This window comes from Arachis hypogaea, chromosome 3 (assembly GCF_003086295.3).
Source record: "Arachis hypogaea cultivar Tifrunner chromosome 3, arahy.Tifrunner.gnm2.J5K5, whole genome shotgun sequence".
Lineage (NCBI taxonomy): Eukaryota > Viridiplantae > Streptophyta > Magnoliopsida > Fabales > Fabaceae > Arachis > Arachis hypogaea.
This window is the reverse complement of record NC_092038.1, coordinates 1,062,063-1,205,115: the sequence shown is the minus strand read 5'-3', so window position 1 is coordinate 1,205,115 and position 143,053 is coordinate 1,062,063. Positions and strand designations below refer to the sequence as shown.

The 143,053-nt window shown below is 33.8% G+C and overlaps 12 protein-coding genes and 4 long non-coding RNA genes across 48 annotated transcripts; 6 read left to right on the top strand and 10 right to left on the bottom strand.

Moving 5' to 3' along the window:
- The first annotated feature begins 27,571 nt into the window (after positions 1–27,571).
- On the top strand, positions 27,572–38,834 carry LOC112785625 (DNA damage-binding protein 1a). Its single transcript, XM_072225392.1, has 20 exons — positions 27,572–27,892; positions 29,609–29,652; positions 30,314–30,461; positions 30,547–30,606; positions 30,782–30,873; positions 31,230–31,290; positions 31,502–31,564; positions 31,665–31,711; positions 32,117–32,183; positions 33,744–33,947; positions 34,046–34,155; positions 34,247–34,355; positions 34,992–35,177; positions 35,277–35,504; positions 35,877–35,987; positions 36,201–36,470; positions 36,793–37,067; positions 37,165–37,501; positions 37,592–37,867; positions 38,081–38,834. The coding sequence occupies exons 2-20, from the start codon at positions 29,624–29,626 to the stop codon at positions 38,633–38,635; spliced, it is 3,228 nt and encodes a 1,075-aa protein (XP_072081493.1). The 5' UTR covers positions 27,572–27,892; positions 29,609–29,623; the 3' UTR covers positions 38,636–38,834.
- Positions 38,835–56,737: 17,903 nt separating this feature from the next.
- Positions 56,738–60,741, bottom strand: LOC112785612 (uncharacterized). Of its 7 annotated transcripts, none has more exons than XR_003194235.3 (13): positions 60,410–60,698; positions 60,017–60,105; positions 59,720–59,791; positions 59,551–59,615; positions 59,321–59,453; positions 59,028–59,150; positions 58,835–58,903; positions 58,204–58,274; positions 57,986–58,048; positions 57,838–57,880; positions 57,334–57,430; positions 57,062–57,161; positions 56,738–56,977 (listed from the first exon to the last, which is right to left on the bottom strand). XR_003194235.3 is itself a non-coding variant. In XM_025829070.3 (13 exons), the coding sequence occupies exons 1-13, from the start codon at positions 60,417–60,419 to the stop codon at positions 56,912–56,914; spliced, it is 996 nt and encodes a 331-aa protein (XP_025684855.1). In that variant the 5' UTR covers positions 60,420–60,741; the 3' UTR covers positions 56,738–56,911. The 7 variants fall into 7 exon arrangements, 6 of the variants coding, with proteins under 6 accessions (XP_025684855.1, XP_072088281.1, XP_029150842.1 ...); XM_025829070.3 differs by having other exon boundaries at positions 57,339–57,430; positions 60,410–60,741; XM_072232180.1 differs by having other exon boundaries at positions 57,339–57,430; positions 60,692–60,710.
- Positions 60,742–68,532: 7,791 nt separating this feature from the next.
- On the bottom strand, positions 68,533–72,873 carry LOC112785597 (uncharacterized). Of its 3 annotated transcripts, none has more exons than XM_025829056.3 (14): positions 72,316–72,873; positions 72,005–72,181; positions 71,758–71,882; positions 71,535–71,670; positions 71,134–71,283; positions 70,973–71,026; positions 70,749–70,844; positions 70,615–70,674; positions 70,362–70,436; positions 70,202–70,255; positions 69,813–69,914; positions 69,504–69,719; positions 69,233–69,340; positions 68,533–69,010 (listed from the first exon to the last, which is right to left on the bottom strand). In XM_025829056.3, exons 1-14 carry the CDS (start codon positions 72,736–72,738, stop codon positions 68,867–68,869), a joined length of 1,920 nt encoding a protein of 639 aa, XP_025684841.1. In that variant the 5' UTR covers positions 72,739–72,873; the 3' UTR covers positions 68,533–68,866. The 3 variants fall into 3 exon arrangements, with proteins under 3 accessions (XP_025684841.1, XP_072081490.1, XP_025684848.1); XM_072225389.1 differs by having other exon boundaries at positions 69,813–69,857; XM_025829063.3 differs by lacking the exon at positions 70,202–70,255.
- A 1,346-nt stretch (positions 72,874–74,219) lies between these two features.
- On the bottom strand, positions 74,220–76,481 carry LOC140181539 (uncharacterized). Of its 2 annotated transcripts, none has more exons than XR_011876286.1 (4): positions 76,314–76,481; positions 76,168–76,222; positions 75,950–76,079; positions 74,220–74,501 (listed from the first exon to the last, which is right to left on the bottom strand). It is a non-coding gene; the product is annotated as an uncharacterized lncRNA (long non-coding RNA). The 2 variants fall into 2 exon arrangements; XR_011876283.1 differs by having other exon boundaries at positions 76,173–76,222.
- A 4,266-nt stretch (positions 76,482–80,747) lies between these two features.
- On the bottom strand, positions 80,748–83,009 carry LOC140181538 (uncharacterized). Of its 2 annotated transcripts, none has more exons than XR_011876278.1 (4): positions 82,842–83,009; positions 82,696–82,750; positions 82,478–82,607; positions 80,748–81,029 (listed from the first exon to the last, which is right to left on the bottom strand). It is a non-coding gene; the product is annotated as an uncharacterized lncRNA (long non-coding RNA). The 2 variants fall into 2 exon arrangements; XR_011876273.1 differs by having other exon boundaries at positions 82,701–82,750.
- Positions 83,010–83,597: 588 nt separating this feature from the next.
- Positions 83,598–86,542, bottom strand: LOC112785591 (UDP-glycosyltransferase 86A1). Its single transcript, XM_025829051.3, has 2 exons — positions 85,917–86,542; positions 83,598–84,611 (listed from the first exon to the last, which is right to left on the bottom strand). Exons 1-2 carry the CDS (start codon positions 86,458–86,460, stop codon positions 83,704–83,706), a joined length of 1,452 nt encoding a protein of 483 aa, XP_025684836.1. The 5' UTR covers positions 86,461–86,542; the 3' UTR covers positions 83,598–83,703.
- Positions 86,543–87,504: 962 nt separating this feature from the next.
- On the bottom strand, positions 87,505–90,947 carry LOC112769216 (UDP-glycosyltransferase 86A1-like). Its single transcript, XM_025813675.2, has 2 exons — positions 90,414–90,947; positions 87,505–88,503 (listed from the first exon to the last, which is right to left on the bottom strand). Exons 1-2 carry the CDS (start codon positions 90,928–90,930, stop codon positions 87,575–87,577), a joined length of 1,446 nt encoding a protein of 481 aa, XP_025669460.1. The 5' UTR covers positions 90,931–90,947; the 3' UTR covers positions 87,505–87,574.
- Positions 90,948–93,396: 2,449 nt separating this feature from the next.
- LOC112785574 (UDP-glycosyltransferase 86A1) lies at positions 93,397–96,470 on the bottom strand. The gene is made up of 2 exons (XM_025829035.2): positions 95,782–96,470; positions 93,397–94,436 (listed from the first exon to the last, which is right to left on the bottom strand). Exons 1-2 carry the CDS (start codon positions 96,308–96,310, stop codon positions 93,526–93,528), a joined length of 1,440 nt encoding a protein of 479 aa, XP_025684820.1. The 5' UTR covers positions 96,311–96,470; the 3' UTR covers positions 93,397–93,525.
- A 1,256-nt stretch (positions 96,471–97,726) lies between these two features.
- LOC112785548 (dolichol kinase EVAN) lies at positions 97,727–103,571 on the top strand. Of its 3 annotated transcripts, none has more exons than XM_025829012.3 (16): positions 97,727–98,139; positions 98,233–98,363; positions 98,694–99,421; positions 99,526–99,638; positions 99,754–99,948; positions 100,106–100,210; positions 100,533–100,603; positions 100,686–100,766; positions 100,834–101,048; positions 101,177–101,366; positions 101,559–101,624; positions 102,125–102,213; positions 102,319–102,433; positions 102,604–102,655; positions 102,745–102,845; positions 103,005–103,571. In XM_025829012.3, the coding sequence occupies exons 3-16, from the start codon at positions 99,219–99,221 to the stop codon at positions 103,116–103,118; spliced, it is 1,710 nt and encodes a 569-aa protein (XP_025684797.1). In that variant the 5' UTR covers positions 97,727–98,139; positions 98,233–98,363; positions 98,694–99,218; the 3' UTR covers positions 103,119–103,571. The 3 variants fall into 3 exon arrangements, with proteins under 3 accessions (XP_025684797.1, XP_072081473.1, XP_072081474.1); XM_072225373.1 differs by having other exon boundaries at positions 97,996–98,139; positions 98,320–98,363; XM_072225372.1 differs by having other exon boundaries at positions 97,932–98,363.
- Positions 103,572–105,398: 1,827 nt separating this feature from the next.
- On the top strand, positions 105,399–105,776 carry LOC140183927 (auxin-induced protein X10A-like). Its single transcript, XM_072233764.1, has one exon. It carries the CDS (start codon positions 105,399–105,401, stop codon positions 105,774–105,776), a length of 378 nt encoding a protein of 125 aa, XP_072089865.1.
- Positions 105,777–106,318: 542 nt separating this feature from the next.
- LOC112785537 (ABC transporter F family member 1) lies at positions 106,319–110,721 on the bottom strand. 2 transcript variants are annotated; one of them, XM_072225367.1, is made up of 7 exons: positions 110,504–110,695; positions 110,169–110,406; positions 109,066–109,202; positions 108,863–108,936; positions 108,556–108,766; positions 108,228–108,462; positions 106,319–107,757 (listed from the first exon to the last, which is right to left on the bottom strand). In XM_072225367.1, exons 3-7 carry the CDS (start codon positions 109,138–109,140, stop codon positions 106,700–106,702), a joined length of 1,653 nt encoding a protein of 550 aa, XP_072081468.1. In that variant the 5' UTR covers positions 109,141–109,202; positions 110,169–110,406; positions 110,504–110,695; the 3' UTR covers positions 106,319–106,699. The 2 variants fall into 2 exon arrangements, with proteins under 2 accessions (XP_072081468.1, XP_025684786.1); XM_025829001.3 differs by lacking the exon at positions 109,066–109,202 and having other exon boundaries at positions 110,504–110,721.
- A 101-nt stretch (positions 110,722–110,822) lies between these two features.
- LOC112785583 (uncharacterized) lies at positions 110,823–114,497 on the top strand. Its single transcript, XR_003194233.3, has 3 exons — positions 110,823–110,965; positions 111,558–112,958; positions 114,083–114,497. It is a non-coding gene; the product is annotated as an uncharacterized lncRNA (long non-coding RNA).
- A 2,606-nt stretch (positions 114,498–117,103) lies between these two features.
- Positions 117,104–118,735, bottom strand: LOC112785530 (heavy metal-associated isoprenylated plant protein 3). Its single transcript, XM_025828995.3, has 4 exons — positions 118,459–118,735; positions 118,058–118,384; positions 117,867–117,957; positions 117,104–117,775 (listed from the first exon to the last, which is right to left on the bottom strand). The coding sequence occupies exons 1-4, from the start codon at positions 118,468–118,470 to the stop codon at positions 117,366–117,368; spliced, it is 840 nt and encodes a 279-aa protein (XP_025684780.1). The 5' UTR covers positions 118,471–118,735; the 3' UTR covers positions 117,104–117,365.
- A 2,744-nt stretch (positions 118,736–121,479) lies between these two features.
- On the top strand, positions 121,480–122,409 carry LOC140181529 (uncharacterized). The gene is made up of 2 exons (XR_011876238.1): positions 121,480–121,614; positions 122,223–122,409. It is a non-coding gene; the product is annotated as an uncharacterized lncRNA (long non-coding RNA).
- Positions 122,410–122,751: 342 nt separating this feature from the next.
- On the bottom strand, positions 122,752–127,092 carry LOC112785525 (probable CoA ligase CCL7). The gene is made up of 6 exons (XM_025828988.3): positions 124,883–127,092; positions 123,760–123,949; positions 123,507–123,652; positions 123,334–123,401; positions 123,161–123,263; positions 122,752–123,072 (listed from the first exon to the last, which is right to left on the bottom strand). Exons 1-6 carry the CDS (start codon positions 125,894–125,896, stop codon positions 122,959–122,961), a joined length of 1,635 nt encoding a protein of 544 aa, XP_025684773.1. The 5' UTR covers positions 125,897–127,092; the 3' UTR covers positions 122,752–122,958.
- A 7,350-nt stretch (positions 127,093–134,442) lies between these two features.
- Positions 134,443–141,771, top strand: LOC140181522 (increased DNA methylation 1-like). Of its 20 annotated transcripts, XM_072225316.1 has the most exons (18): positions 134,443–134,926; positions 135,001–135,156; positions 135,255–136,428; positions 136,525–136,611; positions 136,694–136,900; positions 137,005–137,128; positions 137,476–137,567; positions 137,675–137,756; positions 137,844–137,917; positions 138,324–138,490; positions 138,586–138,672; positions 138,780–139,372; positions 139,626–139,772; positions 140,064–140,189; positions 140,282–140,363; positions 140,475–140,573; positions 140,787–140,858; positions 141,542–141,771. In XM_072225316.1, exons 7-11 carry the CDS (start codon positions 137,518–137,520, stop codon positions 138,603–138,605), a joined length of 393 nt encoding a protein of 130 aa, XP_072081417.1. In that variant the 5' UTR covers positions 134,443–134,926; positions 135,001–135,156; positions 135,255–136,428; positions 136,525–136,611; positions 136,694–136,900; positions 137,005–137,128; positions 137,476–137,517; the 3' UTR covers positions 138,606–138,672; positions 138,780–139,372; positions 139,626–139,772; positions 140,064–140,189; positions 140,282–140,363; positions 140,475–140,573; positions 140,787–140,858; positions 141,542–141,771. The 20 variants fall into 20 exon arrangements, with proteins under 20 accessions (XP_072081417.1, XP_072081391.1, XP_072081403.1 ...); XM_072225290.1 differs by having other exon boundaries at positions 138,324–138,672; XM_072225302.1 differs by having other exon boundaries at positions 137,844–137,922; positions 138,324–138,672; positions 139,678–139,772.
- Positions 141,772–143,053: the final 1,282 nt, after the last annotated feature.

The window sequence follows — 143,053 nt, the reverse complement described above, 5'->3', positions numbered from 1 at the left end:
AGATACCTTAGGGGATAAGTTGTCCTCCACACAAATATTGGAAGCAACTAAGGGCAGAAACACCAAAATTATTAGGAATTATTCAACAGAAACAAGGAAGAGACATAGAGGAGCTCAAAAAGCACCATTGGACCTTCAAGAAGGCGCCACCCTCACTCAGGTGGATTCATTCCTTGTTCTTTATTTCTTTCTGTTTTCGGTTTTTAATATTGTGTTTATCTATGTTTTGTGTCTTTACTTCATGATCATTAGTATGTAACCATGCCTTAAAGCTATAAATAAATCCATTAATCCTTCACCTCTCTTAAATGAAAAATATTTTAATTCAAAAGAACAAGAAGTACATAGAATTCGAATTTATCCTTGAATTTAATTTAATTATATTGATGTGGTGACAATACTTATTGTTTTTTGAATGAATGATTGAACAGTGCATATGTCTTTTGATATTGTTGTTTATGAGTGTTAAAATTGTTGGTTCTTGAAAGAATGATGAACAAAGAGAAATGTTATTGATGATCTGAAAAAAAATCATCTTCTTGAAGCAAGAAAAAGCAGTGAAAAAAAAATGGCGAAAAAAATTGATAAAGAAAAAGAAGGAGCAGTAGAAAAAGCCAATAGCCCTTAAAACCAAAAGGCAAGGGTAGCAAGGATCCAAGGCTTTGAGCATTAATGGATAGGAGGGCCCAAGGAAATTAAATCTTGGCCTAAGCGGCTAAATCAAGCTGTCCCTAACCATGTGCTTGTGTCATGAAGGTCCAAGTGAAAAGCTTGAGACTGAATGGTTAAAGTCGTGATCCAAAGCAAAGAGTGTGCTTAAGAGCTCTGGACACCTCTAACTGGGGACTCTAGCAAAGCTGAGTCACAATCTGAAAAGGTTCACCCAGTTATGTGTCTGTGGCATTTGTGTATCCGGTGGTAATACTGGAAAACAAAGTGCTTAGGGCCACGACCAAGACTCATAAGTAGCTGTGTTCAAGAATCAACATGCTTAAATAGGAAAGTCAATAACACTATCCCAAATTCTAAGTTCCTGAGAGACGCCAATCACTCTAAACTACAAAGGAAAAAGTGAGATGCCAAAACTGTTCAGAAGCAAAAAGCTACAAGTCCCGCTCATCTAATTAAATTAATATTCATTGATATTTTGGACTTTATAATATATTCTCTTCTTTTTATCCTAATTGATTTTTAGTTGCTTGGGGACAAGCAACAATTTAAGTTTGGTGTTGTGATGAGCGGATAATTTATACGCTTTTTGGCATTGTTTTTAGATAGTTTTTAGTAAGTTTGAGCTACTTTTAGGGATGTTTTCATTAGTTTTTATGTTAAATTCACATTTCTGGACTTTACTATGAGTTTGTGTGTTTTTCTGTGATTTCAGGTAATTTCTGACTGAAATTGAGGGACTTGAGCAAAACTCTGAAAAAGGCTGACAAAAGGACTGCTGATGCTGTTGGAATCTGACCTCCCTGCACTCGAAATGGATTTTCTGGAGCTACAGAACTCCAATTGGCGCGCTCTCAACGGCGTTGGAAAGTAGACATCCAGGGCTTTCCAGCAATATATAATAGTCCATACTTTATTCGAATATTGACGATGTAACTTGGCGTTAAACGCCAAGTTCATGCTGCTGTCTGGAGTTAAACGCCAGAAAAACGTCATGATCCGGAGTTGAACGCCCAAAACACGTCATAACTCAGAGTTCAACTCCAAGAGAAGCCTCAGCTCGTGGATAGATCAAGCTCAGCCCAAGCACACACCAAGTGGGCCCCGGAAGTGGATTTATGCATCATTTACTTACTCCTATAAACCCTAGTAGCTAGTCTAGTATATATAGGACATTTATCTATTGTATTAGACATCTTTTGACAGTTTAATCTCTTAGAATATTCGGTCACTTGATCATGGAGAGGGCTGGCCATTCGGCCATGCCTGAACCTCTTTCACTTATGTATTTTCAACGGTGGAGTTTCTGCACACCATAGATTAAGGGTGTGGAGCTCTGCTGTACCTCAAGTATTAATGCAATTCTATTTTCTTTTATTCAATTCCTCTCTTATTCTTATTCCAAGATATTCATTCGTACCCATGAACATGATGAATGTAATGAGTTAGATAACCCTCATTATTATTCTCACTTATGAACATACGTGATTGACAACCACTTCCGTTCTACATGCAACAAGAGCTTGAATGTATATCTCTTAGATTCCCCAACAGAATCTTCGTGGTATAAGCTAGATAGATGGCGGCATTTATGAGGATCCGGAAAGTCTCACCTTGTCTGTGGTATTCCGAGTAGGATCCTGGGAATCCGGAAAGTCTAACCTTGTCTGTGGTATTCCGAGTAGGATTCCGGTAATGAATGACTGTGACGTGCTTCAAACTTGCAAGTGCTGGGCGTTAGTGACAGACGCAAAAGAATCAAGGGATTCTATTCCAGTAGGAGCGGGAACCAACCAGTGATTAGCCGTACTGTGACAGAGTGCGTGAGCATTAGTTTTCACTGCGAGGATGGGATGTAGCCATCAACCATGGGTGATGCCTCCAGACGATTAGCCGTGCGAGTGACAGCTGCATAGGATCATTTTCCCGAGAGGATTGAAAGTAGCCACCGCTGATGGTGAACCCCTATACAGAGCTTGCCATGGAAATGAGTAAGAAGGATTGGGTAGAAGCAGTAGGAGAGCAGGCGTCCTTGAGCCATACAGCATCTCCATTCACTTATCTGAAATTCCCACCAATGAATCTGCATAAGTATTCTATCCTTTTTATAATCTATTCTCTTATTTTTATTTTCGAAACCCATAAACCAATTTAATCTGCCTGACTGAGATTTACAAGGTGACCATAGCTTGCTTCATACCAACAATCTCTGTGGGATCGACCCTTACTCACGTAAGGTATTACTTGGACGACCCAGTACACTTGCTGGTTAGTTGAACGGAGTTGTGTCCACTCGTGCCAAAAATCCTAAGTTCCACAATTCTACAATAAATGCAAATCAAAGAACAGTGATCACAATTTCGTCCACCAATAGAATTAGTGGAATTTGGTTTGTAATTGTTTTGAAGGGCTTATTTACTTTTGATCAAGTGGATAATAATCTTATAGTTGCATTTATTTATGTATGTAGGATTGCATTGCATTTCATGAGTTTCTGCATGTTCATACTTATTTCCTTGTCTCCTTCAATTTAGCATGAGGACATGCTAATGTTTAAGTGTGGGGAGGTTGATAAACTACTATTTTATAGTTTATATTGTGTTTAATTGTGTGGTTTTGTCGTAATCCTTACCCACTTATTCATCAATTTAGCATGCATTTAGATTTTCTTCCTGAATTTATTACATGTTTGAAAATTGCTTCCCAGAGACTTTAATTATTTAATTTTAATTCTCCTTTATTCCATTCGATGCCGTAATCTGTGTGTCAAGCGTTTCAGGCTTTATAGGGCATGAATGAGACAGAGATTGGAGAGGAAGCTAGCAAAAATGGAAGGAACACAAGAGTTTGAGGAGATAACCAGCGAAAAGTGACGCGGTCGCATGGCTCACGCGACCGCGCGAAGGAGCGCAAATCACAGTGACGCGGCCGCATGGCTTGCGCGGCCGTGCGGATTGGAAAGCACAAGCAACGCGGTAGCGTGGACGACGCGAACGCGTGAAGAGGAAAAGCGCCAGCGACGCGTCCGCATGGACGACGCAATCGCGTGACATGCGCGATTTGCATAAACTGCAGAATCTGAAACCAGCAATTTTGGACCCTATTTCGGCCCAGTTTTCGGCCTGGAACAGCAGACCAGAGTTAGAGAATATGCAGAAACAACAGGAAAAACATTCATTAAGTAGTTTTAGATCTAGTTTTGACTCTCTGAGGTTTTTTTCTCTCTAGTTTTAAGAATTTTAATTTTCAATTGATCTTAGCATTGGAACATTGAGAAGAGTTATTTTCCTCATCAAGACTTCATCACTCTAGTTTGTTCTCTTAACTTGATTTTATTCTTCCATGTTCTTTGTTATGTTCAATTTTGTCATTCAGATATTTTTATGATTAATTAATGCAAGGATTATTTCTTTTTAATTTAAATTCCATTCCAATAATCATGTCTTCTTTTAATTCCCTTTCATGTGCCATGGATTCTTTATTTACAATGCGTGAGTAGTTTCATTACTTGATGGGGAGTTGATTAAAAGGAACTCTTGAGTTGGAAGGATTGAAAGAAAAATTTGTAATTGGGTTGAATGTTGGATTGCTATCCTGTCACCGACGCCAATCCCTTTGAACTAAGTGGGTTGCAACTTGTGAACATATCTGACATTTCCACTTGTTTGACTTTCTCTTACCTAGTAAGGGATAACCAAACAGAACAACTATTAATTATAAATTAATCTTACAATCACACCATCAATGATAAAGATTCTAACCAATCAATTCCCAGTCAAGGTCTCTTATTTTTATTATTTAAAATTTCTCAATTTAAATCCCAATTTACTTAGCTCAACTCTTTTTGGAATATCTGATTAATAAAATAGCACATTTTTCTGCAACTCGTTGGGAGACGACCTGGGACTTAAAACTCCCAGTAATTTTAATTTAAACTTTCAGTGACATATTTCTAAATTGATAGGCAGATTTTCACTGAGTTAAGAACTATACTTGCAACGTAACCATTTTAATAATTTTTAATTCACCAGCTTCTGCACTCCATCAGCCTGTATGAAAATAAAGTGTTATATGGTGGCTAAATCGGTAAAAGTTATAGCACAAACTGATCTCATCAAATATATGTTAAGTTTTCCAATGTTACGAGGGCGTTTAGAAAAATGGATGCTGGCATTAACAGAGTTTGATTTACAATATGTCCCAACCATGGCTGTAAAGAGTCAGGTCATTGCAGATTTTCTTGTGGATAATTCGAAAGATCTGAATGACCAGGGGGCAAATGTGGTCGATGTGGAAGTCAATTATTGGAAGTTATATTTTGATGGGTCGAAGCATAAAGATGGTGCAGTGGTTAGAATTCTTATTATCTCATTAGAGGGTATTCCATCAGAGTTCTTGTTTGAATTAAAATATCCTCGTTCCAATAATGTGGTCGAGTACGAAGCTCTGATTTTGGGTGTCAAAATATTAATTGGTAAAGGATCTTTGGAAGTTCAAATATTAGGGGATTCTCAGTTAGTTTTAAAGCAGTTATCGAAGGAGTTTAAATGCAATAATGAGACGTTACAAAAGTATTTAATAACTGCTTGGGAGTTGTTAACTTTTTTTTTAAAAGTTTCATTGATCCATATCCCCAGGATCCATAATGAAATCGCTAATGAGTTAGCCCAAATTGCTTCAATCGGTCCAAAAACTCTTAAGAAATTGGCCAGTGTTCATCAAATTTTAGTGCCTGCAAATGAAAGAGAAGCTTTGTGTATAGATGAATGGGAAGATACTGATTGGAGAAAGCTTATTGCTCAGTACTTAAAAAATCCCAATGTTTCAGTCGAAAGAAAAATAAAATTGCAGGCGATGAATTTTGTTATAATGGCTGACGAATTATATAAGAAAGGGATTGATGGGAGTTTGTTGAGATGCTTAGGCCAAGATGATCAAAATATTTCTTTAGGCGAAGTTCATAATGGGATATGTGGTGCCCATCGAGCTGGCAAAAAGATAAAATGGGTGTTATCTCGCAATCATATGTATTGGCCATCTATGATAAAAGATTGCATTGATTATGCAAAGGCATGTTTGGAATGTCAGAAACATGGTTCGATACAACAGGTCCCTGCATCTGAGTTGCATTCGATAATAAAGCCATGGCCATTTAGAGGTTGGGCTTTAGATTTGATTGGGTTGATTCACCCTCCTTCATCAAAGCAACATAACTTTATTTTGGTAGCAATTGATTACTTTACAAAGTGGATTGAAGCAATTCCCTTAATAGAAGTTGGTCAAAGTGAAATAATAGACTTTATCAAGGAACATATTATCCATCAGTTTGGAATTCCTCAAACATTAAGTACTGATCAAGGAACTATGTTTACTGGTCAGCGAATTAAAAACTTTGCAGCCTCAATGAACATTAGTATGGTTACCTCAACTCCTTATTATGCACAGGCCAATGGGCAAGTTGAGGCAGTGAACAAAATCCTGATAAGCTTGATAAAAAAAAGCATATTGAGAATTGATGAGTTTGGAAAACTCTAATTTAATTTGATGATGAACAAACATTATTAAAAACAATTAATTACAAAATTATTAATTTGATCTTAATTCATACTTGCTTAATAAATAATTTTGTGTGTGCAGATTTGTTATTGGGCCGAAATGAAAAGAAATATCCCAAGCCCAATTAATTAAATTTCAATCCCATGTAATTCTTGTTGTGTGATTTTTGGCTGAAACGGTTTTATTAGTTGGGCCAGAAAATTTTGTTTCTATAATGCCCAAAGAAAGCCTTCCTATGTGTTCATTGCTTGATCCCAAATTTCATCAGGAAAGCAAATGTTGCTATTGGGTTTGATTTAATTATTGTTACAACTAAGCCCAATTCCATTTGAGATGAAAATTCCTCATGCTTTGACCGAATCCATGAGGCAAAGAAAAACAAAGACTTATTTGCTTCCAACGGATTCCACTACAAGGATTTCAAAGTTAATTTAAGCATTGGGAACATAAGCAAGTGAGAGAAGATTGATTTGACTAAAGGCATCATTGCTACACGCCACTCTAAGGGAAGTAAAAGCAAGCTATTTTCAATTAATTAGTTTAACCACTTTGTATTGCTTCTCTTCAGATTCTTTTCATTCTCTCTCATCTCTTTCTTCTTCTTCTTCGGTCTTTGTCCAGTAAATCATGGACGCCGTGCTCATCAACAAAGAAAAAGAATAAGTTGCATGCATCAAGACCATCAAGTTAATGATGGCAGGAAAAAATAAAGTATGTAGTGGCTGAGATTGACACCAAATGTGGTTAGATTTGGTGAGGTAATCTCGGATCCTTCATGCTCAAAAAAGGAGGATGAAGATTCGGCCAGCAAGGGAGATTCTTGAAGCATGGCTTGTCTTTGATTCTGCTCAACCACCACAGGGAGTAGCTAGAGTGGCGAAGTGATGGTTGAAGGCAGAGATTGAAGCAGTTGAAGTCATCATCATCATGAAGCATCAAGGGCCAGAAATCCATCTTGGAGAGGAAGCCAAGGATGGAGTGCCCGGATTGATGAAGAGTGATGATCAAGAAAGGACTAGAGGTAATTGCATGTTGGGTTTTGCATGGTTATCTCTTCTCTCTCTATGTGGCCAAACCGGTTCTGTGTTGTTGAAGGAAGAAGAAGTTGGTTCGGTTTTGGCTTCAAGTGTGGAGGCTTTCCTCTTCTTTGAAAAAGGGGGAACAACCACTATTTGAAGCAAGGAGAAAATTTGAGAGTGCAAGGCACATAGTTCTCAGAGCTACCTGAGCTAACAGTTTTCTCTTCTCCTTCAATTGTTCTCTGTTTTGTAATTTTTCTGTTTAATTTTGTCATGTCTTGAGTCTCATGGAAAAAGGAAAACAAGTGAGGTTTGTATGAAAAAGCCATAGAGCGGAAAAAGGCAGAGAGTGCAAAATTAAAAGAAAAAGCCATAGATGTCTTAGAATTCCTTTATTCATCTATGTTGTGTATCATGATTCTGTGGGAATCCCCTTGTAAGTTGGGTTAGCACTTTACAAGTTGTAATCAGATTGATTATAGTGAAATTCCATCATGTTTGTGATGGAGACTGGATGTTGGCTGCACTGCACTTAGCAGCCGAACCAGGATATATCTGGGTGCAATCTTCTTCTCCTTTTTACTCCATTTCTGATTTCTACTACACAGGAGCAAAAACCAGAATTATCTCGTGCCAAGTGACGAGACAAAAAGAAAAGTCTCGTGGCAAGGGACGAGACAAAACAAAGTTGCTCGTGTCCAGTGACGAGCAAAAACAGAAAAGTCTTCTCTGAAGGTCAGCAAGTGTTAGCATCGTAAAAAAGGGGGCTAAGATTCAACCCCCCCTTCTCTTAGCCACTGAAACCATCAAGAATAAACCTCGAACATGGCATGAGACTTTAAGCCAAGTATTATGGACTTATCGGAATTCACCAAGAGGGTCCACATATACTTCACCCTACAAATTAGTTTATGATCATGATGCAGTGTTGTAATTAGAGATTAATTTAAATACTTTAAGAATATTGAAACAGAATGATTTGCCAGTCGATGATTACTGGAAGTCTGGAATGCAATGTTTGAAGAGTTGAATGAATTAGATTCAGAATGAATCTTGTCACTCGAGAATATGATTCGACAAAAGGAAAGTATTGCTCGAAGTTATAATCGTCGAATAAAGGAAAAATACTTTAACATAGGCAAGTTGGTTTTGAAAGTTATTTTGCCGATGGAAAAGAAATCGAAGTTTCTTGGCAAATGGTCCCATACTTGGGAAGGCCCTTTTCAGGTAATAGGGTCATATTCTGGAAATGCCTATCAGATCAAGGATATCGAGTCAGAAAAAGTAATTGACTCGATTAATGGGAAATACTTGAAGCGATATTATTGTTGGAAAAATTAGAGTTCAACATGCATAAGTCCAGAAAAGAGGAAAACCATTACACAAAGTGAAACCTGAAATGAAAAGATATTCAAAGTGCCAATAGTTTTGCCAAATTGAAGCGTAGCTTTGCCCTTTTGCTGTCCAGAGTTGAAAGCGCCTCGGCTTGTTTGAATTTGTCAAATTGGAGTTTCTCGAGTTATTTTTCATATTCTTCTCGTTTAGTCTCAATTGAAACAAGCTCTTGGATAAGGTGTTGTTGTTTTTGTTGGGCAGTAGCCAGAGGTTTAGCTATAGTAGCTCGTCTCTGGCGTATTTTGGCAAGCTTTTCATTAATCTGAGCTAATTCTGCTTCAAGTTTTGCTTCTTCTTTGTCATAAAAAGCTTGAATAGAAATAGCATGAGAAATTCTCAGATCGAATTCTTCGCGGGAAGCTTGGATTGATCGAAGGGCTGCAATACAACCTTCTATGTTAGTTTTGATCTTAGCTTCCTCATTCTCAGTTTCTTAAAGTTGAAATTGAAAAGCTACGTTGTCATTGGCAAGTTGTTTGAATTCTTGGATCGAGGAAGAATGTGGAATGTTAGTTGGGAGTTTAAAAGTGGAATTTAAAAGATCAGACAAAAGCTGGTTAAGAATGGTATCATTAACCCATGCAACAGGTGAATGATCCAAGAGCTTTATGAGTGATCGAAGCTGTTCTCGAGTGTTAACACTTAATTCGAATGAAGGTCTTGATGTAGCAGGTCTTGGGAGTGTTGGCACTGGTACAGGTACTTCATCTTCTTGGATAACTTGGTCTAAAATAGAGATCAGGCTGGCCAATGTAGCACTTGTAGGAGTGGTGGAGGCACCCAGAGTTTCAGATCCTTGTCTAGGGGGAGTTTGAAATTCAGCCTGTTGAGGAGGACGAGAAAGTCTTTGAGGAGTCTCTAAGACCCTGGATCGAGGAGAATCTGAATTGGTAATGTCAGCAACTTTAGAAACAGAGTCGGAGTCTGGAGCCACCTGGTTTTCTGCAGAGAGTGCAGTTTGATTATTTGGTGAAGTTAGCCCAAGTATCTGAGTTTGTGTTGGAGAATGTTGTGAAGGATCTTTTGTCAAATTAACCACCTGTGTTACATGGGGAGGTGGAAAAACAATTTAAAGTGGTTCAATAGATCCTGTAACTTGGATGGAATCATGGGATGTAGAATGTCCTAGGTCATGATGTTGTTGCAGAATTGGTTGATTAGATGCTAAGGGAGATGTGACTGAGTAAGCAGCAGTGGTAGGCTGATTTGAAAGGTATACAAATATAAGTTAAGAATTGTGTTAACTCGAAAGAGACATATGTAGAAATGATAATGGTACCTGAATGAATCTTGGCTTTCGGGTGAATTGAGGATCAGGATCCGAATTAGCTGTGTCTTCTTATTGAGAGGAGGCAACAAGAGTATCCTTATTGGTTTGTTCGCTTCCCTCAGAGCTCTCACTCGATGGTTGCAGCAGTAACAAGAGTTCAAAATTGAGAGTTATTAAGTAAATACAATTTTTAGAACATTTCAAGTTAAACGGCATAGATATAAATAGAAATGGTTACCCTTCTGGAGATTCTGGTAGGAGTTCTTCGACTTTTATGTGGTGGCTGTCGAGCAGTGTCAGCTTTTCTTTTATAAGTCCTTTTTGGGGAACTTTCGACAGCAGGGGCTGTTCGAACAGCGGACTGCTGAATTTCTTCTAAGGTATGAGTATATCTTGAGTAGTAAGCAGCCCACCATTCGAAACAGGATTTGGTAATGTATGAGCTGCAGTGATAAAGAAATAAAAGATAAATAAGAAGATAATGATTCAAACTAAATAAAAATGGATACATTAAAATTGAAATAAAAACAAAATGGATATGTTGAAATTGAGTACAAAGAGAATCACTCTACTTTCTACCCAATTTCTTGACACAAGAAGAAAGGGACTCCTCAACCTAACTTGTCAACGCCATAGTTTGGGAATTGAATCGAAGGGACTCCTCAACCTTCTACTCAATTCCCCGATGTAACAAGAGAGGGACTCCTCAACCTCAATTGTATACACCATGGTTTCATCACGAAACCAAAAAAGGGGTTTTAAAACCTCTAAAAATTCTATTCTACGACTACAATAGCTAAGGAGGTATTTATAACCTCTTATTAGGTCAAAACAAAGAAAAACCCTAAACCCTATAAATATAAGGTCCAATCTAATAATTAAATAAACAAAATCAAAATACATTAAATTAAAATATCCTAAAAATATAAACTAAAATATCTTCTAAATAATACTTGAACTCTTTATATCACGAACATTTGAAGCACGTATCATTCTCCTCCTCTTCAAAAAAGATTCGTCCTCGAATCTTGTAGGTGGAAAAAAATAATATATGAAAAGGATAATAATTACAAGGAAGATATTTTTTGTTTTTTTTCTTCTTTTTTTTTGGTTGCACTTTATGCTTTTTTTTATTTTTTTAAACAATAATAAAACGCAAACGAAAACAAGAACACAAGAACTTAAAGAAAGACGCAACATACACTGGACTTTTTTTATGATAAAAGAAGAACAAATATTGATTAATAAGAATTAATCTAATACTTGAGCTCTGATACCAAATGATAAAGAAATAAAAGATAAACAAGAAGATAATGATTCAAACTAAATAAAAATGGATACATTAAAATTGAAATAAAAACAAAATGGATAGGTTGAAATTGAGTACAAAGAGAATCACTCTACTTTCTACCCAATTTCTTGACGCAACAAGAAAGGGACTCCTCAACCTAACTTGTCAACGCCATAGTTTGGGAATTGAATCGAAGGGACTCCTCAACCTTCTACTCAATTCCCCGATGTAACAAGAGAGAGACTCCTCAACCTCAATTGTATACACCATGGTTTCATCACGAAACCAAAAAAGGGATTTTAAAACCTCTAAAAATTATATTCTACGACTACAATAGCTAAGGAGGTATTTATAACCTCTTATTAGGTTAAACAAAGAAAAATCCTAAAGCCCATAAACATAAGGCCCAATCTAATAATTAAATAAACAAAATCAAAATACATTAAATTAAAATATTCTAAAAATGTAAACTAAAATATTTTCTAAATAACACTTGAACTCTTCATATCACAAACATTTGAAGCATGTATCATGCGGTTGTAGATCAGGAAATTGAAATGTTTCCTGCGTTGTTGATTCTTTAAGAGACAAGTGTTGAAATCCTCTTGAGAAGCTAAAGTGATGTGGCAGAATGGATCACTATTCTGAGGCTGTGGTGTTGGAATTGCTTGAGAAAATCCCAGTTGCCTGGCTGAGGAATGAGGAGCATACAGGGTTATTTTGAATCTTTCTTTTTTATGTTAGGGCAGCCCTGTAGGAATGACTTGGACAGCTAACAAGTTTGCCCAATTCCGGTTTGCAAGCTCGTTCTTCTCGTTGCTGTTAGGGAAGAGTAAATGGTCGAGCCATGCAGGACCACAATTTCGACGCATAAAAGGAGCAAAATTGAGGTTGTCATTGTCAAAATCTTTACAAGAATGAAAGAGAGAAAAAACAGCCCAAAATCGGTCTTTGTTCGATTATGTGTTAGGAAAATTGGGCTTGTAATTAGCCAATCGAAAGCCTTCGATGTGTTGTTTATCAGTACTGCTGCTGCCAGGTTTTGTCATAAATTTTTCAAAAATGGCATTAAACCATAATTGGAGAAGCCAAATAGGGCCTCCTGTACTGATTATACTATTGACTCGAAGGCAATGGATGAATTGACCAAGCTCTTCGAAAATATGCCCTAGAAGAAGTTTGGCCAAATTAAGAGCTTTTCCTTCTTGAAGCAGAGCAGTCAAGGGAAGAAAGAGTTTTGACATCTGAATGCTTCGAGAACAGAATATGATTGCATTCAGCCAATAAAACAAGAAAGCTACGTGCTCATCATCTGTAACGCCAGTGCCTTCTGCACCCATGTTATGAGCAATGAAATCACTGTAAGAATTGGTTAAGGTGACATTGTATTGGTGCTCAGGCTGCATGTCAGGAGTATAATCTGGAGGGCTTATCGGAAGTCCTGTGATAGCGGCTACGTCTAAAAGAGACATACCGACCATTCCACAAGGGAGGTGGAAGTTGTTGTTTGTCCTATTCCAAAAACAGGTCACAGCTCCGATCATCCAAGGGAGCGTTGTAGGTGAGAAATGGGAGAGCCTTAGTAGTTCTTGAATCCCTAAAGCCCCCCAATCAGCATTTTTTGTGGGTGCAAGGTGCTGGTACCATGCCGTAAAATCGAATCCTCGAGGATTAATTTTTGGATTATTCCTAAAGGGTTTTTGATTTATGAAGAAAGAGATGTTAAGGGCCTGGTTAATCATCAAATCTTCCCCCTCAGCACTAGGGAAGAAAGGAAGTTTCTTATTTGCCCTTTCTAGGGATTCAATAGGTCCAAGAAAACAATGAGTGTCGGCACCCACTGTGAAAGGGATCAGGATTCTCGTGTCATTAATTTGAAGTTGGGGATCGTCAATGACTTCATCATTAACTTGATTCAGTATGTGAAGGGCTGGTGAAGCTGGTGGTGGTACGACATGACCTTTCCCTTTGTCTTGGGCAGCAGCGTGAGAAGAGGAAGTGGCCATTGCAGAACAAAGAAAAAGGGAATTTGAAGAGATGAAGTTTGTGTAGAAGATTAATGCGAAAGGAATTCGAAAAGCAAGAGTTCAAAAAATTGAACAAAGGTGAGAATGTTGAATTTAAAGAAGTGTGGTTCTGTAGCCGTTATTGCAGAAGGAATGCAGAAAGAGGTAACTTCATGAAGAAGGTGAAATAGTGGAAAGAGAAAGCGTAAATCTCGGGAAACGTATCAAGTAGGTCAGTATTAATGGGGAATTAAATGTAATTATTACTAAGTTAAGAGATTGAAACGTGGATTTAGATTAAGGGTTTCTTCTTCTAATAATGTTATCGAAGGCAAACACATTAATCCAAGGGGGCAATTTGTTGATCAAAAAAATATTTTCGATAAAGGTAAGTTGGTTTGAAGTAAGAAAAGAGGTCGAAGATGTAGGAAGTCTTCGAAAGGATACACGCGCAAGCATGGGCTGGAGGTAATCGACACGGATCGGATTCGAGTACATTTACTTTATTGAATTGAATAGTCTTAATCGAACAAGGTATTCGAGATAGGTAATCGAACAAGACATTCGAATAAGTGGATCAAGCAGTTATGGTAGTGGAGAAGTTAAAGGCTTTCATCACGCGAGGAAATCATGGGAAATGTTTATAGCCAGAAGGTGGGAACAGTTACCAAGGAGTATGCATTCAAGGCTGTGATTTTGCAATTAATTGTAATTAATTATCAGTTACCAAAAGCAGATTATAAATACTAGGAAGTCTTAGGGAATAAAGGTTGGAATTTTAACTCAGAAAAATACTCAAGCACACTCACATCCTAGAGAATTCCTGAGTTTGCGACCGAGTAACTTTTCTATAGGGTTCCTTCCACATTTTCATTCTTTCAATTTATCTTCTTGTAAACTTTATTTTTTAAGTAAATTTATCTTTCAAGTACCTTTTATCCTCCATGTCTGATTTACATTTCAATATCTTTAATTCTTATGTCAAAGGCACTTTTATGCTTTCTTTTAATTTCAAATGCAATCCTTTTCGATTTCATCATATTTTCTTTTCGAAAACTTTACTTTTTCATTTCTTTCTTTAATTTATAAATTTTAATTTATCTTTATTCCCAATACTCATCTAATCGAGGACGCTTTGATGCACTTTTAGAAAACTGGTACCTGCAAAGAAGAGTATGTTTCGCTCCTAGACCACTAGATATCGAACCACCATCGATTTACTAAAAATCGACAAAACATGGTGGTACAGCTATATCATGGAGGTCCACGAAACAGACGATAGCAACAACATCCTCTAATCATGCTGAAATACTAGCGATACATGAAGCAAGTCACGAGTGTTTTTGTCTCAGGAGTTTAATCCAATATATTCTATCATCATGTGGACTGATTGATCATAAGATAGCTCCAAAGGTTCTTTTTGAAGATAATACAGCATGCATTGCGCAACTTAAAGGTGGATATATCAAAGGTGATAGAACAAAGTATATTTCTCCCAAATTCGTCTTCACTCATGATCTTCAAAATCAAGAAACAATTGATGTCCAACAAATTTGCTCAAGTGGTAAGGTTTTTTCCCTATTGGGTTTTTCTTGAAAAGGTTTTTAATAAGGCAGTCCCCACCACAAAGGATATTGTACTCTTTTTCTTTCACTAAAGTTTTTTCCATTGGGTTTTTCTTTAGTAATGTTTTAACGAGGTATAATCCTGAATGGTCATTCAAAGAGAGTGTTTTGATAAGAATAAAAGCTGAGTTGAATGCCCATTAATATCTGGGCGGCTCAGTCTGTCAATGAAAGAATTTGTGATTAATGAAGTTTAAAAATTCAAAACTTCGTACATGTATAAAACTATAAATAGAAGCTTAAGCCTCTGACAATAAACACAGCAATAACAAATATTTCTCTCTTTCTCTTTTTTTATATACTACAATATAAATTCTCTCTTTTTTTTCTATCTCTCCATGAATTTAAGTTATAATATATATATATATATATATATATATATATATATAATATTAGTAAATATATTAACTACTTCTATTATAGTGAAATAATAATATTGTTGAATATTAATACTAAAATCTTCTATTTATATTTTTTTATTTAATATTCATTATATTTTTCTTAATTATTTATTTCACAATAATTTTATTTTTATTTACAGATCTTTTAACCTTTTAACAAATTCTGTTCACTGAGTGAAATAATTATAAATAGTGTTAATAATATACTGCCATAAAATCTAACATTTTTAACAGTATTGAATAAATATGAGCAGACTTAAATTCTAAATTGTAAATTAATTCTGTTAGGTAATTAATAGAAATTTAGTCAACAATATACTAACAAAATAATTAATTCTAAATTTTCAAATTATTACTAATTAATAAATATTAAAGTTTTATTTTTTAAAAATATAAAATTAGTAATTATTAATTATAATTATTTAAAATTAATTAGTTAAAAAATTATTTACTTATACTTTTTCTTTATAAACATAATCAATCTAGTCTATGACAATGTTCGTTATTTATTGGCTTAGTCAATTTCTAGTCACCTATGATCACCTTTAATCAAGCCACTATAAGCAGGTTTTATTTCACAACTTATTTTTTAGGATTTTTTTTGTGACTGAAATAAATTAAACAAAGAAAAACAAAACAAATAAAATAAGGAACTGCTTAAATAGAGTGACAGTCCCGTTTAAGACTACTCTTAAACTCCTCCCAAGGTGAAAGAAGCTTCACATGCGAAAGTTATAACTTCATCACCATTTTTGCCATAGTATCTGCCACCGTGTTTGCATCTCTCATAATCAAACGAAAGTCAACACGCCAATTCCAATGCATTATATCTCTTATTTTGAGCACCAATGGATCAATAAACCCAAAACCATCTTGAGTAAAGTATGATCTTCTGGCACCGAATTCGATGGTCCCAGAACGTTTGGACCATTAAATGGTCCCATAACAAAACGTGTTTTTTAAATTTTTAATAGCTGCTAAATAGTCATTTTTAATTTTAATTATAAATTAACCCTATATATTTTATTTAATTATAAAAACTATTTTTTATTTTATAAATTATTATTTTATCATTCATCTATTATGTTCATTAACAATCAAAATAAAAACAATAACGAATTAGATCTTTCATTGATCGTAATAACTTTTTGGCAATTCCGATTAAAAGTTTATCTTTGATCCGTTACATCCATCGAGGGTTGTAAAATCGTGTTTCTTAGAAAATCAATCGATTGAATTTCAGGTTTCCCATAACTCAATCGATTGGATTTCAGGTTATCACAAAACAATCGATTGAAAGTTGCAAGGCAGTATGGTTTGCCCAAAAATCAATCGATTGGTCATATTACCCAATCGATTGAACTCATCAAAACAATCTGGATTTAATTAATTTAATCGATTGGTTATGAGAATTCAATCGATTGGTTATGTTTTGAAGTTTGTACGTGACTAATGGCATATTCCAATTCAATCGATTGATATGAGAATTCAATCGATTGAAATGTAACGTAAATAAGTTTTTATCTGCCTCCAATCGATTAAAATATATAATGACCAAATAGTTATAAGTATAATCAAATTTTACAAATAATATAGTCAAACATTTGTGTTTGCAGGGGACTTTAACGCACCATAGCCAACCAAGAAGAAAAGGGAGGGGAGCCTAAAATCAACTGCGTCCATAGCCACTTTCTCAAATTTCATAAACCGAAACAACCTTATTCATTTGGGAATAGTTGGCAACTCTTTCACTTGGACAAACCGAAAGAGAGGGGATGCGCTAATAAAAGAGAGGTTGGATAGAGTGCTGACTAACTAGGGATGGCCTGATTTCTATTCGTCCGCCTCAGTTGTTAGATTGATGAAAAATGGCTCAGACCATTTGCCTTTAATGCTGGATTCTAGCCCCCAGATTGAGTGATCTAAGCGCCGCTTCATGTAACACCTTATCATACTAAAAAAAACAATAAAAGAAATTCACAGAATGATGAACAAATAAAGCAATAAAAAAGTAAGTACTAATTTGAATGAAACTAGAACAACGGTGGCGGCGCCGGATAACCCAAGAAGGGTCTTCCGCTTCCACCTCCACCACTACAATCATCGCAGTAACTAACACTGTCCTTCAGCTTATGGAATCCATGCTTGAAAACTCCGAAGCCAAAGAGAAAACCAATGGCAATCACCACAAGAACCAGGCACGTGCATAGCATGCATATTCTCGCCCCACAACACATCTCTCACCAGCGAGTTCTGAAATCACCAAAGTTTGAATCTTTTCCTTCTGGGTATCTTGGATCTGAGAAAATTCTCGGGTGGGTTGATTGAGAAAATTTGTGAGAAGATGAATCAATTGGAATTGCTAAAAAGTTATTACGATCAATGGAAGATCTAATTCGTTATTGTTTTTATTTTTTATTATTAATAAACATAATAGATAAATAATAAAATAATAATTTATAAAATAAAAAATAATTTTTATAATTAAATAAAATATATGGGATTAATTTGTAAGTAAAATTAGAAAATGACTATTTAGCAGTTATTAAAAAACTTAAAAAATATATTTTGTTATGGGATCATTTAATGGTCCAAACGTTCTGGGATCATCTAATCCTTTGCCTGATCTTCTACCTTTGAATGGTTTCTCTTTCATATTTATTCTTGGTCCCACGTATGAAATAAATGGTAAAAGATCATACTTTACTCTCTAAAGTGAAATTCAAACTTTAGAGGATCCAAATCCTATTTTTTATATACTCAAACTAGTGTATGAACCTGTGCTCAGCACGAAAAAATTTATAAAGGTAAAAAAAAATATTTATATATTTGGATATTTAAAAAAAACACAAAATAATTATTATGTTAAAAAATTTATAAAATTATTATCAAAATCAAAGTTTAACTTAAAAATAATGAGTAATAATTATTTTACACTTTTTTTTAAGTAAAATAATCATACATTGATATGGAATTTAAAATAAAATTAAAATATTTATATTAGAATTTTATTTTTTTAAAGACTTCTCTGTAAACAACATTGATGGTTGAATTTGCAGACATTTCTATGTGATTCATAAGTAAAACTTTTAAATATCTCTTACTCTTAACTCTTGAAAGTGCCATATATACTTGGCCATGTGTAAAACTGGTTTGGGCAAGTATAATCCAACATGAGATAAAGTTTATCCCTGAGACTTATTAATTGTCATGGCAAACGATACTACTATGAAAAACTGTCTTCGTTGGAATCTAACTGGGACGGTTTCATTTGTTGGTACCATATTCATTCTTGAAATCAAAACAATATGACCAACATTGTTACCCGTTAAGACTTCATATTCTATCACATGATTTCTAAGCTTCCTAACTTGTAGTCTTGTACCATTACAAAGACCACTGGATTGGTCAATATTCCTAAGTAACATCACTGAAATACCAACCTTGAGTATTAATTTATGTGGAGGCAAACCAGAGCAATTTATGATATTCAGTAATTTAGGACCATAGAGATCTAGTTGACTCTCCATATTCCCTTCATCCATACAAATTGAATCCGAACTAAGATATAATTTTTGTCCTCCAGGAATGATAGCCATCAGATGGTTGTTGACCTCTTCAATGATGTCCAACGTGGGAGCTAGTATAGTTCTTGCTTTGAAAAATCCTTTGAGGACATGTTATCTAAAATATTTGGACAAGAAAAATGAACCAACTCATCAAATGTCTGGTCCGAAGAAGGAATAACAATATCTCCTGGAAGACATATCTCAGATTCACCATCCATATTGTCACATATTAGACCATCACAAACTTTTAATAATCACTTACCAAATTGCTTTGTCTCATCTTGATCCAAAGCAGTCGTCCCTACAAAGAGTCTCATGTTTTTTGTTAGTTTGAGCACCTGAAAAAACTTCCAAAGGTAAGACAAATTCACGGTTGAATAAACAATATCTTGTCTTGATCTTCGTGAAATGACATGAAGAATTTGTCTAAAGTCTCCACCTACTACAACCACTTTTCCTCCAAAGGGCAAATATTTGTTATTTGTTGGAGAAAACCTCATGATATCACCTAAGCATTTATTAAGCACTTCATAGTAGTACCTACTAACCATTAGAGCCTCATCTCAAATTATAAGTTTGGCTTTCAACAGCAACACTGCTTGAGGGGAACCAGGTTTGATATTACATACAAAATCCTCAATTATATTCAGCGGTATTTTGAACCTTGAGTATGTCGTTCTTCTATTGGGAAGAAGTAAAGATGAAATACCACTTGAAGCAATGTTTAACACAATATCACCCTTGTGCGAATCTCAGCAGACATAAGGTTCCAGAGAAATATTTTTCCAATACCCCCATGACCATACACAAAGAAAAAATCCCTTCATCACAATACACAGGTAATGCAGCCAACAATATCTCAGCGAATCTAGTTTGACTCTCTATAATAATATCTCTATCTTTGCTTAGTTGTTCGACATCGCCAATAATCAATGCAGCAATTTCAGATGCAGATGACAAGTTGTATGTCCTGCCATCTGTACTCCTTTTACTAATCAACTTAAGCTTTATATTTGTGTAATTTTCCTGTTGGTACCTATCTCTTGCATAGCGAAAATTCTTTGCCAAACTATTTTCCTTATCCCGCTCATTTATAGCTTCATTGGAACTACACAAAAAAAAAACACAATAAATTTTATGTTATTTTCTCTCACAGATAAAAAATAACTAAAATGTTTGACTGGTTGCATGAAAATTACCGAAGTGTGCGTATCCGATTATCAATCTCATTTTCTGTGTCATAGATATATAGCTGGACAAATGTTGGTCGCAGACTATTCGGAGGAAGTAAGCTACCAATGCTATGGTAGTTTTGACCCCTAGGCTTAAAAATTGGAGGAACAATCCCATTGTTCACCCTACGGTTAATTTTTCCGGCGATTGATGTAAAACAAAACATTGAATTAAATGCCCTTATATTTTTTAAGAAATGAATACTTCTTTGATCTCTTCCAGTATGAAGCTGAATGAGCTCATTAAGAGGTACAGAAAGTAGAGGAAGCTCGATATTTCCTTCCATACAACATAATGAAAACTTTGGTTGGGGCGACAGTTTGAATTTAGCAAGCCTTTCTTCAGACCACATCTATGTTTTACAGTGTTGACATTGATAAATAGGATTTTCTATATCCCACACATCTGCCGAATGAATTCTTTTTAGATACTCAGTTGTCATACCAATGCAATTTAGTCCATGATGTACACAAAGATACAAATAAACATACAGATAAAATTTTTACATACCGTCTAAAATTTCTGAGGATGGTATAAAATTATCTTCTATATTCACATTCGACATTGAATCATCATAACCATTCAAATGGTTTTAACAGCAAAAATCACATACATTGAACTCTTTTACCATCTCAGTACAGGTCTGTCCGAATAGAGTTGTGGCCTCTTTATCGAACACAACAAAAGTTGTTATAGCAGTACCATAAAAAACCAACAAATTCAACTTATACTTGCTTTTTTTATTCAAAAATATCAATTAACATTTGGCCTGTCACCCTTTAGTTACAATAAAATCATAAAAATTATATTTAACATAATTTAAATGCTCAAACACAATTTTTTTAGGCTTATCAGTTTTCTAGATTTTAGTCTAGCAGAGGAGACTTTAGTATAAAATTGTTGTAGGTATATGAATTTTTTTTATGCCCTCTATCTCATTTTGCTATTTTTTTTGTGGATAGACGATATTTCCATCAATTAAAGCAGTTTTTGTTTTTAATAAATTGTTTTCTTATTGTCTACTAATTGTTGGTATTAAGCTAGATATTGCTAAATAAATTAAAAAGAGACATAATCAATTACATAACTATATTGCTTTTTTAGGAAAAGATTGCATAAATAAGTCCAATTAGAGTCGTACCTATCAACCACATTATTCACGTTCTTATTACAGTCATCGAAGAAGTATGTATCCGCATTAGTTTCTGCCTTCATACTGCAAACACAAGATTTATATCAACAATTTAGAATGGGTTCAACATTAAGAACAGTGGCCAGAACAACATAGAATCCAACCTACATAGGAACAGTTTGAAAGTAAAAAAAACAAACAATGAATCAAACATAAAAAAAGTAGTTTTCTATACCGTAGCCGCATGTAACTCCTTTATTGTCTTCCTCTCAGTGGAATATAAAACTTCATCTTCATTAACATACGCCGGTTTGCCAGAAAGTACAGACAGGTACTGCGAGATCTCTCTATAGTACACGCTACTTATCAATCACAACGCCATAAAAATACAGTCAATATGCATAACCATAAATAATTCACAATATTGGTACAATACCTTTTTCAAAGCATCATAGTCTCAGGAACATCTGAATTTTTCAAGAGCCTGGTACCATATATAATGTTCTGTAAAATATTGGTACCTATGTACAATAATCATTGCTTAAATGAGTTGTACAATTATACATGACAGAAAAATTATCGAATGGAAAGTAACCAAAAGTATCTTTATATTTAAAAAAATAACTATAATCTACTGTGAACCTAATTAATTAGTAAATTTTTTTATTTTAGCAATGAACTATACAAAAAATATTTATTGCAAATATAAAATAATAAAAAGTATTATATAATAACAAAAATATAGCTTGAAATTATATATTAGTTAATTAATTGTTGAGTAATTCAACATAGAATTTACAATAAATAAAAAATAAAAAATTGGTGATACAATTTATCCACGTGTATATAATAATATTTTTTATCACTTCAAATTTTAATTTCTAGAACACCAGCCATTTGCCAGAAGTGTTATTACTGTTTTCTATAATTTCACTTGTAATTTCACATGATCAAAAGTATTAAAACACAAAATACAATACTTATAATTTTGCTTCCACGACATGTAGTATCACACTCTATCTAAAATTTTAAAAAAAATTACTATTATATATAACATCACACCATAAAATTTTAAAACTAAAAATACCTATTGAATCGCATCCCAATAATTAGTAGAAATAGCTACAATAAGATATAACCATTTGATAGTTGTCAAATCCTCACATACCTCAAAAAAATTTTACTGTTGCAAATTGAAAAATAACTACGGTAGCTGTTGCTCACCCGCTGCCACAAGACTTTTGATCCGGTCCACCATCTCTCCAAGAACAGTAATATTAAACTTTAAACTGTAGAAAAAATGTAAATTATTTAGAAAATAAAAAAATACTTATATAAACATATTAAGTGCTAAGTAAGGACATTGAAAAAATGCATCCATCATTCTCAATATGAATGACCAACATGTCAATAAATTTGCCATCCTTCACATATTTCCTCTCACCTTCTACACCGGTCATAACTCCAGCAACGTCTAAAATAAATATCAAACAGAAGATTGTGCACAAATTACCCGTCTTAGTGATATTTTGTCATAAAAACAAAAGAAAAATCAACTTATGTACTTACCATAAATCATACACTTACCAACCAAAAAAGGATATTGAGGAGAGTATCCCATAATTTTTCTAAAAGGGACCAACTTAATACCATATAACGGTATTGCATTACAGAAAGAGGATAAGATAGTAGTTCATTTTTGAAAAAATAATCGAAAATGATGTGATGTTGTGCGGTACAACTCACAGTTGTTGCTAACTCCAAAGTATGTAAAAACATACACAACTCCCTCCGACATCAATGATTTGAACGTAGATATCAGATCTTTACCTACAGAAACATACATAGTTGTTCTCTATTTTTTCAGAAAGCAAAATATTTTATTATTCACTTTCTACACACAGTACCAATAAGGTCCAACTAAATAAACAAACAAAATTTATATAAAATATTTTTTTAACAAAAATAACTGAATAAATTAAAAATATAATTTAATTTCAAAATATTAAGTATTAAATATTAACTAACGAACTTATATTCACCCAAAAGGAATAATATACATATAATAGATTCAAATATTTAATACTTTAATATATACTATCATTATATTTTACACAACAAATTAATTATATATTAACACAATAATTAAAATATTTAATTTAAAACGACTAATTTTATTGTTTAGTGACTTTCACTTGAGTATAAAATTTTTGTACTTGACTTTTTTTTTTTCACACAACTCATATGAAAAACAGGTCGAGAAAACTTTTGATTTATTTTTTTTAACCATAGGTATTAAAAAGAAAAAATTAGTGATGACAATCATGCATGAGAATTAAGTGTTATGTAAAAGAGGGTTAAGATTAACGACAATCATGCACATGCGTTAGTCATGCTCATATTATTTTTCTCTCTTTTTTCTCCTCCATATGCATCTTTGTTTAATATGACTGATTTAGTCTAAAATTTTGAATGTTAAATCAGCGGAGGCTATATTACTTGATTTCCAACAGTCAACACTACCTGAAAATACTTGGCACAAATTTTTCTAATACAAACCTCTCTTATTAGTTGTCACCCATACGGGAAGAGAAAATTTAAGTCTTCAACATGAGAATAATAAACAAAGTCTTGGCATTAGTGCATGTCTTTGCAAGTTAAAATTTATAATTTTATATAACTGTATATGAAAATCTTGCTAAAAGTTTCCCAGTCTCTTTTTTTATTGGCCAAATACAACATGAGCTATATATTAAATCTATTTTTGACTGTAAAATCTTTTTTTATGATGAAAAGCTTATGTTTTTTTGCAGGAAAATACATAATTGGGTTTTATTCTTGTCTATTCTATTATATAAAAATTGGATTTCTACACTTAATGATGGAGCTAACGTGTCATGCTCCGAAGAGTGTTTCCCAATATAATTATTTTAAGTCATTTAATACAATTTATTGCAATGACTTAATTATTTCAACTATTTGATTTGATTAAATATGTAAATATCAATATAATTTATTATAATTTATATTACTTAATTAATTATACTACATTGTAATTCGTTATATGAGGGAATTGATTTTTTTCATTTATGAAGTCTAAAATAAAATAAATAATTTATTGTTTATTCTAATTAAATTTATTAAATTTAATTATATATTATATATGAATTAACGTTTATTTATAAATTATTTTATATTATAATATTCAATCAAATAAATTATAAATTACTTTAAATTATATACGCACGGGAAAATAGATTTAAATGTGTTTTATATAGTATAGATAGTATTTAATTAAGAATGGTGCATTTTTAAGTAGTTTGATATGATTTAATTGTATCAACTAATTGATTTGATTAGATATTTAAATATCAATGTAATTTATTTTAGTATATAATACTTGATTAATTTTACTACATTAATTGTAATTTCTTATATTAGTTAATTGATTTATTCATTTATAAAGTCTGAAATAAAATAAATAATTTATTGTTTATTCTAATTAAATTCATTAAATTTAATTATATTATATATAAATTAAAGATAATTTATAAATTACCTTATTTTCTTAGCCTTTTATATTCCGTGGATTGTTAAGTTTTAAGTTTTATATTTTGTTAAGCAAAAGTAATAGAAGACAAAACTTTCTTCATTCTAAACGGAATTATTCTATATGTATTATTAACTAATATCATTAGATTTGATTTATTAAAAATATGAATTAATTTTATATAATAAATTATTAATTAAATTCATTCTAAAACGTAAGCAAAATAAATTAATTTTTTAGGCGGTCCAACGTAGATCTATGATTTATACCACAATCAAATAAAGCATAGAATTTGTGAATTATGATCAAAAGGGAATAAAAAAATAGGACACACACCATGTTAGCTTGCTTGCCTCCATTGCATCTTAACAAAATATGGGAGCGTTTAGATTTTCTATCTGCCTAGCTTGAAATCGGGATTAGTCTCCGTAGACCCATATTTTATTAAGATGCAATGGAGGCAAGCAAGTCAAGAACTTTTTCTTTTTAATATTGTATTACTAGAGGTGAAATTCTTCATTATGAACCAAACTGTGTGTTAAACACAACTATGGCCATTTACAAAACGTCAGTGACGTTTTGTATTTTTTTAATCAAAATAATATTTTTTTTAACAAAACGTCAGCGACGTTTTGTTCTTTCATGATCAAAAAATTTTTTTTATTACAAAACGTCAGTGACGTTTTGTATTTTTTTAATTAAAATAATATTTTTTTAACAAAACGTCAGCGACGTTTTGTTCTTTTATGATCAAAAATTTTTTTTATTACAAAACGTCAGTGACGTTTTGTACTACTACCACAACTGTGTAAAACACCAAAATGATCAAATACTTTTGTATTTCACATTAAAATTATTCATATATAAAAATTTTAGCCGCAAGTCAACGTGGTGTGGATTCTACTTTTTTATTTCCTTTTGATCATAATTTCACAAGTTCTATGCTTTGTTTAATTGTTGTATAAATCATAGATCTACATTGGGCCACCCAGAAAATTAATTTATTTTACTTACATTTTAGAATGAGTTTAATTAATAATTTGTTATATAAAATTAATTCATACTTTTAATAAAACAAATCTAATGATATATTAGTTAATAATACATAGAATAATTCTGTTTAAAATGAAGAAAGTTTTATCTTATATTATTTTTGTTTAACGAAATATAAAACTTAAAACTTAACAATCCACGAAATATAAAATGCTAAGGAAATAAAGTGATTTATAAATTATCTTTAATTTATATATAATATAATTAAATTTAATGAATTTAATTAGAATAAATAATAAATTATTTATTTTATTTCAGACTTTATAAATGAATAAATCAATTAACTAATATAAAAAATTACAATTAATGTAGTAAAATTAATCAAGTATTATATACTATAATAAATTACATTTGATATTTAAATATCTAATCAAATCAATTAGCTGATATAATTAAATTATATCAAAACACTTAAAAATACACCATTCTTAATTAAATACTATCTATACTATATAAATCACATTTAAATCTATTTTTCCGTGCGTATATAATTTAAAGTAATTTACAATTTATTTGATTGAATATTATAATATAAAATAATTTATAAATAAATGTTAATCATATATAATATATAATTAAATTTAATAAATTTAATTAGAATAAACAATAAATTATTTATTTTATTTTAGACTTCATAAATGAAAAAACTAATTCCCTAATATAACGAATTACAATGTAGTATAATTAATTAAGTAATATAAATTATAATAAATTATATTGATATTTAAATATTTAATCAAATCAATTAGTTAAAATAATAAGTTATTGCAATAAATTGTATTGAATGAGTTAAAATAATTAAATTGGAAACACTTTTTAGAGCATGACACATCAGCTCCATCATTAAATGTAAAAATACGATTTTTATATAATAGAATAGATAGAATAGATTAAATTATTAATCAATTTTTGGTATCTATCAAATCAATTATTTATATAAAATATATATTAAAAATAAATTAATTAAATAATATATATTTTTATATATAATTTTATGTGTAATTTTCTGCTTTCTTAGGGGTATTTTAGTCTTTGCAAAGGTCGTTATGAGGTCATGATCCTGGATGGATCTTGTGGTCCCAACTGAATGTTTTTCTACATTTTTTGTTGGTGACTCATCTCACAGAAGATCACGCATTATTATCAAGTATATCAAGCAATTTCTCCTTCTCTTCGAACCTTCTAATTTCTAAACGTTATGCATGTGAGCTTCCATTGAATTGAGTTCAATTCTTCTCAATTCCTGGACTTGCAGTAAGCTTTTCCGGATTCTCTCTGATTCCCTTAAAACTTTGCTTTTTTATTCCTCTGTTTTGCTTATATCCAATAATCTGTAATTCTAATTTCTGCATCATTCTTCTCACCGCTCTTCCCTCTTCTTCGCGTAGCGTCGCCATCGCTCGTCGCCCGTCGTCCGACGTCGAACTCCTCGCCTGGTCGCCCGTCGTCCGTCGTCCGTCGCGTGCCTGTCGCCGGCGTTCTTGCTGCTTCTCCCTCATACTCTGCTAGCTGCTCAGACCATCGGTAATCGCTGCTCTGCTCACTGCTCCTCCTTGTTTTTTTTTGTTTGTTCGTTCATGAAAATTGCTCACTGCTCCTTTTTCTTTTAGTTCTTGTTCTTGCTTTTGTGCTATGATTTTAATTCTTGTTCTTTATTTTAGTTCTTTTTCTTGTTTTTTCTTATTCAATTGTTCTTTATTTCTCACTGCGCGTAGGCGCAGGTCCGCTTCTAGTAAAAACAAAAATAGAAATCAAATTCCCAGACTAGCCCCGCGCTAAAATTTTCAAACCCTAACACACAGATTTGCATCTTCTCTTCCATTCTCCCTTCTGTTAGACGCCACGCTTCTCCAGTTCTCCTCTTCTCGTACTCACAGCAGAGCCCGTTCTCTTCTGTCTGCCACTCTGCCACGCCTCTCTCTCTCGAGCTCTATTACTGGTCTTCTCCTCTACAGTCCGCCGTCGAGCTTCGCCGCGCTCCTCGAGCTTCTCAATCATCACCTACTCTCCGCGATCTCGCCGCATCTCTGAAAGTTCGCCGCTGGTCCTCCAGTTCGCCGTTTCCCGTCGAGCTTAGCCGCCTCTCCCTCGAGCTTTGCTGCCTTCTGCGATCTCTCGTCCTTGTACTGGTTTCTGTTATTGTTTCTTGTTTATGGCATTGTTTTTGTGCTGCAAATTTAAACTCTCTTGTTGCTGTGTCTTGCATTTTAAACCCTTGTTTATTATATTGTTGTTAGTTGTTACTGCTGCTGTTTTGATTACTTGCAAACTTTGAATATATGATTTTATTTTAACACTGAAAATGATGGAAGCTCAGCTGAAAATTTGCGCGTTTTAATTTTGAAATGGATGAGGGATACGTGTAATGTACTGAGTATGACGTAAAAAAATGTACCACTGTTGTATGGTCATTTCCTCCTATCGGTGGATCCCATTTGTTGTGAGAAATAAAAACTTTTATAATATTAAAATCAAATCTAATTTCAGATATTAAAAATTTTAAAAAATAAAATCAGATCTTTTCATTTTTGTTTCTAAAAATTTAAAAATTTAAAATTAAAATTGGATTCAACGAAATGCATAATAATAATTTTTTAAGAAAATTATTTCATATTAAAGAGAAACACGAATCCTTCAAATAAAAGTGTATATTACATGATTTCAATCCATATAGAAAAAAAAAAATAGTCGAAAAATTGTTGTAGATGCTCTTTTATTAATTTTTTTACTTGCAAAATCTGAAAATATGGTTTTCTTTCAACACTGAAAATGATGAAAGTTCATGATATTCTAGATGAGCAACTCTAATATATTGTTATCGTCTACAGTTCTATAGTCTCTTCTGAAACCTCTCTTTAACTTACACTATTAGTTCAACTGAAAATTTTATTGCTATGCTAGCTTAATTGTATGAGCAATATATTACATAGTTTCGAGTTCCATTATTAATTTATTTATTTTTTAATTATAAATTATATCTGTGACCTAATCTAAAATTCATAACATGCTTTCAAACTTTATCCTATTTTTTCCCCCCAAAGGAAGTTATTTACAATTTGTTATAAGTACACCTTCAAACAATGTTTCAGGTGTGAATTTGGGCCTTTGAATTTAAAACTGTTTTTTATGGCTTGTCTTAACATAGTACCTTGTTAAAAAGCTAAGCTGGAAGGAGAGTGTTAAACAGCTAAAAGCACGGTTTGGAAAATTGAATTTATATTGTGCCTGTGCGATGTGCAATCTAAAAGAGTATTAATTATATTTTGCTGAAAGGAAAATATTTATATTGTTTTAGTGTAGCACCTTGTTAATGAATCAGGTCTTGTGCAATGTGAGTTAAAACATGAAAGGACTAATCAGGTTTTCCACAATTTCGGATCCAGTGAAATTGTTGAAACTTAGTGTAGTGGTCGATTGAGAAAAATTGATTCCCTTCCAACAGAAAGAGAGTCCCTTCATGGTAGGAGTCTTGAAGAATTCGTTCTGTTGAGTTATGCTTGGTTGTTGACCAAAGAAAGAAAGGATGCATGGGACTTGTTTTGTTTGTATGTTGGCTAAATAGTTAAACTGATTTCTTTTTCGTCTTTTCTTTCCAATATATGGTTTTGTATGTTGTATGTTAGAGATAAAAACTTGTTCTCCTATGTGCATGTGACTGGTCTTGATAAAAACTTCTGCCTCTACTCGCATCAGGTTTGCCCCTCGTTGCCGTCTCTGTTTGCTACTTTCGCCTCTAGCATTTGTATGTATATGCGTGTTGTATAAATTATTAAGTATTTGGTTTAATTTGATTTGAGTTAATTCTTCCTGACTTGACCAAATGATGGTTTTTGAGGCAGTTTCTTCCCCTGCACATGGCTACTATGGATCTTCCATCGCATAGGTATGACATGCAAAATTACATCCATGCCACTGTGTTTTCTGGTTTTCATCTTATTCTCACAACTTCCATAGAAATCAGAGAAAAGAGGATATTGCATTTTCTGAATTTCCAACTATTTTAGAAAATGTTTTCTAAACTTGTTTTCCATAAATGTCAATTTGAACTCCTGTTTTCTGTTTTCAGTGGAAATGAAAACAGAAAACACCTCCGAATTTCCAACTATTTTAGAAAATGTTTTCTAAACTTGTTTTCGATAAATATCAATCAAATACATTTTAACTCCTGTTTTCTGTTTTCAGTGAAAATGGAAACAGAAAACACCTATACCAAACACACCCTTTGGTTTCCTTTCCTTTATCTTGTTAGTGTACAAGGCATTAGCTAGTTTTCACCCATTTATGCTATGGTTGACTTATTATAGCAACTGTTTATGCTAGTTGGTTTATACTTTCTGGTGACATTAGGGACATATTGATGTTTCTCTCCCTTTTTATCTGTTTGCCTTGTGTGTTACATATGACAAGTTTCTAAACCTAGAACACATGTTACGCAAGTCTCTTAGGATCCTGTATTAATTTTTTGTTGAAATACACCCTTCCAGTACTGAAATGTGTTGAAACTTGAAATTCATGTTGTTTACATTCTCCCTTTCGTCAATTAGCATATGGAATTATGTGGTGACGGCGCAAAAGCCATCCTGTGTCACTCACGCTTCGGTTGGTAAATTCACCGACCCCCAAGCTTGCAACCTGATTCTCGGGAAAGGCACTCACATTGAGATTTATTCTTTCACTTCGGAAAGGTTGCAGGTTGGTAATATTATTACTCACACTTAACAAGATGTCTGTCATTCATTCTAGTTGTTTTAATTGTTTGTTATCGTTCTACTTGCAGCTTATAGTGGATGTTCCAGTACACGGACGAATTTCTGCTCTTCAACTCTTCCAGCCTAGTGTAAGATAAAGGAAAATAAAACCTTTATTATTTGATATTTGACGCTTGTGTTGTTGTTTTATCTAGAATCCATTCCCCCCGCTTCCCCAAGAAAATTGAGTTTTCATCTTACATTAATTCCATTTTCCCCTTTTATGGTTGTAAATTGTAATGTATCTTGGTTTGCCCGAAACAGGATGGTAAAGGGGATTCGCTGTTCGTTTTAATTTCTAGGTGCCAAGCCTATGTTTTTCAATGGAATCCTAAAATTTCTTGGCCTACTATACGGTACGCAACAATTATTTGCATTTACTTAATTAGTTCAAAATACGTATGTTCATATGGTGAGTGTAAAAGAAGATTGGATAACTTTGGAGCGCTATGTTTGCACCAAGGTTCTTGCCTTTCTTATCCATTCCAGAAAGAGCCGTCCTTCTATCATCATTCTTCTAAAATTAGCTTTATGGTAGATGTCAGTTATGGTCCCTACTTTGACTAATGACTATTGACTTAAACATATCTTGGATAATAAAATGAAATAGAGATCCAAAATAGCTCAAAGAAACAATGAGGTTTCTTAATATTTGAAATTCCTAGTAAGATCACTACTAATGTTTGTCTCGGTTATTTCCTATGCTATACAGCTGGGTTGAGGATTGTTTGCGTGTGTGGAGCCCTCCTGCAAGGGCAAGAAATAATGGTCAGGTATATAAGTTTTTCACTTCTACCTACTAATATTTATTGTTAAAATCCATGATTAACTAGGAAAATAATAGAGTAACTCAACAAGAGAACAGTAAAATCCTAATACTAAAAACGAAATAAGCTCAGAGAATAATGGTAATATCAATGCTATTCCTAAGAGATCATATTTGATGTTATTATCCGATCCTAATTTCTAACATTCTTTTTCTAGATTGGCATTATTGATCCGGCCTGTAGGTTGGTTGCACTCAGTTTGTATGAGAATGTTCTTCAGGTAAGTAACTTTTGGATGTATATTCATCTATGAATCATATATTTCAATGGAATTATGGCTTGTATACTACTTAAATAATTTCTAATAATTTATTATTTAGGTTATCCCCTTGACTAAAGGGCGTAAGCGTAAATCACATTTTATCCGGTAATCTATAATCCTTTTATTATCTAGCACAAGTCCCGTTTTGATTGTTGCTATAAATGTCTGTTAGTTTGTGGCCAGCAATCCTAATGTGTAAATATTACCTATGAACATTTTTATGCTGGATATTATATTATGATGATCCAAATCTGCATTTGTTCTCATGCATTAAGGATTTGGGTGATTGGAGAACTCAGATATAGCTATCTTGAAACTATCGAACAAAGTTTATATCTCATTTGAATATTTGATTGACTTGAATGGTTTTATCTATATTGTTTTCTGAATTTAAAATTTCTTTACCTAGAATTTCCTAATTTCCCCCCTCCATTGACTTCTTCCTTGTATTTATATTTTTTAATTATGATATAGTTTAGTTTGTTTAATTATACATGCATTTATTTCCAGGTTGGATGAAGACATTTTGGATATGAAGTTTCTTTATAATTCAAAGACTACACTCGTGCTTCTCCAGGTGTCTAATTCTATCTTCTCTTGAGCTTCACCTCTCAAAATTTCATACCTTGGGATAGAGTTAGACGTGTAGCCTCTATTTAGTATGAATCTCATGAATTATTTAGACGTTCTTTACTCTCAGACATGTTGAGAGATTGAAGCTATATTTCACTGATTCTTATGTTTATTGTAAATATAGTTTTTTCCGTGTCTTAATGATATTTTTCTTTTAATAACAATATCATGTCGAGGGGTTGGAAAATTTATGATCTTTTTAGAGGGTTTCCACCACTCTCAGAAATGTTGAGAGCATTGTTGTCAAATTGTGAATTGTTTGACCAGTTTTAGAATCGTGAAATGAGTATCTTTTGAATTGTGCTATACAGAACCATAAATAATAATGGTATATATATGTCCAGAGCATACAAAAATCACATAAACAGTTGCAAAAATCATTGTAAAATTAATCCCTTTTGAAGGTTCTGAGAACCAAACTGATCATCGAATTGGTGGAGCTAGAGGTTCAAAGGTTCAACCAAGATTCAACCTTCTAGCTCCATTCATTCAATGATGCTTGTTTTATTTTAGCCTTTTGTGCCTTGATCACTCATCTTCTAATCTTCTACTGATAACTCCCCATTAACATAAATGACGATCTAAGTTTTGGTTTTTCTTTTCTGTATGACGATCTAAGTTTTGGTTTTTCTTTTCTGTTTGTTCATAATGATTTCTTTTGACGCTTGGGGCGTCGCTTGGGTTACCAATATTGGCAAGGTTAACAACCCAACTATAGTGACATAGTTTAGATTCACCAATTTTGGCAAGATTAGCAACCCCACTATGGTAAAAATAGCTATAAACCCACCTTGGTTGGCCAAGCCAAGAATGCACCTCTTACTCTTAGAAAGCCTAGAGAAAAATAAGCACACAGTTTATTTCATATTCAAATAAACTTCAACTCTATTTCATAGATAAAAGGTACATGAGTTATTTATAATAGTGGGGGAAGGAAAAACCTCCATAACTCGGACGATGTGGGACTAAAATATACAAAGTTCACTATCCTAAACAATATGGGACTTGCATTCCCTTATTACAATTAACTAATATAATTAACCTACTAACCCTACTTGCTCCCGTGTCATCTTTGGTGTTTCTGGTGAGTGATGAGTGTGACAAAAGCTTTATATAAGCATCAGGCTATCAACAAACTCCTTGCCATAGTTTGGTGTATTTGACTACGGTGTAACACATTTAACTGTAAGCTCTTCGACAACTAGGTTCCATGCGGTCAGTTTCTACTTGATGTAGCACATGATCTTTTTTGAGTGTTATATTGAATGCTGGGAAGCCTTTTTCTTTTGTGATCCTGTCATTGGTTTTTGCTTTTCAACTCATGCGGCAATTTTAGTCATCAGTTATCCTTCTATTATTTCTCTCATTATAACTCCCTCTTATTTGGTAAATTAAAAAAAAATGCTTGGTAGGAAAACATTACCAATATTTGTATATAAAATAACTGCTTTTGGCTAATAATTTTAGTGGATTGAAATTGACATTGTATTTTCTTCAATAATAGGATCTTGGAAATTTTTGTATTCGAATGGTGGAAATTAATATGGAGATGAAGACATTGGTTGATGTGGTGAAAGTGCAACACTTTGATTTTGAGCCTCACTTATTGATACCTGTTTCCCAACCTCTGTGTGGTGTGCTTGTAGTTGGCAAAAACGGCATAGCATACTACAATGGCAAAACTTACGAAGCTGTGGGAACTGAATCTGTATGTCATTACATCAAATATTATGTTACTTATATTAATAGCAATGGGGCTCAAGTATGTGGACTTGTGTTTGTTAACTTTTATTTTGTGCATTTCAGTCAGTAAAAGCTTATGGAAGAGTTGATCATGATTGTTCTAAATATCTACTTGGTGATGACAGAGGGTTGCTCAGTTTACTTGAACTAATCCATGACAGAAATAAAAATAAGTAAGTCATCTATCAGTCTCTAGTGCATGGAATAATGGTATTTTATCTAAAAATCAATCTTATTGCTTTATCATATACATGTGCTTGGTAGAGTAAGAAGACTAAAAATTGTGCCTCTTGGGACAACCTGTATTGCATCTACCATATCATATCTGGATAAAGAGTTTGTCTTCATCGGTTCAAGTTGTGGAGATTCACAGGTGTGGTCATAAATATGAAAACTTACTTGATGAATATTTATTTATTTATTTGTTGTAAGGGCTACTTGCTTGAGATTTGAGAGCACGATTTGTTTGAATATTGAGTCGCAAGGATAACAGCATAGATTAATATTATTAAACCATATCTAACACATCTGCTGTTATTTAGTCAGTCCAGGACAAAGGATGTTGTAGCTTAGTAAAACAAAGTCTTGATCCATCAGTTGGAAGAAAATAAATTTGGATTTTAATATGATATAACATTTATGGTGAAATTGTTTCAAATAATAATCTTAACATAATATAGGATTTAGCTAACATAATTACCAATTAAGAAAACTTTTATGGAAAAAGATGAAAAATTCAAGAAAATTCAGAAGTTTGATAAAAGAATTGCTCATGAGCCGTATTCTCTTTTTGTTCTAAGCTACTCCTTACTGGTCCACATCTGTCTGCTGATATGGTAAGAGTAGCTGTTTTTAGGCTGTAGCTCTTTTTTTTCTTTCTAAAGAAGGGACACGAAAGAAGCACGAATTGGAAAAACATAATATTGCTCCGTGTCCTATTAGTTGACTTGTTTTTTTCACGCCTCTTCATGCACGTGTAAGTTTCTGACTTTTGCTTCTATATGCACAGCTATTGAAACTAAAATTACAGCCTGATGCAAACGCTTCTAGTGTGGAACTTGTGGAAAGTTTTCTTAATTTGGGGCCAATTACTGACCTGTGTGTGGTAGACCGAGGTCAAATTGTAACGTGCTCTGGAGCTTACAAGGATGGTTCTATTCGCACGATTCGTAGTGGGATTTGTATCAGTAAAGATGTAAGCTCCAATAACACGGATAAGTAAATAAAAAATATTAGTTAGAAAATGCTTTACAGTAAATATATCAGTAACTTTGGATGCATTCATTTGATGCAGGAATCGGAAACACTTGCGGGTATCAATGGAATGTGGTTACTCGGATCCTCAACTGAAGCTTCATTCCCTGCTTTCTTGGTCATAAGTTTTGCTGTTGAGACAAAGGTCTTTAAACTGAGTGATAGTAAAAGTATGGCTGTTCTTGAAGAAACTTTGGATGAGCGGGGATTTTATTTTCAATTGAAGACACTATTTTGCAATAATGCAATTTACAACCAATTCTTACAAGTAAGTTCTAACTTGAATTTCCTATCGTGGTTTTTTTCCCCCTTGATTGTCGATACCATATTTACAATTGAAGATACTATTTTATTCACTCTCTCCCCCTCTCCCCCGCTCTCCCTACCATATTTTACAATTGAAGATACTATTTTATTCTCTCTCTCTCCCTCCCTCTCTCCCCCTCTGTGTGTGTGTGTGTGTGTGAAATATCTGAAACATTATATCATTAATGAATAATATAATCTGTACAAGCATTTCTCCAGTTTAAATCTTTAAGCTTGCACAATCCCTGTGCAGTTTATCAATGCATAATCTTTCTTCATTACTTGATATCCATGCCATATATTAATATGGTTTGCTGTATTCTTCACATAACAGGTCACTACAAGCTCTGTAAGACTAATTGATTCAAAAACTGGAAGTCTGAATTGTGAATGGCGTCCAATATCAGGCAGTCCTATCATTCTTGCTACTGGAAATGCTGACCAGGTATGGCTTTAGATTGTGCACTATTTATTGAGAACTTGTAATATTTGATTATTTTTATACATGCATTGGGTTCGCTCAGTATTGTTATATGGAAAAGAAGCGTCAAACTAAAAAATTTGACAGATGCTCCTGTCACTCTCCCATTTGGATTTTACTACACATTCAGTTCATACTAAAGCTATGATTACTTCTAATTGTTACACATGAATACAGGTATTGTTGGCCATGGAAAAGGGAAAACTAGCTTACTTCAGGATTTTCGATGGAAGACTAGTGGAAACTGAGTTAACTCGACTGCAGAATGATATCTCCTGCCTAGGCATAAGTTGCATTGGTGATGACTCAGATGGTTATGTAGCAGCAGTTGGAACGTGGACTGACAGAGTTGTTAGAATTCTCTCTCTTCCTAAGCTGGAGCTCATTACAAAACAAGAATTGGGAAAGGAACATGCTTGTTCTGTTCTATTTTGTCTCTTTGAAGGGGTAGGCTTTCATATGCTAATTATTCTTCTGCTTCATCTAAGTTATCTTGCTCCACAAACTTCTAAAACAATTTAGAATGGTTTTCTTTTGTAAATTCAATTTTGAATAGGGTTTGCAAAATATTCTCAAGCCTAATACATTTGAGTTAAGTATATGCTATATTTGCATCATTTGTATCTTTTTCCACCATTGCCAGCTCCAGTGAGATACTTGTACTTGTGTAATGTTATTGAATTAAAATTGACAGCTTGCTAAGTATCCACTGTCCTTTTCCATAAATGTAACGAAGTTCCAATTATTTTGTTTTGACTTGAAATTCCAGATTTCTTACTTGCTATGTGGCCTTGCTGATGGTCGACTGGTAATCTTTAAGTTGAACAAAAGTACTTATGAGTTAACAGAAAAGAGAGAAGTCAATGCTGGGACGAGGCCTATAAAACTACAGACATTTTCATTCAAGAATACTACCCATGTCCTTGCTGTATCGGATCAGTCAATTGTGATATATAGCCTTAACAAAAAACTATTTCATAGTAGTGTGGATCCAAAGGAAGTGAATCACTTCTGCAGTTTCAACTGTGAGGCTTTTCGAGACAGGTATTTTGGTCTTTGTTAGTTTGATTGACTTTGGTTGTTTTTATGTACATTTTAGTGCACAATCTAACTGTAGTTTATTTACTCTTGATCTGAACAGAGTGGCAATTGCAACGGATGATGAACTCATTATGGGTACTATGGAACCAAAAATTTTTAGTAAATCCATCCCACTTCAGGAGCATGCTGTACGCATTTGCCATCAAAAAGAGTCCGGCACATATGCAATTATTAGTTGGAAAGTTGTGCAAGATGCTGAGATGCATTTTGTTCGTTTGCTGGACGAAGAGAGCTACGGTTTCCTCTCAACTTTTCCGCTTGAAGAGTATGAGCATGGCTGTTCTTTGGTGAGTTCTTCGTTTTCATCCTGTGATCATGCTGTCTATTACTGTGTTGGAACAGCATATGTGCTGCCGGCGGGAAATGAACCTATCAAGGTAAGTTGACAAAGCTTTGTTGTTTGATAGCTGCACTTTTTTGGGTGTATATTCTGATATTCAATTTCTTGTCTCTTTCTTAAAACACAGGGAAGGATTCTTGTTTTTGCTGTTGAAGACAGAGAACTTCGACTAATTGCTCAAAGGGAGACCAAAGGGGCTGTTTATTGCCTGAATAATTTCCATGGTAAATTACTTGCTGCTGTTAGTAAATCCATTCTGCTATACCAGTGGACATGTGGCACCCATGAATTACATCCTGAATGTGGACACCGTGGATTCACCCTAGCACTGTACGTGCAAACCAGGGGAAATCTCATTGTAGTTGGTGATGTGATAAAGTCAATTTCTGTGCTAATCTATAAGGTTAGTATTTGAGTTATCTTAGTTGTTTGTCTAACAAGTTTAACTTTTTTCAGCATTTATCTCTTCAAAACTCTGGTTCCTCTATTTCTATGCATTTTATTTCTTGAATTTTTGTCCATGTTGTATTCCTAATCCTTTATATATATATATATATATATATATATATATATATATATATATATATATATATATATATATATATTTCATTATTAGGCTGAAGAAAATGTTATTGAGGAGAGAGCTCGTGACCAGAGTGAAAATTGGATGTCTGCTGTTGAAATTCTTCACGATGACATATACTTAGGTGCCGATATTGATTCCAATCTATTCACTGTATCTGGTGTCGCCAGTGAAGAGCAGCATCGTCTTAGAAGGGTTGGTAGATATCACCTTGGAGAATTAGTCCAGCGGTTCCAGCACGGTTCCCTTACCATAGATTCTCAGATTCCGACTATTATTTTTGGCACCCACAGTGGTATGATTGGAGTAATTGCTTCATTGCCTCGTGAGAAGTATGATCTCTTAGAGAAGCTTCAGTCAAATTTGAGAAGTGATTTGAACCAAGGCAGAATTATTGGACCCAGACATGACGAATGGAGGTCATTCAACAATGATAAAACTTACCAATCTGCAAATTTTTTGGATGGGGATCTAATTGAATCATTTCTTTTTGCGACAGAGGATGCGAAGGCTGGGATTTCCCAAAAAATGAAGACTTCAGTGGAGGAGTTATGCATGACTGTGAGAGAGTTAAAATTGTTGCATTGATTCCTTATCCACAAACATTGTTTGTTTCTTGTTTACTTTCTTCCTTTTTCTTTTCCTTTTGTTTTAGGCAGAACATGTGCTCATCATGTTATGTTTACATGTTAGACTTTCTCATTTTCTTCGACAACACTTATGCATTTTTGTTAATTGTCATGGCATCAGGTTAAAGAATCTAGTAAAAAATATTTTAATCACAAAATATTTTATTTTATTAGATAAATGAGTTTTAATGTCAAAATTCTAATAAAAAAACTTTTAATAAATAATAAAAAATTTAATCTCAATCAATAAATTCAACTAATAGTTAAAATCGTTTTTTTTTGTTTCTTTAAATAATAAAATTGAAAATAAATAGCTTATAATTAAAAAGAGAGAAAAAGATGAAAGTACCTCTATTGTTGTATAGAGACAATCTAAAAAATAACAATGTAAATGGAGTAAAGAGAAAATTTATGTGACAAATAAAAAATTAAATTTAAAAATCGAAACGGTTAAGAAGTCATTTAATTAGGAATTAGTATTAAAATTTTAAATTTCAAATTTTTAAATAGAATTTGTTAATTAGCTAGTGCAAATTTTAAATTTTTAAATAAAATTTTTTAATTAAATATTCGTTGTTCATCAAGCATATAGGAATTTGTTAATTTAAGAATGATTTTATTAGTTTCGTCAATCCTATTATTTGTCGATAAAAATAAATAAAATTAAATATAATCTAAAAATTAATAACCTTATAAATTACGTAAATTTAGAAAAAATATTTAAAAAGAGAGAAAAAAATAAAAGTACTTCTATTGTGCAGAAACCATTGAAAAGATAACAATATAAATTGAGTAAAGAGAAAATTTATAAATGTAGCAAGTAAAAAATTTTAAATTTAAAAATCGAAACGGCTAAGAAGTCACTTAATTAGGAATTAGTATTAGAATTTCAAATTTTAAATTTTTAAATAGAGTTTTTTAATTAGCTAGTACAAATTTTAAATTTTTAAATAAAATTTTTTAAATTAATTTAATTTTGTCGAAACAACATTAGAAATAGAATTAAGTATAGAAAAATGTCAAATTAATTTTTTTTTAAAATAGTATAAATAACCTCACATTTTAATAAGATTGATAATTCTATTTACTTTAATATAATCTTTTGTAATTAGCATAGTAGCTTATAAATTATATAAAATTTTAAAAAATATTCTGAAGCCTAATTGCTTACTTAAAAATTAAAAAAAAAGTTTATTTGAATTTAAATTTAAAATTTTAAACATAATACTTTAATTAAAAATTATAATTAGATTTTTTTTAAAATAAGTACACATTAAAAATCAATAACTAATTTAATTGTATCAACAATAATTTATATGAGAAATTTATAACTTTATGACATTAAATACTAAATTAGAAATTAATAGAATATCAACAGTATGAATCGAATTAAAAATAAAATCATAAATAATAACCAAATAACTTCAATTTATATTTAAAAAAATTCTAAATTCCAAACATAAAAATTCAAAAGAACCAAAAGAAAAATAACAACTCAAGAAAAGACAATGTTTCCACCAAAACAAACATATGCTTAGCATTGTTCTATTAGATATACTCTAAAAGGAATTCTAAAACATGTACATCCAAATTCTCAACTTTCATTCTCAATCTTGATCTTCTTGCAGGTTGAGGTATCTCCTTGCACCTTCGAATCTTTCGACTCCGAAGATAGTCGCTTGGTTGGTGTAATAGCATTTTCCAATACTTCGGATTCATCATTGTCCGCAACTTCATTGGAGAATTCAAGCAACAAATTTTGTACAAAATACTACGTTAATATAAAGACTTCCTTCTCACCTTTGATTTTATCTCAATAATATTTTTTAATAAAATAAATGATACTTTTTCTAAAACAATAAACTTACCAACTAAGTAGGTGTAATCGTACCGAGGCGTATATTTTTCTTTCCTATAATTGATAAACAAAAATCAAAGAACAATTAGATGGGGATAAACAAACAAATTTAAAATATAAATAATATAAATTTAAAATAAAATAAAAAATATTCGTAGAAAACTCACGTCTTCATCGAACCAAACCATCTCAGTTGAGTATGGCAATGAAGAATTTCCGTAACTTGGTAGTGTCCATAACCGTATCACTCGTATACGTACACATAAACTATCGATTGTAGGTTTGATTTCTGCGATTTTGTGAATACCAGCCATTGGAATAAGTAGAGAAATTTTAGATTTTGGATGTATATAAAGTAGGGGTGCACAGACCCGGCCCGGCCCGAAGGCCCGGCCCGGTCCCGAACACTTTAGGAACTAATTTGGAGTGATTTCATCGGGTTTAAGGTCGGGTACGGGTCTCAAAAATAGACCCGGTCATTATTTCGGGTCGGGTCCGGGCCATAGCTCGGGTCACCCGAAGTCGGCCCGGTGGCCCGGTCATCATACACAATTAATATTTTGTGTCCAGGCTAATGAGAGTCAAGTCAGCATCAGGAGCAACAACCCGGAACTGTTCCATCAGGTTCTCAGAGGCAGCAGTTACGCTACCCACAAGGTGGTGACCTTGAAGCTCACCATAATTAACCCGGGCTGTTTCTAAATCCTCCCGAAGATGCATCAATTCCCTATAAGCCGAGACATAGCTGTCCTTATGTTTCAACGCCATGTCTTCGGCCAGCTTCAAAGAAGCAGCAAGGGCAATAGAGCTGGCCTTCTCACTCTCCAACTCCCTCTCCACCTTCGCTAACTTCACCTCCAACTCCTCCTTCAAACCCTTGATTCGATCAAATTCTGACTTGGCCTCTTCCATAAAGGATTTTGTGGCATGAATCGGAATCCCCTGAATTGTTCGGAATATAGCGGCACCCATATGAGCCATCTTCACACTATTTTTAGTAATAAAATCCAAATGCCGAAGAAGAGACACGTCGTCCATGGAAAGCCCACCATAGGGGGCAATTTGCTGGTCAACAAACTCAATGGCATCAAAGTCTGGGGCATCCAAGTTAAAGGGCTCAGATATTTTTTGCTTTTTCAAAGGTGGGGCACCAGAAGCAGTAGCAGAAGTTTGAGGAGGATCGACCTGATGAAACTGGGGAGTAGGAATTACTTTCCTCGGCCCAAGGGAACTCGGCACCGGAGGCTTCAGGGGGACCTGAGAAGATCCCTCACCGGCCACCTTGGCCGAGATGTTCAGAGCAGCAGTTGCCTTCTTTGCCCTTTTGAAGGCCTTCATAGAGTCATTATTCTTTGACATCTCTACAAAACACAAAAATAGCCACGACAAAGAGTTACAAAAGAGGAAGAAAAAGGAAATAAGTACAGAAACAAGTTAGACAAATAGACAAACAAATACCCAAAGCAGTCCGAACCAAGGACGGATTAGTCAAAAATCTTTTTGTATCAAGATGAGGTGGTTTCCCCAAAGATCCTCAAGAACAACTACAAAAGGGTGTTCAACATCATCCAGCATTTCCCAGGTATAGCGAGACACTCTTACATCCTTCTGCCACTCTAGAGGGAAGGAGGGCTCGTCATTTTCATCAAGAAAAAAGGGGCGGGCCCCCTCAACAGCTCGAACTCTAAAGAAGTAATTCTTGAAGTCCTTAAAGGACTCATCATACATCGCAAACACTTTATAGCCCTGAGCGGACTGGAAAGAAACCCAAGAAGCTTTCTTTTTTGAAGAACCGCCAGGCTTGGCAGAAACAAACAAGTAAAGAAACAGAGTCTGGGAAGGTATTACATCTAGTTCACGGCAGAGAAGTTGAAAAATTTTAATAAAACCCCAAGAATTGGGGTGAAGCTGGGATGGAGCAATATTACACGACCACAACAGGTCGGTTTCAAAAGCAGTAAAAGGAAAAGTAACATTCAACTGGCTGAAAAAGTATTCATAGGCATAGAAGAAGGGACACTCCCTCTCAATGGAATTCGGAAAGCAAACCCTCTCATCAGAATCAGGAGCAACAAGCTCCTAATCCCCCTCACGAGCATTGTTACCACAAATCCTATGACGCTTCCTCAGCTCTGTGCAAAATTCAGCGTCCACAACGGAAACACACAACATAACAAGGGAGTCCAGCCAATCGGACATCCCCTCGGAAACTCTGGAAGACATCTCTACAATGTTATTGCGAGAAGACATGGGGCCAACTAAATCCTACAAGTAAGAAAAGAAAATGAGGTTACTACAAACATCTCGGACAAAGGGGAAAACAACTCGGTCAATGCTTCTGAGGCAATGAAAAGCAAGAAAAGGAAAACCCCAAGACTCAAACCAAAGTCCCGGGGCATCCTTTGGAGGCAGCAATAATGCAAGGTTTCCAGATCACATCCTTTGGATTCAAAGCAACAAGCGTTTTTATCAAAGAAAAAACACAGCAAATCATCACAGAGCCTACCAAACAAAACATTCCCAAAGCAACAAAGCATGGGACCATTAAAGATGCAACCTTTTTTGAAAAACGATCAGACAGGAAGCAATCTCCAAAAGTAAGAAATAGATACAGATCTTTTACCAGTATCAAAAGCAACCAGAAAGCAACAGCAAAACCCCAGAAAGCCTCAACAGAAATTCCAAGAAAAACCACAAGAAGGAAGATAAGAAAAGCATATCACAGCAACGAGTAAAAGATCGCAAAAGATCCAAGCTTTCAAACATGCAAAACCAGAACTTCACCAAAATTAAAGACGAAGCCACGAAAAAGACGAGAAAAGCTATTACCAACCTGGAAAGAACAAGCGAGCTTCAACAAAAAACCAAAGGAGGAAGACGAAATCTGGGAATACGAACAAGAGCAATGTCGCCGGAAAAAACACAAAGACCCCAAGCTCCAACGCCAAATGACGCCGCACCACAAGGAAAACAGAAATGCAAACGAAAAAATAAAGAGTGGAGAGAACTAAGAAAAGAAGTTACGAAAAAAGCAAAAGAAGAGAAACCGTTTTCGGGGTTTCAAAATCCAAAGTAAAAGAGCCTAAAGGAAACGGGGCAATTAATGCTCAAAATTAAAAAGCATTAAACCCTCGCACGTTCCCAAAAAAGTGCCGGTATAAAAGCGCGCGTATTTTAGAAGAAAACGTTCTACATTCAAAAAAGACTCTACAAAGAAAAGGAATCGACAACATGCTTGAGTTCGACTTCACTTAAGAAGGACCGAAGTCAAGGACTCGACCTCCAAAGGAAGAACCGAGCTCAAGCAGGGGCACTGTCCATACCCTGGGTCGAGATGACCGACCCGGGATGTTTAGCGACAAGGCGACCAACCTCTTCAGGTCAGACTATCCAACCTCTTCTCAAAGAGCTCGGCCAAATCAATAGGAAAGCCCAAATAAAGGGCCCAAATAGAGGAACACGACCCAAATCCAGAGGCAATCCCAGCCTACAGAGATAAAGGCGGTTCCGTTGAAGATAAGCTGACCTCACCCAAAGATAAGATAAGATAAGATAAGATAACTAACTTATCTTATCTAGAAAGGTCACTTCTCACCATTATAAATACACTGGAGCACCCAGGTATAACTCATACTCTGATTATACTCAATACCTGCTTAATACCCTTGCTAACTTAAGCATTGGAGTCCCTTGCAGGTACCCCCCACCCTCCGGGGATGAAGGATCAGCACCACCACCAAGTCCAACAAGTCGGACACACCAGCTCCGGCCGCCGTACACCTGCCGGACACGTCGGCTCCGACCAACACAGAAGACCTCGTCCGAGATCGACCTACAGTTTCAGGTAACCCTCGGAACATTTGTCAAATAACATATCTTATAATCAAAAGGACTAAACAATCACAATAAAGCTGAGCTTTACACTCGGAAACCAACAACTCACAACCGAGAATAACACTCAGGAATGTCCAAAACACGAAACAAACAAGTTAAATACCAGTCCAAGGCCAGAACGCCATATATAAGCTTACAAAACAAAAGCGTAAATAAAAAAAGGGGGCCTAATCCGCCTTATCGCCAATGCTGGAACTACCACTCTCCTTATCAACAACTTCGTCGTCCACGAGCTCTCCATCAGCTACCACCTTCAGAATATCAAGCTTGGAAGCATCCACCTCCGGGAATAGAACCTTGACCTGAGAAGCAGCGCGTTCAAAGCCTTAAGCAAAGGCTTCATACATTTTACCTTCTAATTCCTTTACACGAGCAAAAAGTTGACCATTCTCCACCTCCAAAGTCTTCACTCGCGAAGAGGAGGTCATATGAACACGCTTCTCCTCGTCAAGTTTCAACTGCACCTGCTCCATGGAGGAAGACAGCTCAGAAATCTTTTTCTCTTTCTCTTTGATAATACCAGACAGCTCTTCAAGATGTGAAGCCTCCCTCTCTTCTCGGCCCAAAGCAAGCTCTTGTGTCCTACCAATGGCAACAATTCGAGCACCAATTACATGCAAAGAAAAAACGTTATTAACAGCACCACAGCAGAATACACATAACATTAAAATCAATCAAACAAATATACCTGAAGAAACCTACTAACACCAGCTCGACCAACCTCATTGATCATTTTCATATCATCCGAAAAACAACAGAGCTTGTCAGCCATGGTACTAAAGGGATAAAGCTTCGCCCACAATGACCTTCCATGCTCGTTCTCATCATATCCATGAAGCCTCTTCTGCGACTCTTAAGCAGACTCAACCATTTGGAGAATCATAGAAAAGTCGCCTTTGCCTTCTAACACCTCGGCAGCATTATCCTTTGCCTGACCCCTCTTACGCTTGGACTTCTGAACAGGTCCATACTGAACAGTGGCAGGACCTTTTCCCACATTGGAAGAGACTTCTTTTTCATTCTTCTTGCGTTGATTGAAAAAAGACTTCAAACCCGCAGTGGTAATAGTGGGAGCCTTCTCGGCTGCAAAACAAAAACAATCAACTCAAAATCAGGAAGAATATCTCATAACAAGAAAGAAAGAAACACGGTAAAACAAGTTACCTATATGATCATACACAGCCTGTCTATCAGTATCCCATTTCAACATCTCAGCAATCGACAACAACCTCTTCAGACCCAATGACTTAAATAAGAAGTCCATCATAACATCATCATCAGGAAGCCTATCATCTACGTCTAGCGCTTGATATGGCTCAGGACACCAGGACAAGGGAAACTTCTTGACTAAATGTTCATTCAGATAAAAGGGAAATTCCTCGGGTACACTTCTAACTTTAACAAACATAGATTTAAAATCCTTGAACGAAGATTTATAAAGACCAAAAATGGCTCGACGCGGATAGCTGCTAAGGTTCACCCACAAACCACGACCCACCCTTTTAGTCTGAAACAACGAGAAGAAAAGCCTAAGAAACGGTGGGTGACCTAATAACTCCATCAATATCTCAAAGGCCCGAACAAAACCCCAAGAATTAGGGTGAAGTTGGGTTGGGGCACAGTTCAACAAATATAAAACCCCACACTCAAACTCGGTAAAAGGCAGTTCGACTCCCAACTCAGTAAACAGACAGCTATACATGTAAAAGAAGGACCAATCCTTCAACTGGTCATAGACTTGGTCCTCTTTACCACAGGGCAACAACTCTATCTTAATATTACTACCTTCCTTGACCCACAGATCCGACCCCAACAACCCCACTGACTCGTCGTCATCAAACTGCGACGCATATTCCTTCACCCTGGCATCTACCCAACCACATGCATCACTCCCATCACAGTTCTCCATCACAGGCAAAGAAAGAATAAAACACGAAGAAGAAGAAAATGCAAATCAACACTGACCTTTGTTAGTCATTCTCAGACAAGAAACGAAACCAAGTTTCTTTTCTCCAGGAAACACCAACAAAACATGAAACAAAAATAAAAAGAAGGGTAATAAAAAGTAACCTTGGCAGTCCAAACGGTTACAAAATCTTTTTTGCATTTAATCCTGGTCATCGAAAAAGGAAGCATTAAATGAGTCCGAAATCCAACGGATAGGGGTGCCTGGGAAAGCGGGACACGTTTCACGTCAATCATGTCAAACTGGCGCGAAAGACAAAGCAAAACGTTTCAGAATCCAGCCAGAACCAAGCCGAGCTTGGGGTTATACGGAACATACATAACAAACAAACTCAACGACCGAGGCTTATGACATCCCTGATTCGAAAGCTCGCCTTAGTCCTGTCCAAACCAAGGCAAGCTTGGGGACTATGATACATCACATCAATCCTCGGCCGCCTAAAAAGCTCGGAACGTGAGTAGATAAGATCGGCCTCACCTATTCGAAACAAAGGAAACATGTCCAACAAACCTAGTCACTAAAACAGAATACCGTAACCAACCTAGAAACTCAGACCTATCCACAGCAAACAGGTAAAACCACCTCTATAAAGTCGAGCTAATATTCTCAGCTATAGATCAGGTTCCACTCACAATCCTCATATTTACTTAATTACTCTTACTCGAGATTATCACTAACTTGAGCGTCGGAGTATCTTTCGCAGGTATTCCCGCCGCGGTGTTAGACTCCGACCGACGCATAGCTATTCCTCTCTCACTGCAACTTACTCGGAATTGCTAGGCTTGGTCATCCCAATACTCGGACGAATCAGATGTGTTTCAAAAATATTTTCTGTATAACTTCATAATTTTAGATGTGTTACAATTGTTTTTTAATGTTTATATAATAAATTTTAGATTTATGATTTTAGATGTGTTTTAAAAATATTTTTTGTATAACTTAATAATTTTAGATGTGTTATAATTAAAAAAGAAACTACAATTGAAAATATTTTAGTTTGTGTATATAATTATATTCGACCATTCATCACTAGAAAGTCGTAAAACAGATCCTGCATTTTATTTATCAAAGGTACAATAAGTAAGGAATTAATTTTTTTTTTCTAAATACACTGACTTTGAATTCTTTTTTTCTGCAGATACAAATTGGAATATTAAAGAAGAAAACCGTGTTACAGAGAGAGAAGAAACGTAATAGAAGAGAGAAAAAACGTAAAAGAAAAAAATAATAACTATGAAGTGGGTAGGAAGTTAGAGAAATTTTAGTTTTTAAAATTTAAATTAATCTTAATTATAAATGTGTATCCTAAAAAATAGGAATATGTTTTAATTAAAAAATAATTAAATAATATTAAAGGCTGATTAAAGGCTGAATTTTGTTGTACAAGTAGCATTTTCCATTCAAAAACTCTCATTCGATTATGAAAAATGCTACCTATACAACAAAAATCAACCTTTCGTCAGTCTTTAATATTATTTAATTATTTTTTAATTAAAATATATTTCTATTTTTTAGATACACATTGTTAATATGATTAATTTAAATTTTAAATCCTAAAATTTCTCTAACTTCCTACCCACCTTAGAGTTAATTAAACTCGTAGTCCACTTCCTGGAATTCTTCTCCTCCTCAAGCTTCTCTAGAGGAAGCAGCCTCGTGAGGTCAACACTTGTAATACATTGATTTTTTGTAAACTAAACCATAAAATTTGTAACAACTTTTCGTGTGCTAATTTTTAAAAATTTGGTAAAATTTTCAAAATCAATTAAACTCACTTTCATTATTTTTTATTTAAAATATTCAAAACTCATATAAAAAACACATCTAAAATTAAATAAATAATATAAACACATTTAAAATTATGTATTAACACATCTAAATTATTGTCATTATAATTCTAAATTACATATTGAATACAGGAAAAATTAAACTCAAATACACATTCAAAATTATAAGAATACATTCTAAATATTTTATTAACACATCCAAAACTCATGTAAAAAAACTTATATATGTACATAAGAACATAATAAACAATATAAACACATCTAAAATTATAAGAATGCACTCAAAATATTTTATCAACACATCCAAAATTTATGTAAAAAAATTATATATATATACAGAATAATAAAAGCAATGGTGTTAGAGAATGCGCAAAGAAAAACTCTATGAATAGAGACCCATCCAAACCTTAGTTACGTTTTCGACGCGGATGAACGGCAACGCTAATGCGGACAAACGGCGACGAAGAGGAGGAAGGCGGCGTCGAGGATGAGCACTGAGGAGGACGGTGGCGCGGACGAACAGTGGAGGATGCTGAGAAGAAACGTGCGTCTCTAGGTCTATGATGTGCTGTGACTGCTCTGCTTCTTTTAAAATCGAAAATTTGAATTTTAACTAATTTGATTTTTGGATATGTATTTAAATTGTAATATATTAATAATTAAATATATTAAATCTGAAATAAAAATTTAAATTTTAAATTTAAATTTTAAATTTCAGTTTTATTTAGTTTGTATTTTGAATATATATTTAATTTTAAAAAGACACCAAATCTATTTATAATTTTTAAATGTGTTTGTTTTATTTTATTTTTTTAATTATTGTAATAAAAGAACAACTTTTAATGGATACCTAATTGAATTGGTTAATTATTTCAAAAATTTTGTTTGCCTGTTTTTTGCTCTTTTTATTGTACTCTCTAATGACCTCATAATTTTGAATTTGCTCTTTCTCTTTTTGTTTGCTGCATTTAGATTTTTGAAATTCAGATGCTAATCACAACTACTATAGACTTAGTTTTGGGACCTCTAATGAATTGAAAAAGACAATTTCAGCGAACTCAACGAACCATAATTTATTTGTTATTTGTTTGGACAATTTCATTTTGTTTGAGATAAAGAGTTCACTTTAGTAATTAGTGAACCTTGATTGGTTACCTCCATTGATTTATTTATACTGTCTCGGCAAGAATTATATTGTTTATCCCTGATTGGTTATTTCCAAAAAAATTAGGTTTCCTAGTTGAACTCAATACATGCAATTTCCTCAATTTGATCATGCTTTAGCCTATTCATGATTGTTTATCTTCTTCCACAATTTTATTATCTCTAACACTAACAAAATTAAAGATATCCATTACATTAATACATTATACAGACATAGCTTACATCGAGCCAACTAAATTCCATGGTAACAACAGGAAGCATTCTCTGTTTGGTGTAACTTAAACTCTTCAATGGTGTTGTCTTTTTCAGAACAGGCACCACCTTTGCCGCATTGCCTATCTTAATGGTTACATCACTACTAAGACATGTAGATAATGAGGCTACAAAGTGCTAGGAAAGAGTAAAGATCCTATGATGCAACATTAGCAATTGAGAAAGAAAAAAGCTTTGACATTCACAGCGCAATAACCGAAGGGAGTGTTAGCCACCTATACATCATGAACATGCTTCATGCTTTTTTATGTTCTCACCACTTAGCCATTGTGCTTTCCATTTGTGCCATTGTGTCTTCCAAATCCAAAACAGCATTTCCAGCACCAACAATTCTTACAGCAACTTGGTGTTGAGCAGCAGCAACTAGAGTTTACACCACCTGTTTTCCAAACGCATATTTCCGAAAGAGGCAGCATTATAGAAGTTCAAAAACCAATTGCACCAAATAGTCTGAATCAAGAGGGAAAAAGTTGCCAAAGAAAAAGGTTTAAGTTTACTGCAGGAGACATACGTGTGCTTTGCATTCTCCACTTAGGTTGCATAATCACTTTGCTCTAAACATAAGTTGCATAATCACTTTACTCAAACATAAATTGAATGTAATGGAGTAAATGGTTAAATTAGTTATGAAAGATTATTCGTTCTTTAAATTGATCCCTGAAATTTTTTTTAATCAAATTCGTCTTTTAAATATTTTAAATTAGTCATGTTAATCCTTCTGTCACTTTGTTAATTTATGGTGTCAAAATTTGCTAATGTGACACGTTAAGTGACATCCCAACACACATTTTGAAATGTTAATTGACTATTAGTATGATTAGTTTATAAAATTAGATCAAATCAACTTCAAATTTAGGGATTCCAATGTCTCAAGTTCTCCCTATAATTAGGTTTTGACTTGATCTAATTTTATAAATTTATTATGTTGATAGACAATTAAAACTTTCAGGTGTGTGTTGAAATATCACTTAACGTATTACATTAACAAATTTTAACTCCATCAACAAACAAAGTGACACAAGAACTAATATGACTAATTTAAAATCTTCAAAAGACAAATTTGATTAAAAAAATGTTCGAGAACCAATTTGAAGAACGAGTAATCTTTCAAGGACTAATTTGACCATTTACTCGAATGCAATGATTATATCAACATCAATATCCAGAGCTACCTAAAAGTTTACAAGATGAAAGAACTAGGGTAGGAATTTTATAATTTTCACTTCTAAACATGTTCCAAAATGATGTAAAGTATTGTAAACATGTTCCAAAAGCAAAATTATAAAAACAACAAAAATAAAAGGATTTAGGCTTAGTTTGGTAAAATTTTTACTTTTCAAAAGTAGCTTATAAAAGTTGACGGCCTTTTAAAAGTTGTAGCATTTATGTTTCGTAAATCAAATAAAAAATAGCTTTCAATAAACACAAGCAATATCAATTGCGTTTGGTAAAATAGCTTTTAAAATTTAAAAATATTATAAGAGACATAAATGTAAGCATTAAATTTGAAAATTAATTAACATATGAGATTATATTAGACTTTTAAAATTTGAAAAGTACAAACCTTAGGTGCTTTCAAAAGTACCTTGATCTTTTAAAAACTGCAAGTACAGACACATGGTCTTTTTGATTTACTAAATACAAAATAAGAAGTTTGAGCTTTTAAAAAACACAAACAGCTCTTCAAAAAGTTTTACCAAATCAAGCCTTAAACTCTTCTTTGCTTGATGTAATGGATGGTTTCAGAGCTTTGTCTCATCATCATCATTTGTCCTTAAAATTTAAGAGAAATATTTTTAAATTAAAAAAATAAAAAATAAAAATAAAAAATGAAAGTTAAAAAGTTTTATACCATTAAATCAAAATTTATTGAGAAATTAATCTCGCCATCACTCTCTTTATAATACATTGAAAAATCTAAATATTCCTAGATCGAAATTACAAAAAAAAAGGCTAACGAGCTGCTATACAATATTATACGTAATAAAATATAATTCATAAATTTATCGTACTTGCATCTTTATTATCAAACCATTTAATGTGAACATATTCATCACTTTTAGATGGTTCTATTTTTCTATTCTATAGCCTTCACAGGAGCAAACATATATTTTTTTTCTGACTTTTTCATCAACTTTTTACTCTTATTTTTTCACACACAAAATCCCCTCATCTTGGCATATGAATTATAAAATTCAAATGCCAAGCCAATATCATCAAAATAAAATTGATAAATATTTTCTATAAATAGATCCGAGAAATCAATCTTACCAATATCTTCTCAAGAGTTTATATGATATTATTCGATATCCACCACATCAGAAGTTGCATTTTCATCTGCATTATCACTAATATTTTCATCCATTATGTGTCTTTGACCAGTTGATACTACTGTAATTTATGGTGAATTAAGTTAATTACCCAACAAAATAGCACCAAATAATTAAAATTCATAATCAAATAATCAAAACTAACCAATAAATTAATAGTGACTACTGAATTTGTAAAGAAACCACAATAACTACTGAAAAGTAGAAAAATCAAACTGCAGTAACAAATCAAAATAGAACAAAAACAAAATTTGAAACTTACAAAAACAGATTTAGAACATCACAAATAGAATCATTAACAAAAAATTTAAAAATAGAACCACAAAAATAGAATTTAAAATTTTTTAACTCTCATAAACAGAACAAAAAAATTGAACAATGACATAAACAAAAAAAAACAATTGAATGAAACCAGTAAAGCAAATTCATACAAAAAATTGAACAAAAACATAAATAGAACAAAAACACACCTGAGATTGAAGTTTCATTGGAACTCCGGAAATTCAGCAATGAAGGGAGAGATAGAGCACCACGATTTAGTTTGGTAAAACTTTTACTTTTTAAAAGAAGCTTATGAAAGCTGTCTTTTGAAAACCAGCATTTTAAAAGCTGCAGTACCTACTTTTGGTAAAATCAAACTAAAAAAGACTTTTAATAAGCACAAGCACCATAATTATGTTTGGTAAAATAATTTTTAAAAGTAAAAAGAATCATAATAGACACATATATAATAAAGAATAATTACTTTTTTGTGCTAATAATTGATAAGGATAATTTTGGATATTTATTATTATATAGGATTATATTAGACTTTTTAATTTTAATAAGTACAAGTCAATTTTAAAAAATTTTTTTTAGGTGCTTTCAAAAGTACTCCTAATTTTTAAAAGCTACAAATATAAGCACATGAGCTTTTAATTTACCAAACATAAAACGAGGTGCTTGTGCACAGATATGCCACTAAGGAATGAAATTACGTTACAAACAATATAGAAATATGAACACAATGTTGTTAGCTTGAGTTAAAGTACTTCAAATACATTACTGATTGATACAATTGGAAAAATGCTAAAGAAACTACATATTTAAAAAGAAATGGTCATGACATATTTTGGAATACTTCCCTGTACATAACATTTATGGTTGAGTTTGATGACAATGATTTAGTGTTCTGAATCAGCACACGTAAGCCACTCTTTGACTTTATTTTGATAATGCAACGTATAGTTGACTGTGTGTAAATATCGGTCTAGATAAATACAATCTAATTGTTCTTAAGGTCTGCTCTTGAGATTTGTTAATGGACATAGAGAATGAGACAATGATCGGGAACTGTCTGCGTTGGAATCTAAATGGCAAAGCTTGGTTATTGGGAATCACATTCATTCGCGGTATCAGAACGACTTGGCCTATTTTGCCTCCTGTTAGCGTGATGCATTCAATTACATGGTTACCTAATCTCCTTACCTGTAATCTTGTTCCGTTACATAACCCTTTGACTGATCAATGTTACGCAGTAGCATAATCGGAACACCCACTTTCAGAGCCAATTCATGAGGCGGCAAACCAGAGCAATTAATTATATTAAGGACATCTGGTGTAAGTATATCCAATTCAGATTCCATGTTTCCTTCTTCAAGACACAAAGTATCTGAGCTTAAATAAATTTTCACATCGGCATCCACACGTTGCATTATAAATGAGTTAACATCATTGACAACTTCTAGCGTTGGGCCCAGGATTGATCGATCTTTGAAGAATGATGTGTTGTTGATATTAACCAACAGATTGAGATAAACAAAGTCAACCAATTGATCGAACTCTTAAATTATAATTTCATCGGGCATTATCACAATAGACTCACCACCAGTGGAATCCCCAGTAACACCATCACCGATGTCCAGCAACCATGAAGCAAACTGAGAAACATCAATGAGTGACACATGAGTTTCTCCAACAGTTAAACGCATGTTAATCGTTAGTCTTAATATATTACAGTGTTGCCATAGGTAAGATGAGTTTATGGCTGCTTGGACAATATCTTGGCGAGATCCCATTGGAATTACAGGTAGAATTTGCCTGAAGTCACCACCTAAAACCACAACCTTTTCTCTAAACGGTACTTTTGGATTATAGTAAGGCTCAAACCTAACAATGTCCCTTAGGCATCTGTCGAGAGCTTCATAGCACAACTTATTCAACATCGGTGTCTCGTCCCATATAATAAGTTTTGCTCTGCAAACCAATTTAGATAATGAGGTGCCTTGCCTAATGTAATAAACCGAGTCTTCATTCAAGTCCAAGGGTATCTTAAACCTTGAATGTGCTGTGCGTCCATTTGGAAGCAACAAAGAAGCAATACTGCTAGATGCAACATTCATAACAATTTCTCCTTTGCTCCTTATAGCCGCTGAGAGAGTGTTGTAGAAAAATGTCTTACCGGTTCTACCATACCCATAGATGAAAAAAAAGCCACCTTGATTTTCATTTACAGCATTGATAATCACATCGAATGCGTTCCTTTGATCTACATTCATGTTTGTTAAGTTTGTAACCAACTGATTGCGCAGAACATCGACGTCAAAGTTCAGTTCATCTATGATTAACCAATCATCTAACCCTTCAATAGTGCCAAAGCTTGGAAAAGGCATCCCGTCAAACTCTCTGAGTGATCTACCGTTAGCCTGTAGTTTTTTCTTTATCTTTGAAAGAGTCAAATTCATTATTTGATCTTCAGATAGTTGCAGGTCTATGAGGATACACAATGATGCACATATTAATTAGACATAAATTACTTGAATTTAACATAAATTAGCACCAAAAACAAAGATGTAATAATTCAACTTACCTACAGACTGCATGGATTTTTCTTGAAAGTAAAGAATATCTTTAGACAAAACATCGTAACATTGCTGTCACACATTTTCAGGTCTACCCATATTGTTTGACAATAAGAACACCACGAAAAGGTCACAGATGTAGTTTGCAGAAGCCTAATTACTTGCTTCCAAGATGGCATCAACAAGTTTTTTATTATCTTACAAAAGGCCCAATGTATAACATGCTTCCTTGAATGTGCCGTACACAATGCCCGCAACTGTACGTATGTCAACAAAACTTACACACCCCTTTTGAATGTTGCGCAGAAGTCTTAGGTAATAATCTTTACCACTTTCTCTTGGAACATGAGTAAGTCTGCTGATTGAGAAGTCTTGTTTCCTTGGCATCCACAAAGAAATGTCTTCCTTCCACACGAACTTATTTGAAAACTGGCTATATGTAAGAGTACGACCAAATGGAAACTGTAACACCCAAATTATCCTAAGCCTTATCTCATGCTGTAAAGTAAAGGTTAATCAAAGGTTTTGACAAATCTAAGGTTTATACATACATACATGTGTGTGTGTGTGTAAACCTGTGTGTGTGTAAACCGGCCCTCTCCAGATATGGTACGAGCTTGTCATGCAGAGGTATGTTCTGCTGCCTCCGAACACTATATATACACCTAGTCGGCTGAAGCATGTCACAGAATAAACCAAACATATAAAAAACCCAATAGTAATTTATAGTCATCTACCATATAACTACAATTTTAATGTTTAAACTGGTAACATACACTTTCTATTTTCTAATCACAAAAATTAATGAAAGGCATAAGCGATTAAAATAATTTAAATACTACATTTTATGATTTAAAATAATAATTTAAATCTAAATTTAAATACATTAACTAACAATAATGAAACTAAAAATAACCAAAACAACGAAAAATACGAAAAATATTATACAAAATACATTAACTAAAAATAATCAAACTAACCTCTTCGTTTATGCTCCCAGCAACGTGCGCAACGCCGTTGAGCCTGTATAGACTGCATGCCTCCGCCATGGTCCTGGCTCCAATCTCAACTCAACTCAACTCAACCACTTTTCTCTTTTCCTCTCTCTAGAAAACCACTACTTCTCTCTCTAGAAAACTTTTTCTTCCAGCACAAATGTAATTCGTGAGACTCCTTCAGCGTATTTATACTAATGCATAAACCGCTACATCCCTCTCGCGGTTTATGCACATTTTATGTCCACACGTAAACCGCGACACTTCTATCGCGGTTTATGCTCATTTCTTGTTGCATGTAATCCGCGACACCCCTATAGCGGATTACGTGTATTCGTAAACCACAGGACCCCAGTCGCAGTTTATATAAATTATGAGAAAAATGCAATTTGGTATCCATTTTTTATTTTGTGCATTCTGGTAAAATTGGTTTCCATATTATTTATTATAGTCAATTGCCCTTTTTTTAATCAATTTACCATTGTATTAGTATACTTAATTGAAAATTCAGTTAATAATACATTTTCAGTTTATACAATCAAAGTTAGTAATATATTTGAGGTTTAATAGCATATCATGATTTTATAAAATCAAAATGCATTCTACAAACATTGTAGTTAGTAACATATTTGGAGTTAAGTCAGAATATTTTATTTGCTGTTTTCATTAAAACAAAACGCCCAATAAAAACTATTATCAAAGGAGTACATTGTCCTAGTTCTCTATGAAAATCATGTGCTTTACACCAAAAATGCTTTACACCAAAAAATACCATATTTTCTAAGTATATCGGATAAAACCTGCTTGTTAGAAAATTTGTTGTTGAAGATGGGGGTATATTGCACTGCAAATTATGTTAATATGTCCACTTGCATTGCTACCTAACCTTAAAAAAAAAAAAAAAGCAGATTATGCTTTTTAAGCTCGAGTTATTTAAGTAAATCCATATGCAACTGAGATAATCCTATGTTCGATTTATTTTGGTATGAAAAGTATTATAAGAAATTGGGTGTCCAATGGCTTATCCTAGCCATATATGAGTAGAATAGACCAAATATGTTTTCCCTGTCATTATTTACTTCTAAAACTGAAGATTATTAAAAAAAACAACCAACAAACAAAAAAAGATTATGGGTATGGATCTTCAGGAAGGAATGACTCTCTTGGTTGGGATAACACCAACAAAGAATTTTCCTGAAACAAAGAATAGGTCACCTCAGTCATAACAATTGAGAGCGAAGAGAGCTGGCAAATAATGTCATTTCCAAATCTACTAACCTCTGTTCCGGAAACGACTGCATCATATATTGGATGCGCAGCACATGAATTAACAAATTTCTCTACAGGGAGAAATTTTGTTCTCTCGTCCCTGACAAAGCTGCAGCAAAAAAAAAAAATCTAAAGTCCACTATAAAAAAAAAATTAAAGCGGTAACCAAAAAAAAGTCCACTATATTCTCCGTAAAATGAAAAAATTATTGAAGCAATTGCAAAGAAATCATAAAAATTCGTAGATATGTCGAGGTCAAGTAATATGTATGTGTAGGGCACCTTACTTTTCACTATAGATGAGTGACCTCTGATTGGGATGGAAATCAAGGAAACGAACCCCTTGAACACGCTCAATTTCTGACCCAACCAAACAAATCTGAACAAGAATAAAAAATTGAATAAACAATTCACATGTGTAGAAATGAATTATGCTTTAGAATAGAAATAGGAGTATAGTGTAATAGATCGGAATAGGCTTAGGAGAGAGGCTGACTCTCCAACACTCAGCCATCACTATCTCTGTTTCACTGTAATTTCTGCATTTTCTCAATTCAATAATACCCATAGCAGGGGTGAAATCATCTTGATTCACTTCCTTTCCTTCTATTGTTTCTGTTTGTGTTAATTACCCTTCGTCAGATGCCAGGTTCTTACACATTCATTTTGGAAAATAGTCCGACGGGTAGAGCAACTTAGTGCTCCAAACTTGTTCTCTCATTTTCTTCTTACTACTGGGATGTCAATGATATAAGTATGATAATCAAATTTATGTAAAAATCTTACCGAACCCAAAGGTAACCATGAACATTTTCTACGGTAGCCGCAGCTAAAAAAAGGAACGAAAAGTAGAAAACATAATTAGACAAAGTTTGCAATGTAGCCACTAGTCACACAAGTCACCAATGAATCAACTTTGCATTAGAAGACATACCTTTCTTGGTTTTGTTTAAACTTATGAGTGATACTATCTATTCTTACATCATAGATGCCCACCCTACAATAAATACATGAGAAACTATGTTGGAAGCGAAAAATATGAGAAACCAAGCATTTGTTACCGAATCCAGTAAACTATTTTGGATGTACACTATTAAGATCAACAGGCAGTGATATACTGCTATCACTTAGTAGTCATTAATGTCAACCTACCAATCACAAGACAGATTATATGCCACATGAGACGGTCGTACGGGATTGAAATTAAGAGAGTTAACGCAATTCTGCAATACAATAAGAATGGTTGAGCATAGCATGAGCCATTAACAAGAAAAATAGACAATGTCCAAGTAAAAGTGCTATGTCCTACCCCAGAAAAATTGGAAACCATGATCGTATAAAGGATAGCCCCGTTACATTATCTTGTGTTACACAGGAAAGGAGAAAGGGGCATAATGTAGGATGCATAACCTAACTCTCTAATGGTTGATTTAACTACTTGAACCCATGATTTTGATGTCACATGAGAACTATGATAAAAAAAAGTAAGAATTTTTTTGACAAAAAGAATATCAAATAATTATGTAGAAGTGGCCAGAAAAAAAGGCCATCTTATCAAAAGCCCAAAAAGTGAGTAACAACATAAATACTAATATATTATACTAAGGCCAAGAGAAGACACGTTCATAATAGTCAAACAACAATCATTTATTTAAATGCATATCATACACTCAAGGAATAAAGCTTTGACTATATATATATATATATATATATATATATATATATATATATATATATATATATATATTGGAGCAAAATGAACCAAAGGATCCAGATGACCAACATCTATATTTGGATACAGTCCGGGCAACGTAAGGTTCAGGTTCTCCACAACACTGAAAGGTTGAATCACCTAGAAAACAAATCAAATCATAATCATTGAACTGTGAAAATATGATCCAATGAAACCTTTAGGCTCAAAGGTTATGATCTACATTTTATAAACATTAGCTATGAGAACATTACTATGAAACAACCTTTTCAGATGAATTTCCTACTATCTTTCGAAGATCCCGGTTATGGATAGTATCAAGAGATGCATTTCCACCTCGAATATCCCAAGCATAGAGCTTCCCCAAGCTTCCTCCAGCAACAACCGTCTGAAATGGACAGAATATGAATTATTTGAATGAATCTAGTAGTCATGAGTATGCACTGAACAAGACATTTAATCAACTGAAATAGGTAGCTATTATCAATACATCATTATTAACAAGATAGTAAAAGTTATGACTAGGATTCTACATAGCATACGTAAACAACCTCTAACCTGTTTGTCTGCCGCTATAGCCATACCATAAAGGGCATCACCAGTAGGATTAGTAGATTGAAGCTTCGAGGCTTGCTTACCGCTTCGTATATCCCAAACACATACAGAACCCGCCGAGTTACTAGCAAGTACACTGCAAATGCATGACATCGAGAAGAGTATAATCATTACAAGAATTACTATAGTCACAAAATGACAATACATATTTAAGTTTCTGTTGTAATCTATACCGTGAATCTGATGTAAAATCAACTTCAAATGGACCCATAATAGTTTCAGATGCTGGTTTGAATTTCTGTGTTACAAAATCAATGATACGTACAATAACACTTAGAGAAAAGAACATAAAGTCGAAATGAAGTAGTAAAATAGCAGCTAGATGAGAGATCGGATACTAACCATAGACAAAATATCTGACCCCTCTAAATCAAATAAAAGAACTTCACCTCTCTCTTCAGAAGCACAGGCCACCTGAAAAGAAAAAATTGTTTCATAAGTTATAGTGAAATAGCAACAGAACTATTAAATGACTAGGTCAGCTTCATGCAAAAATGCCCAAGAATATGAAAATCTAACAAATAGCACACCCAAAGCAAAAAGGAAAGGTGAAGTGCCAAAACTTCTCAATGTTATCCTTGATATTTAACTTAGATTAACAAAAAGTGTCTCAATAAGTCAAACTAATCTGACTGAAACCTCTTTCTGATTTAATGGATTCCACCTGACAGCATCAAGATAACAGTCCACTGTGTGGTGCAGTAAATGATTCCTTTCATCTTCCAAGTCTGCAATCACAGTTAACTACCGCTTATTTTGAAATCATAAATGCAAGAAATGTGAAAGCAAGCAGCTAATACACCATGCACAACAAGTACAGGAGCTCAAACGGCAGCCCACTTAAAAAAAAAAATTTCCCAAAGAACTACCCAAGACGTTAGGAAGGCAGATGAAGAAATGAAAAATCCAATGATTTATTAATTCCACCAACAACCAAGAAAATAATCATAAAATAAGAAAAACAAATAATAATTTGGAAAGGAAAATTGTTCCATTTTTCAAAATTTCTAGGTCAGCTAATGGCCACCTAACTTTTCAACATAATTTAGGAGAGGAGAAAGATCATAAGACTCCTACGCAGAGCCTAACTTATAGCGGGTTGTAACAATTGGTATCTAATGGCAGAGGAAAGCGATAGAACAGTAGCTGAGAAGCCTGAGATGGTATATTATTCACAAAAAGGAAGAAAATATCTGTGACAATATCAAGCTGTCGAGAGGCTTCATTCTCTCCTAATCCCTGAGCATATATCCAATTTGCTAAATACTTTCCTCCCCAATTTCTCTCTCCTAACAGAATCATGAAATCACACACCTCCCCACTACATTTGCCGCCTACAAGTTCATTATAACACACCCAATCCCACGTTCACTTTGTCTTTCTCGGAGTGATCCTCTCGAGTGAAAAAAATTAGATGGTGTCTAGTGTTAAATCTAATCTTTTATTGTTCTCTCTCATATTTAATTTTAGTTTTATTTATAGAATTAAATGTATAAAATCATACTTTATTCTGTCAAATATTAAAAAAACTAGAAAAAATCTATTTCCGTCTTTCTCTGCCTCCCACGTTTTTACCATAACTACAAGAATAAGGTGATGTAAAATTTATATAACTAGAATAAATTACGTAATAGTCCTATTTATATTTAGAAATTTAGTAAATGTAATTAGGATTTTAATTGTTTTTATTTTCTTTTATCAATCTTGAGGATAAGGTTGGTTCGAAAGGAAGAGTATTGTTATGATCAAATATTAAGAGAATCACTAATTAAATTCATTAGAATTACTTAATTCTTTAGAAGTATAAATAAGAGATTATTATCATTGTATCACGTAAGAATTTAATGAATTGGATATTGAATTTGGCCTGGTGATGGACGAGATCAGAAGTGAGATTTGAGAAAGGAAACTCTAACAAAAGAGAAGAAAAGCAAGTCTGGGTGAGAGAAAAGAGTGCAACCTCGAGATAGATTTTAGGGTTATTGAATTTTTTTTTTTTAAGTTAGGAGTGATATTCGAACTTACGATCTATAGATAAATATGAAGAGATTATGTTATTTGAGTTATAGTTTATTGGCTTTTAGGATTACTGGTTAAGTATCTATTTTTTAACTTAGTTATTTATATTATTCAAATTATATATTTATTTATTTATTTTTAATAAGTAGACATATCTACGAATATAAATGTAATATCCATTATCTAATTTTATCAGCAATTCAATAACTCTGCATTTTAGATTATATTCGCAGATTACAAATCAAATGCAAATAAATATCACCGATTTATAAATATGATCCGATCCATGTAAATTCCTATCTAAAAACATATCTTAAGCATTTGCTTAATAGGATAGCAATCCCTTCCAGAGTTGTAGATATGGTATTGTCTATTGTGAACAAATCCTTTTTTATTTTTGTAATACAATTAGTGGGGAATATTCCTTAGTTCTAAGATATTTTTAGTAACTGTGATAAAATCTTGGCCTTTGCAATTGACCTCAATAAATTCATAGATACAACATAGAATACCATTTCCAACAAACTGTAATCTGAAAAGAATGTATACGCCTGACATGATAGACATCTTAAGAAGAAATAAAGAAAGCAAATAATCAAGCGGCACAGACAAGCATATTAATGAGGCAAGCATCCACTAAAATTAACACATGCAAGAATATAACATACAAAATTTGTATATCAAATTTCCAGAAAAATGCTAATAGAAGTTTAGCCTGAAGATAAAAATTGCTTTTCAAGAGACTAAAGCCAAAAACCATTTTTCGTTATCCAAACAGAATTTGTTAACAATTCGTAATGTAAAGCTGCAGCTAGTAGCAAAATAGAAACTTACCATTTATTCTATTCTTCTGTGTCAAACTATACAAAACTTCAAAATCATGGATGGTTAAGCAACCAGACGCTGTCACAGATGCCAAATGTTTTCCCTAGATTACAGATAAAAGATGGAATAATTTAAATTCTCGATCATTGAAAAGAAAGAAAACAAATAAATAACAAATTTTATTTACCTCATTGTCAAAGTCTAGGGCAGTGATACCCTGACTTCTACGAAAGGATCTACAAACATGCACACAAACCCTTAAATTAAAAAATCGTACCGGCATTACATAGATTACACCTAGAAAAATAAATCATGACATAAACTAACTATATCAATTAAAATGTCAAGGCAAAAGAAAGTAAACAGAATCTCTTCACAAATATAGGAATACCTACGAGATATAAGAAGAGTAGTTATCCAAGACAATTATATTGCATATTAATGCAGAAATAATATGGACCAAATTCTTAACATTTGCTTTTATACTTTGTAAGTCTGATAAGGTGAAAGATAAGGAAAAATTAAAAACTGTAGAATCAAAAAACTAGAAGTTGGACATAAATAGGAGAGAAAGAAAAAAGAGACAGAATGTATTGAGTTTGAAATGGAAGGATATTGGAGAATAAATTCAAAGCAAGCAAAAAATTGTATGAAAGATCAAATTTCATTCACCATCTTCATTGGAAATTTCAAAGGCAATAAATGTACAAAAGATCAAACATGAGGAGAAAAAACAGAGAAATCCAAACTTAAGAACACCGTGATGAGTCCAATATAGAGTATAAGTAATGTCTGGAACTGGAAGTGAATGAGTCAAGCAGTGAAGTTAAAATAGCAAAATTTGCAACATCTCCGCACATAGCCAAAGAGGATGAATTATAATATATTGCTCCAAAAGAGCTTCTCATAACAACGTATGGAAATACCTCAGTTTGATGATTAGATCTTGTTAGAATATATTATGATCAATTAGCATTCATTAGAATTATTTAACATATTTGGATATTTATTATAGGATATTGCGTTTTTATTATTTCGATTCTCTTAGTAGCTATAAATATCCTTATTATTATATCCTACATAGATCCATGCACTACAAAATCAACTGATCTAGACCTTCCACAAAAAGTTACCATCATATGATATCCTCATAGGAAACATGATTTGCAGAAGTATTTGCAAACTGATCTATTAGCTAAAGCTATTCTTCATAGTTACAATAACTTGGTTCTGTGACTTCTGTCACTTCTGCCTCTAATTATGTTACACTTCACATAGACACATGCTATGTATTTTCTTTTACTGTAAATCAATTGCCACGAGTTCACAAATTAAAATTTTGCCCTTGAACAAAAGAATCACAAGATTACAATTTACAATGTAGATATTTGTGAAGTGAATCTTATAGGAACCCCAATCCTAGATTAGCCACCCCAAATAATTTATACTAGAAAGGAAAAAACAAAGGATTTGGGCCTGATGTGGCAAATAACTGAGAAGAGCAATATAAACATTTGTTATGCTAAATTGAAGTAATTATGGGGACACTGCAGAGATTAACAAGGAGAAATTGGGAGGTATATCCGGGTAACAGCACTATTTAGGGGGCCCTAGTACCAATATTTTTTTCACATGGTAACAAGGAGGGAAAAACCCATGAGGCAGATTGAGCACCATCACAAGGGGTTTGGGACCTATATGCAATAACAACCTAAATGACTCTTCTATTATATACATTACACATTTAGAATCACTTTATATAAAACTTTATTTTAATGCTGACCAAAATATTAGGAGACAAAGTAGCTCCTCAAGAATTCCAAGTCCATTTGAACATGTCAAAAGGGGTATTTTTTTTCGCTGAACATCCAAAATAATGGGGAATCAAGTTTTGTAAATTTTGCCCCCACATTTTATATGTTATGAGATCTCAAATAACTTTCAATATCTGAGGAACTACTTTCTTCCCCCTTTTTCAAGTGACAACACAATTCTTCGAAGAATCAACCATATAAGGAAGTCAACCTACTACCTCCTCTTGCTTGAGGATGAACCACCTTGCTCCACCATAAGTCGTCTCTCCTTCAAAGTAAGTCCAAACAAGCATCATTAGATTAAATCATAGACTTAGAAGAATCTTGAATACACAGTTAATTGTGCTTACATGACTCTTGCAATGCTTCCCCTGGATTTGATAAGTATGCGGAAAATCCCGACGCTATATACCATAAGCGCATGTGAACATAGTTAACTTAATTTGGATTATCTGTTGAGATGACAAAAACATAAAAAGTATATACAAACCCTTATGTATGGTGGAGCCAACAGTTTAAGCATGTTACACTGTTGATAGAACTTGTTTATTTCATTTACTTGCCATTCATTGTAGCAACTCCTCCGATATCTAGAAGATGTGAGTAAAAAATCATTTCAACAACCATTCCGTTAAGTGAAAACTAGTTTGCGTCTCATAAACTAACAGCATAAAGGAAGACAATTTTGTCCATGCCATACCTTTGCCATAAATCAACCATATTTGCCTAGCAAACTGTCTCAAAAACGGCATTCGATCAAGTCAAATAAAATCAAATAAGGAGCAAACTATCGAACATGCATATACGGACATATAAACGAGAGAAGCGGAAGCTATGAATAAAAACAAATTATCGAACATGCATATGCGGACATATGAACGAGAGAAGCGGAAGCTATGAATAAAAAAAATTATCGAACATGCATATACGCACATATGAACGATAGAAGCTGAACCGATCTAATAAAAACAAATAAGGAGTAAATTATGGAACATGCGTATACGTACATAGCGGAAGCGTCGAACAGCTGCAGGAACCAGAGGCAGAGGCCAATGCAGAGGCGTAAGCAGAGAAGCGGCGAATCACTAGTGGCGAAGGTGAACCAGTTCTCCCATTCCTGATCTTTCGCGATTTGTGTGAGTGAGTGGAAGCTGGAAGGTGCTGCACGACAGATCAAACAGAAACTAACAATTGAATAATGACGAACTCAAAATGGAGTTGGATTTTATTTCTCAGCTCAATGTATAACAATGGAACAGTAATGAAGGGGAAATTCAAGTACAGAATCAAATCATAAGTTCAACGTGTTAGAGAAAAGAGATGATAAGAAATAGAAGCGGCCAAGTCTCCGTGAAGAGAGTAGAAACAGAATCAGTTTCAGAACAGAGGAATTGAAAAAGAACGAAGAAGCAGGTTAAAAAAGAAATACCAATCAGAAGCTACCAGGCAGGCGTAGTCCTCCCAACTGACTCTGTAACTAACTCTTATAGCGTGGATTCCACATTGCCTTTGGTAGAGGGACTGAGCTGAGAGAGAGAGAGAGACTGTGAGCTTGAGATTAAATTAACAGAATCAGGAGAGAGAAAAAGGAAATACCACTCAGAAGCTACCGGACGTAGTATTCCAACTGACTCTGTAACTAACTCTTATAGCGTGGATTCCACATTGCCTTTGGGCGAGGGACTGAGCTGAGAGAGAGACTGTGGAAGGAAATACCACTCAGAAGCAAGTCCTCCAACTGACTCTGTAACTAACTCATACAACGTATATACGGTGGATTCTTGCTAGAATGCTATTGGAAATAAAACATATAGGACTGAGTAAATATCTTAGTATCATTTTTTATTTAAAAAAAATATAAAGATAAAATAAATATAATTACAAAAATATCTTTAGATTAAAAAAATATTGTTAAAATTTTTGTTTTTGTTTATAGAAATTTTAATTTCTTATATTTTTACATTCATCGTATATATGTGATAAATCCATATTATTGTGTGAAAGATTGGGTTAAAAAGAATGAAATTAATAAACTTGACTTGCATTTATTTTTATAAAGTCTTTTGATTTGATTTTTTATGGTTGAGTTAGTGAATATTAAATAAAGTAAGTTTGAACTATTTAGACTTATTTTTATGGTCTCTCTAACATTATTGTTTTATTAATTCGCCAAAGATCATGTTTAAACTTAAAAACAAAGACTAGTAAATATGCCAAATTTTACTTCTTGAGAGGTGATAAAAGAAGATGAAGATTTTTTGTTATGATGAACCATGAAAATAGGTGAAGAAGTAGTCATGTAAAAGAAATAATAAAATTTGTGTTTAGTTACAAATTTTCTGTATTTTTGTGTTTTTCTTTAAAAAAATATTTTTATGTTTATTATAAAAAATGTGTCTTAATAAATATTTTGTATTTTCTTCCTATATTCCTCTTAAAAAAATCTTGTGTTTATTGTTAAAAAATTTCTATCTTCTTTTGGTTCTCTTAAAAAACTCTTGCTGATTTTGGGTTTATGCTTTTGTTTTTCTTTGAATTTGTGTTGTTTCTTTCTTTGAGATAATCTTGGACTGTTAATCTGCTGCTCTCCTGAACTTGAACTTTTCATAACCCATAAGTAAAGAAGAATAAAAAAAAATTCTATGAAACTCAATTTATTTTTACACTATAGTCTCTACAAAAATCACATAATGATGAACAACCCTAGGAATATAAAAATACACAACAGCCACATAAAATAGAAAATCACAAAACAGTTCCAAAACTTAAATCCCTTTCTTTCAATCCAACATCTCCGACAGCGATGCTGGCTTCAATCTTCTTTTTCTGATCACCCTTTGTTTTTTTTTTTTTTTTCTGGCGCATGTGAAAAAGAGGAGACTTGCCCCAGCGAGGAACTTCCTTTAGCCGTGGGATCTTTATTTATGGACCTTGAGGGCTTGGATTCTGACCCCTCGTATGGTTAACTTAACTGGTTAGTCTTTCACTCTATATTAATTAACAAGAATTAAAACGAATGGAGTATAATTTAATAAAGAATTATGTATTTTAAAATTATCCTTCATGATTATCTATTGGAGAATGAACATATAGAAAGAGCACTGGAGTTGGTTCTACCAACATATAGATCGTTTCATAGCACTCTTTAATATGGCTTGGATTAAGTTCTTATTGCGAACTACTTTCATAAGTCTTCATCGTTTCAAGGATCATTTGGTAAGCATTATAGTTTGTTTCCTTCAAGTCGAAGATGGCTCACAACATCAAATACCGAATAGCAGATGAGCTTTGATTCTTGTTCTCAGATGGGGAACGTCATTTGGACGATTTCTCTCATAATCATAGAGAATCCAACATCAGCGAAATTAGTTTCGTTAAAAATGTCATGTGGAATTTCTCGTAGAAATAGTGTCTCATACTTTATTAATTTCTCGTACAAGTGCTTTTTAGCTTTCATGGTTCGAAGCCAAGACATTGGAATTGAGAGGTAACGAAAAGAGAATGGATTAAAAAATAAATAATAACTTTTTTTTTCAAACTTTAGAAGAAGAAAAAGACTAAGAGTATGAATGAAAGGCTTCAGATTCTTGATCTTTCACTATGATAAATTAGAGAGCAAAAGGTGGCTATTTTTTTTATATTGTTTAAATATGTATGTAATGCGTTGTTATTGAAAGTTTGGATGTTTTCTTTGATATGGCATTATCTTGTTTAAATTGATATTAATCAAATTGAACGATCCGATTTGTTTAAAAAGAAAAAACAAAATCAGAGAGTGCAATTTATACTTTTTAAATTTTTTTATTTTTAAAAACAAAATAAGATGATACAATTTTAATATAATATTTTTATTTTAAAGAAACACAAATTGAACTATCCAATTTCAACGTTAAAATTTTTTTTAATTTTAAAAAATACAAATTAGACTTACACAGTTTTATAATTTAAAAAAAAAAATCGAAGTGTCCGAATTCTTCTCCTCTTGACAGAAGAAAAATATCCCACTCTGCCATCACATAGTTGCGTTTCACAATATGTGAAGTCATAGCAAAATTAATTTGCTGCAAAAGGTATAACTGCATTTCCTCGTCAATTTTTCCCTGCTTTCTCCGGTGAGGTGATGATACCGGAATCCGGAAGCACGTATGTGCTTTTAATAAGATATTACGTTGAAATTTATATACCATTATTTCATGGTTCAAGAGTAAACGCTCAACCCCTAACAAATTTATTTTTGAACAATACAACACTTCTACTAAAAATTTCATTAATAGAAATTAATTTTGAGAAGATCTTATTTATAAGATTATTTTAAAAAATTCCTTCAGTAGTGGTTAAATAGAAAAAAATTAATATCAAAAGTGATATTACAGGAAAAAGTAATTACAATGCAAAAATCTTTTTAAAAAAATTAGCATCGCAGATAAAATAAAAGAGAACAGTGATGTTGATGGTGTTGACGTGGATAGAAGAGATAATGATAGCGGCAAAATATGATTGCATAATTAAAATAATAGAAATAAAAATTATAACAATGATGATGAGAAAGATGGCGACAATAGTTGGTCCTGTTATAGTTTAAAACCTCTAGGCAGGGATTGGGTTGTGGGTGTTTACTCCATGTCCAAAACCTAATTGTTTATTTAAGCTCAGGAAATTATTATGCAACGTAAACAGCACTATAAATTTAAAAATGCTCTCAAACAAATCAAAATTGGCTATAAAGAATGGGAAGCTCAGAGTAGGGGTATGGTGTGATTGAAAAGCTAAGCAAGGTTCTTTGGCTGAACAAAAAATGAAATAACATTAGGAAACGTATAAGTCATCATATTCACGCTTTCCTTCCTCGGAACTGTTTCCCTGCACGCCGATTCTTTTTCTTCTTCTCTAGGTGAGATTTTGCAATCTTTTCTTTCTTTGCAACCACTGGCATTTTCTTCTTGCGTTCCTTCTGACGGTTGCTGAGTCCACCCGTCTGTTTGAAATGAACAATACAAACAAAACTTAGTTGAATGCAATCAAAATCATTTAACATCAATTTTTTCCTTTTAAACTTTCCAAATTCACACATAACCTGGATAGTTTATTCTTTCTTTAAAAAAAGTTATGGAATCAACTACCAAGTTTAAGATTGGTTAAAATTCATTGCATTTTAAAAGTCCAAAAAAAAATTTACAAGAATGAACTGCTAACATACCTTTTTCTGATTTGCAGCTTTTCTAGGAAGGTATTTTCCTCTATCCTCCCTTCCTGCTTTAGCCAATGCAGACCTTTCTTCCTTGCTCCGCCTTCGCTTTACATGAACCTAGAAGGTGCATGAATAATTTCAATCGGAGGGTAGTATGAAATTTTAAAAAAACCACCACATAAACACCATCTCATTTAGTTATAGTTGTGTTTTTCTCTTTTTGCATAGATTGCAGATAGATATCATCCAGATACCAATTTAGACAACCTAAAGTACTTACTTCAAACACCGCGCTGTCTACTCGCTTCAAACTTAGTTGATCAGAATTTGGAACTTGGAAATCAGCAAACTTTCTTTTCTTTGCTGAGTCGTTCTTTCTTCTATTCGTACCTACACTTTCATCATCACCAGAAGTGTGCACATCATCATCATCTTCCTGTTCGGAAACTTCAATATGCCAGCCTCGATCTTTCTTAACTAACAGTGAAGGGTTAAGCTGCAAAACCAACATTATGAATTAAATTGTGTAGACATATGGTACCTTGCTTACCAACATGCACAAAAAGAAAGGAGCAAAGAGGATAATCACCTCCCTGAATAAGCCAATCAGAGATCGAGCTGCTACTGAAACTGCCTTCTCAGGATATTTTTTATACAAAGCAAGGTCTCGTAGTAAGTCTTCATTCATTAACTACATTCGAAAATCCATAATAAAGGAGGAACTTAACAATGCACAGGGCATTGGTAATAGAAGTTGAAGAGTAAAGGGGGCATTCTCCAATTCCAAGGTCAAAGTATGCAACAATCCAGCTAAACGAGTTATTACTGTGAAACTAAAAATGAAGGAGCACGTGTAGGAATTGAATCCAAGGCCAATTAGCCAACACTATATGATTCCCACTAGTTAAGCCAATGCTCATTGCTAGTAAAGTTATTAAAATGCATATATGCACAAATAGGAGGATTATGAAGTAGTACCAATGGCATCCACATGCATATTTCCCTGACTGCAGTTAGTCCAACAGTGATAGCCTTAAAATATCAATGAGATTCATAAAAATATCAAAGTTCAGTGCCCGGACCACGGAAATAAAAATATCTACTAATATTAAACATTAAGCAAACCAAAAAGGATCACCTCAGGACGAGCGCGACCATGTATAAACTCAGTTACTATTTGCTTGAACAAGGGCTGAACATCATTAGGAGGAACCTGGATACAGATACAGCTCATGTGAGATAGATAGGATATAAAATAACATAAGGGAACAACCTAGAATAAATGATAAACCTACAGAATAATCAAATTCTGATTTGGAAAAAAAAAAAGAAAGAATAAGAAGAGACGAATCAAAACAGTTTGATTAAGAAAAATCACAAGCATACTGTACCTTGTCATGGCAAGCCTGGACCACTGCAGCAAACAAATTCGTAATGTCCAGTTGACGGGGCTGATCACAGTGAGAAGGGTCACACTTCGGTACATACAACATACCAAATTTCACCAAATTTTCAAATACAATACCTGAATATATTTCTGAAGAAATGGATAGAAGTCTGACAAAATTAACCGGTGAACCCCAACAGTTCGAGCAATCAATTTCAACATCATCATCTTAACCTAACATATTAATTGTCAAAACCAGTAAATATATAATCTTGCATACCCATAACACAAAGAAAAGTTATATATGATCAGTTACAACGTTAAAGAAAGCTTTTTTTTTCCCTTTTAATTAGAATATGCACCTTAAATATTTCATTACATTTGCGACAACGTGACAATAGCTTCTCAGCAAAACCCTGCACAGGCCATGTGCAATAGTGTTCTTGATCAAACAAACCGAAATCCAAATCCAAACGCTCTCTTATCTCTTATATCTACAATGACGAAACAAAATTTTATGAACCTGTGCATCATTCAGATGGTTAAGTGGTGAATAATAACTGTTATTGTTCCTCTCAGTCGACAGGCGTTGCTTTCTTTTCATCCTGCGCATGACACGTTCTAGTTTGGCTTTCTTTTTCTTTTTGCTAGCTGCTGTTCCTTGGTGGTGTGCCTGAAATTTGTAATAATGACCATAAATTATAAATTATAGAAAGTGCCAAGTTCAGCAATTACTTTTAGAAACAAGCTTCAATTTGCATGCAACTATGCATGTACAAAGGCACCTAACAATCGTATCTCCAACATTTTCCTATCAACTTACCTATACAGTTTTCTAGTATGCTTCAGAAACATGTATATGAAAGTAGCCAATTAAACAAATAAAATAAAAAAAAATGCACTGATGCTATCAATCAACCTCACCTTATAAATTGTCTCCTTACTAAGGATGACTTGAGGGGATTCCTTGGTTTCATCTTCGATATCTGACTCATCACTGTCGCTATCATTTTCAATCTTCTCATAATCTAGTAGAAGCAATAAAGCTGCTCTCATGATCCTAATAACACCAAAAACTATCTTTAAGCCAAGATCATAATTTCAAAACAGTCACCCAACCACAAGATATAAAGGGGAAAATAAAAACCTCGATGCTGGATGGAAACAAGCAGTGCAAATTGCATTAGCTGTTCTCTCGTCAAACCAATATTTTTTTCTGTGAAGTTCACACAGTGTGACCAATGCTGTCTTAGCCCGCACTTCATCCTCTTCCTTTTGAAAAAACGACAAAGACAAAGACACAAACATTCATTCAAATTGTTCAACAAGCATAATCAAGCTAGGAAACCACAAAGCTAGCATAACCAAAAGGTTCAACTCCCATTAAATGAGACCTGCAGCATTGAAAACAAGACATTTTGCAGAGCACGGTTCTTCGCTTCGTTCTTATGCTTCTGGTTCATGCGTTTAATACTGTGAATGACGTGATCAAATGCCAGCTTCTTCAACGTCCTGTCACCTAAGGTTTGAAGCTCCATGAACAACGACAGAGTTTCACCAATATCAAGAATCTGCCAAAATTCAAATGAAAAAATCACTACAACATCACATTTTTCAGAATTTAAACAGTTCCATTGTTTCCGTATCTTGTAGTCAACTGACTCTAACTCGAATCAGATTAGTTGCGAAATTCGAAAATTGAAACCTTCCGATTGACGAGGAGAATTAAAGCTTGGGCGAGGCGGCAACGGAGACCCGACGGGAGATGGCGAGCGGCGCAACGGATCAAAGTGGCGAGTTTTGCGGGGAAATTGGCGAGGTGTTCCGGGTAGAGAGGGGTGACGTGTGCGAGGAGCATTGCCCTATCGCCGAGGTATTTGCCGACGGTGGGATCACTGCCGATGCCGGTGATGGAGGCGAAGTTCATGGCAGCTTTCTGCTCGAAGACCTCAAGGGAGGAATTGAACTGTCCCTGGAGGTCGTCGAGTTCCGATAAGTAACTCTCCGGGTCGCATTTCATCTTCGATTGGAGTGTTGAAAGGCTCAGCTTCTCGGATCTCCGACCAGACGATAGGAAATGCTCCGCCACAGGCGCAGCGGAGGAGGCGCCGTGGCCGTGAGAAGACATATGGAAAGGATTGGCGGTTGGAGAAGTTGGTTCGGTGTTTGTTTTCTACTTTTCTGTAAATGAGGAACAATGAGTTTCAAACTCCCAGTAAAACCGTGAAACGGTGAAACCCTAATATAATGATTTTTTTTTTTTAACCTACCGTATCTTCTCGTTCTCGTGTGTTTAAGTAGACAGATGAGTTGACACATGATTAATTTAAACTCATTTTGAAATTTACTTTTAAATCATGCTAGCTAGTCAAGTTTGTTTCAGAGACATCAGTCCATAATTTATTGGACTATAAACAAGCCCATAAAAAAATGCATTCAAAATAAAAAAAATAACTATTTTATATTCTAAAGACACTTTTTTTTTTGCATTAACAAAAGTATTCCTGAAAAATAAAACTAGCCGTACACTACTTTCGTGGGTCTTGACACCCCCATACGACTATACCATCCCTAAAGCAAAAGATTATATGACGTTCAGGCAGTTTCATTTTAGAGACTACAACTAGAATTAGAAGAAAGAAATTTAATATGGTGTTCATACCCAGACAATGAAATTAAAATTTCAATCTTATGAAACAAAATTTTAATCGTTTTAGTATTTTAGAAAATAAAAACACAAAAAAAATTAAAATTTTTAAAAATAAAGACAAAAATTTTAACAACACTTTTTTTTAAATTATATATATTTTAATAAATATTTTTATTTTATATGCATATTTATCTTAAACTAAACAATATACGAAGACATAACTCAGTTCTATATATTTTATACTAAATATAATACAAAAACTTAATTTTGTCTCAATCTCAATCTCTTTTCCAAATACAAACATACTTTAAGAGGATAATAATAGAAATGATAAAGTATGTTTTTTTTCTTTCCAACGTTTTTTAAAATTTTTTAAATTATTTCTAACGTTTAATTTAATTTAATTTTATCCTTAATATTTTAATGAGTTTCAATTCTACTTTGAATGGCTTAGACTTAAAATTAAAATTTTAATTAAGAATAAAATTGAAAGAAAAGATTGATTAATTATTAACTGTTAAAAAATTGACGGCAATGATAGAATTGAAATTTATTAAAACGTTAAAAATAAAATTGAATCAAATTAAATATTAGAGGTAATTTTAAAAAATTTCAAAAACATTAGGCAAAAAACATACTTTATTCTAATAGAAATTTTTTAAGTTTTTAATGCATTTAATGTATTAAATATGTAAAAATATTTATTTTTATAATGACTTTTGTAACACCCTACCACATTAAGCTTTACGCTTAAGTCGTAAAACAGAGGTGGTGTGGTATTACGACCTCTAAAATAAAATGAGTACACATAATAGTAGAAGAATTATAATATGCTAGGAGCCTTGAAGAATAGAGGAAATAAAAAATCGCGAATATAAAAGCGCAACGCTCGAGAAATGAGTTAACTTGCGTGCAAAGAAAGCTACAGCTATCAAGTGTCAAGTAACCCAAAACAGGAATAGAGAGTCAAAGATACAAAATAACGAGCTCCTGACTCAGCCTGCGAAGTCAAGACTGGCCGGAGAATATACACACATATATACATATATATACATATCCAAAACCCAAATGTACATAAACAAAATCCTGCCTCTCCATACACCTCTAGGAGGATCAAAAAGAATAAGTTATGTGGAGAGAAAGCTAAGTACATATATATACATCATAGGATAACAAAATAACCCAGTAACCACTCCGCTTCAAGAGTCCAGACGCCTAACGAGATGCCTCTCGACCTACATCTGAAAAATAATAACATAGTATGGAATGAGAACCGGAGGTTCTCAGTATGGTAAAGGTGCCACACACATAATATATAAGGTCCTGGGAATGCCAGAGGCAATCCTAGAACGCCGACACTCAGATTATAGAGCTTAAAGTATTAAATAGAAGCCATAAAAGGTGGTTTACTAAGGATATTTAAACCTAACTTAACTTAACCTTAAATCTAAATCCCATTCTGCCATTCCTCCTTACCTCCAACTCCATCATGCATTTTCACAGACAAGTAAACAAACAAAGGCAAGCACAAGAAGGTTACAAGTACTGCAGATAACAAATATACATTTAACATGGCAAGTACATTTAGGCACACCCAGTTAATACACAAGCAAGTAATTCAAGTAATATGCATATGATGCATGCCTGTTCTATGGCTGATGAGGCTCATCTGTCGGTTATCCAGCCAACCCGACAAGTCTGAATTGTACTTAGACTGTCCCCCGACGTGCATCCCCAAGAGTCTATGCATAGTTTTTCTCAAATAATCAATAATACTCAATGGGGGTAACATTCCCGGGAATTCATATAGTGCCCGGTCACACACTTACGTCGTAGGGTCAACAGAGTATCGAGTTTTCAACCTGGTACATGTGGTGGCAAGCCACGGCACTTAATCCAGGGAATCTCGTATCTCAGATTATTCAAATTCATAAGCCATATAAATAATTCAATTATAATTCATCAACTTCAACATCATTCTCAATCGCATTTCATTCATCATCATACATCAATCATATTCAATCCTTATCCTTCATTATCACACCTCCCATTCCGTCCATCAATAGTTCCAATTCAAAACATAACTCATTTCTTTCTAAATGAATCAAACTTAAAACATGCTCATTTTCTTAATAACTCTAAATCAAACCATATAACCTTTGAATCTAAATCTTTTTAAATAATCATATAAACAAAATCTCTAATTTTTATAAAATTTCGGCAGCATCTCCTCTAAAACTCGGACTTTGCCACCCTTTTCGGGTCCAAACCTGCTTTCTTTTCAATTCAACATACCCTTCCTCATTATCATAACAATCTCCACAAAAAATCTACCTCAGATCAACAATTAAACTCATACAATATTCAAATCCAACAACCAAAATTCAACTAAGAGTCATAGTTCACAAATCCTAGGCTTTTAACACACAATACCTCAAATCAATAATTCACCGAATCATTAATTAATCAACAAGCACCAAACCAACCATGTTCATCAACAATAACATTCAACTATAATTCTCTCCAAATTAACATAACAACATTCAACATCCAAAATTAATAACCAATTATATTCATCGACAAATTACTAAACATTAAACATACACCTGCATTCCAACTTATCCTATGGTCATCTAGCCTAAGTTTTCACAGAACATTATATATTAAATGCAAGAAACCTAAACCATACCTTGGTCGATTTTCACGTAACGACCAAAGTTATTTATTCAAAACCAAGACAGCCCCTCAAAACTCAACTAATCCGCTTTCCTCCAAGTTCCAGTATTCACAATTTCAAGCTCCAATTATTTATTCACAACCTAATACACATTCATAACACATATATATCCAATTTAATACTCAAAGCTCAAATTCAATGAAATTAAAATAGAATTATCATATCCTCACCCTACCCAAGCTTCACATAAGCAAGAGTGAACGTTTTCCTCAAGCTAATTGGATCCTAAAACATCAAAAATTAAAGAAATTCAATACCTCCACTCAAATTCCCAAAAATTGGGGAAGAAGAGGCTGAGAATAAAAAAACAAGTTACCTATGAAATTGTTCCGGTAGAAACGTAGAGCTCGATGCGGTGGTCGCGTGGCCACAAACGGTGCGGCGATCGGAGCTCGGACGGAGGAGATACGGCGTTCGGAGTTCACCGTAAGGGTTACGAGATTCCTTTCTCTCCTTTCCCCTGCAACTTCAACGTTGCTGAAATGGGGAAGATGAGGACGTGGGTCCTTTTTAAAAGCTGGTCCGGTTGGGCCCACGGTCTGGTTTGGGCCCGGTTTAACCGGTTCGGCCCGTTCGGTCCAATTTTGGACCGTTTTCTTTAAAATTGGTGTCAAAATTCTCGTTTCGATGAGCTCTATCCTAATTTGATATAATATTCACATTTCTAATCCTCCTTATTAAAAATTAATTTATTGACTAATTATCTACTAATTAATCGGGGTTTACATTCTACCCACCTAATAAAGAATTTTGCCCTCAAAATTCAAATCTAGTTACCTGAAAAGAGATGTGGATAGTCCTTTCGCATATCTGATTCGAGTTCCCAGGTATGTTCCTCGATACTAGCTCGACTCCAAACTACTTTTACCAATGATACTTCCCTTCCTCGTAATCGTTTAACACTGGTGTCATCAATCCTCACCGGAATTACTGGGAGTGTTAGATGTTCTCTCACTTGGATTGGTTCTGGTTCTAGAACATGACTTGCATCAGGGGTATACTTCCTAAGCTGTGACACATGAAATACATCGTGCAATTTCGAAAGGTACGGCGGTAAGGCAATTCTATAAGCCACTGGTCCAATTCTCTTCAGGATCTCAAATGGTCCAATATAATGGGAATTCAGTTTCTTGGTCTTAATGGTTCTTCCCACTCCAGTGGTTAGTGTAACTTTCAAAAAGACATGTTCCCCTTCTTCGAATTCCAAAAGCTTTCGCCTCTGATTAGCATAGCTCTTTTGACGGCTTTGGGCTATAAGCATTCGATTACGAATCTTCTTTATTTGCTCAGTCGTTTCAGCTATCATCTCAGGCCCTAATAAACTCCTTTCTCCAGTTTCATACCAACACAACGAAGATTGACATTTTCTGCCATACAGAGTCTCATATGGAGCCATTCCGATGCTCGCATGATAGCTATTATTATAAGCAAATTCAATTAATGGCATATACCGATCCCAGCTCGCAGGCTGGTCCAAAACACAAGCCCTTAGCATATCCTCCAAGGTCTGAATAGTTCTTTCTGACTGACCATCTGTCTGAGGGTGATACGCAGTACTCAAGCTTAGTTGAGTCTCAAATGCACGCTAAAAAGCTTCCCAGAACCTTGATGTGAAACGAAGATGTCTACCAGATATAATGGTAGAAGGCACACCATGTAACCTAACAATCTCTTTAATGTACATTTGAACCAATTCTTCCATTGTGCAACTTATTCGAATGGGAAGGAAGTGAGTTGTTTTTGTCAGTCGATCCACAACTACCCAAATAGCATCACAACCAGATCGGGTTCTAGGCAACCCTATCACAAAATCCATTGCAACACTCTCCTATTTCCATTGTGGAATCTTTAAAGGCTGAAGGGTTCCTGATGGTCTCTGATGCTCAATCTTAACCTTCTGACATGTTAAACATTTAGATACATGCAATGCCATATCATTCTTCATCCCTGGCCACCAGAACATCGCTTTCAGATCCTGATACATTTTAGTACTCCCTAGGTGAATTGAGAATCCACTCTTATGAGCTTCCTTCAAAATACTCTGTCGCAGGTCTCCGATATCTGGCACAATAATCCGGTTCTTGAACCTCCACAAACCATCCTGACCTTCTGACACTCTCCACTGTTTTCCCTGTTCAACTGCTGGTAATACCTTACGTAACGCTTCACCGTCTCGATGGGCCTTCAGAAGTTCTGATTTAAAATCACTTGAAATCTGCAATTGACTCAAACATAGGATTCCAGATTCTTCTCTAATTCCCAAATTCAAACCTTGAAATGCCCTTAGTAATTCTTCTTCCCGTAACATCATCCAAGCTGCATATAAAGACTTTCGACTCAAGGCGTCTGCCACAACGTTCGCTTTTCCTGGATGATAATTCAATTCAAAATCATAATCTTTTAGAAGCTCCATCTACCTCCTCTGACGCATATTCAACTCCTTCTGCTAAAAAGATACTTCAAACTCTTATGGTCTGAGAAAACATGAAACTTAACACCATAGAGATAGCGCCTCCAAATCTTTAAAGCAAATACAACAGCAGCAAGTTCCAAATCGTGTGTCGGATAGTTCACTTCATGCGGCCTTAACTGCCGTGAGGCGTATGCCACAACATTCTGGTGCTGCATCAGAACGCACCCTAAATCTTTCAGAGATGCATCACAATACACTTCAAACGGTTCACTTGGTTCAGGTAATACCAATACAGGTGCAGTAGTCAACCTGTGCTTCAATTCTTGAAAACTCTCCTCACACTCTGGAGTCCAGATAAAAAGGCGTATCTTTCCTAGTCAATTTAGTTAAAGGTAAGGCGAGATGTGAAAATCCCTTAATGAATCTGCGATAATACCCCGCCAAACCTAAGAAACTCCTGATCTCTGTCACTGAAGTTGGTCGCTCCCAATTCATCACTGCTTCAACCTTAGCAGGATCCATAGCTATTTCCTGCTTACTCACCACATGACAGAGAGACTTTACCTCACTCTTCCAAAATTCACATTTAGATAACTTAGCGTATAACTTTCTGTTTCTCAAAATTTGTAGCACAGTTCGCAAGTGATCAGCATGCTCCTCTTCAGTCTTAGAATAAACAAAAATGTCATCAATGAAGACAATAACAAACTTGTCCAGATACGGTCGAAAAATTCTGTTCATCTAATCCATAAATACTGCGGGGGCATTAGTTAACCCGAAAGACATTACTGTATACTCATAATGACTATAACGGGTTCTGAAAGCAGTTTTCGGAATATCCTCATCTCTAACCCTTATCTGATGATATCCGGATCGCAGATCAATCTTAAAAAACACACTAGCACCCTGTAACTGATCCATTAGATCATCGATTCTAGGCAACGGATATTTATTCTTCACAGTGATTTTATTCAACTTCCGATAGTCGACACACAACCGCATACTCACATCCTTCTTCTTTACTAGTAACACTGGTGCTCCCACGGAGAAACACTTAATCGGATGAAATGCTTACCTAACAGATCTTCCAGCTAAGCCTTCAGTTCAGCCATTTCTAAAGGTGACATCCTATAAGGAGTAATTGAAATCGGACCGGCTCCAGGTACCAACTCAATTGCAAATTCAACCTCTCGGTTAGGTGGGAATTCATTAATATCATCCAGAAACACATCTGGAAATTCACATACAACCGGAATCTGCTCTAAACTCTTATCATCACCTGATACTCCCGAAGTTAATAACATAATACCCTGACATTCAGTTCCAGAATAGTTTACTATCATAGAATTCAAATAGTAACTATTCACCACAACCGGTGCTTCTGACCCTTCCGGCATAAACTGTTACTGACTTTTCAGAGCAATCAAGCAAAACATGGTTCTTAAATAACCAATCTTCCGACTATCACAGTGTCACCTGCCTGCAGGATACATCGTGTCCCCTGTCACCCATACTAAACTTCACCTTGCAACTGATAAGTTCCAAATTCAACCCATTACTCCTCAGGAACCTGTTGTGCCTGTAACGCCCTTTCCAGAGCCTGAATCCAACTATATGCATCAGTGGGATTGAGGTTCTTCTGAAGGTCGGAGGGTGAACTTTTAGAAATGTAGCAAGTGTCGTAGGACCGTCCTCATCATTATTGTTCCCGTGATTACCTTGGTTTATCTTATTACCCAGTGCCTCGGCTGTCACCTGCATAGCTGCAGCCATATTTTCCAGGGCAGCCATAAAGTCTACTGGATCATTCCCTACTAGGCTAGGAGTAACGATGCCTATCCTACCTCTATCTCGCCCGCGACCGCATCTACGAGTCGACATCTGGTCCTTATACACACCAAACAAGTGATATTAAGTTGATCAGTCTCAATATCGCAGGTCTAATGGTTTAAGTTCCAAATGCATGCTCACAAACGTTTATGCCATATATATCAATCAGATATCCTAATAGCACATAAACACATATACAGAGAATGCACAGAAGTACAATCAGTCCGTCTTTCAGGCTCTATAGGAACGAACTGCTCTGATGCCATAATGTAACACCCTACCACATTAAGCTTTACGCTTAAGTCGTAAAACAGAGGTGGTGTGGTATTACGACCTCTAAAATAAAATGAGTACACATAATAGTAGAAGAATTATAATATGCTAGGAGCCTTGAAGAATAGAGGAAATAAAAAATCGCGAATATAAAAGCGCAACGCTCGAGAAATGAGTTAACTTGCGTGCAAAGAAAGCTACAGCTATCAAGTGTCAAGTAACCCAAAACAGGAATAGAGAGTCAAAGATACAAAATAACGAGCTCCTGACTCAGCCTGCGAAGTCAAGACTGGCCGGAGAATATACACACATATATACATATATATACATATCCAAAACCCAAATGTACATAAACAAAATCCTGCCTCTCCATACACCTCTAGGAGGATCAAAAAGAATAAGTTATGTGGAGAGAAAGCTAAGTACATATATATACATCATAGGATAACAAAATAACCCAGTAACCACTCCGCTTCAAGAGTCCAGACGCCTAACGAGATGCCTCTCGACCTACATCTGAAAAATAATAACATAGTATGGAATGAGAACCGGAGGTTCTCAGTATGGTAAAGGTGCCACACACATAATATATAAGGTCCTGGGAATGCCAGAGGCAATCCTAGAACGCCGACACTCAGATTATAGAGCTTAAAGTATTAAATAGAAGCCATAAAAGGTGGTTTACTAAGGATATTTAAACCTAACTTAACTTAACCTTAAATCTAAATCCCATTCTGCCATTCCTCCTTACCTCCAACTCCATCATGCATTTTCACAGACAAGTAAACAAACAAAGGCAAGCACAAGAAGGTTACAAGTACTGCAGATAACAAATATACATTTAACATGGCAAGTACATTTAGGCACACCCAGTTAATACACAAGCAAGTAATTCAAGTAATATGCATATGATGCATGCCTGTTCTATGGCTGATGAGGCTCATCTGTCGGTTATCCAGCCAACCCGACAAGTCTGAATTGTACTTAGACTGTCCCCCGACGTGCATCCCCAAGAGTCTATGCATAGTTTTTCTCAAATAATCAATAATACTCAATGGGGGTAACATTCCCGGGAATTCATATAGTGCCCGGTCACACACTTACGTCGTAGGGTCAACAGAGTATCGAGTTTTCAACCTGGTACATGTGGTGGCAAGCCACGGCACTTAATCCAGGGAATCTCGTATCTCAGATTATTCAAATTCATAAGCCATATAAATAATTCAATTATAATTCATCAACTTCAACATCATTCTCAATCGCATTTCATTCATCATCATACATCAATCATATTCAATCCTTATCCTTCATTATCACACCTCCCATTCCGTCCATCAATAGTTCCAATTCAAAACATAACTCATTTCTTTCTAAATGAATCAAACTTAAAACATGCTCATTTTCTTAATAACTCTAAATCAAACCATATAACCTTTGAATCTAAATCTTTTTAAATAATCATATAAACAAAATCTCTAATTTTTATAAAATTTCGGCAGCATCTCCTCTAAAACTCGGACTTTGCCACCCTTTTCGGGTCCAAACCTGCTTTCTTTTCAATTCAACATACCCTTCCTCATTATCATAACAATCTCCACAAAAAATCTACCTCGGATCAACAATTAAACTCATACAATATTCAAATCCAACAACCAAAATTCAACTAAGAGTCATAGTTCACAAATCCTAGGCTTTTAACACACAATACCTCAAATCAATAATTCACCGAATCATTAATTAATCAACAAGCACCAAACCAACCATGTTCATCAACAATAACATTCAACTATAATTCTCTCCAAATTAACATAACAACATTCAACATCCAAAATTAATAACCAATTATATTCATCGACAAATTACTAAACATTAAACATACACCTGCATTCCAACTTATCCTATGGTCATCTAGCCTAAGTTTTCACAGAACATTATATATTAAATGCAAGAAACCTAAACCATACCTTGGTCGATTTTCACGTAACGACCAAAGTTATTTATTCAAAACCAAGACAGCCCCTCAAAACTCAACTAATCCGCTTTCCTCCAAGTTCCAGTATTCACAATTTCAAGCTCCAATTATTTATTCACAACCTAATACACATTCATAACACATATATATCCAATTTAATACTCAAAGCTCAAATTCAATGAAATTAAAATAGAATTATCATATCCTCACCCTACCCAAGCTTCACATAAGCAAGAGTGAACGTTTTCCTCAAGCTAATTGGATCCTAAAACATCAAAAATTAAAGAAATTCAATACCTCCACTCAAATTCCCAAAAATTGGGGAAGAAGAGGCTGAGAATAAAAAAACAAGTTACCTATGAAATTGTTCCGGTAGAAACGTAGAGCTCGATGCGGTGGTCGCGTGGCCACAAACGGTGCGGCGATCGGAGCTCGGACGGAGGAGATACGGCGTTCGGAGTTCACCGTAAGGGTTACGAGATTCCTTTCTCTCCTTTCCCCTGCAACTTCAACGTTGCTGAAATGGGGAAGATGAGGACGTGGGTCCTTTTTAAAAGCTGGTCCGGTTGGGCCCACGGTCTGGTTTGGGCCCGGTTTAACCGGTTCGGCCCGTTCGGTCCAATTTTGGACCGTTTTCTTTAAAATTGGTGTCAAAATTCTCGTTTCGATGAGCTCTATCCTAATTTGATATAATATTCACATTTCTAATCCTCCTTATTAAAAATTAATTTATTGACTAATTATCTACTAATTAATCGGGGTTTACAACTTTTAATAAAAAAAAATTGTTTTATTCTTTTGTGTTATCATGGCACATGTTAGCAACCTCTATAAAAAAAAATAATTTCTTATTTCTACATATAAATGTTGATCATGCTAATAAAATTATTCATAGGAAAAAAAATATTATTTGCACAGTAAATTAGTCATTATATATTTATATATAAATATATAATTTATTTTTAATGTATATTTTGTATTTCAATATAAAAAATATGATTTTAATTTTTACAAATTGTTAATGTAAAGGATATTCAATTATTAATCATAATATTGATATATCAATAAAATATTAAATTTATCACGTAAAAATTATCTGAACGCATGAATTTAATTAAAAGATAACATAAAATTATTTATATTATAAGTATATTAAAATTAAACTAAAAAATATACTAATACATAATTGGTTAATTATTTAAGAAAATTGATCAAAGCTCATTGGCCATGGGATTTGGTATTTAGATCTTTGATGAAGTATTCCATATTTTTCTCTGAAGATCCACTAGGGCTCAATGCATCTTCCAATTTTTTCTTGATCTCTTTGCCTGTAGTCTTTAGTTGGTCTCCTAAAGGTCCGCCCATCACCCGGCTAACATTCTTCGAGACTTCCTCCTTTGTAATCACCGTTCGATCACTTAAATTAATCCCAACCTTCCAATAATCCACCACTTGTTTTCTATTGGTAAACTGATCAGACATCAAAGGAAAACACAACAATGGAACCTCACACCAAATGCCTTCTAATATAGAATTCCAACCACAATGAGTCAAAAATCCTCCAATAGCAGGGTGGGCCAAGACTTGGGTTTGACTACACCAAGGTATTACCATCCCACGGTCACGAATCGCCTTCCGAAATCCGACGGGCAGCGGATCAACCTTGACTGACCCCACAATATTGGGCCTAAGCACCCAAACAAAACTCACATTGCTAAGCAAAAGCCCATTTGCAATTTCCTCAAGTACCCTTCTTGAAATATGGGCTAGGCTACCAAAAGAAGCATACAAGACCGAACCATGAGGCTTGGAATTGAGCCATTGGGTGCAGTCTGACTCGGACCATAGGCTAGTGGCCATGGTGGTATTGGTGAACCCAGGTGCAAAAGTGGGCCCAATTGCATAGAATGGTTTATAAGTTTGTAATGCAGCTATGACTTTCGGCTCTAGCTCTTGAACTGTGTTACATAGCACAAAATCTGCACCTTTAGCATCAATGAAGGAAGCAGAAATTAATTGGTGGAACATTGTAGATGTGTCTTTTGATTCTTGATGATATGATGTTAGGTCCTTTGGATCAATTGTTTCCACCCCAGGTAAGTAGTCAATGGAATCTTTCCTCATGTCTGAAGAAAACAAAAAGTACCTTTTTTTTCTTAAAATGATCAAATACTTTTTCAATATAAAGAAATGATTAATAATACACGTAAGAGTTGGCAATAATGCACCATGTGAACTGGGAAGTGTTCATCATATAAATTAAGGGAATGAAGTTAACGAACATGGTTACAAAGAGACAAAACAAAAAATAGAAAAGATGCATGTGAAAAGTGGTAAAGACAAATAGATTACGACCTCGCTATGTAAGGGCGTATTGTACTCTAAGTTTATATGGTGTTATATGTTTCCTTAGCTTTTTGAACTTATATATTCGTACTGAATATGGTAGGTGTACACTAAAATTAATCATAAAAATATTAATATAAAATATATGTTAAAATATAAATACATATTTAAAATAAATTAAATTACATATATATTTATATATATAAATACGTTAGTAGTTGATTTTAATGACTAATTTTAATGTATAAATAATATTTTTGTATTTATACAAATACATAAAATAAGAGAATACCAACATATAATAAATATTATGTACAAGAAAAAAAATAAAATAGACTAATATTTTTTAATTAATATGTAAATAACAAACCTTTTTTTAAACCAATATATTGTGTCTATTTTGACTAAAATATTGTTGGAGAAAAGGATCGAAGCTAATTTCTTAAAGCCACAATCAGTCAATATCTCTATGTTTGTTTTTCAAAATTCTCTTTCTTTTCTTTAATATTTTTTATCAATTGTTTTATTAACTGATTGTTAGTTAAAGAAAAAACATTGTTCCTTATCAAAACCCATATTGTTGATCAGCTAATAAAACTGAAATTTCTCATTGTCTTTATAGTATACTCATCATAAATTAAAATTAAAAAAAAAAAGATGTAATCATTCATATAATTTTTGAATAAAATCCAAAATAATTCTTGAAAGACAATGAGCCTTTAACAAAAAAAAAAATTCAATGAGCCTTTAACAAAAAAAATTCAATCTAGTCTTTGACAATTATTTCGAAAGGATAACGAGGTCCTGTACCAAAAAAAATTAATGTTATTTTTTTTACACAGGAGCCGAATTGGATATTTTTTTTCTTGAAGGCCTCGTTGTCCTTTCGAGATAATTGTTGTCTATATTTTTATCTATCATCTCAGGCTTTTGAAAGAACAAAAAAAACCATGACAATCATCATCATCAACGCAGCATAAATAAGGCAGTGTTTGATTATATATATTCAATATGACGAATTAAAATATGCTAAGGAAATTAAAAAAGAAATAAAGTATGATGAATGATTTTACTTAGTTAATTACCCTTGCAAGCAAAGTGACGGTTCTTTTCAAGAAGATCGGAATGATAGTAGAGACTATAAACCAAAGCAGGTTCTGTCCAGAACGACACGTAAGCAAGGCCAAACTTCTTAGCTATGGCAGATGGCCAAACAAAGAACGTGTCTGCAACCAAGCAACTCACTGGGGGCACTGAATTCTTCACCACATTCTCCACCAGTTCCTCAGCGTGTGCTGATTGCACGTGCAACATTGCCGCATGAAACTGGTGGAGGTTGCCAAATCTGTCGTGGCTCACGGGCAGGCCGTCGGACACGGTAGTGTACCGAATGTCTAGGCCTGATTCCCGTGCAGCCGCGAACATATTTTTTTCTTCTTTGTAACTGGTAGTAGACGAAGAAGAATTGGATTTTGTGATTTGGTAGTGGATGTAGTGTGAGTTGACAAAGGTGACGACGAAACCCCGGGATGCGAGCTTGATGGCGAGGTTGGCCGCCGGGATGACGTGGCCTTGGAGTGGATAGGCGAAGAGTAGGGCATGGTGATGAGGACCTTGGTGTGTTGCCATGGAAAGAAAATGGCTATTGTTACTTTGGTTTGTTTTAGTGTTTTTTGAATTTTGATGAGATTTTAGTTAGGAAGGAGTTTATTATTAGGCACATGATATGTATCATGATGCTGGCTATATATAAAAGAGAAAACAATAATAATATATTTTTTTATTATTATTATATTGATGAGTATTTTGGTTAATAATTAAACATCATGTTATTTTAATCTTGCTAAAAAAATATGTACATTTTATAAATAAAATAAAAAAAATTAAACATTTTGTAAAAAAAATAATATTATTTATATCATGATTTAAAATTAAATAAGTGGTCTATTCTTAATGGATTCCGTATAAGTTGTCTAAATCTAAAGAGATTAATCCAAAAGACATACAGATTAATCGATCCGATCTACTTGAAATATATACGGTATTACCCAACTTTATGCAGTTAAAAAGGCTTTTTAATTGTATACTAACGTGCATGTCTACAAAATCAGCCCGCCCACTATTTAAAATGTGGGATAACTAATTCTCTAAACAACTATAAGTGGAAGAAATTTTAGAGTAATAATCAAGTCATCACCCTCTCTTATAAATATCATGTCACATTATTTCTCAATAATTCTTCTTAAAATTTATTAAAATTCTTACTACCCTAAGTATTGAAATTTTGTGTAGGTATCCCACTCCCCATTTCAAAACTAATGTAAAACTATTTTAGATACATTCACTATCATCTTTGATCTCAATACTTAAGAGCCAATTACTTATATACACCTCGAAACAAGTATCATATTTTGTTTATATAAAATAGAATAAAGATAAAAATATATATCATTATGTAACATCATTTGTTTTTACAACAATATAATACGTCAATATTAAACAAGAATAGTTTTATTATAAATATATTAAATGTACAAAAAAATAGATATTAAATCACTCATCATCACTATATATATATTTGTTGATTTAATGAATAATTTATTGAGCACACATAATATTTTTTATTAACACTTTAACTTTATAAAACAAAACTAGAAAGAAGCTAAGTAAATAATACAACAATTTGGTGCTTTTGAATTATTTAATAGCCAAGAACAAGATGCATGGAAGCACTTTGAACTAATTAATTGGTGGAAGCACTTGGAATAATGTTGGCTTTGGCATTCAACTCCTTGACAAAGCATTCCATATTCTTCTCACAAGATCCACCAGGACCCAACGCATACTCCAACTTCTTCTTGATGCCTCCCATTGTGGCCTTCAATTGTTTCCTTATTTTTTCATCCATGAAACGGTTGACATTCTTCAACACCTCTTCTTTAGTGACAACCATTTGATTATCAATCAAATTAATCCCAATTTTCCAATCATCAACCACTAATTTTCGATTAGTGAATTGATCAGTCAATAGAGGAAAACACAGTAATGGAACCTTACACCAAATACTTTCTAATATAGAATTCCAACCACAATGAGTCAAAAACCCTCCAATAGCAGGGTGAGTCAACACTTGGGTTTGACTACACCAATGTATGATCATCCCACGGCCATGAACTGCCTCTTTAAATCCAACGGGCAGCGGATCAACATCGTTCGAGCTCACAATATCGGGCCGAAGCACCCAAACAAAGTTCACATTACAAAGCAAAAGCCCATTTGCAATTTCCCAAAGGGCCCTTTTTGTGATGTGGGCATAACTACCAAAAGATGCATACAAAACCGAACCATGAGGCTTGGAGTTGAGCCATTGGGTGCAGTCAGACTCGGACCATAAGCTAGTTGCCACGGTGGCATTATTGGTGAAGCTACGTGGGAAAATGGGTCCAATAGCGTAGAATGGTTTATAAGATTGTAGGGCTTCTATGACTTGTGGCTCTAGCTCTTGCACCGTGTTGCATAGAACAAAATCTGCACCTCTAACATCATTGAAGGCTGCAAAAATTAATTGGTGCAGCCATGTGGTTGCATCATCATCTTGAAGATATGACATTAGATCTTTTGGTTCAATTGTTTTTACTCCAGGTATGTAATCAATTGGGTCTTTCCTATTATCTGGACAAAAATACAGAAGTAATATATATGAATTAGGTAATCAATAAATTTATTTTTATTTTATTTTATATTTAAATTAATATTATTTATTTTTTGTTTCTCATACTAAAAGTGTTCATTTCTATTTAATATCACAATAAAATTTTTTAATCGATTATATATAATATGTAATAAATAATAATAATATAATATGAATATACAACTCAATATTCTTGCATGTGCATAGAATATTGGAGACAGGACAGAAGTGTCCTTGAGATGAAAGTGAAAGATTAACCAAATGCCACGTTTCAAATTTTCATGGTGTGTAATTGTGCAAGAATAAAAAAACTGTAAAAAAAATAATTTTTAGTTAATTAACATGTATTATTGTTTTAATTCTTTTTTTTAGAATTTAAGATTTAGTATTTATAATTTAGAATTTAAAATTAATAAATTTATGATGTATGATCTAAAATTTAAAATATTTTAAAATTTTAATTTAAATTAACCAAAAAAATATTGAGTTTCTAACATCACTCAAAATAAACCTTGCTGTGAACGTGCATGCCAAAACAAAGTTCAAGGGAAACAGAATGTGGAAAAGAATGTAGCTAATAAGTAATAATAAAGTGAACTAAATGGTTTTAGAGTAAAGATAGAGATACGCGTTTAGATTGGTGTATAAAAAGATTTTAAAAAAGATGAAGAAGAAGTAACACTTTTTTATTTTTCATATTGGAAAGAAGATGGAGTATCATGAGTATGAGAGTAGATGGTGTTTCACGCAAATGTGATGGTTTAGAAATCGCTGGGTCCGATTTTCATGCACTGCCTTTCATAAACCACAACTCGGACGGTCCGATTTGTGTTTCCTTTCAACTGCAATAAATCGGACCGTCCGATTTCTTCCCTTCACCTGAACGCCGTCACAATGATGTAAAACTCTCCCAAATTTCATAACCCAGCATTACACCAAATTTAGTCTCATATAAAAAAATTAGCCGTAACACGAAGAAGTAAACGTGTATATGAAATTTTACAGTTAAATGGATAATAAAAAATAATAATAATATCAGTATATAAAAATGAAATAAAAATTCATCAAAAGCACAAATATAATTTTCTACATTTTAATTAAGTATATTTTGACGATTTATTTTCAAATAATAGCAACCTTAGATCAGATCATAATAAAATTCTAGTAACCTTTATCGATATAGATGAACATCTATTTTTTATTATGCATGTCAAGAGAATAATGATGATCAATAAAATTTATTTATTTTTATCAATATTTAGTCAATATTTTAAATTTTAAGTACTAAATAATAAATTTTGAACTTTAAACACTCACCTTAATAGTATATAAATAAAATATTGAGCCTAAATAGTAACTAATAATATTGATAAAAAATGGTAGTTCTTTATCATTTTTCTGTCATGTAATATTTTTAAAGATCATAATCCATAAGATCTCTGTATTAATCAGTAATAACCTATGGTAGATTTACTTTGTGGTTTAATTTTCATGCACATCATTAGTGATCCCATGACTTTACAATAGACTAAGAATTCGTTTGGGAAGTTTTAAAAATAATTTTTTTGAGTTTTTGACTTATGAAAAATAATAATATTAATATTTGGTGCAATTTTTAAAATCACATTACGGCTTTTTAAAAAGTTATTTAGGAGTTTATGAAAAAGTTAAAAAAAATAACTTCTTTCATAATACTACAGTTTTTTTTTATCACATTTTATAAGATAAGTACTTTTAGAATAAAAAATCCAAATATAAAATAACTTGTTTATAAATTTTTTTTAATATAATCATTTATTGTTAAATTTTTTTAAAAAGAGTTTAATTAAACTGTTTACCACACTACGCCTAAGTACATGACAAAAATTAAAAGACTAATACTTTTAATTACCATGGGAAGCAAAATGGCCATTGTTGATGAGAAGATCCATGTGATAGTAAAGTGTATAAACCAAAGCAGGTTCTGTCCAAAAAGAAGCACACACCAAACCATGCTTCTTTGCAATGGCGGATCCCCAAACGTAGAACGTGTCCACGATCAAGCAACTCACCGCCGGCGCCGAACACTTCACCAACTTAGCCACCAGCTCATCCACGTGCGCCGACATCACGTGCACCAACGCCGCCGTGAACTGGTCGTCGTTCAGGGACCTGTCGAATTCAACCGGGAGGCCGTCGGACACCGTCGCGTAGCGTATGTCAAGCCCCGATCCTCGTACGGCCTCAAAGATGTCACCACCATCGCCATTGTTTGCTTTTGTGGTTTGGTGGTGAATGGATTTGGTGTTGACGAAGGTTATGGTGAAGCCGCGGGATGCGAGGCTGATGGCGAGGTTCACCGCCGGAATGACGTGGCCTTGAAGTGGATATGCGAACAATATGGCGTGAGGGTTTTCTTTTTTTGCCATGGACAAAGCCAGTGATTTTTTTTATATATATATTATTGCTGAATTCAAGCTCACGAGTTTTGGTGAGATTTTGAAGGGTTCTTATAGAATGAATATTCACGTGCATATATATATATTTCTTTTAAAGTTAGAACCTATTCGAAATTTCAAAGTAAAGATAGAAAAATTATGTCATTTGAATTATAATTTATTGACTATATATATATATTTTTATATAAAATTGATATTAAAAATATATTAGACGATAATTTAATTAAATTTATTTTATATTTTTTTCTGTAGACAGACACGCATATTTGTATTCTATAAACATAAAAATAAAAATTATTTTAATTTGATTAGTAAAACAACTAATATTTAGTACAAAAATAAAAAAATCAATAAAAATGACACAAAAATGAGAATTATTCTTATGTTTTAGTATATATTAACATAATTGTTTTAAATAGGTATCTAATAGCCGATTTCAATTATACATGGAGTTTAGGCGTAATAATGCTTTGATTATGAAAGATATATAACATATGAGAAAATTATTTAATCCTTTTATTAATCACCACAAAATCATGTAAAATATATATACTGTGACAATTAATAATTGGTGCTATTCAATAATTCAATTGCATATTATAATATAAATTGACACAAAATAAATTTTATATATATATACATTTAGTGACAATACACAACGTCATCATCAAAAGTTTATATATATATATAGTTGCATCATCATTTTTATATAATATATTTTGATAATTTTTTCTTCTCCATAGGTATAACTTATTATGAGGATTTTTAACACACACATAAAAAGTGTCGGTACAGTTTATTTAGTTGATGACTTTTATTATAGAGAAAATAGCATCCCTCTTTCTTAAAAAAATGTAAACAATATTCTTCTATTTATAAAATTTATATATACTTATCTAAAATTAAAATAAACTACTCTTTTATTTAGCCATTTTATAGAAATACTTATTAATAACAATAATAATTTATATATAGATATATCATATATGTAAATTAGTGATAATTTTTATTGATTCAAATTACAACAACAACAATAATAATAATTGTTGAGCCTAATTTGATTTTGAGTTAAGTTATAATGACAAATATTATTTTGGATGGAAAGTTCAATATTATTTAATGTGAATGTTAGTGATGCAGGTTCAAATGTCCAAGTTCACATTGCTTCAATTCAAGACTAGCTAGTGCTTCAGCCATGTAAAAAAATCCAATGATCCTTATAGCACCGTTCAGCAAGTAAATGTTTATATGTTTTGCTTCATGTTAGATGAGGGCAATTGGACAAAAGTAAGGACAGGTGTGATGACTCTGTAAAAGCAAAGAAGGACAGCTGCTACACCCACCACTCCAAAGACAACAGTAAAACAAATTTTAGAAATGTGAGAACAATACACAAACTTGCAAAGGAGCAGAGGTAGTGGTGCAACTCCTTGAACAGCAAAGAAAATGGAGCAGGAAGAAAAAGAAGAGCATGTCAAGGAAGAAGGCCAAGCAAAGGACAGCAGAGATAGTGGTCGAGCTCCTCATCTACCAGCAGAGGTAGTGGAGCATGGTGAAGAAGGACAATTAGTCAGCAGGGATAGCTCCAACGAGCAGCTGGTACAAGAAAATGGAAGATGCAAAAATGAAGGCAAGATGAAGTTATATAACAAGTCTCATTCCATCATTTGAAAGTAAGAAAAAGAGAGCACACACCCAGAGCACCATCTCTAACATAGAGCTGGAATCTTTTTCTTCTACTCGAGCTTAATTTCTGATTTTTGTGTTATGGCTGTCTTGTGTCATTTTCTGTTTTGAAAAAGGCAAATATTGAGAGGTTGAAAAGCCAAGAGAGAAAAGGCATGAGTGATGCAGAATAGCCACTAATTTCTGATGTATTGAGTAGTTGAACTAGGATAGTTCCCCTTTGCCAAGTTGGGTGAGCACTTGCTGAGTCTGAATCTGTTTGGATTCTCCTTCCTAATTGGGTTAGCACTATAGGAAGCTAAGCTTTGGTGATGAAAGCTTAGGAGGTAGATACTAGTTGAATTAGAGAGTAATTCAATAGTATTGGTGTATGTAATCTGTGAATGATTAGTGAAAATTCTACCATATTTTGTGGTGGAGACTGGACGTATGATTCATTGTACAAAAAATCCGAACTAGGATACATGTTGGTCTTTATTTTCTCTTCCCTACTCTTTACTGTTCTACGTACGTATGAGACAATTTCAAATAATCTCATACAAATCGTGCTACGGCAAAAATAAAATTTGAAGCATTAAAGTTTTAAACTAACTTAATTCACCCCTCCCCTTCTCAAGTTCAACTAGAACCATCAATAATAATAATAATCTTATATTTTAATGTAACTATTGTATTTATTTTTATATTTGGTCTCTTCGTTATGCAGTGGTTTTACTTTTACTCCATGTATTTCGAAGGCATATGCATGAGTTCTCTATAACATGATCAAAATCTTTGATATATATATGAAATACACATACATTCCACATATCTATAAATTAAAGTACTACTAGACTATAGTGGCACTTTATTTTTCTTTATGTGACAAGTAGTGATGATTCAAAGACATTGAGTTTGTGCTTTGGGCTTGAATTCATTGACGAAGGCTTCCAAATTTTTCTCAGAGGATCCATTGGGACTCAATGCATCTTCTAGCTTCTTCTTCATTCCTCTTATTGCATCCTTCAATTCACTCCCTAATTTATTATCCATCAAACGGTTCACATTTTTAGATACCTCCTCCTCCGTGATCACCGTCCGATCAATCAAATTAATCCCTATCTTCCAAATATCCACAACTAATTTCCGATTGGTAAATTGGTCCGTCAACAAAGGAAAACATAATAGTGGAAGCTCACACCAAATAGCTTCTAATATAGAATTCCAACCACAATGAGTTAAGAAACCTCTAATTGCCGGGTGAGTCAACACTTGCCGTTGACTACACCAAGGTATGATCATCCCACGGTCACAAACCGCCGCCTTAAATCCAACGGGTAGCGGGTCGACATCATTCGAACTCACAACATCGGGCCGGAGCACCCAAACAAAATTCACTTTACTAATCAAAAGCCCATTTGCAATTTTCCAAAGCTCACTTTTTGTGATGTGGGCATAGCTACCAAAAGATGCATACAAAACCGAACCATGAGGCTTGGAATTGAGCCATTGGGTACAATCTGACTCGGACCATAGGCTAGTTGGCACGGTGGCATTGGTGAACCCAAGTGGGAAAATGGGTCCAATTGCATAGAACGGTTTATAAGATTGTAGGGCTTCTATGACTTGTGGCTCTAGCTCTTGCACCGTGTTGCATAGCACAAAATCTGCACCTTTAGCATTATTAAATGCTGCGAAGATTAATTTATGCACCACTGATGATGTATCAGAGTCTTGAAGATATGATGTGAGATCCTTTGGATCAATTGTTTTCAAGCCAGGTATATAGTCAATTGGGTCTTTTCTAATATCTGGACAAGAAAAATAAAAAATAATTAAAGGAAAAGATAATTAAAAATTATGATGACCTTATATGATGTTATGACTAAGCTTAACAAACTAATAATCAATTAACATGTATATAGTAGGTACTTTATGTTATGGTCTCACTATTATTGAATAATGAATATTCTGAATTATTCCAGATGCTTTTGACATGAGAGAGCGAGAAGAAAAAAAAAATCTACGTGTCGTTTTTTCATGATGTGTAGTGTGCATAAACAACTAAACCTTATACATGCAGAAGCTCAATAGGTGGAACTTGCAAGCAAATAGACAAAATATAGAAAATAATTAAAGAGCAGCTGAAGATAATAATAGAGACAATAAAAATGGAAGTGACAACTGACAAGTGATAAAATCAAACACCTTCGTCCACTACGACGGTTGCTTTCCTTTTTTTTTTAGGAATTCTCTCGGTGTTATTTTTAAATTCATATATAGTAGTCTAAGATATATATGTTTGTATCAAGTATATCAACTCATTATATAATTAAAAATGTTATTTTTCCAAAGTTTAATATCAAACAACTGAAACAAGTAGTTAAATAACATTCTTCGTATATACTAAAAATAGTCATTACATTATCATTATAAATTATTATAGTAATATAATAAAATAAATTTACAAAATACCAAATATTTTTATAGAATAACACTACGTAACTAATAAAATTAATCATTTTAAATTATTACTTAACCAATAAATATATTTTCATCCGTAATAGGTAAAGAATACGGTGTTGGATAAATCATAAATTGTAATAATAAAATTTAAATATTAAATTATTTTAAATCTTAAATTTTAATAGAATATAATTAAGTAAGGTATTAGGCTAAAATATTTGCCAATATTGATAAAAAAAATTGTCTCTCCACTAACATTTCGTTAAATAAATTATTAAAATTAGTTACTAAAATTAATCATAAGTATAAAATATATATAAAATTAAATTAAATTATATATATATTATATATAAATATATTAGTAATTAATTTTAATATATAAATAATATTTTTAACTTTTATATAATATATTTATACGATTTATAATATTAAAAAATAAAAAAAATAATCAAAATTTATCTTATTTAATATTTATTAATTATTATAATTTTAGCTAAATTTTGTTTGTTATCAACCATTTTTGTTATCCGATATATATATATATATCTTGAGGTTATATTTTTTATATTTACAATTGAAACTTTGTATTATCTATCTATATATTCAAAATATAAAGTGGGAAAGACTTGTAAATTGTAACTGAACAATTTCCGGAGGTAAATTAAGAAAAAAAAACATAATAATAATTACCTTGGCAAGCGAAATGACCATTTTTCTTAAGAAGATCCATGTGGTAATAAAGCGTATAAACCAAAGCAGGCTCTGTCCAAAACGAAACGCAAAGCAAGCCGAACTTCTTGGCTATGGGTGATCCCCATACAAAGAAAGTGTCCACCACTAAGCATGTAACAGGTGGCGAAGATTTTTGCATGATCTTCGCCACCAGTTTCTCCACGTGGGCTGGCATCAGGTCTACCAATCCCGACATAAACTCGTCGTGGTTGAGTGACCTGTCCAGCTCCACGGGGAGGCCATCCGACACGGTATCGTACCGTATGTCGAGGCCGGACTCACGTGCCGCGGCGAAGATATCTTCGCCGCTGCAGTTGCCGTTGATGGCTTTGGTGGTTTGGTGGTGGATGGAGTAGGTGTTGACAAAGGTGATGGTGAAGCCTCGTGATGCGAGGTTGATGGCGAGGTGCACTGAAGGGATGAGGTGGCCTTGAAGTGGATAAGCTATGAGTATGGCATGAGGGCCTTTCTTCTCTCTTGCTGCCATGGAAGACTTGCTTTTGTGTTTTCTGGTATGCTTTTCTTGTTGATCACTTTCCAAATTTTGAAGGGATTTTAATTAAGGACATAATCTTCGCTGATTCATTAGCGTGAAATGAAGAAGAACAGATGAGAAACTTATGACCCTAAATAAAGTGATGATGATCACTAGTAACTTAAAATATTTAATATTTATTGCAATAGTAGGATTTGACATAAGATGTCACTTTTAAGTTTATTTGGGATCAGATATGTATTGTTTAATGTAATGTTATCCTTTCTAATATGAGACACCCAAAAGTAAAAAATATATATATATGTTATATTATTTTTTTCTATTAATATATAAAAAAATTAGGTAAATAAGTTATTTTTTAAAATAAATTTAATTAAGTTATTGTATTGACTTTGTTGAATTCATTTACTAAAATGATTTTGTCATGTAGTATCACTGATAACGTAATGACAATTTTTTTTAATTAAAATTTAAATATAGTTAAAATAATTTTAAAATATTGGAAGTTTGAATTAATAAGCCATGTCATTAATTCTTAGACATATATAATTAAAGGTATCCAATTATTAAATTTTTATAGGGACCCAATATAAACAGTGTTATTTTTTTATTATTAAGACAAATAATGATGGAAACTTATTATTACAATAAATAACATTTCTACACTTGGTTTGTTCTACATTTTATTTTAAATATTTTCTATATCAAGGTTAAAAACCACTTAAACTTAGTTCATTTTAATTAAGGAAAAGTAATTATGAAATAAATTATTAATTTTTGAATTTTATAAAAGTATTTAATTTCTTAATCATCAAGAATTGTGATAATTTTACAACAAAATTTGCATCATTAAATCTCAATGAATATGATTCTGCTAGGACAAAATTGTATGGATTGTCATTTTCTTTTTTTTTTTTGGTGACTTGTTAGGCTAGATTTATAATATATAGTCGGTGAAATACAAATATTTATGCTGGCTGCAGGTTCCTTTCTTAAATCAGATAGCAGATATACATGTTCATTTTGAAAAGTCAAGGTAGAAAAGACCAAGAAATAACAATTTAATCACCAAAAAAAAAAAATTTCTCAGCAAATCAAACAGAAGAAGGTTATATATATATATATATATATATATATATATATATATATATATATATATATATATATATATATATATACACTATTCAACGTAACTGTTCGTCGAGTGTTGTGCATGATATCGATATATATATATATATCTGATCTTTTCGTAATAATATAGTTTTGGCCTTTCATAATTTCTTTTTCTCATTTTTATTTGTCGTATGAGAATGATGTAACGCATTGATTTGTCTACACATAAAGCTATTATTGTTGTTCCCGCCACCACTATATATCTTCCCTACTACTACGCAAATAATACTAATTAAGGACTTCAAGTTTTGATTATTCTTTATATGTAAATTATTATTTAGATTAATAGTTGATATTAGGTTGATTTTTATTTTTTTATTTTGTGTGTAAGATATTAGGTTGAATTTAGCAAGGAAGTAGAGATGACCATGATTTTTTTTGGATGTGGGCCATTAAGCCCCAAGTTACTCAAAAGAACAACACAACCCAACCCCAACCCAACCTAAAAATCCTAATTCATTCGATCTATTTTGAAGCGCACAAACATCTTCGTATCTTTTTCCCCTCCAATGATGCAGCACCAACTATGGGGATTCATTGGATTTTGAAGCTGATTGATGCCCTTCTTCTGTACCCCTGCGAGATGCTAGAAGCAACGAGGAGCTCTTGCAAAATCTCGAAGCCCCGCGCCTCAAATTAGATCCATGGTATTGCTTCGGCTTCCAATATTTGAATAATCCGAACAGCTCTATGATTTTCAAATTGTATCCCTCCTATGTCTATGAAATTATGTCCTGTAGAGTTGTGATTCCTCCTGGATGATTTCCCTGCATGGTCTCTGAACACTGCTGATATGGCTCCGGTTGCTGTCTCTCTCTGAAATGTAGCATCATTGTTGCATTTTATCCAATCCTTGGGTGGTGGATGCCAGGTAATTTTTCTTTCTCCTCTTCTTGTAGTATGTGTTGTTGCATTTAATTTCTCAGCAGCTGTCTCTGCATGCTCATGCTCTAGTAATCTAGCCTTGAGTATGACCATGTTTGAGTTTAATTCTGTTTTCTGATGAATTATTTGATTTCTTGCTTTACTAATGTAGTATATGTAATCCTGCTTTACTAATGTAGTATTTGCTCTAGAAATCCTGCTTTACTAATGTAGTATATGTAATCGTTTCCCATACTTTCCATTCAATATGTGCGGCCGAATAAGCTTGTCTTCTCTATTAATTATGCTAACTGGGTCCTTTTAATCTTCTCCACAGTGGGACCGTCAAAATGTGCTATAATTTTCCTTATATTGAAGATGACCATGATTTAAACTGCAGGCTAATAACTAAGTTGGTTAGTTGGAATTTTTTTTGGGTCTGGAGATTTTCTCTTCCTACGTTTTTGTTGGATCAGGCCTTTTAAATAATGGGCCAATTGTTCGGGCTGACAACTTAATGAGCCCGTCCAGGTCTTCGTGGAACCGTGGGAGCACCTATGAGATGAGAACACGTAGGATTTATGACGTGTAATGTGGTCTCTAGTTTCTACCCGCCCACAGTAGTGGACCCTCCTAACGAACTACGCGCTTCTGAGTTCTGATTTCCCACCAAACATTAACCAAATATTAATCAAACGAAACTATACTTCATATCTAAATTCGTATTCCTTTCATCTTAATGACATATTTCTATCTATATTACAAATTAAAAAACCTTCATTAATATCATCACTGCGAGCTACGAGCTGCAACTCCAACTTCAGCTTCTGATTTGGATTCCATTTCTGAAATTTTTTTGTCCATGTCAACGACGACGTCGTCGTCGTCGTTTCTTAATGGCGAGAGAGCCGTTGTGCTATTCTTCATCGCTCATATACTCTTCTCTCTCCCTTTCTCTCTCTTACTCTCCCATGGCGTCCCTCTTTCTCTCCTTGCCCTCGCAGCCTCCTTCGTTGAGATCAGCTACGACGCTGCCGCTTCTTCTTCTTCCCTCTTCCGCACCAGGTACCTACCTGTTTTTATTCAATTTCTAGATTTCATCCAAATTCTCGCGATTCTCCGTTGTTTTTTTTTTCTGATTCCACCGAATTCTCGTGAATTCGTTTCAGACGCGGTGCTTCTTCCGGAATCCTCCTCGGCACCGTGACTCTCCCTGCTCTTCTACTCTCCAAGTTGACGCAATTATCAAGAGGATTCTCATTGGCACAAGTTAGTTTTCAAGGTTCTATATTTTTGCAATTTCAATTCTGTGCGTTTTAGTATGATGATGATGATGATGATTGTTTTGTTTTGATTTGTCATTTGGTGAATTTTTATTTATTTTTGCATGTATGTAGAGATTCACTATATAACATTGCAATACTGGGCAACATCTGCCACCAGCTTCGTGGTGCTCGTGTTCCTCAGTTTGTTTCTGTTACACCGCACTCCTCTTTCGCGTAAGGATTGGGGTTTAGGGTTTGGCTTGTGCTTCTTATTCTTGCAAGCTTCGCTGTGCTTTCTGGCACTTGCTTCTACCTCCTCCCAAAGTGGTGAGTTGTGTATGCCCGCTTCTATTTTTCATATTTCATGAGTAACTGCTCGGACTTGAGCTTCTTCATTCTTGTTGAATTGAGCCGTATATAAAGAAGAGAAACATTGTGATTTTTTCTGTTTCAATTCAGTTAAGGAAAATTGTCTTCTATGCAGGTTTGCAACTTACATTCAAGCTGTCATGGGTCCTTGGTCATGGATTGGCAGCAGTGATGCTAATTCAGCATTTTCTTGGAACTTTTCCATCTTGTGCTTCGATTGGTATGTATTGCAAAGTGAAATTTATGCTGTTGGTCTTAGCCATCTGCTCTTCTAGCTGCATGGGATTTTCATTTTAGTGTTGAAGTGGTCACTTTACTTTGAACACGAGTACATTGTCTGTCTAACGAACTCTGATACATCTAGACCTTTTATAGCTATCAAAATGAAACACCATTGAATCATACAGGATCGTTGCAACTTTGACTTTTTCCTTTGGTCAATAACAGTTCATTTCACAACCTTATCTGAAATCTGGAAATTTTTTATTTATTTACTTTTTGGACTGCTTGTTTATCATTAAAGTTTCCCCTCTTTTTTCCAGGGGAAGCACTTTTGGTGACAGCTGGTATTGTTCTCTATTTTGGTGACATGCTGTTGCTTACTGTTATGAGGGTTAGTGTTTCTTTACGTTCTTATCTTGTTTTTAGTAATATAAGATGGATATGGATTTAGTTGGTGATTACATTTTGAACAGCTATGTGGACTATTGATGTCATCAGATTTGGTCACTGCAGAGTTTGAAACTAGTCGAAGTGAGATAGGCATTATAATTCAGGTATGAGCTAACTCGTGTAACTTGTTAATGTAAGCTGGATCAGTAAGTTAGTTTACTGTTCTGACAGGGACTGCTGCTTGGCCTTCTGCTATATCCAATACCTTTCAAATATCTTCTTCGTGTATGGGAATGGTCCACAAATACAGCTTCTGCTGAGTCAAGAAGATACAGTGAGATTCGGAGATCAGTTATTTTCATTTCTCTCTTTGTATTGGTCATGGTTGGCATTGTACCACTATGGATGCAGTTTGTGCATGAATTTCATCTGCATCCTATTCTCTGGTATGATATCGTATTCAATATGATTTCTTTTGTTAGTTGCCATTGTATATACCACTGCATCATTATATCATTACTATTCTCTGTTTTGTATGATCAATAAACTATCTTTTTTGAACATTTATTTGCAGGGTACTATCGTTTGTTTTATCAGATTCATTCAAAAGACTATCATTGTGTATCTATTGGGTTTGTGTAATATGTCTTTCTGTGTTATATGTCTATGACATCTCCAAGAACAGTAGGGTTGAGAGAATTCTTCTGCGGAAATACTACCATCTATTGGCTGTCTTGATGTTTGTACCTGCTCTTATCTTACAGGTGATTTGGGACATAATTTATTGTTTACAAAAGTCTACTGCATTATTTTCTACTTTGAGTGAAGGAGTGGCAATGCCAAATTTATTCTAATAATATATTCTTCTTACACCCACACTGTGTGACCATTACTAGGTTAGGCAGTAATATATATTCCAACAAAATATATACTTCTCACTATTTCATTGCTTTCAGCCAGAGTTTCTTGATCTGGGCTTTGGTGCAGCTCTGGCAGTTTTCTTGACATTAGAAATTATTCGAGTAAGTACCCTAGATGCATACTTAGCACTTATTACTTAATACTTTGAATTGGCATGTTTCTTTGATCATAGTTTCTTATAAAGTGTCCATAGAAATCTGGTTCTAAACCCAAAGTAGCATAGATTTGCACTAATGTGATGAAATTGAAATCAACCACCCATTTTGGGTGTATCTTTATGTGGCTAAGGGTTGAGTTGGGCAGGCTGTAGGTCCTGTAAGGCACATCTGCAATAATCCATTATCCATATATTGTTAACTGTCAACCCGGAAAGAATGTAAGGGGCAATTTGGATAATTGTTCATATTGGATTTTGGAATTTTGAATCGCTTTGATTTTCACAAGTTTTTTTCTTTTTGCTCTTTCATTTACCTGAAGTGTTACATTGAAAATCACCACCAACAAATATGATCTAGTTTTCTAAAGCAATTCAAAGCAAGCTGATTGGTTTTACAACTTTTGTTTCTCATTGGTTGCTTGACATTGATATTGTTTGACCCAGATATGGAGAATCTGGCCTTTGGGACAACCAATCCATCAGTTTATGAATGCCTTCACTGATCACCGGGATTCTGATTTTCTAATTGTCAGGTACTTTACACTTTCTTTCTTGTTTAAATCAAATTTAAGAGCATATATTTGTGATGAACATTAGTTCCATCTGGTTCCCTTTCATGATGAAATTTCTTTTCTCAGCCACTTCTCACTTTTACTGGGATGTGCACTTCCTATTTGGTTGTCTTCTGGTTACAATGATCGACCCCTTACTCCTTTTGCGGGAATATTGAGTCTAGGAATTGGAGATACAATGGTAATATTTTCGTTTCTGAAATATATGATATTTGGCCTACATGGTTATTGATTGTGCTTTATGAAGGATAAATAAATTGGGTTTATTATTATTATTATTATTATTATTATTATTCCATAAATGCAAAAAGATGTTGTTCAGTTGCTGTTAATTTTGGCTATTTTGTACAGGCATCATTAATTGGGCACAAGTATGGTGTTCTAAGATGGAGTAAAACTGGCAGTAAGTATTCTTTTTTTTTTCTTAATGATCTTTAACTTCTGCTTGTTTTACATGATTTGATGTGAATAGCTGCTTTTCCTACTTGTCAGAGAAAACAATTGAAGGTACTACAGCTGGTATCACGTCTGTTCTAGCTTCTTGCTGGTTACTCCTTCTGTTGTTAGCATCAAGTGGATACATTTTCACCCAGGTATTATTCTCTCTCTTTCTCTCTGACCGCTTTCCATTGAGATAAAAACAAGAATTTTCCATTTACTTTAAGAAAAAAAATGAGCAAAGCTATATATATATATATATTCTGTGGATTTCTGGCTTTCTCTTTGACGATTTGTTACTGACCATTTTGCAGCATTGGTTCTCGCTGCTTCTATCTGTGACTGTTAGTGGTTTGTTGGAGGCATACACAGCACAACTTGACAATGCATTCATACCACTATTTTTCTATAGCCTTCTATGCTTGTAGATGCTCCAGCTTCTTCCTTCCAAAAAATACAAGTTTATCTTGTATGAGCGGTATTCACTATTCAGCAGAAGTCTTGATGATTTTTCAGCATATGCTTGCTTTCGCATATTCTTTTTGTAGATAACTGTTAACCAAATGCTGACAGCAGTGACAATAATTTTTTGAGAGTTAGGGATGGTATACATAACCAACATAGGATTGTTGTATCTCTCCACAGAAATGAGAGTCATGGGAATAGTGTTTATAAAAGGGGTGATGCCCTACATGGTAGCATGCTATTTATAGGAGTCACAATTTTTCATTTTTGATAGCCACGATGAAGAGTGTGGAAAACAGTTGAATATCAAATGAGCTTTCATTTTCATTCTTTCAATTTTCTCACAGGCATGGCGAGAGGGAGAGTGTGTGTACTTGTTGAGAATATGGATAATAAAATTGAAAATTGCTATCATATATCCTCATATTTTTTTTATCCCTAACCCTATTTATAATATGATTTTTTTTTTCTAGAAGTGTAATATGAATATATGATCTTCATTTTGAAGCGTATGCAAAGCACAATTGCAATTATGTTACTTTCAGCCTTTCTAAAAATAGTAATACATGAATGAGGCATAAGATAGCATTGTCAACTCAAGTTGGTATAAATAGTAAATATCTTTCGCATTCTGCCGCACGCAACTATGTGCATTCGGCATTCCATTCAATGAAACATTATTCAATTTAAGAGTCATTCATGTATGGGCGGGGTTCTATCAAATTTGGACTATTTCATTGTTTCATAATTAGATGCATTATATTTCGATGATTAAGCAATCACATACATATATAGATATTGATCATCACTACCCACTTTTCAAATTCCATAGAGTGTAAATGTCTTATAACAACCTTTATCTAATTTACATTTAAAGGAAAATACAAACTGCAAATAAATGCGTGGATTTTGTCTAAAGTTCAATGTACTTGATGCAAAAAGGCAAAAGCTATAGTAAGCTAGCATTATTAGTTTTGAGGAGATTTTACCAATACAAAGCCTGCATAAACTGAAATAACAAGACCATCTTGACTTGGTTGTTGCCCTAAATTAACAAACACCCTACATGATAAGAATTTAGTGGTTGGAGTTGAAGGGTTAGCTACTATTTGCCTAATGATACACATGTGCTGATGTGCCTACTATTTCCATACGTACGTAATATATATCATTCATTCACAATTATATATATCATCGCAAAAGAAATACTCTCATAGACAAGTTTATATGAGCATTATTTAATTTAAAATAAATATTTGAGAGAGACAATATATATGACGGTAAAAATTATTTTCATGTGAAGTTGATAGTTGACAGACGTTAAATAACAATTTAGTCATACATGTTAAATCAATTAATGGTTCTCAACTAACAACTTCACTGAAGATAACTGTATATGAGTTTCTCTCATATAAAAAAGATTTTCATCCGCCATATTGTTGATAGTTCTCTTAATATATGATATTAAAACATCAATTATTTGTGTATTATCTTAATTTCTCTCTGCAAATAATTTTTCTTTAAGAAGTTATTCATGGTGGTAAGTCATAGAAAACTGAATAACATAACCATTGATAATATCTCTTTAATTTTGGTAAATAATTATAGAAGAGTTAAAGAGAAAATCTAACATCTAAGTTATACTTATTGTGTTACCAAAGCTCCCATCAAAGACTTTGGTAATAATGAGCCTAAAGGTACATTATTCTGCCTACAATTAGCTATATCCAATTAGACCATATTAAGACTAATCATCTGATGGACTATCCCATCAACCCAATTAATCAAACTAACATTAAACATGTTTATTATTCAATGTAAGGTGGCATGGAAGGTGTGCTTTTCTCATTAATTATAATCTTATGTGAATAATTTCATAGGCAACAACTGAAATGACATGTCAAGGAAGATAAGACAAGAGGCTCTTAACATGATAAAATGAAAGACATGGATACATTGCACCATATTCTGATTCAATTACATGTGTTGCTGCTAACTTTCTAATTGTAGCATGTTTTTCGTGTCTGCTCTGTGCATTATACTCAATATTGTCCAAACAATATTATCTTCTGTTGCTATGTCTTTTTTTATTGGCTCTTCACACCACACATTATATATATCTTATAAAGTTCACAAAAATAACACATACATACATAGATAGAGATACAATTTCAATTAGAGGGGAATATAATATAGTGCACTACAGCACAAATATATAAATATCATATTACATGATCATGATTATGGCTGAGGTGACAGCAAGAAATAGAAGCAGCAGCAGCAATAAAAAGAAGGGTTTAAGTGGTGGCATTTTGAAATTCAAGATTCTGTTGGAAAAGCTTCATAAAGTTGTGTTATTACTAGTAGGTAAAAATAATAAACCAAGCTCATCATATGTGAAAGAAGGCCATTTCGCTGTGATTGCTACTGTTGAAGGACCAAAGAGGTTCTTGGTGCCATTGAGGTGTTTGAGAAACCCTACATTCTTGAGTTTGTTGGAGAGAGCAGCTGAAGAGTATGGTTTTGATCAGCTTGGTGCAATTACCATTCCTTGCAACCCTAGTGACATTGAGACCTTACTGGCTCATCATCAAGTGGAGAAAGAGGAAGATGAAAAATAAATCTTGATTTCTTAATAGGCTTTGTTTTCTAATGGATATAGAAAATTGGAGAGAAATTTTCCTAGTATATATATATGTCCTATTTTGCTTCTGTTTTAGCACCTATTAAAATTGTATTTCTCTAATATGCAGTGCCAGAGAGGATTTGATCTAGAATGAAAAGGCCTATATCCTTGTCCAATATCAGGTTTGAGACTTAAATATGTTAGCACTTTTAAGTTTCAACTTTTGATGTGTGTGTTATTATTCATTTTAATAAGATGATGTGCGTTCAAATACTATATCTCATTATAAAGCGTTGATCAAACATGAGAAGTCTTTGCAATTAACGTTAAATTATTGGTCTAGCATTCGTTCAGATGTTGAAAACTTGTTTGGTGATAGGTTATTGAAATTGCTGTCACATTATGATCCTGAAATTCAATGTGCATGTATAGAGGTAATGTATCCTGAAATTCTTCAATAAAGTCCGCAAAAGTTGGGAATGCCTAGGAATATACTCATTTGTATCCTTAAAAACAAAACCAGCAATAAGAAGGATGGGACGAAGAAGACTAACAGTTATTATTAGAAAATACCATAATATCTCGGTACAACATATAATATCTTAACATATATCATATATAGAACAAGCGCATGCGTGATTCAGATGGGGATCATATCTAATACTTAAGATACCATACCATCTTATCATGCTGGCAAAAAGCCAAGCAATTAAATCATATTAAGAGAACAGTATCCTATATATTAGCGCCATTTTAAGGGGGTGAAGAGACATCTTGGCAACAAAAAAATATTGCAAGGTTTTATGCACCGAATCTGTCATTGAACTTCATCATCATTCATCAGCCTTGAGTAACTCCGCAACTCAAATGGCAGCACCAAATCCGAGCCAATAGCACATGCCCCAGCACCTATCAACTTCAGTCAGATAAGCCTGCCTGTGATTTGAGATGCATCTTGAAGTCCATGATATCACCATCCCATCTGGTGATAGTTTGATTTGCACACACCCATATCTCATGGGCCACCTGGTTTATGAGCCTGAAGTCATGGCTAACGAGCACCATGCCGCCATCCCATTCGTTCAATGCCTCGGCCAATGAGTCAATTGTCTCGATATCCAAATGATTAGTTGGCTCATCCAGGAGTAGCAAATGAGGCTGCTTCCAGGCTAGCCATGCAAATATCACACGGCTCCTCTGCCCATCAGACAAGTTCTTCATAGGCATTATCTGAGCTTTACCTGACAGCCCAAACTTCCCAATAGCTGCTCTCATCTTCTCTTCCTCATTTCCAGGGTACTCTTTCATCATAAACTGGAGTGCAGACATCTCCATGTCCAGCTTATCAGCCAAGTGCTGGTGAAATTGAGCAATTCGAAGATGGTTGTGACGCCGGACCATGCCATCATTGGGAATTAAGTCACCCGTCATGAGTTTCAGTAGTGTACTCTTTCCGGCACCGTTGGGTCCAACCAGGGCTACCCTAGAGTCACAATCAACGCCAAAGTCGATATTCTTGTAAATGAGATTATCAGGGGTATAACCAAACGTCACCTCAACAAACTGAAGAACAGGAGGGGGAAGTTTTCCCACATCAGTAAAATGGAACACCAAGACTTTGTCTTTAACCACTCTCTCAGTAAGTCCACCCCGTTCCATTTTAGCCAGTGTTTTCTCTTTACTTTGTGCTTGGCGAGCTAGTTTTGCCGAACCGTGGCCGAATCGAGCAATATATTCCTTCATTGAGGCAATCTGCTCTTGCTCCCATTTGTACTGCTTCATCTGGTTCTCTTCCAACTCAGAACGAGTCTGAACATACTGGTCATAGTTACCGGTGTAAAGCTTTAGTTTTTTGTTTTGCATGTGGATAATATTTGTGCAGACACCATTAAGGAAGTCCTGAGAGTGTGAAATCACAACCAGTATACGGTCAAACTTCTTCAAGCTCTCCTCAAGCCATACACAAGCTTCCAAATCTGCACACACAAAAGATAAATAATTTATACGAGCCAATCAAAACAATGATATGCAAAAGTGAACTTGATGTATGACAATTAGCAAGTATTTGACCTAGCTACCTTCAAATAATATTCTACCAGCTGTGCTACTAGATGTGTCTAAGCCTAATTTTAATTTGATTAAGTTACGCAATAGATATGAGCAGATGGTGGAGAAATCTTCCATAAGGTGACCATATATAACAAGACAATCCATAAGGAATATGAATTAGATAATGAAACATGCAAATGATATATTAATGATCATATGCCTTTTAAAAGCAACAACTAAAACATACACATAAAGCATCAAGAGAAACTTCAATGTGAACCTACATAATGCAAGAAAGATGATTATCATGACCATTTTAGTGCATAACACAAGACGATCTGACAAAATTTTCTCCATTCAAGACAAATGGGGAATTATTGCAGGAGAGGGAGGATACCAAGGTGATTGGTTGGTTCATCAAGTAGAAGAATGGTTGGGTTCATAAATAGAGCTCGAGCTAGTGCAATTCTCATTCTCCAGCCACCAGAAAAATCACGTGTCTTCTTTGCTTGCATCTCCTTGTTGAAACCGAGACCATGTAAAATTTCAGCAGCACGCTTTTCTGCAGTTGCTGCATCTAGGGCCTCTAATCGTTCATAAATCCGTTCAAGAGTTTCACCACCACCATCGTCCTGAAATTAAAGTCACTTGGAGAAAGTTAGCAACGCATCCAAATAACATAACAAATGGGGTACTAGTCAGCTGCCTTACTACTTTAAACAAACCTGAGCAGCCAAAGCTTCCGCTTCTTTTTCCAACTTCAATCTTTCCTCGTCACAGTTTATGACTGCCTCCAATGCAGACATATATGTGGCTTCAATTTCCCTGCTAAGGTGATAGATATCCATGTGCTCAGGAATCGGAAGTTCACGGCAACCTATTGCCGTAAGCAAAGTAGATTTTCCACATCCATTTAATCCAAGTAAACCATAGCGTCTGAAAGAAATTTAGAGTACTCGCAACTATCAGTAAGAATCCAGTTACACAGACAGTAAAATATCTAAGCCTATCAGGTGAAGGCAGGCAACAAACCTTCCATAGTTTAACTCCAATTCAGAATCAACTATTAGGTCATGTCCATGGAATGTAACCGATAGAGATTCTATCTGTAATAAAAACACAAAGAAATGCATTAGTATACTGCTCATGATTCCGGCTTATTAACAACTAGTTCTAATTAATATTTAATAATGCAGAAACGTCCTTTTACTGCACAATATTACAATTTTACCTACCTCCAAAGAATTTGTAATAGGTGAGTAATTGGTTACATTCAGAAAGGAGAACCAAGCTATTGACCCTGCCAACATGGTAGAATGCCCATGCTACAGACCCAGCTGCTCGGCTAGGCGCTCAAATACATGCACCCACGCTAGCAACAATAAGCTAGAAGTAAGACACACTAAACCGGGAATATCTACCAAGTTTTAGAGAAGTTAAGCATTACCAAACTTTATAACTTTTTTCTTTTTGGGTATATTTTGCTCAAGAAAATCTGCATCATTAATTAATGAGGTTTATTGACATGTATTCCCTATTCCCCTTTTAAACGAAAGAAATGGCCAATATGCATACACAAGTAAGCCAATAGTTTCAACTGAATAACCCAGGCCAAAATTCTCTTAGAAGGTCGAGAAAAAAAAATCATCGTTTAGCTAACTGATTTGGTAGTGCTTCTTTTTTAATATATAGAAAACACTAGTTAAAATATCATACTTTTTGAAAACAACATTCAGTTGCTAAAAGTAAATTTCGAAACACATGTAGCAGAAGCTCAATGTAACATATTCTTTAACAATAAATATTAGAACAAGCAGCATACGAAATGGTTGCTGGGTCCTTTTTTAATAGCTCAGAGAAACGATAACAAATGTTTTCTGTCCTATTTTCAATTTCTATCAAAGATAAAAGAATTATATATACAGTGTAAGTGACAAACTAAAGGATGCACGGCCCACGGATACATTTCAATAACAAAATCAGGGTAATCTACCTCTTTCAATCTCCTTTTATCCCACACTTCTTGTAATTTCACATTTTATGTTAACTATTTCCTTTTAATCAAAACAAAAAAAAAAGACACAAAATACAAAAGGCATGACATTATAAGAATGCAAACTCGATAGAATCTTATCACCATATAGTTCAAAACTTCCAAAGCGTATTTTATCAATTAATTAACAATAAAATAACACTGCAAGACACATGCATACAGCTTAATTATTAAACAGAATATTCCTTTAAGCGTATTCCAGGAAACATGAAATTCCAATTATTATTTTATATGAAAAATAAATAAAATTGATGGTTGAAAAGTTGGTTAGTGTTTGTTACTTACCCGAATATCCCTGGACAGAGGATGGGAGCAGAGGACACCAGTACAAGTACGATCCGATATACGAAGGTCGGCGATCTCATTCGCCACCTTAACAGCCGCCTTATGAGCGTCAACCGCCGCCACCTTGGAAGCAACCGCGGCAGCAGCAGCCTTGCCGCCTCTCTTAGCTGCGGCGGCGATCTTCTTCTGCGCAGCCTTCTTCTTGCTTGCGTCCGACACCATCTTCAATCTCCAATTCCTGCATATCACACAAAAAATTTAATTCATAAATTTAAAAAAAAAAAACTTCCGATCTTCAATTCCTCAGAAAAAGATTAGATCGCGGAAATACGAACCTGAAGCTCGATGGAAAATTTAGATCTAGATAGAGATGGAAATCGAAATGAATAATGAATGAGCGCGTAGATGCGGGATTTAGGGTTCTTGAGGTTTCTTCTGTTTAAGTTTTTCGGAGTATTTATATAGTGAGGTTGGGCTTTGAGATTTGCGTGTAGGACTCTGACAGGTGAGAGAAAAAAGTGAAAGTCAACAAAACCTTTTTGAGGTGGCACCTTTCTACACCACTCTTCAGCTCTGATTTTTTTAGGCACGGAGAAGCTAGTAGAGTTTAAAAAACCTTTTTCATTGGGTTTCACTTCTAGATAGGACCATTGACAATAATAGAAAATTGGGCCTAAGCCCCAGAACAAGCCCAATTTTGGTCCATTGTTAATCTCCAGCTTTTTAGTTTTGAGCCATTAGATTCTCGAGAATTCGTTATTCAGTTTTGGACTTTTGGTAGTTTTTCAAGTGCTAGGGTAAGAGTTTCATTTTTTTTACTTGCTCATGATATGTTTGATAAAATGCCTGAACTACATGTACTTCGCAAATGAGTTTATTGTGTGGATTATTGTTTTAGTGAGCTCATGGTTGCTGCTTAAAATAATGGTTCCTTACTCTCATCATTCCTTGATCTCTTTGATTTCTAGTTTTGTGGTTTTTTCAACGTAATTGAATAAGTTGATTAAAGGTTGATTACTTGTTTACCTCTTTGGGCAATGTTCATAAGCTAGGTGACATGTTATATTCATATTTGAGATTTCCATAGTTTGATATATTTACTCTGTTATGTCACGCTCATTGAACTGCTCTTCATGGTTTTAAATTTTGGTGTCTCAATGTTGTGATGCATCTTGAGACATTTCATTTTGTTATGCATAAATGTTTGCTTTTATGTAAAATTTCAGACTTGGTGGTGTATCCTTCATGTTTGCAATCAAGACATTAGTTTCTCCTTTCATTATGTGTAGCATTGCTTTCAGTCCTCCCTTTAGTTTTTATTTAAACTAATTTGTGTGCTTAATTTACTATCTGCCATTTGATAATTGAAGAATGACTGTTTCAAAGCAGTATTTGCTGAGGCCTGAGGATATTCATATCGTTAAAACACATTAGGGCAAACGTGGTGGATAGAAACCATGGTCATATTGTAGCAACCTCCTCCACTGTGGAACACTACATTAAACAGTCGCTTGAATGCGGCCGGTCATGCAATGCAAAAGCAGCTGCTGTTGTTGGGGAGGTATTGACCATGCGGCTCAAAGTTGAGAGAGTTAAGGATGGACAAGGAAGAGGAATTCATCTCAACGTAACCAAGGAAATAGAGAAGAAGGGATTTAAGAGCCAAATCAAGGTTTGGACTATTGTTAATGCCCTTAAAAACAATGGTGTTAAACTCATAGATGAAGATGATGGTAATTGGTAACGATTCTTCTCCTAGCCATTCATATGTCTTTTGCATATTTATAAATATATTAGAATGTATTTGTATGCCAATGATAATATAGGAATGCAGTGACTCAATACTAAGAACATCTTTGCAATATACAAATACACCTATCTTGACTATCTTCTGTTGTTTTTCATTGTTTTTGGTCAGGCCTATCTTCTGTTGTTATATTGATAGTAAATCAGAATAACGTGTACTAGATGCTGTCATTTTTGTCACTTAGTTTTGTATTTTGGGCTGCCACTCTCATTTGGCATGCATATACTTTAGTAGGTGCATCACTCACAGAAAGTTTATGTCCAAACAAAAATAGGTAATGATACCTACAAAGAAAAAATATATATATATCATAACAAGTCCAAGTCCATCATACAAAGTTTCAGTGTTTACAGTTTACATTTTATAGTGCTTACCCTGCACAACTCTATAGTTTTATTGAGTCTTTCATGAAAATATGTTATAGACAAAAATCATAGAGTTGACCAGACTTATTTGTAAGTTGTAAAGTTGCTAATTAATATAATATTCAAAGAGCCAGCCAAGACTGACCATGACCACTGTCTCTTGGACTTTTCTAAGGCAGCATGGAAATTTTTTAACTTCCAAATTAAAGGACCAGCATTGTATTTCATCCCTTCCTGCCTCTGAAATTACTTTAATTTTTTTCAAATGGCAATTTATATTGATTTTCTCTGAAATTTGGCAAAAATCATTAGCTCTTCTCTATTTATTTAAGTGACACTTGCTTCGTTTTATGAAAGATAGTGGTATTTTAAAAGATTTTATTTTCTAATATGTATAATTACTAAGAAAGTGTAAGTAAATACTTTTGGAATTGGAACTATCTTTATAATGTTTTTGTTTTCTATCTTCCAATTTGGTATAAAAAGTCAGTAGATTCCTCTCAAAGTGTTTTTGACTTAAAGTCAATGTATAACAGTAGACTCCAATGATATTATGGAAAAGAAGAGGGGACATTAAACTTTGGATGTTACACGGTTTCAACATAATATATTGGACAGGTATTTTTTTCCACACACTGATTGAATCCACAACCGGTACTGCAAGTTACTTAATTTCATAGTCATCTGAAGTTTCAATTATTCATGTTAATTGTAGCTATTTTTATCGACCATTGAGATTCTTTGGTTGTTAAAGAAGACAAGGAAAACTAAGCAATGATTCTGTTCGACAATTGTCATATTCAGCCATCAATTTTGTTTCTTCATCAATCACTATTCACTATGAAAATTTGAATAAAATGAATATAAATAAGAACTTAGGGTACAGATAAAAATGAAAAGGCTTCAACTTCAGTTAATATTGTCTATGATGAATTACTATTGTTACTGGGGAAGCAGTTAAAAGCAAAAGCAAAAAGGTTTCGGATTTTTGGCTTTCTTGCTTTCTGCACAAAAGAAAGGACAAGGAGGCAAAAGTTCACAAGCTCCTCTTAATAAGAAAAATTAACTTGGTCATATGTGTGTTAAGTGCAAAGAAATAAGGTTAAATAGATAAATTTTCTAATAATAATAATAATAATAATTAAAAAGGATCAATTTCTGTTTCATATGCTAACACAATGAACAACAAATCCTTGTAACCCCGCAACCATTTTTTTCTAAAATTTTATAAATTACATTTACACGTTTATAAGTGAAGAAGAATATTTTTAGTAGTTTCAGACCCTTTAAAGTGTGTGGCCCCAAGAGAGAAATTCAACTATGAATAAAGTTCACTTCATTGTCAATTTTTTTTTTTTTAAAAGGTGCATTTAATTTACTTCCTTGATGTTAGTACTATTTAATGCTCCACCACCATGTTTTCTGTGTGAGTCTATGACATTTCTTACCTTCAAGGTAGCCATCATTGTGATCAATGTCTAACATTATTTGTCCGCATTATTAAGTAACCAGACTAATTATTTAATTTGTTGAATTAATTAATATTGTTTATGAATACATTGATAAAATGTGGTACTACTTCAACCAAACAAAACTCCCTAATAATTGCAAATAATTGTTTTGTTGACTTCTCATTTGCTTCTACCAAATAATAATTTCAACATATGATGATGGCTTAATTGCTCTCAAATTTTATAAGATAATTAATTAGTTTCATTGCTTCTAAATAATTTTGGTATCAGGGAAGTAGAGAAAGGACTGCCACAAAAGAAGAGAGACTGAAAAGAAAACCTTTGGTATATTCTAAAACTTATTATAAAAATATAATGAATTGTATCTTTAAGGAAAAAAAGGAAAAAAAGGGGGTATCTCAATAATTCCTTTTTAAAAGTTTATGTGTTTACCCTTTTTCTTTTCATCACTTTTAACTTGATTATTGTGAACTTCTGAGATATTATCATATATGTGATGGTTATTTATCCTCACATGGCTGCGTGCTCATCACGTCTTAGAGCTTACGGTTAAATAAAAGTCTATAAATAATGCACTTTAATCACATGGACATGGAATGGAATCTCAAAGATAGGAGAAAGAAAAAATGAGCACGCCTTTTATTTTATTTTATTATATAATATACAAAGATAGCATATTTCATCATTTGATTTTGCGGTTAACCTCTCTTAGGTAGTGTTTGGTGAAGAGATAGAAACAGAAAGATTGAGACGGAGAGACAGAGGTTAAGAGACAGAAATTAAAATAAATTTTAATATTCTATTTGGTATAAAATAGGAGACAAAAATTAAAACAAAAATGAAACTCTAATTTAATTTGCATAAATAGTAAAAATGAAATTAATTAATTAAAATAAAAGTATTTTAGATATAAAATGTTATTAAAGTTTCAGTCTCCATCTTTAAAAATTTCAGTCTCATATATCCCTACTTTTTGAAAGTATTGAAATAATAAAATTTTAAATATAAAAACAGAAATTTTAGTACCAATTTTTAAACTGACAAACATAATACTGAGTTTTAATTTTTCAGTCTCTGTCTCAATACCTCAAAACAAATGCTACCTCAAAGTTCCATTTAGCAAATAGCAAGTAATATCAGAATATTCTAGTTTTGTTCAAAAGGGTTGTCTTTATTAATTCTCATTCACAAAGTTAGAACTGCAATATTCATGATAAAATATTAAAGAGAAAGGTAGTCATTCTTCTTTTTCTTTTTCTCTTTTTTCTAATATAATGATTAACACATATAAGTATAGATAAATACTTTTTGAAATGAAGGTTCTTGTTTCTTTCCACACAAAGTTAGACAAAAATCAAAGAGAGGGGGATATGATGGTCAAGGTATCGTAAGCTTATTAGCATCATCATATCATATATAGCACAAAGACATTCCATGCATAAAACCAATATGCACCATCATGATCCCTTATGAGTAGCACATACAAACCAAAATAATTTCTTGCGTGAAAATAATAATTAAGAATCGTTAGATATATATTATTATGTTTAATTAAATTGTTTAATATAATATATTTTAAAATTTAGTTATCATGTTTGTATAAAAATATTTTGACGTAAATGGTCACTTTTAAAAAAATAATGTAACTCATCAACTTTCACTTGTTTCCAGATAATAAACGAACCCAGAGATCAATTCACGAGTCATTTCATAATCATTACACTAAATTACTTAATTATATACTTTTATTAGTGCTAATTATATATATGGGTCTGTTGAGGAAAATAAAATTATAATGTACTCCACATATTGAAGACATTCATAAATATGATTGATATTATATATATGGAGCGTGTTTGGCCATACTTAGAAGTTAGAAGTATGGTACATTTACATCTTGACTAAAATAATTCTGAAAAATGATACAACCACATTACAATAGTGGCTAAGAATAAAATATTCTCATTCATGTTAAAAGGAGAAAGGGAAAAAATTGTTCATCTCATTCATAAATCAATGAATCATAATCATCATCTATAAATTTGTGTCAATTTTTGAATGCCACCCGTGTCTTTCTTCTTGTCGATAAATTCATAAATATTTTACACACTGGAAATGTTACTTTGCTAGAGAATTTTATGGACAAACTTCACATGTCTTCAAATTCATTGCTTGAGTGATGGGGTAATGTATTATGAATATTGAAAATAAATATACAATATTGAAAATTAGCATAATTTTGGTTTTCTACATATTATTGAATCTTTCATTAAATGGTATTTTTTTACTTTTTAATTAAAGTATATGAGTCGCCAATTAATTATAACTCAAATGGCATAGTGATCTTTCCATACTCACCTAAAAGGTCGTGGGTTCGAGTTTACTTATCTTTAATTTGATTTAAAAAAATTAAAGCTAAATCATACGAGTCAATGATTTACCACATCTAGTATAGTAATTAAAAACTATAAAATTTTACTCCTTTAAAAGTGTTCATTTTTAATTTTTAATTTGGATTAAGAAAATAATTAGAATGTGTTCGATTTACAATTAAAAATAAATTTACAAATGAAATTGCTCTTTAGACTAAAAAAAATCATAAGGTTAATTTACATGATAAAATGAGAATTTATGGCCCAAAGTTATTTTTGCTTGCATGAATTAAAATTGAAGTGGTGAGCAACGAGTCAAAATCTAAGCAAGTCATTTTATACTATGAAATATGGAATTGATTGAGTTAGCAGCATAGCCATAGCCCAAGGCACATGAATGAATGAAAATCAAAGTAGCGTGTTGGTGGGGGGCATTTAGAAATCAATAGGAAAAGATCCAAATTAAATTGGAAGAAAATATAGGAAGAAAAGCAGTGAAAAAAGAAAAGATAGAATAAGGACAACTATGAATGATATGTAAAAGAGAGAGAGGCGCACCGCGCAAGGGAATGGAGTAAAGGACAGTTTTAAAATCCACTAACGAACCTGGCCCCAAAGGAATAGGACAAAATTGTGAAAGCAAAATAGCAAGGACAACCGTATTGCTCACCTAATAAGGACATGCACCATTGCCACATCCCATGCCCCTTCAATCTCCATTAACTTTGAACTCTATTTTACTCTCTACTTCTAGTTCTCGTCCCTCTTCACAAACATAAAAGCTCACTACTAATAGTTTAATTTTTCTCTCTATTTCCATAACCTTTTTTGAATATTATTATTGTTTATCTTAATTTATCGGATTCGGAGCTTGATGAACATTGGCAGCACCTTCGTGTTGCAACTTGCAAGACATTGATTTGATTCCACATATAATATATATATTTTTAACCAATTTACATTCTCTTAGCAAATTAAACAGCTGTGGAAGTGGGGGAGAGAGGAAGAGTATAGACTATAGAGATTCTCCTTTTTTTTGTCATTTACAATGGCATTATAGGTAATAACAAATCCTATTGGTTACTCTTAATCACAAGTCACAAGCATTGAAAAGGAAAACAGAGAGTCTCTATTGGGTATCCCTAAAGAGCATAATAAGCATGGTGACGATGATGATGACATCACATGAGAGAACAAGCATGTGGGTTCTCATCACTGAAGATATGAGGAGGTGGTGGCGGTGCATGCAAGTGAAACTGCTCCGGGTACGTATACACAGGCATATAGCTGTAACCGCCATGATGATGTGGATGCACAACAGGAGCATATCCATATCCATATGCAGATGGTATATACTCCATTCTATTCACCTCCATCATCACCATTTCTTCATTATTATTATTATTACCACCCTTGTTCTTCTTGCCTTCACCACCGCCATTGTTCTCCTTGTTCTCTGGTTTCTTGGGTGGGACCACCTCCACCTTCCTCTTGAGCTTCTCCGTTAGATTCGCAGCCAGAGCCTTGACGTCCATGGTCCCCTTCACTGTCACCGTCTCTTTCTCTTTGTTTATCTCCATTTCATTCACCCCTGCAAATTCAAATTCAAATTACATCAACACTAATTACTCCATTAATTAATCAATTCATTAATAATAGTGTGTGTATAGATGTAGAAATACCTTTGGTTTTGGAGACAGTTTTGCGGATTTTGTCGACGCATCCCTGGCAGTGGAGCGCCACCTTCAGAACCGCCGTCGTCATTACCGGAGTCTGTTACAACATAATAATCAAATTGAATTGGAAGTAGAAAATGAAAAAGAAAAATGACAGGCTGGCACAGGGGGACTATTACTGTTAGTCTGTTACTGACCTCTTTCTCTTTGGATTTCTTCTCCTTGTTATCGCCGTCGGTTTTGTTCTCTTTATTCTGGTCGCCATTTTTGTTGTTTTTGTCCTTCTTGATCTGAGGTGAGATAAGAATCACCTTCTTGTTGAGCTTCTTCTCAAGCCTCTCCTTCATTTTGGCGGGATCTGAAACATTTCCGGTGACGGTTATCTTTCCGGTGTCGGTCTCCGCCTTGACATTGTCGACGCCGGGGTAAGAGCGGAGGCAGCGTCTGATCTTGGAAAAGCAGCCATCGCAGCTGCAATCCACCTTCAACACGACATTGTTTTCTCCACCCTCGCTCTTCTTCTTCTGCAACATCAAATTCAAATTACAGCACAATAAAATAAATTATTCATTATTTTACAGAATTTAAAAATGTGTACCTCCTCGCCCATTCTGGTGGTTACTCTGAGTTGAGTGAGTGTAAGAGTGTTGTGGTAGCTATAACGCTATATATAGGGGTGTAGTGTGTAGTACAGTGCTGGCGCGTGTATGATACTACCCCCGGGGGCCACGCCCACGCTGGACTCTTGGCGTAACATTCTTCCCATCTCTTTCAACTTTCCTTCCTTCTTTCGTTATTTATCATTGACTTGACGCCCAAGTACCCAACGCCAGTCGCCATAGTAGAAACTTCTTTGCTCTTGCGCTTCCACGCCCACCGTTTCCCTTAATTTGGGCCCATCTTTATAGGCCCAATATGTAAAGCAGTTCTCTCACCCAAAAACATATTAAAGAGGGCTCTCCTTAATCCAACAAAAACTCTTTCTTTTAGGGCCGGTAAGGTGTCCTTGGAGCAATTTATTCTCATCCCAAAAGAATAGTTACTTCACCAAAAATTTGTATCCTTGCAAGGGCCCTTCTCTTCCCTTTTTCTCAACAGTGATATATGTGATCTAAAAGTCTCATAATAGTTAAGTACTTCAAATATCTTGCACTAGTTCAAAAAATATATATATATATTACAAGTTTCAAATTATTTATAAATACAAAATCTTTCTCTCTTTATAAGTTCATTTTTAGAGTTAAATTAGACACACTGAATTTCAACTTAAATATAATATCAGAGATTATCTGACCTAATTTTATTAGACCACCCATTCACTTGCAAATATATGTTCATATATATTTCGAACACTAATTTTTAGAGTTGAATTATATCCATTCAATCAGAATTCTCTCTGTATTTATATTGGATATGGGAGTTTTACACTTGTGGTACATCACATCCAAAAGATAAAAAGGATAGTAGTGGTTGTTAACACATTTTAAAGACATTAGGCTAATTAATTAAGCAGTTCAGTCATGTTTAATGGTTATTGGTGGATATGCACTGTTAAGTCACATTCTTATTGAAAGATGAAAGTTGGTTGGATGTTTGACAAATTCCAATTCTAGCAATGAAAAATAAAAACTTAGTTGATATAAGGAATTAGATATTTTAGAGGAAGCAGGGGCAACTCCCAAGAAAGTATGAACCATACACGTGTTTGAGAAAGGCTTGATTCACGTGGAAGTAGACCAGGTTGTGTGTGGCGGACATGCGGGTGCACAGCTAGTTTCTTTCCTTTGACAGGTAGCTCTTTCTTACTTTAGTTTGAAGATATATATCACATCACCGGAAATAATAGAGAACCATCACAATTTATTTATTGTTTTTTTCTCATTAATTATTTATTAATATTTAAAAATAAAAAATAAAATATATTATTAAATTAAAAAAATTATACTAAAAACATTAAATTAATAACTAAATAATAATTAAAAATAATAAATTATGATATTTTTAACCTTTCTCGTCATAACACTAACAAATAGTAATACAGATCTTCTCAGATCCTTATCTAATCTAAATCTAAATCATAATCAAATCAATTTCTAATGACCATTTTTATCTGCTCTCTTTTTTGCTTTATTAGCACAAAAGATTTGCCTTTGAGGCTTATAGCTAGCCACCACTCGTTCAGGGAAGGAACTAGATAAAAAATTAGAAAAAGGTTAAAAATATTTATATAATAAAATAAAATTAAAATAAAATTTTAAAAAAATTAAACTAAAATTTATATATAACTTATATATAAAAAATTAAAATTAGAGGGATTATTGTCACTTTTGCTCTAATATAGCTCCGTTCCTGCAGAAACTAATATAAAGGGAGGGATTTTAATAACTAACTAGTATATTAATAATTAGATGAAAACTAACGTACGGTTATTTACTTATTTTTATATAAAATTAATAAATAAATATTATATAATTAATATATTTAACTAAATTTTATTTAATACATTTTAATTAACAAAATTTTAAATTATATATTAATCAAATCATATCTTAATATTTTTTAGATACGACAAAATATTAAACAAAGAAACTGAAGTCCACAAGTAAAGGGCAAAATAAAAGTTAAACTACTCCCACTAAAAAATCCTAATTTTAAAATTTAACAATATCTTGACAAAATTAAAAAAGAATAAAATTTGAAATCTTCCTTTCCATTCGCATACTACTATAATTATTATAAAATTACATTAAAGGAGTTGGCGAAAATTCTATGGAAAAGGGTACCTACTAAATCTGTCCATCCTTTTTAGATAGATGGATAGTGTCTCCTCGAATTGGTTCAAAATATTCTTTAATTCATCCCATATGTTTTAGAAATTATTTTAGATATTTAGATATTCATATATAGTAAAACAAGGAAATAATAAATACGAGTAACATTGGATTTATTCAACTTTTCTAAATTTAATTCTGTCAAGCAAAATACCAATAATTTTAAATATATTTAAATTAGATTCATATTTAATTAAACTCAAATTCATAGAAATATAGTTAAACTTTATAAATAATATAACCAAATTAAATTTATATTTACAATTAAAATACAAATAAAAATACAAAATATATTGGTCGTGAATAATTTTTTTTATTCATTAAAAGTTTAATTATTTAATTATAAGAATTTTAGCTATTTAATTTTAGTAATTGATTACTTTAAAAATAATATATATAAAAGTATATAAATAAATACAAATATGTAATTAGCATATCGTGTAAAATATTTTTTTATAATAAATACCGAATACATTTAATTTAATTTGCCACCCTAAAAAATCATAATAATATCATAAATGACTATTAGGGTCACATGATGAAAAAATCACATGTGGTAACCAATTATTCTGATCACGAGTTTATATATTTAAGTAGCAATTCTTTCTTACCAATGGAATCACATATTCACATGATCACATATCTCGGCTTTCTTTCTCTCTTTCACTCCTTCACTTAGCCGCCATATACAATTGCGTGCACCAATATGTGGCCTTTATCTGCATTTGCACCTGCACTTTACTTGGGTTTTCCCATATGCCTTTCTTTACTCGACAACATTTAATTTAGAAAAAGAAAAAAAGAAGAAGTAATAATAAAGTATATGTGGAAATGGCTAAGGTGCCGGTGCATTTGCAGGTAAATGCCATGTATTGTTGGCTATGATCATCAAATTTTCACTTCGGATACAAAGGTCTTAAAAGGTAATCTATATCTTCAGTTTCTTTAATTTATATTTTATAATATCTACTAATATTATTTGTATCATTTGTGTATTTATCTGTTTAGTTGGTTACTTTCGAATATTTTCATGTGAATATATATGATATTATGAATTATTATCTTATGTTTGACTAAATATATAAATAAGTCATTTAATAATTTATAATATTATTGTTACGTCTTTATGAAAATAGCCGCTATTTATTTATTGTTCCAAGACTAGCTTAGTTTATATTAAATCTGAGTTTAACCCATCATGAGTTCATGTCAATTCAAAGAGTATTTTCTTTTCTTTTTTTTATTGATCTTTTTGTTTTGGTCTAAATACGGTCACATTAGTTATTCAACTAATAACAAATTTATTGACAAGTGTAGCTTGTTTAATAGTTAAGTACTAACAAGTTCGACCCGCTATGATATTATGTTTCTTGTATTAACTAATTAGCATTTCTCATGAGAAAGATTGATCTATCATCAAAACTGCAAAAGATTGATCTCTAAGCTTTCTGGCCTGGTATCATTATCAATGAATTAATATTATTAATTATTATATTTGAACAGTCATTAACTTAAGTATCATAATTCATAGTATCTTTACTAGCTTCTCTCTTGATGTGGTGGTACCCGACAAAGAGAACGATATGAGTATACTCTCCGTACATATGGACACAGGTTGGAACAAGGCTGAGTCTTTAGATAAAACTTGTATATATAGATTTTATTCTTAGATTCTTTATTCGTGTATGACTTGTAACTTCTTTTGATTTTTCTAACAACTTTTTTTCAGAAATTTTAGGCCGGGTAGCTACTTTTTACTGTAATATTTGATAACACCAATTTTTATACAATTTTGTACTTACGCTTATCAAATTTTTACACACATAAACATATGAATTAATATACATTGCATCTTAACATTTTAGTTTTCAATATATATTGTTTCCATAAAAGTTCAGGCAATTGGAGGAGAAATTGGAATGTGATTTGATGATCATCCAAATTACCCGATGATGACTTCGTCAATTCATAGAATCAACATCTCCATATTAACAATATTTTAAACAAAACAAATTATATCCAGAAGAATATCAATTATTATGAAATTACCAAAACACAAATGAAGAAAACAAGCTTTATTATGGTATTGAAAGAATTAATTAATTTATTAAACCATACAAGAACGTTGGGACCTTAAAAACAAAATTAATTTAAGTGTTGAAATTTTGTTTCTCTTATTTCTACTAGTACAGAGTGCTTATAATGTTATAAATCAACACTTAATCTGTGTAAATCAATATGGAAATTTAATGGTTTAGAATATCTTTCTATATTTTGGATCGTACTTTTGCTATGAGGTCTCTTCTGAGTATTTTTCCGGAAGCTGTCTTAGGAACACTGTTGATGAATGTCACCCTTCGCAATCTTTTGAATGGTGCAACCTGCAATGCACACATTCCAACCATTCAGATAGGATCAATTATGTTTATCAAAAACTGATTAGCAATAACAATGTTTATGTTAATTAACCTGATTAGCAATAAACTTCTGAACCTCTTGTTCAGTGAGTGAAGTGTTGGGTGAACGAACAACAAAGGCAATTGGAACCTCACCAGCTTCATCATCCGGATATCTAAACACAAATTAAACTAATTAATTAACCCAATTATCAGCATAATAATGAAATATTAATTGTTACTTACGGGATGACAACAGCATCTAATATTTGAGGGTGAGAAACGAGAAGTCCTTCAAGTTCTGCTGGTGCAACCTATATTAATATTAACAAAGTTAATTACCACAATAATGAATAGCAAACACCTATTTAATATCACTAATAATTTCATTATCTATAGTTAATGTGATGGTTATGTACCTGAAGACCTTTATACTTGATGAGTTCTTTGAGACGGTCAACAACATAAAGTTGACCCTCCTCATCAAAATATCCAAGATCTCCGGTATGTACCCACCCTTTGCTATCTATAGTTGATCTTGTAGCCTCTGGATTCTTAAAATAACCTGAAATTTGTTTTACCAAGTAATCGTATACATAAAATTAAAAATTAACGAGTCTGAGTCTGACTCTGACATAATATATAATAATTAATGAAGAAATTAATGTGTACCTTTCATCATATTTGGACCCCGTACCCAAATCTCACCCAATTGTTTAGGGGGAAGGGGCTTGTTCGTATCAACACTCATGATTTGAGCTTCCACTCCAGAAACTAGCATTCCAGTTGAACCACTATGACGAACCCCTGCTCTTGGATTCTCCACAGAAATAATGCCACAAGTTTCTGTCATTCCATACCCCTGAAATTACGATACAAATACTAAATCAGAGCATTAATAACTCAATATTAAAGTAATTCAATATCAAAGAATTAACATAAATTTATTTTTATACCAAAATCAGCTACGTGTTTAACTAATTTTCGATATATATTTTATATTTTAACATATATATTTAATACTAGTAACTAATTTTATTGTATACATAACATAATTTAAGAATTAATCAACCATAATAAGTGACAAAAAAAATCTAATATGGTAATTGAATGATCAATTCACACGTATGCTTAAACTAATTTCAAATCTAACTTTATATATAGAAGACCATTAACTAACCACGAATTCTTAAATAAAATTTGGGAGAGTATAAAGAGCTAATGAAATATTTGTACAATGTGTACAATGAAGGTTTATAGAGTATTAGAGATATAATCATTAGTGTTACCTTTTCTCATTAGTTGAAGTTTTTGGGATGAGTGGTATCATGATATAGTATTAGAGCGCTAGATCCGAAAAGTCAAGAGTTCAATTCTTGGTGAACCCCAAAATCAACTCAATAGCTCATTGTACAAATAGTCCATTGTGTCCCTAGCGGAATCTTCGTAACCAATTAACCATTAACTCTATCAAGACTATTGGGCTTCAAAAATACCACAAGAAAAAAAAAAAAAAGAAAAACCTTAACCAACAAAATTCTTGCCTAAAGATGGTCCACACAACCAACCAAAGTTGCATTGCGTAAATGACTTGTACAGTTGTAATACGGAATTAGTTTAGTCCACACAACTTGTTCGGTCTTCACCCTAAACTACTCACTCTTTCTCTTTGACCTAAATGAACTTGTTATTGTTGGTAAAAACAACTTAGCAGCTTAGACAATCTATGGTAACTTGGATTATGAGTATATTAAAATTTAAATATGAGTTTAATAGTAATGTTATATATGATGACCTGAATGAGAGCAGCATGAGGAAAACGGTTGGCACAATCTTGCATCAAGTCCTTGCCAAGAGGAGCAGCACCGGAACCAATCCTTCTCAACGATGACACGTCATACTTATCCACAACGCTGTGCTTGGCCATCGCAAGCAGGATCGGAGGCACAACCCAAAGGTTCGTCACCTTGTGCTTCTCAATGCCTTCTAGAAACTTCTCCAACTCGAATCTCCTCATGGACACCACCGTGCTCCCTCTTCTAAGCTGCGCGTACAGGATAACTGCCAACCCGAATACGTGGAACATCGGTAAAACGCAGAGGTACACGCTGTCGTTTACTCCCTCAAGTTCGTCCACGTAATCGTCGTCCATTCCAATCATCAACGCAGCCGCTATGAAATTCCCGTGCGTCAGAATCACGCCCTTGCTCACTCCCGTCGTTCCCGAAGAATACAAAAGCGCTGCCGTATCGTCTTCATTCACGTCGTTTACTGGTAACTCATTCTCACCTGCCACTTCTTCCATTAAACGACTATAATTGATTGTTTCTGGTGTCGTTTCGGAACCGATTAACACTGCGGGCAATTCGAACTTGAAGGATCTGACTTTCTCGTATAATTCTGCAACTGTGACCACGAGCTTCGGGTTGGAGTTGTTGATTTGTTTGGAGAGCTCCGTGACGGTGTAAAGAGGGTTCGCGGTGGTCACGACGGCGCCGATGGCGGTGGCGGCGAGGAACAAGATAGGGAAGTGGATGGAGTTTGGGGCGAGGATGAGGAGGACGTCGTGTTTTTTGAGGCCGAGGCGGAGGAGGGCGTGGGAGAGCTTGGCGACGGTGGTTTTGAGTTGGCGGAAGGTGAGTGTTTCGGAGGTGTCGGCGTCGATGAGGGCGGTTTTGGAAGCGGAGGAAGAGGTGGCGGTGGTGTTTTGGAAGAGGAAGGAGGTGAGGGAGGTGGTGGTTTTGGGAAGGGAAAAGGAAGGTCTCAAGGACCTATATATTCCGTCGGCGCCGTAACCGGATCGCTGCATGGTGGTGGTGGTGGTGGTGTGTGTGAGAGAGAGAGAGCGAGTAGTTGAATGGCGCAAATAGCATTTATCTTTGTTAGTTAGGTCGCAAAGTATTCATTCGCCTTCAATCGTTGTCATTCATTCATTGATGAGTTATGGATTGTGGCTTTTTGTGTTATGGAGTTCATGATAAATTAATCAACCATTAGTGAAGAAATTACGACATCTAATACCAAAAAATTGGATAAACACCAAGGTCAAAGATTTAATATGGTGATGTGTATTTAGAAAGAAAATGAATACTAGCCATTTGTGACATGCTAAGGAATAAGTTATTATTAAGACGACCAAAGAAAAAGTCCAATAAAATTGGATGATTATTTGGCAAGAGATTAGAGATGATGATAAGGAACATTGACGTTGAGAACGAGAACTAATGGCTTAGTGCATTGGATTTATGTGGAAAGGTTGCTTTCTAGTGTTTATATGGCATCATCAAAATACAAATCACAATACATTTTTTGCGGCTATTTTTTTTTTTTTTTGTACTGAATTAGAAGAGTGTCTTCCGCATAATTACAGAGAGTTGGTGTGTTTGTTATAAATATGAAAATAATTTTTTTTATTAAAAACCATAAATTAAAAGTCAGAATCTTTTAGAAAAATAGATTCTAAAGGTGCATAACTTTATGGATAAATTTACACTAACTCATTAATTTGAGATCCAATTTCGAGATTTTTTTTTAGAGATATGGAGAAGTAATTGAAATGTAATAATATTGATTCATACAGAAAAAAAATCTCTATTAATTCAAATCCTACCTACGAGATAGGAATAAAAAAAAGAAAAAAAAAATCAAAAATTTCACACAATACTTCTGATTTTTAATTTATTTTATATTTTTTACTGAATGAAAAAATAGATTAGAGTCTACAGAATCAAACTTGTGAGACTTAAAAAATAATGAAATAAAAAAAATAAAAAATAAGTAAAATACAGTAAAAAGTATGATTCCAAACAAATAAATTCAAAAAGATGTTTTTGATTTTCGAAGAATGAGACGAGGGCAAAAGAATTTATCGAAAAAGATTTTTGTTTTTATTAAAAAATTGTGATTGGATCCACATATATTTAGTAAAAAGGAAATCTTCTCCTTGGAGAATAATAATAAAAAAATCAATTAGAACATAAAAACGTAATTGAATTAGTTCTAGTTACTTTTTGGAATAGGATAGAAGAAAAAAGAAGAGATTCTCGAATGAAAAAAATGATCTAATGACTTGAAAAGAATTGAATGAAAAATCGTACGACACTTTTTAATTTTATTATGGAGGTTAAAATGGGGTAGGACCCCGTTATAGAGATCAGGTGTGATTTACCTGCATGTGGTGTCAGCAAAAGAGAAATTGGATAGTATGAATGAGAGGGGTCTTATCGAACGGTCCGATTTGCTGTCTACAACACGGACCATCCGAGTTGTTCACCGCAGCCACGTGTCACAGGCACCTTGCTCCCCAGAACGGTGTCTCCTTAACCAATATATCCCATTTACTCCATCCACACCTATCTCTGAGTCCCTCTCAAAGTTTCATTTTCATCCTCACCCTGCAGCTATTCTCTCCTCTTCTTCATCTTTCAACAAGTTCTACTGCATCTGCTTCATTCAAAACAAATTAAAATGCTAAGGAAGAAAAAATATAGAGATATTGATCGTTTTGAATTTCATATTATAAATTATCTCAACTATGATGATTATGTAAGTGTATTTATTAATTTTTTATATTTCAGAATTATTATTATTGTTGTTAAAAATTTAATTATAATTATTGTTGGAGATAATTCAACTTAAGAACATATATAGTAGCCACATTATTATTATTATTATTATTATTATTATTATTATTATTATTATTATTATTATTTAAAATTATAATTATTATTGTTAGAAATTTAATTATAATTGTTGCCGGTAGTTTAACTTAGGAATATACAATATTATTATTATTATTATTATTATTATTATTATTATTAAAAATTTAATTATAATTGTTGTTATTAGTAGTTCAAATTAGGAGCATATATCAGTGACATTATTATTATTATTATTATTGTTGTTGTTGTTGTTGTTGTTGATAGAAATTTAAGAATATATATGTTTAAATAATGGTTAAAAATATATATGTAAATATGATTAGAGAATATTTTAATCAATGATAATATTTGAGTTTGAGTAATATGATCGATTAATAAAAAATATATGTTTAAATTTTTTTGTAATAATTTTAGAAATTATAATTAATTTTATAAATTATAGTAATTTTTCGTAACAGTAAATAAAATAAATGGGTGCCGAATTTTTTTGAAATAATGTTGATAATTTTAATTAATAATTAGGTTTTGTAAAATATAATACAATGTGTTTGTTCATCGTTCATAGTTAGCTTTTGGATAATCAATTAAATTTAGAAGTTAAAATATTTTTACTTAGTAAATTGGATTTAGTAAAATTGTTTGTTTTAATTAGATTTAGTAAAATTATGTATGATCGTTGTGTGATTTGACTTAATATTTGTTGTTGAGTTAACGGTGAAAAATGATTAATAATGATAGTTAATTAATTGGTAGGTTAAGATGGTAATGACTAAATTTGATAATAACAAAAAATTTAGCATGATTTTAATAAATTAGTTGTTCTAGTTAGAAAATTATGATGTTTTAGTAGTAAATTAGTAATTGTTAATAATCTGACTAGTACTTTATGTTTCCGTAGAGTTTACGGATGTTGATGTGTGATCATCATGTCTTCCCGGATCGGTATGGTGATAGGGTGGAGGAGCATTTACGATTTACTAGTTTTTATCATGCGTCCCAAATTGGAATAGTCTAATGTCAGAAAGCATTGGTAAATGCTTTAGTCGAAAGGTGGCATCCAGACACACATACCTTTCACCTTCCGGTTGGTGAATGTGCTGTGACGCTGAAAGATATGGCCTTAATTATTGGTCTTCCGACGGACGGTCTTTCAGTCACAGGGATGACTATGAGTAGTTTTGAGGCCTTAGAGGTGGAGTGTCTGCACCAATTTGGGGTTGCACCAAAAAAGTCAGACTGTAGAGGAAGCTGTATAAAACTGACGTGGCTTCGTGATCTGAAAGAACGTTTACAGTTGACTGATGAAAATAGTATACAGAGGTACGTGAAGTACCACATTATGTTGTTGATTGGTACGATCTTATTTGGAGACAAGTCTAGAGCATCTATGCACTAGAAGTTTCTGCCATTGCTTTGTGATTTTGGCAGTATTGGACAGTACAGTTGGGGATCGACATGCCTAGCACACCTGTATAGGGCATTATACAGGGCATCTCATTTTTACTGTAAGGAGATCGATGATCCACTAACACTCTTGCTCGTTTGGGATTGGATCCGCCTGCCCTATCTAGCGCCGGTTCTGAGGGAACCTCGCAGTTTTTCGCTTGCAAACATGTAACATTATCTTACATTGACTCCGTATCTTCATATTTAGAATCTAATTATATTAATGAAATAACTCATATTAGGTGGCGTAACTGGGAGCGTGGAGACCGACGCTTTAGGTATCTTACACTTGCTCACTTTAGGAAGGCATTCGATGATATTCAGGAAGGCCAGGTATATTTTTATTACATAAGTATTTGGTTCGGGTTTAATGTTATTGTTATTTAGATTGTAATCATCAGTCTCGTTAATTTTCACCGGTTTGTGTGGATTGGTTATGCTGTGGATCGCGTGGATCCGGACATAATTCCTGCAGATATCTACATGCACTCGGTTGTGTGGAGTGCAATAGTGCCATTGGTGTCTTTTGAATGCATTGAGTGGCATGCAACCGATCGATATACGCGACAGTTTGGTTTTGTTTAGGGAGTTCCTCATCAGGAACGGAATCTAGACAAGGCACACAGTGAAGTCCTGACTGGTCCTAAGAATCTTAACTGGGCCACAGACACGAGTCATTCATTTTGGGTGATGCAATGGACAAACAGGTATAATCACGTTCTTACTGAGCTTCCCATGCCTCCACAACATCCTTTAGATATTTACATGCACTGGTACCGAACAAAATATGGCAACCACTGGAACTTGTCGGATCTTGTGGTGCAAGGGAATGATGAGGGTGATCAAGTTATGGATGATGTGGTTCAAGAGAATGAAGAACATGATCTACATTCACCGCCACGTCCACCTCCACCTCCACAAGAACAACTTCAGTTCTCAAGCCAATATGTACCTCAAACGCAGTTTACCTCATCATACCCAATACATCAACAGTATTGGAGTGTGCCACAGTATGACTCAGGAGATGGAGGTTCTTTTAGCCAATTGCTTGGGTTCATGGCTGCAGATGCAGGCCAATCACAATATGGCCATCAGCCTGATATCATGGCGGGTAGGTATTCCTTGGACGCGAGGCACCCGTGCCGCACTTCCTCGGGTGCTTTGGGAGGGTTGGTTTCTGGTGACTCTAGTAGGAGTGACGGTGGTTGAAAAGTTCTTAATAGTAAAAATCCTCACTGTGTTTCAATGAGTCTAATTAAAGAAAATGCAAAGACACTTGAGCAAGAGATTGATGAGTATCTAGTAGATGAACCTGATGACGAGGACGAGGAGGAAGATGAGGACATGGACGAGGATGAAGAATCTCGTAATGATGCATCTGATGATGGTGATGATGCAGGTCTTATTATAGCTTTACTTGTTTGGTCAATTGATTATATTATATTTATATGTGGTGTCTTATATATACTTGTTTGGTCAATTAATGTTATTATATTCATATGTGGTATCTCTGTTGGTTTGATGGTATTATAATCTTGTTTGCTCAGTTGATGTAGTTATATTCATGTTAGGATGGTCTGTCTAATTAAATTGTATATAGGTGAGGCACGTATTCCAGATGAAATAGGCAAAGGCTACAATCTCAGGGTTGATCCGCTCCGTCGTAGCGCTAATCGATTCACTCCGTCTGTGTTCAAAAAGGCCGCTAAGAAATGCAAGAATTTTGTGAAAGATGTAAAGTGGTCAATCAGAAAGTAGATGATGTGTTGTTAGTATTTTCTATGTATCAATTAACTGTTCTATATAAACTTACTACGTATGACATGGAGTACTTGGAGAAGTTATAATGTTTCAAATGTGGTTAATTTATTGGACATAATCTAAAGTGGCATATGTCATAGAGTAGATTGATATAAGTTACAATGTTTCAAATAACATAATAATATATAATCCTACCGAGTATTATTTTCGGCAGGTGCACCAGCTGATTGACGACATCTACTAAGGCTGTGTCCCTCAGCCCCACATTGCCTACATCACCGTGGAGGACGCAACATTCGTGTGTCCATCCTGTTCAAGAAGCGCGTCATCCTGGGGCGACCTTTGGTCACGCATCTTAGGTACGGATTCAGTATGAATCGCAGACCGTTGTAAGTAGGTCATGTAGTAGGATTTCCCAGTGGCTTGAACCTAGCTCGGTAAATCCGTCGAACTTGGTCCATCTTATACACATCATGCACATACACTTTCCAGTCCAGTCGTTGATTTGCACAACATGCAAATACATGTCGACATGAAATCCGGTCCACCTGGAACTCGCCACAGTCACATCGATGCCGACGGAGGTCGACGGCATACTCTAGTGCACTTGGCATCTCACGCACTTCAAATACATCATTCTGCTTATGAAAGCAATTAACTTGGATGTTTCCTGATACAAGTTGGTTTGCATGCAATTTCGAGGTCACAAGCTCCGAAAATACATGACCAACATTAATCCGACCCTCCGCCTCGGCTCTTTTTCAGATGAACAGCTCGTTAAGCCTGTAGAATGTTGCTTTGACAAGTGCAGTGATTGGGAGGTTACGTGCACCCTTCAGCACAGAGTTGATGCATTCGACTAGGTTCGTCGTCATGTGACCCCATCGGTAATCACCATCAAATGCCAATGCATACTGTTTGCAGGAGATTTGGTTTAACCAGTTAGTGTAAGCCTCGCCCCGTTCTCGTAAACGCTGGTAACACACTTCATACTCGCGCATCGTCCTCGAATATCCTGCACAATAACAAAAAACAAACAAAAAAAGAGATGACAAACACTTAATGAAGGAAACTCTGTTAATAACAAACTTCGAATTACTCAATATTACCTATATTGACGACAAGTTTTTGCAGGTACAGTGCCTTGAATATTCTCAAGAAGTTCGACTCAATATGCTTGATGCAAAACACGTGGAAAGCTATAGGAAGCGACCAAGCTCCGTTACTGCGAGCCACAGCTGCATTGATGGATTCGTGACGGTCGGATATCAGTCCCACACCATCTCGAGTCACAACATGTTATTGCAGGTTACTAAGAAAAAAGTGTCACGCATCAGAAGTCTCTCGCTCCACAATAGCAAATGCAATTGGGACGATATTGTTGTTGCCATCTTGTGAAACTGCCACTAGCAGACAACCCTTATACTTTCCGTACAAGTGAGTCCCATCCACCTGCACAACTGGCGTACAATGTCTGAATGCTCTAATGCAGGGGTAATAACTCCAAAAGACTCGATGCAATACCCGAATATCCCTCACCAAGTCATCGCCTCGATATGCAGACATAGTCTCAAAATGTACGATAGCTGATGGCTTCTTATGACACATGGTCTCAAACCATATAGGCAACGCTTCGTACGATACTTCCCAACCTCCAAATATTTTTTTCTAATGCCTTTTGCTTAGCCAATCATGCTTTTCGATAACTGACGGTGTAGTTGAACTTCGATTGCACTTCTGCAATAATTGATTTTACCTTTAATGAGGGGTCAACCTCAACCAACGGCTTTATTGCTTCTGCAATTATGTTCGAATCCAGTTTCGAATGATCATGAGAAATGGTGGCTCTGGTACAGTTGTGACTACCATTATACCTCCTTATAACCCAACAATACTTTCTGCTGATCATGCTAACCCTGATAAGCCAATCACACCCTGACCCATACTGTGTACACTTCGCATAAAATGTCAACGGCTCCGACTCATACACCCGGTAGTCTACACTTTTTCGGATGATATACTCTTTCATCGCCTTAATAACAGCTTCCTTGGAATAGAATTCCATCTCGACGGCAAATTCACCATCTGCCACAATAGAAATTTCTGCCGCGACGACAATCATATGAAAGAAAACTTAATACACGAATATTTAATAACCAAAATTAAAGGTAAATCAATACTCACTGCATCAATTATGATACAAATAAACTTTACATTAGGTTTTATCTCAGTCTAAACAAAATAAAAAAATGAACACATAATTACCTAAATATTTAACTAAATACTAATTTATATTTAACTAAACCAATAACTAACTAAAAAAACTATTATCTTAAACTTACCTAAATAAACACAATAAACAAATGCTAATTGAGTATATTTTCACATGTCACCTAACTATTACGTCCATAAATCAACATAAATTATTACAAAATTCTAATCCTTTTTATAAATATAGAAAATTACGTACCTGCACTCATATATTCCGGAAACTCCGGAACATGCATGGCTTCCAAATTCAACACTCGCATGAAAGATGGCTCTTCAAACGGCACTTCGTTCGCGAGTGTATTTGCCACGTCTGTCACATTTGGAGCCACAGTGCCGTCACCTCTTTTTTAGAACTTGTTTTGTCTCATTGTCAAAGACTACAAAACATGCAAAATAAAATAAAATAGAATTGATGAACAAAAATCAAAGAATGATTAGATGGGAATAAATAAAAATAAATTTAAAATATAAATAATATAAATTTAAAATAAAATAGAAAAATATTAGTAGAAAACTCACGTCTTCATCGAGCCAAACCATCTCAATTGAGTATGGCAATGGAGAATTTTCGTAACTTGGTAGTGTCCATAACCGTATCACTCGTATACGTACACACAAATTGTTGATGGTAGGATTGATGTCTGTAATTTTGTGAATAACAGCAATTGGAATAAGTAGAGAAATTTTGAATATATGTAAAGAAAGGGATTTATGTACTTTAAATTGTGGTGCTTTACATCTCTTATAACTTATATTTTTATAGTTGACTCATAACTAAAATTTTTTAAATTTGATTGACTTTAAGTTAAATTTAAATTAAAAGTCAATCAAATTTGAAATTTAAAAAATAACAACCTAAGTAAAATAACCCAAACAAATAAAATAATTTAAAATTTAAAAAATAATAACCTAAGTAAAACAACCCAAACTTAAAATTTGAAAATAACAACGTAAGCAAATAATAATTTATAATTTATAATTTATAAATATAAATCTAAAAATTTCTAGTGATGACACCTAAACAAATAAACTCTCAGACTCAACGTATGAGCGACACATCAGCAAATGAACTCCCTAATTGTATTACTATAAAGATAAAGATATATATGATATATATAATATTTTATTATTATTTTTGTGCCATCCCGTGCAACGCACGCGTCGATGCACTAGTATTACTATATAACTAACCTCCATCTTTTTGACAAGGTCTTTTGGTGAAGGGGGCAGATACGATTATGTGGCGAGTTTTGGGGCTAATGAAGCCTTCTTCCACAGCTTTGTCAATGAAAGACAATAACGAATTGTAGTATCCATCTACATTCAGTAACCCCACCTTGCAATAATAAAATAATATTACAAAAATTATTATATTTTTCCTCAATAAAACAAGTAATATATAAATAAGAATATCCCTTAAACAAGTACAATAATTTTTTAATTTAAAAGTTTCAATTTAGTTCTTACTGGTTTGTTGTGGATTCCAAGCTGAGCCCATGTTATGACCTCAAGAAGCTCCTCAAGAGTTCCATAGCCACACATAAAAACAAATATAAAGAGTAGAAAAACGTAGATAGGATACGAGCCCAAAAATCCATTGTTAACCTAGCTTTACTCTCATCAAAATGGCATCGGAGGAAGACAAGGCGCTGCCTCTCGTGAATACTGATGACGACCCGGACTCCCACATGATTATAAAGGTAAGCTTCTACGATGAATAATTTTTTTTTGTTTCAATTTGATTATGGTGCTGTTATTTGTGTGTGAATTGAAGATGGCAACGGTGGAGTATGAGATTTCTGAGAAAGAGAAAGAGGAGATACGGCTACTTTATGAGAGAGCAGAAAGAAGAAGGGGGCCCGCCATCAGCTACTTTCCCCGTCGGCGAAAACCAGCGCAGAAACAACGAGGACTCTTTGAACCAAATAAGGTAAGCTTATACGATGAATAGTTTTTCTTTCAATTTGATTACGGTGCTGTTAATTGATTAGCCCTAACATGTAACCTAATCTTGATGAGATTTCTAAGAAAGGGAAAGATGAAATTCTCTACCCTCCTGGTCGAGAAGCAGAACTTGCATTAAATGTGCAGAAACTACGATCAGAACTGATTCACCTCGGCTTATTTGATGAGGAAGCCCCAAGAAGAACTGAGAGGGACCCGTTTGCCGCCCCAAGGCCATTCCAACAACACTTCAAAGGAGAAGCCTCCTAAATAAGGACCAACAGCAATAGTGTGAATTCATTCCTGAAATAGCTTTCCATTTGTTTCATACCATAGAGTCCTAGATCAATTACATGCAAACTATTTTCTCTAGCTAGTTTATTATTTTTAGTTCTGGATTATCATCATATAACAATACATGCTTATTATATTTCTGCTGTGTGGATTCAAATATACTCACAATATTATATACCATATAATAAAGTGCATTATTTCCGTAAGATAACTATATCAAAAAGAGAAACGAAAAACAGAATTGTTCACCCCCCAAAAGAACAGGCTTAATTTGATTTTCGGCCAAAAAGAGCTTGCTGTTAGAGAATGATTTTGTGTTTTGCGACTTACCTTCCCGCCCGGAATTATAGCATTTTGAATGATGATGAAAAATGGACTACCTTATCCTGTATAGTTTATATCTAAGTTTTTCTTCTCCGGGCTTTAAGCCCCGTATTAGTACCCCAAAAAAAAAATACAAATTTGGATGTTAATACCAACAAAATATTTATAGATTTGGATGTTGTATGATGAGAAAGTTACAAAAGCTTAGAAGTTAGAAACAATGTTCTATTCTGAAACGGAGAAGGTTGGTTGTGAAGGCGAGGTGAAGGAGGGTGGTGAGGTATGTTGTTCTAAGGAAGATGGTGTTGTTGGTGGGGCAACACCGGTTTCAATTACAGGTGATGGTGGTAGTTTGAAGTGTTCTGTTGTTTCTATGGAGAAGCCATTTAGGAGGTTTACTAGGTCTCTACTAAAGAGAAAGTTGGAAGATGATGTTAGTGGCGCAAAGGTTGGGAATGATAAGGTAAATAACAATGCCAAAGCTGTTGAAGTTGGTGATGATGTCAAGCAGGAAATGGAAGATGGTGCATTGGTTGCTGTGTCCAAGGCTAGTACTAAGAGGTGCCCAACAAGTCTGAAGGAGCTTCTAGCCACAGGGATTCTTGAGGGTGTGGCAGTGAATTATGCTCACAGTGTGAAGGTGTTGGCTGATTTTCCTTCTTATCGCATAGGCTCTCTTTTGAGATATGAGTATTGCTGTTGAAAATGTGAGTGTCTGAATTTGAGAAATTTGCAGGCAAGCAAGGCTGGATAAGCAGGGCTTCGGGGAGTGATTAATGGTGATGGGATTGTGTGCAATTGTGAAGATTGCCATGGTGTTGAGGTAAGTAAAATGAAGATACACTTTATGTTACTGTATGGTCTAAAATATTGTGTGTCAGTTCCTTTGTTTTTTGTGGAACTAGGTTGTGACGCCCACCTTGTTTAAGCTTAATGCTAGTCGTTTAAACAAGTGCCCCCCGAGTATATATACCTTGAGAATGGGAGTACTCTTCGTGATGTCATGAATGCATGTTTGGATGTACCATTAGAAACCTTGGAAGAAGTTGTCCAAAAAGTCATTGGAGGAGGCTTGACCATAAAGAAATCTACCTTTTGTTTTAACTGCAGAGGTTTGAGATTCACTTGTTTGATTTCCTGTCCTTTGTTGACGTGCTTGCAAGCTTATTCCAGTCAGGCTAACAAGTAACACTATTTTATCATTGTACATTTGAAGATGCCAATGTTGTGTCGAGACTATTCTGCAATTCATGCATGGAGTTGAAGGAATGCCCTCCTAACCTCCCCACTCAAACAACCGACACCAGCAATTGCAATGTTTCACTTGCAGTTCAATCCAGGTACTAGTTGTTTGCTTGATGATCATAATTAGTATATCATGGAATACTATAACACTTCAAGAAAGAAAAGCATGACATTTGTTGGATAGCAAGGCATTTTTTTTAAGTCATCGTCATATGTAATATAGGTAAGGCCATCGTCAGAATTTACCGAGCATTTCTTTTCTGTATACTAGCCGGATGACAAGTTTGGTTTCAGGCATTCATACATTGGTGATTTATTTGAGTATCATTTGTATAAATGTATTTGCATGTCACTCCTACAGACGTATTACAAAACTGATTGGAATTTCTTTGCCTCAATGTAGTCATATGATTATATAACATGAACTTTTTTACCATTGCAGATCCCCGGAACCCATTGTGGTTCAAAGTCAATAAACAATGGAATGAAGCACAGCACATCTCGTGATAAGAGTGATGGAAAAGTAACTACGAAGTAAGCATTTGTGTTCTGTTGGAAAGTGCAATTTTTGTGTATGAATTAAATATTATTTTTATTTGTTTCGACATGTATTTTTCTCTCTTATACGTGAATTTTGAAAGGGATCTACGCCTGCATAAGTTGATCTTTGAAGCAGATGTGTTGCCAGATGGAACAGAAGTAGCATACTATGTTCACGGAAAGGTTGCATTGCATTGATAGTGACTCGTCTTTATTTTCCTATTTTTATAAATTATTGTTCTTCTGAATGTGCTTTTCTTGTGTTGGCAGCGACTATTGGATGGTTACAAGCGGTGTTTTGGAATAGTTTGTAGCTGCTGTGACAAAGAGTTACTTCTTCTTATGTAGTGTAATTGTCCTATATATTTGGTTTCAACTAGACATTTGACACTTCCTTTTGAAATACAAAATAAAAATGAATGAGCAGATTAGCCCCTCCCAGTTTGAAGCTCCTGCCGGTTGGGCATCACGTAGGAAACCATGAGTTCTGTTGTTCAAACTCTATTATTGGATTAAGTTATTATCTCCATGCATTTGGCTTTACATTACAAGGCTTGTCGGTATTCATTGCCTCTTCTCATTTGAAAACTTCTCTCTCGCCCCTCTTCTTTTTTTCGCCATTTGTTCTCCTTCAACTTTCTAGCCTCAAATCTCGATGTGTTTGGACCCTCAAATTTTATAGTATGGTGTATTGAGAAAATTGACTAGTGTTTGCTTCCCTGTTCTAACATTATGATGTATGTATTGCAGTTACCTCCACATGTACACATCTAATGGAGTCTCACTCCATGAGCTGTCCATCAATTATTTAAAAGAACGGAAGTTTTCCTCCAGTGATAATGATGACCTCTGCAGTATATGTTCTGATGGAGGGGATCTTTTGTGTTGCGATGGATGCCCGAGAGCATTTCACATTGGTGAAGTCCCAGTAACTTATTCTTTTCCATATTGTGTATAAATTGATTCTTTTGTAATATACTTGTATAAGTAATCTTACTTTACTGTGACGAAGATGGCAACGGTGGAGTCTGAGATTTCTGAGAAAGTCCGACTAAGAACTAGGGGGCCCTCCATCTTCTTACCCCGTCGTCCAAGACCAGTACGTTTAATTTTGTTATTACCAATAGTCTTATACTGCACTTTTTGTTACTCATGCCTACTCTACTTTTGAATCTTAATCTATCTAAATATTTTCTCTCATTGCAGGGATTTGCAATGCCAAAGGAAGCACAAGGCATGGCAATGTTGTGGTTGCTATTACCTAGCTAGTTTATTATTTTTAGTTCTGGATTATCATCATATAACGATACATGGTTATTATATTGCTGCTGTGTGGATTCAAATATACTCACAATATTATGCAATAAAGAATTGAAGAGTATTTATAGTATGTGAATTGGTGAATGAATGAAAAATGACTTAATTGATTGAATGGATTTTACATTATGCACCCTAGCTTTTACGTTATACTAGTATCTTCAATTGAGCTTCCATTTTTGAATTCAGATTCAGTCTCTGTTTTCTCCACTGCTGTGCTTTTCTTTTATGTGTACATAAGTAGTAATATGTATCTATATTCTTGCTATTTCACTCTTAATTAATTATTTTTATGTTGCAAGTTCTGTCAAGGGGAGGGGAGGCTGTACAGATGACTACTGACCATGAACCTAATACTGAGCGGGGCAGCATTGAGAACAGAGGTGGCTATGTCTGAAAAACAATTGGTTCTAAACAATTTTGTTTTGCAGGTACTTTAAATTGGTCTTTGACAGAGGTCTTATAGGAGTCTATCATGATTGGTAAGTTCTATGCTCAGAATTTCATGTATTTTCACTTAAGGGGATATCGGAAAGAGCCTTTGGAGTTCAATATTTTGTCTTCTATAATGTGGCAAACCTCCAAACCGTTCGTAGTAAATGTCTTAATGATAATTATTATTATTCGTCTTTTTGAAAAATAACTCGAGTACATCTATATTCTAACTTGTTTTTTTCTTTAATTAGGACCCTTCTTTCTGGCAAAAATTTTCATTATCATTAACATGTATTGCAGTTTTCAATGGGTTAGTGTTTTGGATCTGAGACGTTTTGTTATTGTTCTCAAGTGCGAACCTTTCTCAACGTATCCTCGAACTTATGATCTGATCCATGTGGCCAGCATTGCATCACTTACAAAAGATCCAGCTTCTGGAAAAAGAAGGTACGATCGTCATAGCCTCTTGTTTCATCTGTTGTTTCCCAGTTGTGATGACTCATTCTAGGGAATAGTGTGATGTGATTTAAATTTTAATAGACTAATAACTGCCTCAACTAACTTGTGGCTATTGCTGTCTGATGCTCCTATCTTTGTACATATCTCTTTTCCTATCCAAAATCAAAGTGTTTTATATCATTAATTTGGATGGATTCAAAGTTTCTACAGCACAGGTATGCTTTTAATTGGCTTCCAGGTTACAATGATGTTATTTGATATTCTAAACTTAAATTTCAGGTGCTTGTGATAGGTGCTACAAATAGATTAGACATTCTTGATCCCGCTTTGTTGAGGAAGGGTCGTTTTGACAAGATCATTCGAGTTGGTTTGCCATCAAAGGATGGAAGATTTGCCATTTTGAAGGTGATTTCCTCCTCCGACAATTTATGCATAATGAACCTTGCTTCGAGAAGTATTTCATTGTCTTTATCCATCTTTTTTCGTGTGTAAACTAGGTGCATGCTAGGAATAAATTCTTTCGCTCAGAGGCATTTGGATTACATTGGGCGAGATGAGCTACTTGAGGCATTAAAGAGGGTTGGTGGTTTCTCTGCATCATTTTGGCAGGGCAATATATTTTTTCTTCTGATGTGTTTAATGTTTTCTGCTTCCGCTTCATATCTTATTGTGGATCTTGTGAATTTGCAGCGAAAAGGAACTTTTGAAACAGGGCAAGAGGATAGTGCTGAAATTCCTGAAAAATTGAAGCTTAGACTGGCATACAGAGAAGTGGCAGTTGCTGTTCTTGTATGTTATTATCCTGAACCACACCACTTTTTGCTCTTAAATTAATCTATTAATATTGCAAGTATTGGTATAGATAAGTTTGTGTAATATTCACTTGCATGAAACAGCAAGAATTTGTGTGTAATATTCACTCATTAAATCATGAAGGATAAAGAGAAAGAGTTAGTGTTCATATATAAAGAAGCTGAGTGTGGATAGAATATTTCTCTATAGGTTTGTGACAGGTTGCTCTCGTGGACCATTGCTGGGTTTCCGATATCTTGAACCTTTGTTTTGCATACAAAGGTGAATAATACTACAGAAATTATATTCTGAATTTCTGATATTAAGCTGCTTTTTTATATTCTTGTGCTGTTTTTTATATTATGTGAATTTATATTGTTGGATAGTGGATAGGTTCTCACTGATATCACTGCATCTCGCCCTTCTATTACTGTTCATTCTTCTACTTACACTAGATGTCAGGTTCTTACAATTCCTTATTCATTTTCAAACATGGGGGGTTCCCAGGATTTATGTTAAGTTCTCGAAGTTCCTTATTACAAGTTCCTCATTCCATATACCACAAACCAATTTTGCAGCTTTCATTCATTATTGCAGCAGAGTCATCGGAGGGTGAAGAATAAGCAAAGCTCACTGGAGGGAATCAAAAGTTGTGTTAAATAAACATAAATCACTAAGCTTCTCAGAACCATTTGCAAGCAAAAAGAAACCCATGTTTTGCAAATGTCTGAGTGTCTAGGAAAGAAAAAAAAATGTATCTTTGATGTATTCAATTACAAATATAATAAATTTAAAAATAAATTCAACAGAAATGGGAGTAGGATGTTTCCATAGGTATTGTGTTGTTGTCTGACATGGAGACGTCCTAAATACAGGATCGTTCATGTAAATTATTTATTTATATCATCTTTAAATAAATGTGTTCTGAAATCATTTTTATAACATGATTTCTTGCTTCTCCACAGGGTGTGAGATCTCTGCTGTCTTTGAAGTCATGTGTCAAATTTATAAGGAGCATTATGGCAAACCTGAGTTACATGGAAGCCAATAGGCATAGCCATATAATTATTTAGGGATGTTACACATTCATGTAACTAAGTTGGTCCAACACAAAAAAAATCCAAAAAAAATCCAATACTATTAAATGAAACGTGAAATACACGTGTCTAAAACATACGAAATCGTTCTTGTCCAACGCTTCTTTTCTTCTTCTTCTTCTTTTTTTCATCATGCTTCTTCTTCTTCTCATACTCGTTACGCACGGAGTGTCTTCTTCTTCGTATTCTTCTTCCTCCTCCTTTTCTTCTTTTTTTTCGCGTTCCTTCTTCACGTGTTTTCTCTTTATCGTAATTTTTTTTGTTGTTGCTATTGTATTCTTGTGTCTTTTCTTCATTCTCTCTCTGGTGAAGAAGCAGTAGAAGGTGAGGAAAAAGAATTTTGAATAGTGCAGAATGAACCGAACATAGTACTTATTGTGAACCGAATACAGTAATCATAGTGAATCGAACATAGTACTCATGGTGAAACAATTGTATAGTACTGAGTGAACGAAACATAATCTATTATATAAAATCAAATTCAAATAGCTTTCTGCAGAATGAATTCATGGTGAACCGAACACAGTACTCATGGTGAAGCAATTGTATAGTACTAATGGTGAACCGAACATAGTACTCATGGTGAAACAATTGTATAGTATTGAGTGAGCGAAACATAATTCATTATATAAAATCAAATTCAAATAACTCTGCTTACAATTTGCATATTATTAATTTAATTCAGTACACTTCTGTCCATTTAATTCAATTCTATTTAAAATTGATAATTCAAATTTTGTCAGTTTGATTCGTTTTAGAAGAGTAATCCAAATCGCTCTCTATTCAACTGATTTGAAGTTGAGACATTTATTGTTTCGATTCAGAAGTGCATATTGAAGAAGAAAACGAAGAAGAATAGGAAGAAGATAAATGCAACGTGACAAGATCGAAATAAGAAAACGAGAAGATGAACGCGTCCAGAGGAGAAGATGAACACGTCCAGAGGAGAACGACGAAGGCAATGCAGATCAATAAGGAAGAACGCGAGTAGAGAAGAAGAAGAAGGTTTACGTTGCAGTAGAAGGTTTATGTTAAGCAAAGTTTTAGGTTGCAACATGTTATATGTAGCGCGTGTATGACAAACGAGTGAGGGGTGGGGGACGCGCGTGTGGAGGAAATTACTTGGTCAACAACCATGTAAAAAATACATAGATGCAGAGCTTTTCCGATAATTATTACACTAAAAAGAATATGTACATAGTAATAGGCTGTATATAAATAGGGGGTTCTTTTTATCTTTGGTAAACAATTATTCCATTTATTTTTTCTTGGACAATAAATAAAGTTTTGGTATTTTTTTTCCTTTTTGAAACACACTAGTAGACACATTCTATGTAAGCCGACTATTGATTTATACAATGAATTTGGTTCCAAAATACG

Bases quoted from the DNA above. Each gene is read 5' to 3' on its own strand.
- LOC112785612 (XM_025829070.3), bottom strand. The intron at 58,049-58,203 runs GTAGGTTGACAT...TATTTATTGTAG, and splicing joins TATAATCTGTCTTGTGATTG to GGTGGGCATCTATGATGTAA. The intron at 57,431-57,837 runs GTAAGATTTTTA...ATTCTTGTTCAG, and splicing joins CATGGTTACCTTTGGGTTCG to ATTTGTTTGGTTGGGTCAGA.
- LOC112785537 (XM_025829001.3), bottom strand. From the start codon at position 110,390: ATGGTGTCGGACGCAAGCAAGAAGAAGGCTGCGCAGAAGAAGATCGCC. The intron at 108,937-110,168 runs GTAAGTAACAAA...TTTTTATTACAG, and splicing joins CTCTGTCCAGGGATATTCGG to ATAGAATCTCTATCGGTTAC. The intron at 108,767-108,862 runs GTTTGTTGCCTG...AATTTCTTTCAG, and splicing joins TTGGAGTTAAACTATGGAAG to ACGCTATGGTTTACTTGGAT.
- LOC140181522 (XM_072225290.1), top strand. From the start codon at position 136,009: ATGTTCTATTCTGAAACGGAGAAGGTTGGTTGTGAAGGCGAGGTGAAG.
- LOC112785597 (XM_025829056.3), bottom strand. From the start codon at position 72,738: ATGTCTTCTCACGGCCACGGCGCCTCCTCCGCTGCGCCTGTGGCGGAG. The intron at 71,671-71,757 runs GTTTTTATTTTC...TGGTGTTATTAG, and splicing joins TGTTTCCATCCAGCATCGAG to GATCATGAGAGCAGCTTTAT. The intron at 69,011-69,232 runs GTATGTTAGCAG...CATTTCAAACAG, and splicing joins AAGCTGCAAATCAGAAAAAG to ACGGGTGGACTCAGCAACCG.
- LOC112785625 (XM_072225392.1), top strand. From the start codon at position 29,624: ATGGCTACTATGGATCTTCCATCGCATAG. The intron at 34,356-34,991 runs GTGTGGTCATAA...CTATATGCACAG, and splicing joins CAAGTTGTGGAGATTCACAG to CTATTGAAACTAAAATTACA. The intron at 36,471-36,792 runs GTAGGCTTTCAT...TTGAAATTCCAG, and splicing joins TATTTTGTCTCTTTGAAGGG to ATTTCTTACTTGCTATGTGG.
- LOC112785574 (XM_025829035.2), bottom strand. From the start codon at position 96,310: ATGGCAGCAAGAGAGAAGAAAGGCCCTCATGCCATACTCATAGCTTAT. The intron at 94,437-95,781 runs GTAATTATTATT...TTTCTTGTCCAG, and splicing joins TGGTCATTTCGCTTGCCAAG to ATATTAGAAAAGACCCAATT.
- LOC112785530 (XM_025828995.3), bottom strand. The intron at 117,958-118,057 runs GTCAGTAACAGA...ATGTTGTAACAG, and splicing joins AGAAATCCAAAGAGAAAGAG to ACTCCGGTAATGACGACGGC. The intron at 117,776-117,866 runs GTATTTCTACAT...TTGAATTTGCAG, and splicing joins AACTGTCTCCAAAACCAAAG to GGGTGAATGAAATGGAGATA.
- LOC112785525 (XM_025828988.3), bottom strand. From the start codon at position 125,896: ATGCAGCGATCCGGTTACGGCGCCGACGGAATATATAGGTCCTTGAGA. The intron at 123,402-123,506 runs GTACATAACCAT...ATATTAATATAG, and splicing joins TCAAGTATAAAGGTCTTCAG to GTTGCACCAGCAGAACTTGA. The intron at 123,073-123,160 runs GTTAATTAACAT...TGTGCATTGCAG, and splicing joins AGAAGTTTATTGCTAATCAG to GTTGCACCATTCAAAAGATT.
- LOC112785591 (XM_025829051.3), bottom strand. From the start codon at position 86,460: ATGGCAACACACCAAGGTCCTCATCACCATGCCCTACTCTTCGCCTAT. The intron at 84,612-85,916 runs GTAATTAACTAA...TGTTTTCTTCAG, and splicing joins CCGTCACTTTGCTTGCAAGG to ACATGAGGAAAGATTCCATT.
- LOC140183927 (XM_072233764.1), top strand. From the start codon at position 105,399: ATGGCTGAGGTGACAGCAAGAAATAGAAGCAGCAGCAGCAATAAAAAG.
- LOC112769216 (XM_025813675.2), bottom strand. From the start codon at position 90,930: ATGGCAAAAAAAGAAAACCCTCACGCCATATTGTTCGCATATCCACTT. The intron at 88,504-90,413 runs GTAATTAAAAGT...ATTTTTGTCCAG, and splicing joins TGGCCATTTTGCTTCCCATG to ATAATAGGAAAGACCCAATT.
- LOC112785548 (XM_025829012.3), top strand. From the start codon at position 99,219: ATGTCAACGACGACGTCGTCGTCGTCGTTTCTTAATGGCGAGAGAGCC. The intron at 100,767-100,833 runs GTATGAGCTAAC...CTGTTCTGACAG, and splicing joins AGATAGGCATTATAATTCAG to GGACTGCTGCTTGGCCTTCT. The intron at 101,625-102,124 runs GTAAGTACCCTA...TGTTTGACCCAG, and splicing joins TGACATTAGAAATTATTCGA to ATATGGAGAATCTGGCCTTT.